This window comes from Brugia malayi (genome assembly GCF_000002995.4).
Source record: "Brugia malayi strain FR3 genome assembly, contig: Bm_v4_Chr3_scaffold_001, whole genome shotgun sequence".
In the NCBI taxonomy this organism is placed as follows: domain Eukaryota; kingdom Metazoa; phylum Nematoda; class Chromadorea; order Rhabditida; family Onchocercidae; genus Brugia; species Brugia malayi.
The window spans coordinates 10,038,015-10,182,193 of NW_025062477.1; the positions used below are offsets into that span (position 1 = coordinate 10,038,015).

Consider the following 144,179-nt stretch of genomic DNA (forward strand, 5'->3'; position numbering starts at 1 on the left):
GTAAGTCCTTCATTAACAGTGCAGCTGTGCGCAAAGGGTGTAGGCGAGCCAAACCTATGAAGCCTATAAAGCTGCACAGAAAATATCATAGCGATGTCTGAGTAGTCTGATGCTCTGAAACCTTTACGCTAAAGCCTAGGCTACCTCAGTTTTTTGCTTTTCCCAATCTAATTGCAACCTTTTTAGTTTGTTTCACACTTGAATGACTTTTTTTAGAAGTTTACTTATTAATAAGTTCACTGAAGAAAGTGACGACACAGTCGTGTTGCACTATCACATAATTTCGTGAAGCATTCTCATCAGTCAATGCAGTTATGGCACATTAAGCATTAGCAGCCAGTGAAGCCTATCAAACAAGTAAATCTATAAGGCTAAAGCAATGAAAGCATACACACAACAACATCTCTGGCTTATTCTACTTTCAACATTCCCTCTCGAATTTGTTTTTTGGTGCTTTTAATGCTTCATACTTTCCATTGATCAAACTGTCCACGTGAATTCATCGTGTTATTCGATGATAAAATAGCAGCGAAATTTAAAAATGTGGGAAAAACCTGTAATTATAGTCTTTCACTTCCCATTAATAAAGGTAAATCTCGCATAAAATCATTACCTTTGGCAAAGTTATCATTATTATGATCATTTTCCTCATTAATTTCTCTCGTAAATAAATTAATACTTGGAATGGTCTAAATTTTAAGTTTAACTATTATCGAGTGCCCACCTAATGTTTCTTCAATAACTCACAGCTTAACTTTTTTAATCCATTTCATTGCATCTGATATCTCGAATTATTTATGTTTTATACAGTTTTATCACCAAAGTGTTAAAAGTAATTTGCTCTTTTCATATGTCATTCATGTATCAAAAGTAAAATTTCATTTGACGTATTTTTATGAGAGTGAAACTACACATAACACCTTTTTTTTTATCAGACTTTTTTTTTATCAGATCTGCATTCAGCGTCTAAGAAGAATAACTTCGGATTTAGCAATCTGTTTGCCATATTTCAAATATTCTCTCAATCTCTTGAGAAGAGATGCTAATAAGAAAAATTCCCAATGCCACCCAAAATTTCGCAAAGTAAGTGATTTTCAGAGAAACAATGCCTTTAGAACATACTTGGAGTAACCCTGTTGCAAGTAATTTGGAATTTGAGACTTTTATTTTGGAATTAGCATTTTATCGTTCTGATTGAACATTACAATACTTTTTTCTTATTTAGAGTTAACAAATAACTTTCTTTCCGTGCAGACATTTCATATTTAGATGAAAGTTATTCTCGGCCGTCTAAGTATAGAAGTGTAAAAGCTAGTGAATACTTACAAAGTAACAGCTGATAAACGTCGCTTCAATAATTTTATCATACTGAGAACATTCCGGAAATATGCGGATGGAAATATGTCCATGGGAATTCGTTGTTGATTGTTAGTTTTGATCATAGACATATAATCAGTTTTGGATGACTTCAATTCTTGATATTTTTTAGAAATTTGGCACCTATTCCTTTTCCTTCCTTATCCAATTTTTCTCTTTTGAACTTAGTTTTCTTTTGTTAAGTTATAACATTTGCTGATAAGAGACAACTTCTTGTTTTCTTTACAAAAACACAAAAAGTAAAAAATTCATTGGAACGGACAAATTTGAAAATGAATTTTGTTTTCTAGCATTACTTTATTTTCAATATCCTTTGATTAGATTCTAATCGTTTCAGTTAGACGTAGGCCAAAGAGCAATGTGTGTTTGTCATCTGAAACTAACATATGATATTAAAAATGGATATTTTGTCAACTTTTTTTCTTGTTTTGAATGTTTTATCTTCCTTAAAATTAAACAATCATCTTAGTAGTGAAATAAAAAAAAAAATTATTTCTTGTCCTATCCTTTGTGAAATTTCAAAATCTTCCTTAAATTTATGTTCAAATGTATGCAAAAATTCAGAAACTTACAATGATTGAGTTAATTGTTCTTTTTTGATTTTACTAGTTATCATCCATCAACAATTTTTTGAATTACTATCAGGTTATTTGGACAAATAAATCGTAAGGTTACTTTGATTTTATAACAGCATCATGCGCGACTATAGTCTTTTTTAAAGAGTAAACAAAGTGAGCAACGAGATATACCGAATTATCTGGAATGACAAATATACAAAAATGACAAAATCAATGATCCTGGCTATTATTATAGTAAATAATTGAGAAATCTTGTGCTCTCATAAACAAGAAATCACATTTTAAAGAAACTTCATTTTCAATTCCATTCTTATAATCACTTATGATTATTAATGATTTGATTTGACAGTATTGAGAAATATAAAACATAGGGGAAATGATAAGACAAGCGTAAATGTCATTGATATTTACAAATAATGCACAAGATGGCAGTAAGATTATAAACTATTTCAACTTTTTGCATTTATAAATTTCTCTAGTGGCAGAGTTCATGTTATACGTAATACGTCAAACGTGGTGGGTTTGCGACAGCACTTTGTTTTCATTTCCATCTGATGGATATTGTTGATAAAAGAGAAAAAATGAGGCATTTCACTTCATTATCATAATGCATTCAGATTGTTTAGACAAGTCGACGAAATAGCTAAAATTGCATAGCATGGATGTTCCATTTCCACTGAAAATTTATTTTTTTTAACTGTACCACAGACATATTAACGAACCACTTAGAATACATTAGACCATTCCAACATAAATTAACGTTTTTATTTTATTGGAGATAATGCAAGCGGTATCATATCAGGTTAATCCGGAATATGCCAAATTATCGCAAATAGTTCCCGGTCTCTTCATATGTGGTATTAGCGAATTAAATCAACATAACATTGAAAGAAATGGAATAACGATGATCATTAATGCAACTGATGAAGTTAGTTGTACTTCGAAAAATTTTTATGAATCGGAAAATTGTAAAATACTTCGAGGCTTGTCAAATTATTTTTTAAATTTCTCAGTTGATGATCGGTGAAGAATCAACAATTATGTATCAAAAGGATGATCGAGTGGCAAAAATGCTTAGTATTTATTTGCTGTCTGATATTGGACGACCTGATATTCTTAGTACATATGTTAAATAATTAAAAAAATATTTTATAACCTCTTTAAACTTTTTCTTGAATAAATAAGCCCATTGTTCCGAATGTTGAAATTTGCTGAAGGCCATGCAGTATCATAGTATTTAAATTTTCCTTATTTTAATGTGTTTAAGTATTAAAAGCAGCAATATAATCAAGCCTTACCGATCTTTTCGCATGAAACTAACCTAAAATAATTTTGTTTTCGTTTGAAACTAACGAAGAAATTTTACACTTTCCGCTTAATTCCCTTGTTTACCACTCTTTCAGTAATCACTAAACTGTTTATTCAAACATAAGAAACAAAAGATTTTTTCCCTTTAAATAATCTCATACTTCAGTGACCAATAATTGGCGGAATGATTTGGTTATTTAACTTGAGCACTCATTTTTGAAATTTTTATGGATCGATGAAATTTATGAAATTCCTTGCAATGTGCAATTTTTATACTCTTCAGGTTCCTAATTTGAAAACGTTGGGAAACATTCTCCGTATAAAATTATGGATCAATGACACACCAGAAACTGATATTTACCTTCATCTTGAAGCTGTTAGTGATCAGGTTGAGTAGTTTTCCACTTTTTTTCTTGTGAACGTCCTTTAAAAAAAAAGAATAAAATAACAATTTTATCCTAATTCAAAAATTCCTAGCTTTAATTCGTGTGGAAAATGCATTAGCTTAATCTTTAGTAATTGAAGTACTTAATTTTTAGTGACAAAAAATAAAAAAAAGTAGTATTTTTTTTTTAAAAAGTCTAATCTTTAATAATTAAAAAAAAAAAAAAAAAAAAAAAAAAAACGAAATAAAAATTTCTAAAATGGAAAAAAAAAAATCGTACAACTATATAACTCCGTCGTTCCTTACAGCAGTAATGTCATTTTCGCAATTGTCTCTGAGTATGAATTGAGTAGATTGACTATATAACCACAGCTTGCTAACATATTCATCTATTAATAAAAAAAATTGCTTCAAATAAAGCTGATTAAGACTACAGTGAACAAATAAAAGAGTTATGGTTTGAGGGAAATATTTTAATTAATTCATTGTTCTTTTTTGAAAACCTGTATTCAAAGTTCGACGTGATCTTCTTGTTTTTACCCGAAATCTATTTTGATATCGATTAGGATATATCAGAAAGTAATCACAGTGATAGCATAACCTAAAAATTTTGCTCTCGTGATTCAACTTGTATAAGATAGTACCTCAGTAATAATACTGTCCCATAATGATTTATCTTAGTGATGATCGTTCATCAGTGTTGACAGTTTTGAATGACTTCATTTGTTTCAAAAAATCTTTGAGAAGTAAAACAGTTGCAGATAGAAACAGTTATAGTCGATGGTGGAGCAGTGCTAGTTCACTGCGTCGCGGGTGTCTCACGATCAGCCACGATTTGTCTCGCTTTTCTTACCAAATATCGATGTCGATCACTTCGTGATGCTTACTTCCTGATGGTTTCTAAAAGACCTTTGGTCAGACCTAATATCGGCTTTTGGAGACAACTGATCCAGTTTGAACAGGTAAACAATTCGAAGTCGACATTTGTAGAGTACAATCAAAAGAAGAAATTTACAACACACCAAATTTTATGAAATTTTTCAGGAAATCAAACATGCTCCAGCTTCAGTAAGAATGATATATGACGAAGCTCAGGCCGATCATTTGTTACCTGATGTCTATTTGGAGCAGACAGTCCGACCTGTGAAACCTTTGTGGATAACACTTTCAATAGCTGGTGTTTTGTCGCTCTTCCTTAGTATGCTAGCTCATTTACTTTCAACTTTTTAATTTCTTAAATCGAAGTGAAATTTCTTTCTTGAAGCTTAATTCGTGCAGATGATGCTTACATATATCAAATTAGAGCTACAGTTAGCAACAGTTTTTAGATCTTGAAATTTCTCATTCTTTTCTTGATTCATAATGAACCACAATTTGTCATCTATTCACAATATCGACAGATTAACAAATAGATTCAACATACTTTCTTTTCAACAATATTCATTTATTTATTAGTTGCGAAAGGTTTTTCAAAAAAAAATTTAACTCAAATAATGATACATTAAGGATGTTTTTACTCTTAAAATAATAAGAAAACTGTCAGTGAGTTAATATTAAGTCATAATCTAAATTTCAGGAGAATTCCATTTTAATGAAATCTGTTCTTTTTTTGATTGTAGAATATATTTTTAAGTGATAAAAATTCGACCAGTCCTGATAATTGTTTATGAAATATTCCTACGAGCATTTTATCAAAAATGAACCACCTTCCTCTCTTGGAAAATTTCAAGAGATTCCTAATTAATTAAACTGCGAATTCCATATTGTTCTCTGATGTTTCATTCTAAATATGACTTTGATATTCAAGCAAAGATAAACTCAGCAAAACTTTCCGACTGACACTTTCGTCACATCATAAAATTTCCGTACAAGAGTAAGAAGTATGCAACAACGTTTTTTTTACGGTTTAATTCAAATGTGCTTTTGTGTTATCTAACAATCGTATGCAGAAGAATCAGTTGCTTATTTAAGTTTGCATTATTTGCAAATGAAATTATCGATTAAAATGAAGACGTTGTCATTTTTCCAAAGAATTGTTCAAATTTTCTTCAAATGAATTATCGTTCATTTTTGCTACTTTATTCTTTAATCTTTGTTTCCATATGTATTCTTTCATTTTATATTATTGATACTTTTCTTGACATTCAGATGGAAAAAGTTTGTTTTCTTAGATTTCTTGTAATTCTCCTCACTTAATCAATATCATTTCTATTTCTCTTTGTCTTTTCAATTCAAATTCTCTTCGTTTCTAATTTTTTTTTCGCAATTCTTTTACTAATTGCTGCTTTTTCAATTTGGTGATATTTACTCATAATCATTTCTTTTATGGACTTATTTAACAGGTATCATTGTCTTTATCATAATTACGTAAAGAATGGTGTCAAGAAATATTTTTAGACAATCATTTTTGTCAAGCTTTTTTTTTTTTTGGAGTGAGAATAATAATGAAAATTCTTTCTTCCCTTAATTAAGAAAATCAAGCAAAAGATATTCTTACTTTGCATTAAATTATCAATTGTGTATGAGACCATCATCTTCTGTCTTTTGTCATATGAAATGCAGCTTTTCTATTAGGTTTCAGATTTTTCCCCCCTCCCTCTAATATTGTTTAAAATATTGAAAAAATGCCATTCCAATCTGTTTGACATTAAAAACTGCAAAAGCGATTTAATAAAAATAAAATTTTACTTTCTAAATCATTTTTCAACATTTGAAATGCAGTTCAGGATTTTTTGAAGTTTAGAATACATTCATGGCAGTTATCTGTTAAATGCAATAAAATTGAAACAAGAAGTTCAATTAAACAAAGAGGATACATTACATTAACAAAAAAAAAAAATGCAATCACTATTATTAAGATTAAAAAGAAATCCTTTGATTCCAATTCCAGTACTGATAAGCCTGAATATATAAATATTTTCTTGCTAAAATGAAGAAAGCTTTTAAACTTTAACTTATTATTGTCAACAACTATTGTAAGTCAAGGAATAATTAATTCATTTATCATAGATTGCATAAGATAATATTTTCGAATACCAAAAATTTTTTGATGCTTTTGTTACAAAATTTTGATATTAGTGGAAAAGCTGTATAATTTCATTGATTATCATTTTTTGTGAGACTCACAGCGAGGAGGACTAAAAATAGAGACTAGGGACTAGGCCTGCGTCAGTTATTTTTATTGCATTCTTGTTGAAGGTAAAAAATTGTTTAGAAGAAACATTCAGAACCCAGGAACTCTCCTTATACATAATTTATCTGTTATAATTTGAAGAACATCATTTACATAGAACACCTAAAGAAAAGCATACATTTCTTAGCAGTTCTTGCTGAGAGGAATATTTATCAGTTCACTTGCAGTACTGCTGTTAAGGACATTTTTGAAAAAAAAAAAAAACAAAACTTCGCTTCTCTTTGACTTCGAATCTTTCAATTTTTCTCCACTTTTCTTTCTCTGATTTCACTGCCTGAATAACAAGTATAATTGACCTTTTGAGTCTAATGATTACAATGAATCTTTTGTTATTGTTTTATTATTGGCCATTTCTATATTTAACAATGATTTCTTTTTACACTACATTTGAGCAATTTAACAAGTATTATACATTTTCTCATAGCATATACATAGCTATTTCTTCTTCTCTCTTTGTCTCAATAAAATCCGCCGAGAAAAAATTGTAAAATAGATTGAAAGAGATAGAGACAAGAGATGCATCAAACTTTCATCAGTTGTTCACATGAATTTATGATGTAATGTACTTACTGATAACTGATAATTGATAACTGACGGCTGGTTCACTCATTGACTAATTAGAACCAATAAGAGGTGGGTATGCTCCATTCCTAAGCCTTTCTATAAAATACCGAATGACGGTTAGTGCAGAGTTTATTTCGTTCTGCTGCAATGGTGAAATCTCTCAAATTCATTCCTCAATTGCGTAGTTTTTAAATATTTTTTCGCGAACAAAAGTATGTTAATTAGCTCTCTAAAAATGCCATATATTCACATTTCTTCGCCAGATTAATTTCAGGACTTATCATCCATAGTATGGTGGTCATAGATAAAAAAAACTGTCATGCTGTGCCCTTTGCATCATTCCAAATTAATCCGGTTCCAGAATATGATGAAATTACTGAACTGATCCCTCAACTGTATATTTGTGGTGCAAGCTCATTGACTTTGAATAATATGAACAAATATAATATTTCATTAATTATAAATGCCACTACTGAGGTTTGTTTTGAAATCAGTAATTTGCCTAAAAATTATTAGGGCGAAATTTTTTAATAATACATCAATTTTTTTTTAAATTTTCAAAAATGCAATTTTTCTTCCAAATTCTTGGATTCCTCAAAAGATTACAGACAACAATTTGTATTTTTCTTTGCAAATCTAGGAAATTTTGAAGGAGTATGAATGAAACTTTCATTATAGGTACCTAGTGTACGATCTCTTGGATCAATACCACGAATAAAATTATGGCTAGATGATACACCATCAACTAACATTTATCAACATTTCGATTTTATTAGCGACCAGGTGAACTTTCCTCCAACTATGGCAATGAAATTTTAGAACTGAGTAAACTATTATTATTAGTTACAAATATCAATGAAGTTTTCAAAAGTCTAGATTACAGATTGAAACAGTGATATCAAGTGGTGGTAATGTATTGGTGCACTGTATGGCCGGGGTATCGCGATCTGCTACTATTTGCCTTGCCTTTCTCACTAAATTCTGCTGCAAATCACTAAGGCAGGCCTATCAACTAATGGCTCAAAAACGGCCATTTGTCAGGCCTAATATCGGATTTTGGCGTCAACTCATCATTTACGAAGATGTATTATTGTAAAGCTGTCATTTCGAAATTATTACTAAAAAATTTATATCCAATCCATATGTGCTGAATTTTACTTAGCGCAACTCTTAGTTGTTTCCTCATGAACATTTTTAACACGAAGTTTTTAAAAAAGCTATTGAATAAAGGTTTCTTATTCATCTTTAACACTTGTAGGAAGTGAAGAATGGTGTTACATCGGTGAATTTTGTTCGAAGTAGAGAAGATCCAGAAAATGTTTTGCCGGATGTCTATCTACAAGTGAGTGGCCAGCTTTAAAAATAGCATTTTGTTCAGATTTAGTTAAATTCTTTTCGAAAATTTAAAAAAATCCAAGTATATTCAGTTGTCTATTTTTCATTACAGACGTTTGTTGAATCATGCAGAGGGTGGCGGTTTTCCAGTGATAAACAGAAATTTCAACCGATATTGGAAACGGTGTCGGAAAGCACTGAAGTACGAGCTTAAATCGCCACAGTCTTTTTCTGATAAACTTATGCACTTGGGACATCAATTTCCGCATATATCGGAAATTCAAATATTTTCAGTTCTAATTTTAGTCGATACAATGTATGACAAATCCGTTAATTCTTTTGCTTGTCTGTTTTTAGTTTTATAAATTTGTGCGAACATTGTGGCATAGGTGTGACCATCAATTCTAAGGCTTTACCAGTTGAATAAAATTGCATAGTGAACTATTTGAGATTTATAAGCAATTTTTTCACAAAAAAAAAAAAAATTATTAAAAATCAACTCGAACTCAATTTTACATCAAAAAGTTTCATGCGCACGATTAGAATTAATGAACTTGAAGCAATTATATCTATGAAAAATCATATTCCATTAAATTTACTCATAATTAAGCATCTAGTACTAGTGAATTTTGATGCAGTGTTGAATGTCATCAAATTCGTTAATATTGGCTCCACTTGGCTGACAAAAAATCATGGCGCATTTGTAAGTTAATAATTACTGTCCGCCAAAAGTTTATCCATTTTACGTACGGTAAGTTGACATAAGTTATTTTCAGATTTTTTGATAATCTATGAATAATTTAACAATAAATACGGATTTAATACTGGAAATTATAATAAGTTGTATTTATTGGTCAAATAAAAAGGACATGGAATGTTTTTTTTTTGATAAATTTAAAATGAATTTGGAAAGTGTACTGTAGAGTTAAAACTGATGAGAAAATGCAGACTTCAGCTTTTTGATAGTACTATTACTGTAGTGGAAAGAAGTGGAAAAAAAAGGAAAATGAGTCATAGAAAATAAACTGAGATGTATGGGAGAGATAAAAAAGAATAAGCGAAAAAGTGGAATACCAAAAATTAAGACAAAAAAGATAAAGGAAACAAGAACAGTTAATTTAAATTCAAACAGACAACTTAATTCTCTCATTCATTTTCATAAACCTTTATTGTTACTTTATTCATCAGTTCACTTGTAAAAAGCACGCTGAATGTCTTTTCCGACAGATAAAGTTATAATTAATTGGAGCTTAACTCATATCAAATCGCTTACAAACTAAGAGAATGAGATCAAAAAACTTAACGGAATGGTCATTTCTATGTCGCACCTTTTTATAGCATACAAGATTGTGTCCATTCTCATTTAAATGTCATATATCTAGTGAGCTAACATTTTGTGAAACATTTAGATGAACTAAAGAATTATTGATCTGCAATCTAATGCTAGTCTTTCAAAAAACGTTTGCTAATAGAATCCAAATAAAAAAATTATGGCTAGATTGCCTAACATAGTAAATCGTAGTTTGAAGATTTATTGGAAAATTTAGTTGACTCATGCAGTTATTTTTGTTCACGAACTCTATTATAAATTTATAAAAGTTTTACGAACTTTGAAAAACGAGAAAGAAAAGAAGGCTTCACTACTTTTTGGAACACAACACTTATATACACTTTGATTTGTGATATATTCTGTTTTTATTTAGTTCTGTTCATAGCAAAAAACCGGTTGTCTTCAAAATATAGCCCCTCAATCTGGAATTAAAACTGAAATGTAAAAAGGAGAAAAGTCTAGATGCCACTGTTTATAGCTATAAAATGTTTGTTACTTTTAGTCCAATAGTGCCGGAGAGAATGATTTAATGTATGTATATGAATAGTGGAAAAAAAGAAACATTTCACTTTGTTCACATCAGTTTCCTATGCAAATGATTCACAAGGTTGAAAATATTTTCCGCTGAACATCACGTGAATTTTCCCGGAAATTTTGGAGTCACATAATTGAAAAAGCGGTAAGTTGATTTATTGCTATGATTGCTAATATTCTTCTTTTTCCAGTGCTTACCCATTGGAAGTAGAATTATCGAAAAACGAAGGGAGAGGGTTAATTTCAATAAATAGTTGCTTATTGATATTAATCAATTGAGTCCATATCACAGCCGTCTGCTTCATCTTCTTCCACCACTTCAGCAAAACAACAATTTTTTTAATTTATTCTCAGAAATGTCCTACTTTACAAATAATGCTATTCCAGCTTTGCATTGTCTTTTCTGCAAACAACAAAACAATAGCATAAAGAAGTAGAAAGAGGAACAAGAAGAGAAAAAAGTGGAAAGGAAGAAAAAAGAAATGCAAAAAATAAAGTTTTTTCACAATAAGAGTCAAAAGGACTTCACGAATTTGGAAGAGATTTTTTAGCATCTGAAATGACAATTTTTATTTTTTCAAGTAATGTCATTAAGAAACACTTTTAGGCACTTCTTTCCTATCGTTGGAAATAGAATTAGTCCACTGAAAGTAGTAGAATTATCGAGAAAAGGTTAACTCTAATTGATAAAATAGTTTTTCTTTTCAACTGTAGAAAGTGTGTGCATTGCATTCTGTGTAGATATGATTAAAATATCTACGAAAGATGATGATATGACGCATTTGGGAGTACAACTGGATACAGCAAAATATTTGTTTGTTTTTAATGATATGCCTTTTGTTTCATTAAATACAAAAAATGATTATACACAAAAACATTTCCTAAAATAAGTTATTAGAAGCTTTTAATGAAATTGAATTTGTTATGCAAGTTATTTGTTTATTTGTAATGTTGTAGTGCTGAAAGGTATCACGTAATCAGAGGATTATGTATTTCAACTTGCCCAGGTAATATGATGATTTGTATATATGAATGCTAATTTATGTAATAAATCATAGTAGCATAACAATGCAATAGACTTTAGTCAATTAGAGAAAACATTTCTGTTATTTGTGTAACAATTCCATAGAAATTTAACTTTCATAGACTGAAAGAGAAAGTTGTCAAAATAGTTGGTAACGAAATAGAAATTCTGAACAGTTTCTGCTCATCCAAAGTTGGTTGAGAACTAAGGTGCTGAAAGCTTTTTTTTCCACTTCAGAGATAATAATTATTCACTGGCTTAGAGAAAAAATTATGGTGGATGATTAATCGGATCTTTTTTTAATTTATTAGGTCATCTTTCTGGTAGTGAATAAACTACGAAGTGTAAAGAACATTTCAAAGTACAGAAGATCGAAATAAGCTATAAATACTTGGATTAATATCTAATATTATCGCCGAAAGTTCTAGGAAAGTTAAATTCCTGATGTCATGGAAAATCAATCTTTTGGTTGTAAGTTACTGTGTTCTCGAAATCGGGCCTCTGCCGTTCATAATAAGGGATAAAATGAATAAAGATTCGGAATAACATTTTTCTGAAAATGTCAACCTCTGCAGCAAATGCTTTGTCACTTAAAATTAAGTAATAATTGCATTATTTCAGGCAACACTCGTTAAGGATAATCATCAGAAATTCAGAAAGTAACACAAAAACCAGCTGCATTCTTTAACATTTTTGATACATATCGTTTCAAGCAACTGACATAACTTACTGCTACACCGATTATTACAGTAATTTGTAACTTGATCAGGAAACTAGTTATAAATTAGTGAATTAATTAACCTAAGTACCAAATTAACAATCTAAAAGGTAAGAATTGAATACAGTTTACTAGGTATTCAATTAGTTGCAGTTTGCAAGGTACTTAGTAAGCAATGGAAGGCCATTACTAGCTTGCTTATGGCAAAATGTCAACATTTCTTTTCTGAACGATTAATTGATCGATTTTTTCCACTGAATTTGTTCTTGAATGAAGCACAAAGATTGCATTATTCATTGTCAGATTTAAATATTTCGTATTTTTAAAACTGAAATGAGTGGATATATGTGCAAAATTTTGACCGTTCCCGTTTTGCTTTTTTTAAAATTATCTGGAAGGAAATCCGGAAGTACCGGATGGAGAGGATAGGGCATTTTAGTGATCAAGCAAAGATATCACACCTCACAAAGCGTAGCGAGCATATGGCAAAGGATGGCGAAAGAGTCAGCAAGATGAATCGGAGAGGTTGTCAATCCTAAATATTCGCCATCGGTGCTGTGGCACCCTTCCTCTACAGAGGCTGATTGGCATTCACGTGAGTGGCATGCCTGCCGCACTCGCATGCACCTGCAGCACATGCGATGCACGTGAAACACAGTCGCAATAAAAGTTGCCTGGAAATAATAATAATAAATAACACGGGCTGATGCGTGACCAGCGCTAGTTTTTCAGCGCCTCTGATATGTGTGGATATTGCGAGGAGAGTAATATATATATAGGAGTTGCAGTCGTATATCCTACATGATCACGTCACGTCAGATATTGAGTGGCAGTACCTGAGGTGAACTTCCGACTTTACGGATGAGGACGGATCTGTGGTGTGACGTGACACTCTATCTATAATTAATTACTGCTTTTTAGGGCAGGAGTTTTTTGCATTTATGAAACATTTTCATTCTTTAACCACGAAATGAGAATGAATATCTTCAATAAAATAAGCAATGTAAAAATTCCAACTTCCAGCAGAACTCTCCGAAAAATGTCACCGGTGTCATTTAATGTGAATCCTGAATACGCGCAAATTACGGAAATTGTACGTGGCTTATTCATCTGCGGTGTTAGCTCTTTAACGGCTGAAAACATGAAAAAATATGATATTTCATTCATTGTCAATGCTACTAACGAGGTCAGTTATTTTTTTTTTTTGCTTCTGTTAATGATACTATAATTTTAGATTAAAGCGACAAATTTAGATGAGCAAACCTATTCAAAGAAATTCAGTTTTAGGTACCAAATGTGCAGTCATTAGGCAATATTCCACGAGTAAAACTGTGGCTTGAAGATACCCCACAGGCTTCTATTTATCCTTTGCTAGACCAACAAACTGACCAGGTAAAGCATTTCATCGAATATTATTTAACAGATCATATTTGATCATATTTTAATCTTTCTTATTATTACACAAATCGATAACCTTCTCTTTTCTTCTTAGCTTCTCATTTTCTCTTATAACTAATTCCGAAATTCATCAATTGACCCTACTAGTATTCCCATATTTGCAGAATATGTGGGAAGATTATTTTTTTTGTATGCTGCGTACCGCGATCTGAAATTTGGAAATAAATGAAAGACTGGGATTTCTTGTAATGTTATATGTATATATGAGTGCTAAGTAAAAATAAAGTATCTTTTTTAACACAAGATCATTCTGCTACATAAGAAATGTTAGATATGTAAAAATGAAATAAAAAGTGACAAATATGAAGGCGCTATGTACTAGAGATAAATTTCAACAATGCGAAAAACGTTGAATTCCTGTTCCATCACAAAACGTTTGTATTGATTGAAAATTGAAAAGATTTGAGTGTAGGAAAACTGGCTTTTTGAAACTAATCAATTTGGATTGAAAAGGACGGATTTCATGAATGATTTGCAGATTGAGGCGGTAATAGCAAGTGGTGGCAATGTATTGGTGCACTGTGTGGCTGGGATATCGCGATCTGCTGCTATTTGTCTAGCATTTCTTACTAAATTCCGTTGCAAATCACTTAGGCAGGCTTATCAGTTGATGGCTCAGAAACGACCAGTTGTTAAGCCAAACATTGGATTTTGGCGGCAACTTATTGCATACGAACAGGTAGTCAAATGAGCTAGACAATGTCCCAAAAATTACTTATCGCAATAATCTGATAACATTTTTTATATCATAAGGTTATCCTAGATATCACTTTCAAACTTATAAACTTTTGCAACGATTCTACAGCTAAACTACAATATATTTTCCAGGATATCAAACAAAGTGTAGGAACAATTCAGTTAATCAGAGACAAAACACATCTTGATCAAGTTATTCCAGATGTTTATTTGGATAAGGAAACTGGATTCCAAAAACTATCATTTATAGTAAGTTTTAGACTTAAAAAAGAAATAAAATTTAAGCCAGTTTTGGACTGTCCCAATTTATACAATATCGACTTGGCTGAAGACAATGTTTGGGAAAATTTGGGAAATGTTGCAATTCTTACCTGTTACATTGCGGTAAAATTTTAAAGACAGTATTTTTCATAACCTAAAATCAATTAATAAAAATCATCCATTTATAAGCGGCTCATAATACTTTATTTTAATTTTTAAGTTTTTCATTGATGGAAATATTCAACTATTGCAGAGAAATGCCGATGAATATGAAAATGGATGTAACTGTGAGAGCCGAAATCGGCGGAATTCAGGCGGCAGATTGAAATTTCAGCCAGTGTTAGAACCTGTGCTGGAATGTGTCGAAGCTACTGCATAACTGTAGTACCATTGGTTCTTTTGCCAGATTTGTACAGTCTTTTTTCTTTTATACAATAATTCATTTGGAAACATTCCATTGAAGAACTGAATTTGTAAAAAATTTTGAGGATTCCTGAATGTTTTGTCTGTGCTGCTTCACTTTATTCGCATATCAATTGTCTTTTCTTACTATCATCATTATCATTGCTGAACTCAAGAATAAGTGGAGTTCTTTCTTCCCCTCTGTCGAGAGAACTTTAATACTGTCTTGACAGTTATGAAAATGACTTAAATGTGGTAGAAAATCTTAAGAATTTGCCAAAATGTAAAAAAAGAAAGAAACTGTTTCTAACAGAAGAATATGCAATTAAGCAATCAATACACGTATCACCTTTCGTTGACTGTTTTTCAGTATCTATCTTTAATATTCCTTCGCCATTGATGTTATTTCTTTTGTTGAAAATTATTTCCGAAAATTTTCTTAAAGTGTTAAGAGTATCCTGGACTTGCTTATATTTATTTAAACAAACATAGAAGTTTTAAAATGAAGCCAATGTATTCTCGATAAGAATCGAAATTCAAGTCAGGCTAGTGAGAAATTTTATCCGTAAGCAAAAGGAATAAGTCTGATGAATAGCTTCATTTCATTGGCATGAACAGTTATTATGACCATTTGATCGTATATCGGATAATAGCGTTATTTTACACCGGAAAATGTTCTGCAACAGTCTTGCAAGCAGATCATTATGCCAGTTGTTGATTTTGCTTGGGGAATCCTACCTTAACTCCAGGATCCTTCTATAGGCTATTTGTTGCTTTACATAGTACTAGATTTAAGGTTTTTTTGCAGTGAAATTGTAGATGAAAATCAAAAATTTACATGTGGTTATTCAATAATGGATCTAAAAATTTCATTAGTCCATTGAAACTAGAAAAGAGTCTCAAAAAATTTCGGTTAGTATGCTTTAATGAAAATCGACCAACAAGCATTTCCTTTCAATGACAACATATAAACAAATCAGTAAGTCAGAAATAACAATTTCACGATTTTTAGTTAGATTTCTTCGATCAAAGCTCATCGCTTACGCAACTGCTTAAATGCCTTCGGCTTTTTTCTGTAACCTGCTCCGCTTAACTTCGATCTTACAAGTACCTAAATTTTTTTAATAATTTTAAGTTACATTAAAATCACTAATATTTAAAGAAAAGAGGATTCGTTCTTCAGAAATATTCAATAACGAAAAATACATTTCCCTCTTTAGCGCTGAATTGCATACATTCATAGCACTTTACAGTTATGACTTAGACCTAAACTCAGTTATGACTGAGTTTGGAAGTGATTTGCACAAAGCAAAATCATCTGTTTTAAAACAAACAGCCACAACTGCTCAACGTTTTTTAGATGCACGCTGCAAAGTTTCTCTCGCAGATAATGATCAAAAAGATCACTGATGGTAACGATCTAATTCAACAAAAAATGTGATAAGTGGGAATACCTTTGGTTTATTTGATATTGGCAGATCGACGAAGGGAGGAGTGGAAAAACCAAATGATTTTGAGACGGCAATAAGATCCAATGTGTTAACGTCAAATATATTTTTTAAGGAGTGTGAATCGTATGCTCTTATGTAGCATTTATAAGCTTCCTGAAAATGTGAACTTGAGCTAAAATACTTGCAAAAGCTATTGTCTTTGTCCTGTAAAAATTATGTGATGAATAATGCAGTTAAAAATAATTTGAACTGAAGTTTCTGTTTATCGAATTAACAAGACAATATGCCATATGTTAACCTTGGCCGATTTATTCAAATAATAATTGTGTTCAATAAGTTTTTCTAGCTGCATTTGTATATTCGCAATTTTACTCCATGAAAATTCATACTCATTAAGCAGAACTTTAGCATGTTTCAAATAACGAAGAAAGCCAAGCTCTTCAGGACGCAATATTAATAATGCATGACCGGTACCAGTAATACCACGTGCTGTGCGCCCAACACTGAAAAGCAAGTATGACTGGTACTACCGAAAATTTTGAACTCGTTATCGAAAAATACGTCGTTATTGAATACTTAGAAATTAGACGTGGAATTAGATAGCTGACTAAATACGGAAATACCAAATAATCGATTTGCTTTCTTTCAGGTTGAATCATTTAAATTCGAAGAAATCGAGGAAGAATGATAAGATGTACAACTTTTCTGGTATTTTTAATTCTTCATGTAGAAATATGCATGGAATTTAAAGGATGAACCGATGTATGTATTCTCGTGGTTCATCTGGTGGATCATACTGTACAATCCAATCAACCTGCGGTATGTCGAGACCACGCGCAGCAACATCTGTGCAAAGCAAAATGCCTGATTTCGCTTGGCAAAATGAAAAGAATGTGCATGTTCGTTTCTGCTGTTTCTGCTTACCCTATAAGAAAAGCGTTATTTGTGAATGCTACAAATTCTTAATTTATAAATATGATCAAAATAATAATTAGTGATCTTTGAAGATTTTTTCTTTTGTAGAGAAAGCCTTTTTGTTTTATCCAAAGTAATAAGTAAATACCAAAATGAATTACATGTATACACTGCACAGAGATGTCGATATAATTTAGCAATTCGTGATGGTACTTCACTGAATTACACGACGAAAAAAATACCATTACTTTCTTATCTCGATTCTTTTTCAAAAATGTAAAAAGGAGTAAAAATCGCTTTTCTGATGGGCAAACAACATAACCCTGCAAAAAACTTCATATCTCTTGTAGCATAAAGGCGTCATTTCAAACAACACTCTTTGTACTTAATCTTGGTATTATAAAAACAAAATATTTTAAAACCTTAATATGATAGCCTGTTATGCATCAGAAATATTCTATTTTCTAAAATGTATTAAAAAAAACCTGTTGTAGACCAGAAACTGTTGCTAATTCACTTCCATTTTTTGGATTTATTTTATTGATACCTACTTTTACAGGATCTGTATGAAGTGCGGCTTTGACGAGCTCGTCAACCTAAATTTACTTATAGTAATTAATGAGAACAATTATTGAACTTGAAATAGTTCGAATCTGGTCAAAAGCTGGAAAGTTGAAGATTGCCTGAAAAAAATTCTACAGGGACAGACATAAAATAAACGTTTACGGAACAATAAAGTAATGCTGACTTTCGGTGTTTGTGTAGCTGAGAAAAACATAGTTTGACGTTTTTTTGGTAACACTCGTAGTATCTGCTGCATCTCGATTTCAAAACCAATATCCAATATGCGATCTGCTTCATCAATAATCAAACATTTCAAGTTCTTTACCATGAAGCCATCTGTATTCTGCATATGAAATAATATTTCTACATCATATGAAAAAATTATATAATGATAAAATATATAATAAGAAAATTAGACAGCTGAACGACACTAAAAAACTTTATACCCAATTAAATTAAACCCCAAGGCAATATCAAAATAACAAAATCTTCTTATAAGTATCGTCGGGTAATTATATTACCTGTAAATGATCGAGCAAACGACCAGGTGTAGCAACAAGGAAACTAACACCTCTGGCCAATTTTTGTGCTTCTGCCTGCCGATTGGCACCACCCATGATCAAACCATGGGTTAAAGTCGGATGCTTCGCCAGAATTTCACTCAAAACTCCATACGTTTGCATGGACAGTTCCCTTGAATGTACAAGTTCATTACTTAAAAAATAAAACCATCACTTAACTGCAGAAAGAAACTTTGATGTTATACATAAATTTCGGGTTACCAATGAATACTAATAACCATCAGTTACATAAATTCATTATGACTGAAGTACACTTTACAAATATCTGTTTATAGTAAATTAAAACAACCGTGTTGGAGAGATAACAATTACTCCTGTGCCATTACGTGCTTTCCACTCAAGTTTTATAAGCAACTCAACAGCTGGAATAAGAAATGCCAATGTTTTACCACTTCCAGTTTTGGCTGATGCTATCACATCACGGCCCTGAAAATACCTTTCCAGTAAATTAGATCTAGAAAACATATTGAAACTAAGGTAGTTCTTTACACCCAAATGATCTTAATTACTGTTCTATTATGATACTAAGTGGTCACTAATGCGTCCTCCACATAGAAATAACGAGGAGCATAGAAATTTATGATTTTCTGTGAAAAAAATGTGATGTAAATCAGCAGAAACACAACTATTTGCCAACTGAAACAGTGCAGTGAACCAAATGACATCTTAGATTTGTGACATTACCTGTAGTAAAGGTTCAATACATTTTGCTTGTATTTCAGTCATTTTAGTAAAACCCATTTCAGTAATTGCGAGTAAAGTGGATTCCGATAAAATGTTTTCAAGTGATGCAAATGTGGTCGATGATAGATGTGAAACAACGTCAGAAGGTGAACTAAGCTCAGCTTCCGAATATCCAACAGGTTGTAATTTTTCCTGGAAATAACAATATTTGCACTTGGTAAATTTTCAGAACTATATACATGAACTGAGACTGAGGAAAATATTTTACACTTTAATAATTAGAATTTTTTATCGTACACAAACGTAAATGGAATGGAATAACAAATCGAAAATTAAAGCAGAAAAAATAGCACAAACTAAGATACAAATCATAACGGTACCAGCTTGACTACGAATTGAAAAGTGAGTGAAGGGTGAGGAAGAACAAATTCATGTGAATAAAATGGGTTTCTATTTCATCCATATGAACACAGCTAAAAGCTATATGGTACTAAACTTAAGAGAAACCTAGCCAACCTTTACAAGATTTGTCTTTCCGGTTTAAGCGCAAAATTAACTGCTAACGGAAAACATAACAAAAATAAGTAATTTACAAAATTGTAAACAAGTGAAATAAGACAGTTGCTGAAGTTGAAAAAGAAAAATTAACCATTCCTTCCTCTGTCGCTATTTCACTTTCACCAATTTTTGACATTTTTGGCTTTACTGCATTCTGAAGTTTCTTAATCTTACGCTTGAAAACACGTTTCTCAATATTCATCTTCCCTGAAACTTTATTAAAGTTATATGTGTGAAATAAATGGATAGCGCAACAGGAGATGACGTGAAGACGCATTAACACGATAAGCGCACCCACACAAAACAATAAAATAGATTCCCAAATGATTATCGCGAGTATCAGCAACTAAGCAAATTAAGATGTAAACGCTCCACCTAATTCAAGATTAATGAAAAAATGGAGCAATCATCAAATTAAAACTAAAACTAATGGTTAGAAAATTTGATAAGTCACGAATGATGTTAACATTTGGATATAATAAGATAAAATCAGTGTGCAAATAATTTGCATCCTTTAGCTCCCAAACCGTGAAATAATAATTCAATTAATGAAAAACATAATGAATGAGGTAATACCACTCGCCTTCCGGGTGTGGGCCTTGTACAATTTCATTAAAAATCAAAGAGTACTCCAGGAATCATATGTCTACAATAACATAAATATCAGTCTTATCCAAAGATTCGTTAACCTGCATATTAGAATAAGTGACTGCTTTAATTTCAGTTCCCTGTGGATGCCTACTGAGATCGAACGATTCACCCCAGCACCGCATCTGCACTTCGAACTTTTCACGATCGAGTTTAATCACCTTTGCAACTCTACCAATGAAGAACGGCTCTGTTGAGAAAGCAAATAGTGCTTCATCCAATAATCGAGCCATTAATGAGACCATATCGATACCACTGGCAAACAAATCAAAGGAGTACTCCGCAGACACCATTGAAATCTCAGTCATATAGCCATACATAGAGATCAATGTCTGCTCCATCGCTTCTTCCAAAGTGTCACCCCAACCATGCAACTGAACGTCTGCCGTATGGTCAAGATATTCATATTTAACTGCTGCTGTTATTGGTGCATCCGCCATTTGACAAATCGGAAAATGAAAATCTACTTATTTGCACTACTTGCGATTATACATGAAATCTTAAGTGCTTTGAAATATTATCTATCATGTCACATGGCCTGATAACTCTAAAAATAGTGATCAATTTAAGCTAAATCACTTCAATTCTCTTTAAAATAGTTTCAAATCAAAATAAAAGGTCCAACCTCAAAATCCAAACTGATCTCTAGCAAGAAATATTTATATGCAAAAAGAAACGAATAAGCATCCATAATAATAAGAATAGAAAATAATCTGTATATCAAACGTGGCTATGCAAAATAGATAAAAAATACATCGTCAATAACTGCAGAATAAGATGGTAATCGTTAATATTTACAGTACTTTACAGATATCAAGTAAAGGTGAACTGAAAAACTGACATAGAATAAAACAATGTACAACACCTACTCCTTGTGGAAAAAAGTACTAAAAAAATGAATTCGCCACTTCTAAAGAAAAATACACACAATGAAAATTGATAAGCTAAAATAATTAAATGCGTTGAGAAAAGCAAGAGTATAAGAGGTATATAAAACAGGAACTATTTCTAAAATTATGTTTGACAAAATAGAAATAATGTCGCCTCATACGAGTATTAGGCTTTTGAAGCACAAAATTATTGAAGTCATAAAACGAAAGAAGTAACAATAGTATTTAGGAAGCTACAAAATATGACACCTACTGACTATTATTCAGACGCAAAATTATACATCTACACCCCATAACTCTTCGGCTGACCGATTTTGAGCAGTATCAGCTCGAAATGCACGACATGACATGAAGAGAATGCGCTTTAGAGATTTATTATGGAAGAAGTATGCAAATGACCACATTACCAAGTCTTCACAGTACGGATCGCCGGTATATCCTGTTCGGTAACTGTAAGAACGTTATTAGATTTTTATTGGTTCTAATATTCGGTAATATAATAGAAAGATGGAAAGTAAAATGATCATTCTTCATAAAGAGATTTGTGAAATTTATTAAAACCCTACATTTAGGAAACAAAGAAAAATTTTTCGCTATCAAAACAGTTAACGTTTTCTTCTAACACTACTCTATCTAGATGCAGTTGTTCATGGTTACCTGAAAAAGTCTACCATACCAGCTACTCCATTTAAACCGTCCAGAAGGCGTCAATGACTTTATACCGTATATTTCATAAGAAATACCTGTATAATTTACAATCACTAATTTTGATGATTTGATCGACTCGTTCCCACAGTACTCTTTTAATCTCATAATAATTTGCCACTGTAGCAGAAAGTTTTGAATCTACCAAACCGGCTAACGTCTGTAAATACGACTCCATATACGATTATGCCTTTTCAGGGTAAGGACTTACAATTTTAACCAAGATTAGTGAGAAAAAAATTACTAACTGCTAATCAAAAAATGTATATAATCTCTAGCATATACAATCTCTAATGGCTTCCTTCCATACAGAACTGATATTATGAATTACTCTGCAAAAGAAATGACGACACAAAATGGTAACATATTACATACCACCTCTTTTAGAACTTCATTTCCGTAATTTCCTAGGCAAACCATGATTTCAGAAGCAACTGCATGAAAACTAACTTCAAAATTAGGAATGAGAGAAAATGCTTCGCTCTTTGTAGAAGAGAAATCATAATCTTGAAATGATGCGTTCATAACCGATCTCAATTCAAAAAGAGTTCGAGAGGAAATTGCATCTGCATATACCAAGCCATTCTGAAGTTCTACTAATAAAATGAAGACGAATAAAGTGGTAGCCTCTTTGTGAAGTCAGAAGAAATTAGAACGTAATAACTGATGCGGAGAACTATAAATCATAATAACTTACTTCTTCAATACTAATATTCAAACTGGAACAACCGGGTTCTGAAAAATGGCGTAACCGTGGATTTTGCGTCCATGATGAATTCGATGGAAACCACGGTAATTTCTCTGGTGGTGAGAGTGGTTGAGGTGCATTACTGCTATTTTGCTGACTTTTCTTCCACTGTTTCTTGTCAGATGTTATCATTTTGCAGGAATACGCTTCCAGTCTACCAAAATAAACTATTACGATCGTAAAAAGTACATGCTTTAAAATTCAAGTTTTCCTTCGAATGTCAAAGCAATGATGAGGTATTAATTCTGTTTGTCGGTATTCTATTATTCAGTAACGATGCATATACAATTACATCAACACAAGACTTATCAAAATCAAGTAAAAATAAAAATAAAGCATAACTGCTGTATTACAGTTACTTATTATTACTACTATCATTACCCTAATAACTGTCACCACTATTGTTATTTGCTATTACTATTATTATTATTGTCATTATTATCATTATTATTATTAACATTACTACAATTACTGCTATTATCAGTATTAATCGTTAATATCTTTGTTGCTATTATTATTTGACAACAATTATATGCTAAAACGAACTATTAAGCACACTACGAAGGGGACTGCTTTTGAAAATGGAAAGACTGACCTCCTTTGTCAGCCTCTCATAAATATCTTAATAACAAACCTCACATCAATACAACAATCTTTTGCATGCTCTCCAAATGTGTATGACAGCTGTTCAAGCTCTACGTTTTCCAACAACTTCATTGCAATAGTATTCTTGAAAGCAAAGTATATATCTAAATACGCTAACATTACGAGACAACCTCGTTTACAGATGATACGATACAATTAATTAGTACAACATTAAATGAGCAGTACGGCATGACGCCATCACGTGGACAACACATCCTCCATCAATTGCTGTCAACTGGCTAATGCCGTTAGCGCTTGGCATTAAGTGAGCGACTTTGAGAAAAGTTGCCAGAAAAGATGGTTTGCTTTTGGAGAAACAGGAAGAGAGAGTAATTGCTCTGAATGAGCACGAAGAAAGAAGAGGGTGAAAGCGGGCAGACAACTTGAAAAGCACTTTTTAGCGGGACAAGTTTGATTTTAAACATGTTTAAAGAATGGGCGGTCATTTGGTATCTGAAGTAGGTGAGGATTTCATCATGACCTCTCGGATAGGGTGACATTGTGACACAAGTCTCTTGGAAAGTCTGGGACTTCATTTCTTCCTAGAGGCGAAACTCTCGATAGGGAAATGCAGATGGAATCTGATGAGCTTTACAGCTGTCGTCTGGTCGTTCAGAATACATTCTTAACACCTTTATTAGTGTCCTTATCTCTCAGCAGTATTTTAGCTTGCTGCTGAAAGATTTTAGATGAATTAGAACATTCTCATTCTCAATCCTGGGAGATTTTCATACCTTCCCATTCTCATAGTCCTCCTGAATCCCGGGAGAAGTCGAAAGACACGAATTGCTTAACTCTGAGATTGAGCAATCGGGTTTGCTGAACTCTTCTGTAATTTACTGTCGAGCGATCTAGATGGTTTTTATTAAGATTACCTATTTTTAAGACGGTTATAATAAGTTGCTTACATTCAAAATCATTATTTCTCAATTGATAACATATCTGTAAATTTAATCAATGAATTCAAATAAAAAAAAACTAGTTTGAATTAATCTGATACATGATTCTGTTTTTCCTGATACTTGGAATATTCTTCCATCAGTAATTTAATTTCAGTTGGTTTACAGCAAAATGTCGTTATCTAGTGATCTGGAGGATAACAGGAAAAAGCATACTGTAAGTTAACTTTTAAGTTATGGATAGAAAGTTATTATCTTTATACAGTCTGATCAGTGAAGAGTATAGTAAAATATCTGTTGTTGGTTAATTCGATTATAAAAAACCGAGTTTTTCTAAGCTTGTTTGCTTGAACAGTTTGAATTTTGAATTTCTGCTCATTTTTTCTTTATCGATCTCTACGTAATATAATTTAGGAAAATTTAAAAAGGATATGGAACAAAGTTTATTACTTCCATTGATTTATTCTTTATCGAATAATAGCCAACACGGCTAATGAATTAGTATCAATAAATCTGAATAAACAAATGCAACAAAAGAATATAACTTGGTTTTTGCCATTGTTTTAGAAGAGGCAGAGCGCTAATAGTCCGCTAGCAGTGTTGTCTCCATCTGTTCGCCCGCAGACCACAAAATTAGTTTGTTCATTTCATTTTTGTTAAGATATGGAATAACATATAATCAGAAAAGAAAAATTGTACGTTTAGCACGTATATTAGTACCTTAAATTCTACTATTCTTTGAGGATAAACTACACTTTTATTGGAAGACAATCTCTTCATTCGGTAAATTTTTTTATTTTGTTGCTATTTACTTGCCACTCTTACAGTCTCGTTTGTCGGGAACTCCCTTGGAACGAAAGCTTGCATATATCAATCAAATTGACCCCAATATTGATGCCACTCTTCTCGAACTGTATTCTGTCGAGGTTTGCCACAAATTAATGAGATCATGCTTCAGTTTTTTTATTTACATTGAAATTTGATGCTAATTTAAGTATATATTATAGAAAGACAGAGTTCCAACAGTAATAAATCCAGATCCGAATATTGAACAATCATTGGTAGAAGACACCTTGCAGTTCGAGGAAACTACGGTTCAGTTTTTTTTCACTTTTTTCCTTGCTCTTTCGAGCGTTGTCAAAAGTCAGTTTCATTGCTTGGTTTCTTATTGATGCTTTCTCTCTGTTTTCATTTTCCATCGCAGCGATTTATTGCGATCCAAAAATATGCTTAGATCATGTAGTAAATTACTTTATTTCGAGATTTTCATATCATAACTAGAAATGAGCATTTAGAAAGAAGCAATGGGTGAACGAAGCATTGCATCAGAATGCGATGACGTCGTAAACATTACCGATGTGACATCATCGTCGGTGGCTGCTGCATTGGTCAGAGATGTCGTTACATTTTATGTTTTAGATTTAGAAGTTTTGTCACCTACCCAGTTATTTGCAGCCCAAATTCCATTTTTCTTTCTTCAATTTTTAATTTTTCTTATTTTTTTCGTTTTTCACATTTTTTTTTTTTTGTTAAGCATCATTTCTAAATTTCATCTGCATAAAAATTCGATCACCATTTTAGAAGGGAAAGCAATATTTAAAGTATTCATTTTGATTTATCGTTATGTAGCTTTTCATGCAATAATATTTTTGTTGTAAATGTGTTCAAGAGCCCTGGAATGTCTAACGAAATGAAGTCAGCAATAAAAACATATTTGAAATCCACTTCGATGTATTCTACTAGTTTACTGGAATCAAAAGCTGAACTGTTGAATGTTGTTGAAGTAAGTTTAAATTACTTTCTGTAGGATTAATTATAAAACTTCACATGAATTTTCGTTAATTTTCTTCTGTAGTTTCAGTCTTCAAGAGTTTTATAATATTTTGATAGCTGTCATATTTAGGATGTTGCTGGAGTTGGGAAGAATGATGATACCGAAGAGCTGAACATCAGTGTTTCTACACGTGCTTCTCAAGAAAAAGTTGTAGGGAACAATTCTATATATTCTGTCAAAACTGATCTATCTGTACCAGGTTCAAAACCTTCTGCCAGAACGACTGAAACCAATTCTTGCTCTGCAATTTTATGTGAGACCATAGATATGAACAATGTTATCGAAGCCCAATTTACTGAAGCAACACGTTCTCCAGTTTTGCAAGTTGAAAATGCGGAGATTATTTCTTCAGTGATACCGAAGTGTCTCACAACACAAGTAGATGAAAGAATGGCATATCCAGATAAGCTAGAAAATCTTACACTGTCGGCACGCAAAAATAGAGTTTTTGCAACTAGAAATTTGAATTTGGATAACCTATCTTCACCGCGAGAGTTGGCGAGCTATGCTGAAGAACGAGCACAAAATTATTCGTTTCTTATTAATGAAGCCTATTGTGAAACATCGATGTTCTGCGAGAATTGTTATGCTATGCGCATCGAACTAGGACTTCTTTCGGATAAGTTTGCAGCATTAACAGCTACTATTGGGGGTTTGGCTGCAGAAGGGAATATGACTTTTGTTGCCGAGCTGGAAAATTTACTGAGAGGGAAAGAGGCAGAAATTATAACACTGTCATCGAAGTTAAAGGATTTAACTCACTCAAATGTAAGAATCAGTTCCTTTAAATATTTGTTTTTCAGAATTACTGCGAATTGAAATTGTCGAAATCACGATTTTTTTTTTCCTTTTTTACAGGATCAGTTAAGCAGACAAAAGGAAATTGCTGAAAAGGATTCTGAAGATTATAGATTTTTTTTCAAGGATGAAATAAAAAAGAAGTTAGGAGAAATAGATATACTGCGGAGAAAGGTAGAAACTTTGTGGCATATTTTTTTTTAATTTCACAGAAGTGATTTAAAGCAATTATTGTGTAGGATTTTATATTTCGAAAAAACGCATGTTTCATTATAGAGCATAAAATTGCGAACTAACGAACTATTAAATATTTTTATAGTTGTACGAAGCAGAACATTTGATAGATGAGTTGAAGCAAGGGAAGCCAAAGCAGTCGACCAAGAAAAACACTTCGCAAGCTGACGTTGAATTTAATACATCTTTAGTTGAGGTAATTATTATAGTGATTTTTTTTTTTTTGATTTGTCCCAATTTTCAAACTTTTGAAGATGCCTCACACCGTAGAATTTTCTCTGTAGTCTTAATTTTATAAAGATTTCACATCGTGTGTTAAGGAAAATCAAATGGAAGTTCAGATTGAAATTATGCAACAGCAGCTCGATACAGCACATTCTTTGCATCGGGAAGCTCAACAAAGGATAGAGGAACTTGAAAGCAAACTGCAAAAGATTGTAGAGGAAAAAAGTCAGCTCTCCTTAAAACTTCAAGATTTGGAAAATGAGAACAACGATGGGATGATATCAGATGAAAACAAGCACGTCTCAATTATATCTCTGTTGGAAGCTAAAGTTGCAGAACTTGGGAATAAAATTGATGAGGCTGTTCGTACAAAAAATGATGAAACCATAAGGCAGAAATCATTTTTGTTGGAAAAGGTGACATCACTACTGGAGAAAATTAAGAGTGATGTGAAAAGCAACATATTCGCTAATAAATGGGATGCAGACGATGTAGAAATTTCTGTTACCTATTTTGAAAAAACTGTAAACATTATTTGTCAAGATATTCCTCAGTTTGAGACATTGGTCGAAACAGTAGCTCAACATGGAAAATTGGCTAGAAATGAGTTCAAGCAGGTACGTTATAATATATATAGAAGCAAAGAAAGAAAAATCACTCCAATTTTTATTTGAATCCAAAATTTTTAGTTAGAGGTGATGATGGAAAAAGTGGTAGAAGAAAAAAACAAATGGGAGATGTTATTTACAAATGAGAAATCAAAGCTTGATAGTTTGCAAGAATTGATGCTAACTCAGTTTTCTGAAAACAAGAATTGTTTCTCAAGTTTATTGCAGGTTGGTCTTGTTTGCTGCCGCTTTTCTAATCTTAGAATTTTTGTTCTTTATAGGCCTTTAAAGCCTTGTATAGTTTTGATATTTTAGGGTTTCCAAAACAAATGGGCAGATACGCTGTATTCTGTGACAGAGTTTACTAAAACAAAATCTGAAGAAAATCGAAATGGTGCTATGTTAAAAATGCTACGTCATATAGAAGACCTTCAGGAAGTAAATTTGGATATCAAATATAGTTTTATTGTATTAGTACATTCATCATGATATTGTTTATATATCGAATTTCAGAAATTGAATGATAAGTGGTCGAAGGATTCGGATGAGATGCACTCTTGTCTGAAAAAACAATATTTTATTGTAACTTCATTTCAAGCAGAAATGCAAGAAATGAGTAATAAAATAAAAATACTACATGAGTCTGTAGAGAAAGACTTTAAAAACTTAAATGTATTGCTGGATAGCTTTCAAGGTCGAGAAGCTAAACAGTTGGGACATAGTGAAAAAGAAGCAGATACTTTCAAGCAAATATGCGAACATGGTGAAGAAATAATGCAGGTTTGTTTCTTTCAGGATTTTTTGATTGTTTCATATAATTTCAAAACTCTCAAATAATGTTAAAATATTATCCCTGTTAATTTTGATACGAGTGCTCCTTTTTGTTTCTTTGAAGTCAAGCTTTGTCGATTTTAGGGTCTACAAAGGTCGGTCCAGCATTTGCAGAAAGTTGAGGAAGATATAAGGTCTCAAAACACAGCTTTGTATAAAAATTTGGATTTCGGAAGTGAAAATTTTGCTCCAGTAATTGATGTTACTGAAAATTTGACAAGGGAAAAAGATAAACTGGAAAATGAAAATGCAGCACTCAGGAGTACGATTTTGATATTGGAAAAAGAAAACATAGATTTAAAAGAGGTAATACCTTGGGATATAAATCCGTACAAGGAATATAAAAGTTATTCAGAAAAAAATTGTAGGTATTACAATGGTAATTTCAAGCACTCACTCCAATCCACTTTGACTATTCGGTCGGGATATGGAATTTGGTAGTTTCATTTTTATCTGTCTTACGCTATTAGGTTGCTCCACAACAATTAGGACAGAGGTAAAGCAATATATCACAACTGTACCATGTTTTCTGTCACACTGTCAGACAACACTAGAAATACCGGATTTCTTTGAAAATTTTTTGTAGATGAGAAAAATAACTGTACAAGAGAAAGAAGTTCAAGAGCTAGAACACAGATTAAACCTTTTGCAAAAAGAAAATGAACGATTAGGAAAAGCGTGCGATGATGCGGATGAAGAAGTCGGCGACCTTAAAGAGCAGATATTTGAACTGTTGCGTGTAAATGCCAAGCTTCAAGCTAAAATGGTTTGTTTTATCAATAAGAAAATGGAAACTTCTATTTTTAGCTTCTACCTTGCTCATTTCTTTTTGCTTTTCTACGCCGGAAGTATCACTGAGAAATAGTTTCACTTGACTTTTATAATCTTCAGCATTACTCAGAATGCTGGTAGTTTAAACTTTAAAGACTATCATTTCGAAATTTAGATGGCAATAAACGCTTCGTGAGCTAGCATTATGCTATTTGAAAATATTTTGTGAATATGGATATTATTCAAATCTAAATGCATAGTGAACAGTAAATCTCACTTTTGTCCGAACTGTTTCTGTAATCATTCCTATTTCTTTTCAAACTGTTCTCACCTTCGGTATTTTCTTTGTTTTGTCACTGTAATGTCTAATTATCTAGCATGGCGAAGATGAAGAAGCTGTAAACCGGAGAATGGGCTATATTGAACCACCAGCAATTCTTCCTGGAATTCATCTTTCAGCTCACGAAACTTCATCAGGAGTGAATTTGCCAAATGCAAAAATAGAGGATGTAACAGAAAGTCGTTTCAAATGTTGGTTATATGATTTTTTTTTTTATTAGGTGTTACTTTATGAATATAATTTAATAATGGTGTTACGAACATTATTAAATTCTTTTTTCTTTTTGTAAATCAATATTATGGACTTCATATCGTGTAAATTTGAATTTTATGCACTTTTATTTAAACTTCTATTTTAAAGTTTTGCAAGTCTATGAAATATTAAAATAATCGATTTACAGCAAAACTGGATATTAATGTTGATAACGTAGTAATGGAAGAAGCAGTAGAAGAAAGAAAGGAGATACAGAAATTAATGGAAAAAGAAAATGTGTTAGCAGAAGCTGCAAAGGCTTTAGTCAAGAGTAAATCTTCTGTAGAATCACCAAAATCGAAGATAACCCGAGATCAGTCGTGTCGCACCTCATGATTATTTTATATAAATGACATTAGCTTTTAATCTTTTATTGTTATAATGGTGCTAGCTCTTATGTTCCTTTACAAGTTAATTATAATCGAAAATTAGCCACGAATGATTAACAATTAGCTAAAACTTTCCCTGTCGAAGTTTTTCTAAATTTCATGTAAATAGACATTAGTTTTGTTTTGATTTCTTACCCTGTATTTACTTTACGATTTATGCCCTTATCTTGTTTTTCCAATTTAATGCACTTGTTTATTTTTGAGCTTATTCCCGCGCCATCTGAAAAGTTCCATATACTACAACGATATTTACCTCTGTTTCACCACTCTTCATATTGTTTTGACATGCATCCTTATTTTTTCTGATGCAGTTGTTAATATTTTCCATAGTGTCTATAATTTAGATTTTAAATAGTGGTTTATTGGTGAGTTGAATGTATTTCACTATTGTTGGCCTAAGCATATCAGCGGTATCAGTTGCAGTCTTATTACTTTCGAGATGAGAAAAGCATTCAAGAAATGAGCTAAGGTCATCAATAAACTGAGTTCAGCATGACCAGTCGTCACGACATGAATAGAAGATGAATTAGCTTATTTATACATTCTGCATTCATTCATGTATTTTATAAAATGGTAAATATTCGTGACTTTTGGTAAAGATTAGAGCTTAAAGAATTGTTTCTAAATCAGTCAACTGCGCTATTCAATAAAGTAGAACTACATATCTTGATTGTGAATCTTTTGTAGAAAAAAACTGTCGTTTATGCCAGTCAACTTTCACTGAATTTTAGCGCACCTATGACGACCGACTGCAAATGACTTTTCATCAAAATTGATTCGTCATAATTTTTTTTTTCATGATAATACAAAAGCTACTAATCAAACTGAACTTCATTTATAATCTTTCTTTAAACGCAAACCCATATACCTATAATAATAAGTATTCTTTTAGAGATTACCTGAATTTCTGATATGAAATATTTAAAGTAGAAGGTCAAAAAAGTTAAAGTTAAGAAATTGCTATACAAATATTGATTTGAAACGTGGCAAATTACATTTAGTATTATGGAAAATGGAAAAGTTAGACAAAGACATGAAAATGTAAAAAAAATACAAAATTATAAATTCGCAGCATTAAAATACGCATAGAGACGCTTTTGCGATCAAAAGGTAAAATACTTCTGGGGCCAAATGAAACCAATTTATGTTTAACATATCTATCATCTGTCATCTCTCTTTGTCGTCATTCATCGGTCATATTCGAGATGATTCTCATAGTTACACCATTCATTGCGCTTTTCACAACTTTTCATATTTCTCCAATGCAACATTTATGCACTTTTATCATATGTATGTCCTAATTTGTTTACTACCGCAACAGCATTGCTGAGCATTTCTTTTAGCAGCAGTACACTTTTCCTTTCATCGATATTGATGGATTCCAGAAACAATGAGATTTCACACACAGTTGAAGTAGTAGCGACCTGATAAATGACAAACATGGATGGTTGCTTGTGAAAGATTACATTGAGAATGTTTGTTCTTCATGGAATCATCCACTTATTCAAAGTTTGGTTTTCTAACTGGCATTATTTCTTCAAACGAAATTCGAATAAAATCAAATTAAAAAGTGGGTTGCTTGAAATCAATTAACAAATTTCTGTTTTTTTTTTAAAATAGTTAAAACCAGTGAAGCGGTGAAATATAGGTTTTTGTGGAATGAGCGTGAAGATTAGCATCAAGTGGACAAACCGAACATCGATCTCTGTAAAGTTATAAATGCACTCATGAAATAATTCAATAATGAAGCCATTTCAATTTTATTTGAATTTATTTGTTTTGTTTTGTTTTTTTTTTTTTTTGAGTTTTGAAAAAATTATTGCTCAATTATCACATCACATATCTTACAATAAAAAGTTGAAATCAAAATGGAGCATTTCATTCGTGGCTGAAATAATTTTGTTTATTACTTTCAATACGAAATGCTTCTTATGATAATAGCTAGAAAGATAGATGCCTGATTCTGATCGAATGCAATTAATCTTAAAGAAATCTAAAATTGGTAAACAAACTCATGTAATCAATTTTTCTGAATGGTTATAACATTAATTCCAGTCGAAGATTTTGATAAGATGTGATAAAGATTATGCAGACAGGAATTCGCAAGATATTTATTTTGTTAGATCAGAAATCTTTATTTTTTATTCTATGAATTGAAAAGAACTATTAGTGCGTAGAACATTTACTACTTCGTCTTGTGCAACTAACTATTAATTTTATTGCAATTTAATTTTAAAATTTCAACCATTGCAAAAAAGAAGGTCAGCTGATGGATGTTTCTTCCAAAATTTAGGCATTTTTTTACAGACAACTTCGGCTAGTACTTGTGGAATGTAACACTGATACTTCTCGGTGAATGCAATACTTTGTCTTCCACTAATCTAATGATCCAAATTATAGAAGGTTTAAATGTAAGCAAACAGAAGTTAGAAAACGCAAATAGCTTATCACAGTATTTCATAGTGCTATCATTCAGCTATATATTTTTCCCTGGTATTGATGAAAGATTATCTAATTATAACATTCTTTTGCTTTCTCAAGATTTTACCCAATTTCTTCCTAAAAGTATATGACAGCACTTCGACAAACAATCAATGTTGAACTGAAAATATTTAGTTGTAAGAATAAAAAGTAGTGGAAAAGCCGAAAACTATCCCGGAAGATTACTTTCTAAGATTTCCTGCCAGTCTAGTTATACGAGACTGTTAAAATCTGAAATTTCAATTTGTTCATTGCCTGGTTATTGCTACAACTGTCGGAAACATACAAGTGATTGATGCAAATAAATTTTAAATGAGTAAGTTTAAGTTAAAAATCTTTTTTAAGAAACCGTAATCATAAATTTGACGAATATTTTTTTTTACTTTTTTTTAATCTTTTAAAAAAAAGAGAGGGGAAGATGTAGAGAGAGAGTCAATGAATTTGTTCATAGCAGAAGTTATCATTATTGTTTCTGGGGAAAACAGAACTGTTGTCAAGAGAAATTTCAGATTTACAGAGAGAAAAAGCTTGGAATTTCTTCCTTTTCAATGGGTGAGTCTTAAGTAGATAAAATAAATTTTTCTTTGAAGTGTGCAACAATTATGAATAATCTCCCTATCACTCTGATCTTGTAATGAGATAAAATGCATTTCTTGCATAATAACCTTCCTGCATGAATCAAATTGTTGAGCGAAGTTTATTTCGTTTCACAGAAATGAATAGTCCGAAATGTACACTAAACTTTGCTGAAATCATTGAAATTGTTCATTTTTGTATTTATCACTGCATAATTGTTGCACATCAAAAAAAGCATTTAAAAAAGCTCAATCACAAACTTACAATAGCATCAGAGTTCGAATTTATGTGAGAGTGAAAAAAGATGCTCGCATCTCATTCTTCTTATTAAGTAGAAATGAAATATTTTCACTGCATTTTAGGAATTTCAAGTGAAATTTCGGAGAATAAGACAATAATATATTTATAATATTATATTTACATACTTTAAATTGTATACATATTTCCCTTAATTTTTCGACATTTATTTTAACTGAAATATCGAAGTGAAAATTTAACAAAAATCTCTTTCTATAGAGAAAAGAAAAAATTTTGAATGATGCAATCACAATGATCGTTTTTGCATTGCTGCGCAATGATCAGTTTTGATTTTTCTGGTTGTTCGACCAGAAAAGATATAATCCATAGTTTTAGTGAGATGTTACCTTTTCTTGACAATAGCTCATTCTTTCTTTATGCATAGCATCAAAGACGACGATTTGATCGAACAGATTTCCAGTTATGTGTTGTAAAGGAGGGTTTTAGTAAAAGTTGAAAGTAGTTCGGAAGCAGATTGACGTATGAAAATTTGGCTTCGGCTTAGGAAGTGACTACAATTGCTTCTGATGGCATTATAGTTAGCTTAATGAAGTATGCGGAAGGAACCAGTTATTGAGCTGTTCGATCAGTAGATTATATCATCGTATGTTCGGCATTCATTGCTCTTACATGACAAGAAGATCCGGGGTAACTCCACAATAACTATTAGTATTGTTTTCTTTTCAGCAGTTGTCCACCTTCATTCCACTGCTACTACTACTGTTATCGCGGAACAGAGGGAGCACTTATCGGCAAGCAGTGGTGATCATTTATCGGGAATGAAATGAAGGAAGCAAAGGGACGATACTGCGATACCTGATTAGTGACAGAGGTGAAAGGGAAAGGTGACATTGTCGATGGTAGCATTCTCTCAGCATCCTTACATCGAATTGATTTAAAAAAGCGAAGTTCCTGTGCCATCGCTGTTGCTGTTGTTGTTATTGCTGCTGCTGCTGTGCTGCTGTGTTGCTGTAGATGCAGATGCAGATGCTACTAAGATCCGGGATAATCATATAGCGGGTTGAAAAAAGAATGAGAAAAGATTCGGGAGGATAAAGAGAAAAGGTTGAAAAGAAGAGGTGGAAAGATGAAATTGTAAGACGGTGATTTTACTGATAGCTTCTTAACTTGCGGACGCCTAAGGGAATGAATGTGTTGTGAGAGAAGAGAGTATTGCTGCTTGCTTGATGGATGACCATCAGCATCGCGACTGACCAGGACACTGGTCGAATGTGGACATGGAAGGGGCTGAAAGAGATCAGAAACGGAACATCGTCGCACTACAAGAGGCTGGCAACAAAACGAATATGCGTCAGTAAGGTGCTCAAATGATGACCCAACGTGTTGCTTCCACTGTGGCCACTCTATCGATACCGTTACTGCTTCTGATCCAAGCTATCATGCACAGCCAACTGGTCCATTCCATTCCTATACCAAATTCACAAATCGGTAATTCTTACTCTCACTTTTATCATATCAAAATTTGAGCAGCCATCCTGCAAATTTCTATCCGCGAGGAATGTTGTCCACATCCATGTGTCACCAATGCTATTTATCTTTTCGAACAAACGAAAATTGCTTTGTTAACTTGTTAAAAGGTTCTAAATTGGCACAGAAGCGCATTCTTCAGCAGTTGTTACTTTCGTGTCGCATTAAATTCTATAGCATCTAATAGTCCAAGACATTCTCCACTGTCACCACACTTATCGAAACATGTTATATCCATTTTAAAAACTGTCCTATAAGAAGTTTCACTTTCAGTTGTGTCCACTGCAATGTTTGCAATTAAACAATCAGCTTTTCCACATTCTTATAGCTGAAAATAAACTTCTGGCTTCGGAAGTGCTTTATGAGCAAAACTTTTCCACCGTTATACTTGGTTTTTTTTTAAAAAAATTTAGAGTCTAAAAGTTAAACAGATAATATGTCATGGAGAATTGGTCTTAAAGCTGCTTACTACTTCTATAATCGAAATTTAATCACAAAACTGTTTCACTTATTTGACACCTTATCATGAACAGCACAAAAAACAGTGCAATGATTTTATTTCGATAAGAATAGAATACTGATTGGCTTAATCGTGAAAGATTTCCTATTATATCATTTAGACCTTACTTTTAGTGACAAACAATCAGTGTTTTGATTGGCAAGTAATCAATTATTTTTAAGCATGAATGCGCTTGTAATTCAGTGCATCCCCTTTCGCCAATATAGCAATGACCAATCATTCTACACATTAAAATGAAGGACATATTACCTGTAGTGAAAGAGTTCATTAATTTAGCAGTCAAAAAGGGTTAAGAGTCTTGACCTTGCTAACCAAGCAACAGCTCACTCGACATATTATTAGCACCCTACTATCTCAATGCATCAAAATTTTCGCGTGTCCAAATTAAGTTTAAGAAAATCAATTAACTAATGAAAAGATTATTAAACAAAAAACGCGAGGTATAGAATGGAATCAACACAATGAACTTTCTTTATCTTAAATATATCTTGACTTAAATATCTTGATTTATCTTGATTTATCAAGATATTTTAAGAACAACGAAGTTTTAAAATTATAAATTTGAAAGTAAAATGTTTTATGCTGTGAAACTGAATCTCTGTATTATGTTTCTGCAATACTGTATGTGTGATTCTAAAAAAGATAACATAGTCCAAAGGAAATTCAGAGTAGCATAAAAAATTGAAGTGGTGAATTGTTTGATTTAAGGTTAATCGATTATGCCACTTTTGAATATCTGAACGGTTATGATTTAGGTAATTTTCAGATCGTTGGATCGCTCACTCTACCATAAAGTTAAAATCTTTTTCCTTTTTAAGAAAAACTCCGTTTCATATTGAGTTGTTTTGAACATTGGAAAGAGAACAGGTTTTGATAGTTGGAATTGTAATGACAATATCTTTTATGAGCACTTTTATGAGCGCAGTTTGTTCAAATCTAGCCAAATCAAAATTTATTAAGAAATTATAGTCTTCAGTCCTGAAAATAAATCTGAGTCAAAATTGGGTTGATTGTAACGATGAACATTACCGTCCTTTTTCATTTGATGTGTCAATGCACTAATTGAATGTGCTATGATCTCGTATCCAACTTTATTTTTTTGATAGTCAATTTTCTAATTATTCTTTTTGTGAAAACTGAACTGAAATTTTGCTTGCGTTAGAATTTATCTAATTTGAAAAGTGTCGATTTTTTTTTTTTTATCACATCTTTTTTTTCAAAAATTCAACAAGGCAAGCAATAATTTTTAGGGAAGGCGGAGGTGGAATGTGGCGAAGATACGATTGAAGTGGTGTTTCTGACGGAAAGCGTGTTCCAGGGTCGAATTTACGTAGTAGGACATTCAAACGACGAGCGCTGTGTATCACGCGATACTGGACGCCAGACAACATCAATCACGGTGCGGAAGGATCAGTGTGGTGTCTCTATTACGAGATCCGTTAGTTCATTTATCATTGCGTGATCACATTTACACATACCTTTCAGACTTGCTCTGTATTCAACGACATTAGCATGAAAAGACACAATGGTCACAACTATTTTAAACATGTCTAATTTATACTATCAGTGACCTTTGCACCTTCTTTTGCAATTGATTTCTGTTCTTTCACTTTTCTAAATTAAAGGCGTAGTACTGATATTATGAAGAAATTTGTAATCGGCTTTTACCACTCATTGTTAATGAATCGAAGTAAGATGAAGTGATTAGGTGCATCTATACGTAGAGGTCGAACTTTAACCTCGATAATGATGTAATGTAGTCTAGGAAGCTACCACTCTCTAGTCAAGCAAAAAAAAGTTCCAGGTTCGGGACAAATCTAGTATGTTTAACTCATTTTTCTTTGTCTCATTTTTTCAAGTCAAAACATGTATCACTGTCGGGTTGTACTATCAGTGACCCAAACCTTCTATTTTCTAAATGTAGGTGAAAGTTTTTCGAAACTGTAACCCTACAGCAATTAAAAGCGTTGATCGAGTTTGATGAATCATTTATAGCACTTTTGAAAATGTAGTGACTGGGTTAATTTGTGTTTTATTTTACCTTTCCATCAGTCATCTTTTTGTTCCCATAACGGAGATAGAAATAAGGTGAGAGGGATTATTCAACTGTTGGAGGATAAAAATTTTTTATGGAAGTTAAAAGTTTTCAAAGAGCCATCAAACTTCAAGTCACCATTATAGTATTTTTTATTACAGGAAATCAAGATTGGTTGTTACAAACTTATGATTATAGATTGGTTATTAGAAAGTGTTGGATTTTGTATTTTTTTTTCTTTTTATGAAAAAGGGGACGAGGAGAGACAGGTTGTTTTGAACAAACGATAAAAAATAATAAATGGTCAGTGCAATATCTGCGATCGCCTTACCTCTCACAATTAGAAACAGGTATATGGCGTAGGAAAAACAATCATAATTTCTTCACTGATCAAATCCATAGATAAAAATAGCCCATAATGGGACTAATAAAAGTAAGTAATGTTTATAGCCTTTTCAATTCAATTAACATATTAAGACAATTACATATTTACCTTTATCTTTTTATCATTCTACTGTTACTAATCGCTGTTTAAGAAGTGAAAATAGCACACACTTGGTAGGCAATTATGGAGTGCATCTTGCATTGTTCACTTAATTAATTCGCGTAGAGTTGGGAAATACCTAATTTCAAATTTTTTTTGAAATTGAGAGAACCAAATTTTCATTAACTGACTGCTTGGAAAGTAATTAAATTATGGCCTACACTTCGAGTTTTATGACTACTTTATGCGTTTCACTTTTTAAATTTCGAAGTGTTTTGGCTTTATTGTTTCACTTCAATTGATTGAAATTGTAGATAAAATTTATGCAATTGAACTGAATTAGAAATTAAGCCAACTAGAGCAAACTGCCAAAATTAATTGTTTATTTGGCATTTTGGATTTTTTTAATCTCAAATTTTTCTATTCAGATTTGTTACACTTTGAATTAAAAAACCTTACTTTAGCACAATAAAATGTTATTTTCTGCAGTAATTTCAAAAAATACTATCAAGTGTCTTTGAATTAGTCTTACGTATGAATAATCACAGTGTCCCATATACAAATATTAGAATCAGTGAATGTCAGTTCTAAAATACTATCATTTATTATTATGAATTGTATTACATTCATTTGATTTCTTTCAGTCTTACTATTCAACTTAATGACTCTTCACCGCACCATAATACCATATTCTGAGATCTGTGTATATCCAAAAAACATAGTTGGCATGAGTGATTCGAAGAATCCATACATTAACAATTCGATGAATTCAAATAAATGAGAAAGTTTTTTTTAAAAAACTTTTTTTTACTAAGTAAGCACAGTCATCTAATTTTTGGAAGTTAGAATCACTCTTGCTAATATTTTTTTTTTTTTGTTGAACTATGTAAGCAGAAACGAAGTCTGTAGAGGCAGCATTGACACGATATGGCAAACAACAGCCTTCGTTGATACAACTTGTTTATTTTTCATGAAATTTTATTTCGAAGACCTCATTTACGAAGACATTTTCATGGCATGTGACATGGATAAAGATGAACTTGCTGACATACCGCTGACGAATGAATTTTGTTAGTTTCTGTAAAAAACAGCGAAACAAACAAAATGTCTTGTAATCACGAAAACTAAAATTGATTGAGAATTTATGCCAGATTGAAAAAGTTTTAATTTTAAGGCAATTGGAATTGAATAAACTGGCATGTCAGCTTCTATTCAATACAATAACTAATTGCTTCTACTTTTCGTGTTTTATAATTTTAACTTTCAAATAAGAGATAGACAAGTTTTCCTGTTTGCTTTTATATTCAGATTTGCCAAAATTTGCCCAGAAATTCGATAGTGTATGACAGCTATTGAATGAAAATTTCAGCGTTTGTTTACGCCTATTTTACTAAATAATGGTTTGAAGTTATCGCAGTGTTTTCTTATTGATGGGCTTACTTAAACTGCAGTTTCGATTGCATGTAGGGTAATTCAAAAAAAAAAAAAGGAAAACTTCGAAATTTGAAACATGAATGTGTACTGAGCGTTGATAAATGATAAAAAATAATCAAAAGAGAAATTATAGAAAGTGATTGAAGAATATTGAAAAGCTAATAATTGTATAACACTGTCAAATCATGACCGAAGTTTTTGGCCAAAGAAAATGAAAGATTGATGAACAAAGAAACGGTTAAAGCAGGAAAAATAGGAAATTATTTTTAACAAGAGCGAATACATAATTTATCTATTCAAAAAATCTCATAAAAACTAAATTTCTGAGACAAACGGAAAATTAGACAAACAATCAGAGCTAACTATATAACCTTCAATACAATTCTTATTTAGTTGTCAATGAAATAACAATTATTTCATTGAGTTTTATGTGATGCATAACTGAAATTGAGCTGGATGATCTGGAAGTAGTTACTTGAGTTGTTTTATTAATCACTTATTCTCTATCTATATGAATAACTCTATCGATGCTGATATTTTTTAGGTTGACAGATACCAGAAAAACCAGTATGTAATTATTAAAAGCATTAGGAGCAAGGATCTTATAAATTTTGTTAAATTATCTTTAACAAAGGCGAAGACATAATTAACGTTTTCCATTGATTGTTCAGAAAGCCAGTTTTTTTTTTTTTTTGATTTTTTTAATTGAGCAGCCATAGGTGTTATTGTACTCATTTATCGCTATGATATCATAATAAAACAGAAGCGGTAATGAGAACACATTTTTCGTCATCTAACAAAAAAAAGATTTCTTTTTAACAACTGCTTTAGTCGAGTTAATTAATAATAAATTCATTTGCACGAACTGTATGAGAATAGTAAATGTCCGATGATTTTTGTAGATATATACAAGTTGAGTAATACCAATGTCAAAGAAAGAGAATGATCTTTCATAAGAGAATAATTTTTCAGTGCTAACCACTACTTCGTTCCTTTTAAAACGGCAAATGAAAAAAATAAAATGCAAAGATCCAAAAAGTGAGAACATTTTGCGCAAACAATTAACTGTCTTCAAAAACAAAATAATGTTTTAGTCTAAATTCTTATTTCTTTTCTAAGGTAAATTTCACCGATTGCAGACCAATCCACCAGGTATGTTTGCAAATGTGAAAGTGATGATCTCATTTCATGAAGAATTTATCACGAAAGTTGATAGGGTTAGTTCATTATTCATTTGATTTTAAAAATTTGCAAATGGAATAAAATAGACTGGTACTATAAATTTCTTGGTTAATCGAAGACCTCACTATTTTATTTTTCTGAGGAACAAAATTTGTTTTAAATTCAGTTTCACCATTTATTGTTCGAAATTACTTTGTGTTCTGGCAAATTATGAAACAAAAATATTGTCTATTAGTGGAATAGACTGCTCGACATAAATATCATCAAGCATTTCACTTTTAGGGCTATGAAATTAGCTGTTTCTACATGGAAGCAGATAAAACGGTAACATATCCATTGACAGTATCAATGAAATCGTTGGAACCGTTCACAGAACTGGCAGAAATGCCACGATGTCATTACGAAGTAGTGGATCCGATTTCCATGGAACCATTGTCGGTAGTTTCTGTTGGCAGCAAATTGCTTCATAAATGGAAATGTGATTCCACTTCTACGAGTAAGATATTTTCTGAGCACGTAAATTAATTAGCAACAGCTTATGTGCTGATAGGATAAGAATGATATTATTTCGGGAAGATTCAACTTCAATAAGGAATCCACGGTAAAGGTTAGGTATTGATTGTTTTTGTTCAAAAACAATCAATACCTAACTGATATGCTAACAATACACGATAATTAATTATCCAATTAAGCTAAACAGAGAAAACAAAGAAATAGATAAAAAGAAATGATTCTACGGATCAACTCGTTCGCATATTTCATACGATTGGCAATATTTTCAACACTCTCAAACTTCAAATTCGTCATTTTTTTTTTTGCTTCCGAAATTACTAATAGAACAATCCGCGTCTCGCCTTTTAATTTAAATCTAGCTTTCTTATTATATTCATTTCAATCAAAGTTAAATTTCTATTGCTACCACAAATTCAAATCTCAGACCTATGGTGTATGACAGTTCATTCATGCTTTGTTGAAGATGGATCTGGCACGCAATTTGTTATTCTCAATGAAGATGGGTAAGTTTTGCGTCCTCCACTTCAACATTTTGCTTTAAAATTTTTGTGTAAAAAGCATTTCATAAGTCTATGACGTCGGAATTAAAATAACAGATGTACAGATAGGAGTTATAGTTATTTTGAAAATAGCTCTATAAATATTATGGTAATTTAATAGGAGTAGAGAAATTAAAGAAATAATTTCATTTTGCTAGACTGCATCTGCGATATTTGCCATAATCAAATTTCGTTTTAGATGCGCAATCGATCGATACCTGTTGGATAATCTAGAATATGGCCCGAATGAATTAGAAGCGCAAAAAGAAGCACATGCTTTCAAATTTGCAGATAAAGTGGTAGTGAACTTCCAGTGCTCAGTCAGATTGGATATTCGGGATGGCGAGTGTCCAGTAAGTTATATTCGAATAGTACGAAAAAATTATTTGTTTTACAGAGTGTAAGCAACAAATTTGGTTTTTTGCAAAGCTCTTAGAATCATAAGTTTATATGCTCATACCCATCTTATATTGTAGGATTCCTACCATCTCTAAACTTCTCAAACTTTGTTTAAAAAATCAATTAAATGGACAACATTGTTCACTTAATCCTTTTTCTTAAATTCTATTCCCACCTCTTAACTATTTTGTGTTCTCTTGTTTGTTAGGGAAATGAATATATGTTTTATGATGTTCAGAAGCCACGATGTCGAGACTTGAGCAATCAAAAAAAAGCAGTAAGACGACGAGCATTGCCGGATCTACCGCTAGCCTTGAACTTAACTGACCGTATGGCTGAAGTAGACGTCCGTTCCCAACAGCTCGACGTACTGGACACTCAGCTAGGTAGATGTCCTCCTCTCATTTTTAAAGTTTAAAGTTAAATTCTTCCGCCTTTCCTCTCATAATAATATATAATTCAGATTTCGGCGTTTCACCCAATAACCCTCGAATAGCCGCACAGATTCGTCGACTGCAAAGGCCGCAAGGTGACTGTATCAGTATGACATCAGCAGTCCTAGGTGTTTCATTTTGCGCATCGGTGATACTTGTGTTAGTGGTTCATATCGTATATCTTTACAGAAGGATACAACTTAAACGATAGTAGAATGAAGTTAGACGGAACACGAAATTAATGTAAGCGATGCGATTCTTACTTGTGCTTTTCCGTTGGTTCCCATTCTTTTTTATAAAACGTACATCCGGGTAAAGTTTGTACTTCTATTTCTGGGAATGAAGTTCAAATTTTTATTCTTAGAAATTCATCATCTCTTCATTCCCAGAATTTTTGTAGCAGATACCCGTGTTTCTGCTGCATTTCCTTAAAAAATAATTTTCGTGAAATTACCCTTTATTGCGCAAAATGGCAATGCAATTTGAGAGACTTCACTTTTGCTTATAATCAAAAATTCATTTCCTACATACGGGCTATTGAGAACTTATTAGTAGTGCCGATTATTTGTGATGGAAGCGGACGTGATTTGAGTTCAGGCAGTTAGTTTTTCTTCATTTTTCTTGAAATGTTAGAGAAATCACTTTTTTATATATTACTTGAGACAAAAGGAAGGGTTTTATCTTTAACAAAGCTCGGCTTTCACTTAACTCTATGATATCAAGTCCCTCCTGATCAAACTCTTTTCAATTGATTCAGCATATGCTTTGTTGGGTGAATGGATAATAATTGAAATTATCGTACAAATGAAGCTTTTTTGTGACACTATTGCTGATTGACATCGGTAGTGAAATTCTAAAAGAAACTGAACACAACATTTTTTTCAGTTCCCAATTCTTTTCATAGAGCTAAAATAATCATTGCTTTCCATTATTGGTAAATCTCATACCTCTCTTCTTAAGAATCATCTTTGAATGAATCACCGCATAGAGGGGATGACTCAGTCAAATTTTTCATGGAACTATTGCTAATATTATTGAGAATAGTATAGGTCATTTGATTGCAACTAATCAGTTGATCAAATCAATCGACTGATGACCATCCTTTTCTATGCGAGCCATTCCTCAAAATCAAATTTTGCTTCTGCTAATAATTCAGCGACAATACGTTGTTGCTATATATTGTACATTATTGTTTATTCGTTCATTCATGTATTTGTGAATTTGTACCTTCTTTTGACATAATTTCCAATTTTGTTAATTATTAAATTGAAATTTTTGTTCATAAAATATTGCTTAATTTTTGTTTATCATTTCGAAAAGTTTGTACTGTATTATTTGTGCGTGCTTCACTACCTGATAAAAAATTTTCAGAATTCTACTGAAGATAGGGAGAGGAACATATAAAATTGAATAGTAATTAATGAGACTGAAATTGAAGATTAAATATGCTAAAAATGAGGAGAAAATTTTAAGGCGATAACAATTTAACATAGTTTGAAACAATTATAACTTCATGGTGAATAATACCAATCTCTGGTTCATCTCTAGACATACCTTCTCGATGTTAGATTGTAACTGATTGCGAATCGTTTCGTCACATTTGAGAAGTAAACATTCATCGTTCTGAAGTCGTTTAATTAAAGATCTTAGGCGACCAAAATAATTTCTGTATTCATTATTATTACTATATTGTATTCTTATTATCAATAAAAATTTCGACTTGTGTCTAACTGAATAACTCTCCCCAGAAATAACAACAACTCCTTCACAATTCACAACCACTAACTACAAGTAGTGGTATTTGTTATAAATTAATTGTTGGCGTGAGGGTGTTTTGAATTGGTTCCTCCTTTATTTCACCTTGTTTTAGGCATTTAAGGATTAACTCTGAATCATTTTTATAAATAATTAGAGTTATAACAGTTTCCTTACCTTCGTTTATTAGGTTTAAAATACCTTTTTCATCATCGATTATTTTGGTCTGTTTCTTTTTTTCTTGTTTCTTTGATGATAAACTTATTGAATATGCTCGATCCATTTTGCATTAGCAGTTTCGAGAGTGCTAATATAGTTGCAAACATCCCGGCTCGTGGCACCAAATATGTTGTACACTGTATTTTTTTTTTTGTGGACAGAGTTATTTGGTTAGGCACAATCGAAACTTTTATGGTGAATTAATAGATAGGATTTATTCAGGGGTCTTTCATGATGTCAAAGGATTGACTTTTTATAAATTCTTTGTTTCTTCAGATCAACTTCGCTAAGAATTGTCTTGGCCTAACTACTTACAATATTTTCTATTTCTCCTTTTGTGGATATAATCCGTCTAGAATATACTCTTTATTTTTTATGATAATTTCAATACTGGACTGTTGGAGATTTTTACGAAATGTACTTTGGCAAAAATTTTTTTAGTAAAAAGTTCCTATTACCAGGTCCAGCAAATTTCACTTTCTCTTGTGCAATCTCTTGTATATTTAATCGACTTGTTGATTTCTTTGATATACAGTTTTCTTGGGCACCACTATCGGACAAAAAAGATTGATCTTACTTACTCCATACAATATCCAAATGGATCATTCCGACCTCTTTACAAAGGAACAAAGCTTCCCTATCATTTCGTGTTCATTGTTTTGTTATTGTGCTTGATGATTGTCTTTGTCGAATTTATCCTTTCTTTGATTGTTTCCGAAATTTTTTTATATTTGACATAGAGCTCAGCTATATTTTGCAGTGGAAGTACATCCGTTTTCTCCCATTTCAAATGGTTGTTGTTTGTTCTGCTTGTAAACATTTCATACAAGCATCAATTTCATTGAATTGCTGTATATACACTTAGTTACTTAGTGTACCAATGGTCCTTATTATTACAAAAGGCGCAAAATTTAGTTTTGTTAATCTTTTTTGGTTTTGCGTTCACATTATGTACTGCTAGTATCGTTATGACTAAAGTTGAGGTTTCTTCTGTAATATTGTGGATTAATCTTAAATTATTCTTTGTTTTTTATCACAATTTTGAAAGATTGGCTCCTTGCGACTTCATTTCCTAAAATCAGGAATTCACTGGGAATTGGAATTGTCTTAGCTTGGCTACTCATCATACCTCTTGTTCTTCTTTTTGTTGGTATATTTTTTTCCGGAATCCAAGCTAGCAGTTTATTTTTAATAATAATTTCCATACTGTATTGTTCAAGATTTTCATTCTTTCTCGAGCTGTTGAAATATTCTTTTAACTTTCCATTCTTGTCATCTTGATGGAATGTAACTCACTTTGATAATGTGAGACTGTCCAAACTTTTCAATAAACTTTTCGTATGACATCATAATTTTCTGGAGTTTTATTATAACTTTTGTGAGATTATAACTAATAGCCAACAAGCAATTAAATAATTCAGTCTTTGTATATCTGATACGTTCTGTAAATGTGACTGCAGTTTTGAAATTACTCCAGAATCCTCTCCACAATTCTGGTTTCCACTAACGGTTGTGCAAAATTAAAAAGAAGATAAACAAATTTTTTTTTTTTTGATTCTTGCTAATAAATTAATTTCTTTTTCTTTGATTTGGATTATCAATTCAGAGTTATTTTTGTACATGAAATAATAAATAATGAGATATTTTTGTTAAGATAAAAAATTCTAATACTCGTTTAATTTAATTAATGTCTGCAACGAATTGAAAAGGCTTCTGTAAATGATTGATGTATAAAAATTATCGATGAAATAGTTTTTAATAGTCCTCCCACTTTTTCTAAACATAAGCAAATCTGACAACATATAGTAGTATTAGTTAATTGCCATTACATACACAAGTGAAAAGCGCTATTGTCCATTAAGTCGAGGAAACAACTTTATAAGGCAAGAAAAGTTAAGGATCTTGTTTATATGTTAAATGACAAGGATATTTCAAGTCGAAAACAAAATCAATAATTCGAGTATCTCATTTTGAACTGTGTCATGCTTTTTTGTTGGCTTTTAACACAAATAATGAACTTTGTTTTTCGAACTTTGTATGTTTGCATGCATTCAAATTAGCATCACTTCTCTTCCATATTATACCTTGTAATGCTTAAAAGATAGAAAATGAAAATTTAAAAAATTGAAAATATTCTATAAATGAAAAGATTTATTGAAATATTCCAGTGCATAGAACAAAAATTAACATTTTTGCTTTATGATTTATTTTCTTGCATAAATCATTCTAATTAATAAACAGCACATTCAATTGGATTAATTAACTTTGCTAAATTTAACTAACATAATGCAAAAAAGTATAAAAATGGCAAATTTTAGTGGAATATTTTAGGAAATTGTTATTATTTTTCTTTTTTTTAGGAACAGAAATATTTCAGAATATTTCGTTCTAATTAATCCATTAATGACATTATTATTTCTTTCGGTACAATTGGATAACTTGCTGCACTTGCTATGCCGCACATATTCTTTTTATTTCTTGCTAACCGGAAATAACCGTTCTCACCCCAATCTTTACCCCAGCTAAAATATGAATCGTAATTAGCAATTAGTAATTAATGATTTATATAGTCTTTAATAATGATTACTTTTTTACTTACATAAAGTTTCTACTTATTTAAGATTTTCCCTTGCAAACTTTAATTATTCCAACTTTTTTTAAAATAGAAGCAATTGAGGATTGTAATCATCCGAACTTCATTTTTAAGAAGCATTGAATTTGAGAATACTCCATTTATGAAGGACTAATTTCATACCTATTTTTAACAATCCAATAATCGAGATTTTTTCCTCGTACTTCTTCAGTTCCGTAACCTACCACTAGAACACCATGATCTAATTCTTCGGATGAGCAATTAGCACGTGTGAAAATACCTAAATTCTTTGCTATCTAATGAAAAGATCTTTGCTATGAGTAACATGAAACTTTGATATGAAAGGAATATGTCTCGAAAAATGGTAGCAAAATTTATTGTAAATTTGATTGTAATTAACCTTCGTCATATAAGCTTAAATATCTCGCATTAATTGCAACTGATATTGGTCCAATATTTGCTACTGCTTCTTGAAGCTGCATTTCGTCACCTTCCGGCAAGTCAACTTTACCGCTATCAGTTGACAGTCGAGTTCGATTTGAGTAACGACATGGACCTTCTTTTGCTTCATATGGATATGATGATTCCGAATCGATTCCACCATTTTCTTTTATATAATCAAATGCCTACAATAAATTCTAATAAATTTGAATTATTTTGTTGACACTTAATTAAATGAGCAATTAGTTAGAATTTTTCTTTTTGTGTGTTTGTTGTATCTTTTAATTTTTGATATTGCTTTGCTTTATTTATTCTCATACATTAATCAAGTAATCATGATCTTAAAATTTTTATAATATTTGAATTCTAAATATATATTATTCTTGTTACTATTGCTTGTTATTATTATTATTATTATTTTCACTACTATTTCTACTGTTAGTTCACTAACTAAAAAGTTAAATTAATTTATTATCACATATTATTTAGTTTTTTTTTTTCTTTGAGCAATTAGTTAAATTTTTTGAATTATCAAAATTCAATTCATAAAAATTAAAACAATCAAAGATTAGGTACATACATAATCCATAAGCCCTCCATTGCATCCGGCATTACCGTAATTATAGCTACAATCCAATAAATTTTGCTCAGAAAGTGAAACCAAACGACCTGTTCGTCGATAATGTTGTCCTTCCAGTGCTCCTGTAGAGCTGAATGCCCAACAACTTCCACATGCACCCTATAAATCTTTTAAAATACTTTGAAACATAAGACGTATCCGTCTAAAATATGCTTTAATATTACATTTTTTGTTTGTTTGTTTGTTTGTTTTTTTTTTAAAATAACTAGATTATTTCTTCAAACAAAGAATTTCGATGGAAAACCTGATCTTTCACTGGTGTTACAGCACCTTTAGTACGCCAATCAACTTTTTCCGGTAGTCGATGATAAGCTGACATTATCATCACATTTTTTTTTCCAAATAATAATTGTTTTTTCTCATATCGATAACCGTTCACTTTTTTTGTTTCTTCAGGTAACTTAAAATTTATTTGCTGACTAATTTATAAAATATTTTCTCACAGAATTTCATTCTTGAAAGAAGAAGAAGAAGAAAAAAAAAAGCATTGCATAAATTTACAAATTGTAGAACATAAAATAGAAAAATAATTGATTAATATGGTTAGAAGTTAAAAAGTAAAAAGTAAAAAAAAAAATGGAAATATTATAAATTTTTTCAATTATTTTTGATCTCATTAACAAAATAGAATGAATTATTATTAGTTTCTTCAACAATTGATTTTGCTGATTTTTGCGTTGATTTTTTGCATATAATCAGATTAAATAGCAAGTCTATAATTGAAGAAAACTTTACAAACAGTACTTGAAATTGTATTATTATGATTAAAATTATATTAATTAATTCTTTCTTTTTTGCTTTTTCTAGATGTATTTCGTTTTGCATATTTAAGTAGTACTTGTGAATGGAAGATTTTTCATACAGTAAGAATAAAATTAGATTAATTAAGAATTAAAAAAGAATTATAGCAGATAACCATATCGGCGAACTTATTGATTCCCATTTTGTATGTTTCTTCACCACGTTCGTAACGTTCGTTATGTTGGCGAATTTTTTCAACATTTTGGAGAAATGTTGTATATCGACGATATTCAAAGTTTGACTTACTATTAGGTTTATCTTCAAAAAAAAAAAAAATAATAATAATTAATATAACTTTTCTAACTTTCAAATAACTTTCAAAAAAATGATTAATAAATTGTTTTATCACAATATTTTTGTAACCTTAAAATTATTTCAATTTTATTACTTTATTATAATTATTAAAAAATTATTTCAATTTTATTACTTTATTATAATTATAAAACGATATGATATAATAATGAGAGAATAAATTAATTATAAATCAATTTTGTTTTTTTTTTTTTTTTTTTGAATAAATCAATGATAATAATTAATAAATTGTTTTATCACAATATTTTGTAATCTTAAACTTATTACAATCTTATTATTTTATCATGATTATTATGAGCAAAAAATATAAAATTTTAAAGTTAAAAAATTCTTAACTTCAATCAATTTCATTAAATTAGTGAATGATTTTGCTGTTAAAAATATTTCATTTCACTTTCCTAAATAATTTTAATTAGTTGTACTTATATTGAGCATTGTTAAGTAAATTAATTGTATAGTCTTCTATTAAATATGCCAAATCGTAATGATACTTTTTGAAAAACGTAATTTGTATTTCAATTTTTTTTTTTTAGCAGAATTTTATAAACTTACTGAAATATTGCTTGTATAGTGCATAAGCTTCGTGTTTCTTAATTTGATCAATTTCAATTTTTTGATCGGTTATAACATCAGTGCTAAAAGAAGATATTAAAAAAAAAAAAAACAAATAAATTAATTTATTGTTCATGCATGAGAAATTAATTAATAGGAAATAATATTATTTAACATTTCATTTATGTGCTAAGAGAAGATATAAAAAAAAGAGATAATTAACTAGCACTAATAATTAATTAACAGTTAGTTTTAAATCTATGACGGAGACATTTATGAATTTAAAAAAATATCAAATCAAATAAATCTACAGCTTATTCAAATGATAAAATTTGTCTCTTTGTATTTCTAATCTCATTTCCATTTCTAATGAAATGAAGTAAGAAAATATAATATACCGTATTTCCGGTTTAATAATTGCCGGAATAGCAGCAATGGAAAAAAATGTGGTAACAGAGAGAATAGAAAGAGAATATTTCATCGTAACAATAAACAAAAGCTAATACTAATTTTCCAGCACTTTATTATCATTTAAATGCTATCAGTAAGTAGTAATATTAGCAAATATGTCTACTTAATTTTCTCGAAAAATTATTATTTGGAGAAAAGATTATAAAATAATAAATAATTTAATATCAATGATAAATAATTCATATCGCTTCACAAACATATTAATTTCTCTTTTTTTTTTTTTTGCTAATAAGAATATTTCCTAATTTTCTTTTTTATACAAATTTTCATTTTTTCGTTGACATTTTTCAACAAAGAAATAAATGATTTTTGTTTTTTTATAATTTAACTTTTTCCTGATATTAGCAAAATGCATAATAGTTTATCGAATGCTATTTGGTGCATAAAATTAATGTATGCAAAATTGTTTTCATTAATCAAATGAAAATAAAAAACAAATTTCATTCATATTTTTTTTTTTTTTTTTTTTTTTGGTAGATTATTTTAAAATTAATCTTTAGTTATACTTAACAAACATAATTATTATTGTATGGTTCTTAGAATGTTTAAATAGGAAATAAAATATTATAAATAAAAATTATTGCACAAATTTTATATGAATATTATATTTAAAAAAAAAATAATACTTTTGTGATTTCAACATAACAATTAATAAAACTTTTTGTTTAATAAACATTAATTCTAAAATATTGTCAAGGAATTATAAATGCTATGTTTATTTAATTCTCCTAAAAATTCTAATGAAAAATTATCAGATAAAACAGAACTTTCTTCTTCTTTCTTTTTTTTTTCACTGATAAATAATTTGCTCATTTGTTTAACTTTCTAGCGAACATTTCAATTTTTCAGATAAGATGTCTCTCTTATGATAATAATTACAATTTTTTTACTTTTCAATATTCTAAATGAGAATATTTTTTAATAAGTAAAATGGTGGTGCCACTCATTATGGTAATACAAATTAATATTTCACATATTAATTAGCAAATGACAAAATGAATAACAACAAAAGTCTGTTTTAATATCCAATAAAATAAATAAGTAAATAAATAAATTCTTATTATATTTTTTTCGAAAATTCTTTCATTTTAATTAATTAACTAACTACGTAATAATTAATGATCAGATAGTCACTACAAAATTTCCCAGAATTCTACCATAATTTACAATTTAAAAATTTTTAGTAATTGATGACTATTTTTGATAATTTATTATATGCATAAACAAAAAGATATTATTAACAAACAGAAAATGAAAGATTGAATATCAAATTTTGGTATATATTAATTTTTTTTTTCATCCATATAGTTTAAAGCAGATGAAAATTTTAATTCTAAAATCTTGTTAATCATCTTAAATATTGGTAAATAAATACTTTACTTAATTTATTTTGGAAAAAAGCAAATAAATTTTATGGATATTTAAAGAAATATATTTACACTTATTATTATTTATAATTATTTACCAACAATAATTTATTATTATTATCTGCTAAAATTTCTACCGGAATATATTAATAGAAAAAAAAAATTAAAATAACTTCCAAAAGATTAATAGAAATTAAAAATTAATATATTAATAGAAATTAAAAAATAACTTCCAAAAGGTCAGAAAGTGAAATTGACCCTTGCTATTTCTTTCATATTGTTACAAGAAATTATCAAACATAGCATAGCTTTAATCCTTTTCAAAGTTTTGGCTAATTTTTTCTTCATTAGATTAAAAATTTAAAGTAGGTAATATTATCATTGAATTTGTGCATTTATTAATTCTGATCATTTGAATTAATTGTATTGATAAATGGAATAATAATTTTTTTTTCTGTTAATTTTTCTGTTTTCCTGTAAATTTCTGTTAATATAACATTTTAAAGGTTTTGTTGGGTAGTTTAATTAAATTTATTTTATAATTAATATATTCCAATGTTTAACATTATCGATACAATTTTTATTAATACTTAATTTAATTAAATAATCAGATTTTAATTTTATAGATACTATTTAAATACTTAATTTAATTAAATAATCAAATTTTTGCTATTCAGATTTTAATAATTCATTGCCTTACTCAGTAATGATAATATCATATCATCAACTATTAGAAATAATATTATTCTGAATGGATGCACACTTTAAACTATTTTCACATCAGATTTTAAAAATGTACTTTTGATCTTTTTTAAATCCTTTTATTTCAAATTTTATTTTAAATTGATAGTTCATTAGTTAGTTCAATCTAAAATTTTTATTTTCAGTTTAGAAGTGTTATCATTATTCTTTTCAATAAACAAACCACAAATTATGGAAATTTTCCGGTAAAACTGGAACGATTCATAATTCTTATAATTCCATTTTTTCGATTTGCAATGCAAAAATTGAAACATAAATAATTGAATTAAACTATAAACATTGAAAAATCATTTTAATGTTACTTGGAAATATTTTCCAGACGGCAATAAATCAATCATTTTGATAAAAGTGTTAATCGTTTGAGTATTATCATCCATTCATAGAAATAAATCAAAGAGTCTGATAAAAAGAAAAACTTTTGCCTACATAAGGATATTATTTTGTTGATGAAAATAATTGCATTCCTCAGTTTTTTCTAATATTATACAATAATTTCAATCAGTGATAATGTTTAATTCATTAAAAAAATAAATTCATTAAAAAAATTCATTAAGAAAATAAATTCATTAAAAAAATAAATTCATTAAAATTTAATTCATTAAAATAAAGACTGGACTCAAACCTAATTTAAATAATTTACAAACTACTTAAATCAAACTTTAATTCACGATATTTTTTAAGAGAAATGGATAGATCTATTTCAGAATAACAAAAGATGTTTCCGTTTTTTTTTTCTTTTTAATTGTAATCAATAATAATTGCTGAATTAATGATCAAAACATTTATCAATGCTTATCATTTGTACAGTAATATTATCAGTGATAATCTAATATAAGTATTAATTAATTTGATTAATTAATATATGTGGTTTTTTGTGAGCAGCATTACGATAAAATAATGCTGTAATTTCTTGTTTACAATGATTTTGTAAGTATTTTTGCAAACATTGTAATATTTTCCTATTAATTAAAGTTATTAAATTTCTTTTTCTTCTTAATTTGACAAAATGATAGCAAAAATTTCTGATTAGATAAATGAAGATTATTTTAATACGAACTGCTCTGTAAGTAATATAAAAAAGATAACAAAACAATTGACATTAGTATAAATAGTGGAATATTCTCTTAAAATTTATAAATGGAATTAAAAAAACAGAAAAGGAATAATAAAGTAAAAATCATTTTATTCGATATAATATATACATATGGAATAAAATCAGAAATCAGAATTAATAAATTACATTTTATTTCAATATAATTTAAGCTTAATCGAAGTGAATTAAATGGATTTAATACAAAGCTAATCAAAAATTAACATTGAAAAAGTTGAAAAAAAATTGTGCAATCACTAGATTAATTAATTTCTACATGTAAATTTCATTGATACTTAATTATTGACTAGCTTTTCATGATCAAAAGAAGGAATAAGAATTAAATTTTATCGGTGTATTAATAAAAACTTTTAAGAAATAAAATATATGTTTGTAATATTTAACACTAATAGTAGCAATAATACATATTTATTAAAAAAAAAAAAAACATTTAATTTGAATTTAATTATGATTCACGTGTGAAGAAAAATGAGATTTAAATTATAATTAATTAAATAACATTTTGCTTCAGTATAATTTAGACATGATCAGTGTGCATTAGATAGATTTATACGAAATTGATTAGAAATTAATCAACTAAGATTGAAATCTACAGTGAATTTTATCAAAGTTTGGGTATTGAAATTTAAATCATAATTAATCAGCATCGATACTCAACTGAAAATTTATATTTTATTTTCTGTTGAAGACAGATTATCAAATATTATGTGCAGTAGAAGTGAATGAAAAGCATATGACAAATAATTATTAACTAAAAAAATGATATGGAATCATTTCCACATGTCACTTCAATAATTTGTACCTGAAAAATTTTTTTAAATTTGAAAAAAAATACTTAAAAAAAAAAAAAAAAACTTTTGAAAGCATTTTTGAAAATTTTTTAAGAACATATTACCAAAGATATTTCTTCTCTTTTATATCATATAGATTTACTTTGTTAAAAAATAATGAAAGAAATAAACAAGTATAATAATTTGTAATTTTAAATTATTAAAATATCTATTACTAAATTAGCAAACATAAAAAAAGAAAAAAAACAACAAAAATTAATTAAGAAAAAATTGGTTCATTTATTTTTTTTTCTTTCTTGATTTATTACTAATATTTTTGTTGTAAACATAAATAATATTTGTATCAATTTTATGTTTTATATAAGAAAACAAAAAAAAAAAAGAAAAATAAACTTACTTCATCTAATAAACGTACAGCAGTAGCAGCTAACGTTCTTAAATCTGAACATTTATCCGGTCCATATCTGATCCGGAAACGTATACTCAAATAGCCGTCATTATTACTGCAATTAAAATATTTCCATTTAATTTTGCACATTTTATTCTAACTTTTATTTGTAGTTTATTTGACAGAAATTTAAGATGTGTTATCGATCGTAAAAAAAATATAAAATTTAATATAATTTTCTAAATCACTTCTACTAAATATAACTAATAAGTGAGAAATGTTTTATTTTCATGAAGGAAAGGTAGGTAATTATGCTAATTTAATTATGATACTTTTACAGATTAAATAACTATTTGTTGTTTTAACTTCGAAAATTTTTATCATTATTTTGATTTTTTTTTTTTTTTTTTCGATAATTTATTTAACCAACTATCGTTGTACTTTTTTTTTAATATTTTAACTAGTTTTTGACGTTTCAACTAGTCGAACTATTACTGTAAATGTAAAAATATTATTTATATTTCTCTTATATGCTACTATAATAATAATATAATAGTAACAATTATTATTGTTGTTATTATTACTAATTATTGTTATTGTTATTAAGTTATTAATTTATTGTTATTCATACTTTTATTCAAAAAAAAAAAAAAAAATATAATAACTTACTAAATTTGTCCACATTCCAATACACTTTCATCCGTACGTAATTGATTACGTAAAATTTGTACAATCTAAAAAAAAATGAAATTGAAAAATTGTTACACAATTATATTATAAATTTTTATTAAAGCTTTTTTAAAAAAAAAAAAATGAATTAATTCCATTAAACTATTTTGTATTTTTTTATTGCATTAAAACTGTTTAAACAAATGAAATTTTCTGATTTATATTTATCGAGAATTTTCCATCAGTATTAATCTATCCACTGAAATGATTATTTCGATAATTATATTCCAATTTTATGCATCACAAATTCCAATTATAAGTGAAATACCAATAATGAGTACTTTATTATAAATTCCTGTTATACGTTGTTGATTCTGAATTTCCGCTGCATATGGATACAAACTTTTTAATGAAATTGTAAACATATCCATTTTAGAATAACCTAAAATTTCATCAGTTGTTGTTTACTTACTTACAAATAAGTTGTTTTTTTTTTTTTTTTTACTTATAATTTTGATAAAGTTCTAAAAATTTACTTATCTTTATGCTATTTGGAAAAATTAATACATAACTTTTATTTTTCTCAGCAAAAATAAAAAACAACGAATGATAATACAATATATTTGTTCTATTATATTACTAATATTACTTTATTTTATAAAATTACTTTTCATAATGTCAGCACAATTAAATTAATAAAAAATATTTATTTGGAATAATTTTTTTGATGAAAATTGCTTCAAAAATATTTCGCGTTTTTGCATAGAAAATCTAGAAAATGCTGTAAGTTTTAATTAGTGAAGTGGCATAAAAGGTAAATTTTATCATAGAATATCAGAATTTATTGCTCTTAAGATTTTGCATAAATAAATAAATAAATAAAGATAGATGAATTTTAATAAAGTTTACTTATGTAATACCATTTGATAGATGTTTGGTTCCAGAAATATCCTGAAAAAAAAAGAAAAAGAAAAAAGAACAAAAAACAAATAAAATCTCTTATTTTTCCGTATTGAATAACATCATTAATTAATTTTATGCTAATTTTGGTAATTTATATCTAAGTTTAATAAACGAATTTGCTCATCAGTTAATGGATTTAATTCAGAAGGAAATACCAAAACAAAAACAAAACGAATAGTTAGCACTTAATTTAAAAGGATTTGGCAGTGCTATTATTCTTATCCAACAATTGGAAATGTTAGATATTGTAATTAAATTACTCTGTAAATACAATAAAATATATTTATTACTCAGATTATTACCTGTGAAACTATTATTGATATTACACGGAAGTGAGATATTAAAAGATAAAATAAATCATAGCCCAAGAGAAATGGTCAATATTTAGGTAAAACATTAGTGTCAGATAATAGAAGTAAGCTTTGATGTATCTTTTGGTGCTTTGATGTGTCTTTTGGTTTATTAATAATTAATAAAATACTTGATTAATAGAATAATTAATAGAATTAGCAAGAATGATTGATAGAAAAATGATTTAAGATTTCAAAAGAAAGTTTGATAAATCTCTTTTATCATAGTACTGAGCGAATGATAGAATTTCTAAGACATTAAATGAACACTTTTTAGTATCTGAACAATACCATTTTCATCTAATACTCAATTTAATTAATTCAATTTGCATTAAACGATCTACTAACAGCTATCTAATCACTTTTAGCAAATTGAAATTTTTACTTATCTAACAAATGAGATCGATCGATGATTATTTCATTTTTATCATCTTGTGATATGATAATGCATGCAATCTTTATACCAAATGCTTATTTAATTAATTAATCAATTAGATGATAAATTTAATTAATTGAATCAAACAATATGCATACGACAAGTGAATATCGATTATTTGATATTAAAATTACAAATTTAAATTAACCTTATTTGCTATGATGACAGAAAATAAGTGTTGTACAAAGCATACCACAAATACTAATGGCCTCATAATAGTTGAACCGTAATAGTTGGATCTAAAATAAAAATGAATTTTTTTTTTAAATTTTGTAAACTAAAATTGAACTATAAATTTATTTTGTTATATGATACTTTATTTTATTATATGATTCATAATTATTATATAATAATCATTAATTTTGCAATTAGTCGTATCTAAAAATTTCTACACAAATGGTAAAATGGATTAATTATAGTTTCATTTCATTGTATGAATGTTTATTTTTTATCCTAATATTATTGCAATTAGCTTATCAATTTAAATGAACTAAAAAATTAATTATTTTTCAGCAATTACTATTACTCTGTAAGATATATTATGAATGGTATATAAAATTAAATAATATTTTAATTATTGGTAAAAAATTATAATTGAAACTAGTTTATAAAATTGACAACTGAATGAAATGGTCTTGTATTTTATTAACAAAAATTTGACTATTAAATAATTTTACTTTGATAAATTGAAAAGAATTATTTTATTAATACCATTTATAAATATAGATAGATGAAGAATCACTGATGGAAAAAATTGCTGTCAAATTTTAATACTTTATCATTAATTAATGAAATTATTAAAATTAATTAATGAAATTAAATTTTAAAGAAAAAGAAATGTAACACATAGTTTTAAATTTATAAAGAAAAAAAGTAATGAAAAAGCGAACGTTTATTATTATTTTTTTTCTTTTTATAAAACATATATTTCTTTTCTTTCTTTCTTGAATAACATAAAATAATAACTTACATTTTTATTTCATTTCATTTTTTCTTTTTTTTTTTTTTGCTTCGGCAAATTTTTGCTTGATGAATAATTAAAAATTTCTGAACATTTGTTTAACTGTTAATTTCAAATATTTTGCTTAAAAGAAAAATTCAACCAATAATTTTTTACCTTTATAAATTCCAATAGAAAATAGTGCAAACTTACACTTTATGCTGTTGAGAATGAAAGAAAGAAAAAGTGAGTTTCGTTCATAATTATTAATTTATAATTTTTTCGTTTTGTTTAAAAAGGCATTTGAATTTCAATGATTAAAAATTGAAAAAAGGTCGATCAAAAGATCACAAAAAAAAAAAAAAAGGTTTTTTAATAAAAGATCATTTTTGTTGGGATTGTTTGATAAATGTTGTGATTTAGTAGACAATAAATTAAAATTGATCATTTTAAAGAAAGGAATAATTTGACATTCTTCATTTCTCTTACACAAAGAAATAATTTTCTACTATTTAATATGAGTGGTTGGTTAAATTAGAATAAAATATTACTGCAAACTTCGCTAATTATCGTTATTAGTAACTGAATTGATAATAATATTAAAATAATATCATCCGGTACTAAAATATAACTTACTACTATTTAATATGAGTGGTTGGTTAAATTAGAATAAAATATTACTGCAAACTTCGCTAATTATCGTTATTAGTAACTGAATTGATAATAATATTAAAATAATATCATCCGGTACTAAAATATAACTTCATCTGATGAAATTTGAATACCCTTTCTTGCTTAAAATTGCACATCATTAGATCAATTTCTGTGATATTTTTTCACTTTTACCAATGATAAATATTAAAATTCTGATTATTAAAGTTTAAATTAAGAGTTTAAAGTTAATCAATTTTTTTGTGTCAATATTATCTAGCAAATTTTTGTAAAGTACTGTTACAGTCAACAGTTACTCAATATCTGATTATCAATATGATATCACATTATAGTGATAATGTAAGCTTAGTATGACATTGACTAGCAGAAATTACATTGAAAATATAAAAATAACACTGAAAGTGCTCTTGCATATCATGTCAAGCCAACAAGGACAAAAAAATTAAACTTTTGTTTTGTAAAGTTATTTCCAATATTTATTTAAAGTTTGAAAATTCATTTTGCGCCTCAGATCACTTTACATTAACACTTAACCAAATCTATTATAAAAGATTAATTTGAATTACATTAAAAGAATAAAAAATATTCGAAATTTCCGAACAACAAATCAATGTTCCGATTTACTATCCAATTTCAAATAGATCATATGACTAAACAAGATACAAAATGGTACCCTAATCTAATCTATATCGTAAGGATGAAAACTTGTTGAATTAAAAAAGTATAACTTTTACAAATTCATGGAAAAAAGAATCGTGTTAGTTTCAATCAAAGATTTTCTCTTAATTCTTACAAAAACAAAACAAGGGAAAAAAAAAGTTTCCACTTTATTGTCAAGTTTTTTTACAATTAAAAAAAAGTAATAATCAATTATTATCAGTGGTCAAAAAGTAATGTTTGTGCGTTCTACCAACTTTGTTCTTCCTTTTTCCACTTATTTTTTTTGGAAAATAGAGCAAAAGGATTCCAGTGTCGAAGTATAAAAATAATTAATTTTTCATCTTCAACATTATAATTAATTCATTCTCTTTATTTTCAATTTTTAAGAAAATGTTTTTTAGATACTATATCAGTGAAGATTTTGTGCGCCGATTTTTCTTGCCAGACCTTCGAAATGTTATTATTCTTAAATAAAGTCATTATACTTATTACTCTTAGTAGTAAAACTTTAGAAAATATAAATTATAAAAAAATTATTTTTTAAACTAAAAATTATTTTTAAACTCACTACAAACATACATCTATTTGCTTCAAAAGCTAATAAATGTACAATTGCTCATTGTTAGGTTATTACTTTTGCTATTCCCAAAAAGTCAACACAATTAACTACCAAAATGTAACAGAGAAATTTCCCTAAGCTCAATTCAGAAAAAAAAAAATAATAAATTTACTTCCAAATAGACTACTGAATAGTTAAATCTTATTAATTCCGATCAAAATACAAACAATAATGAATTGTTGAATTCAGCATTGTTTATGAAACATTACAAATGAATTCAACATTATTTTTGCAAGTTCTTATCGACATTATCTCCAAAGATTACTTTAAAATCTGAAATTGTTCCAGTATGTTTTCAATAGCTTAATTGTGTAGTAGAGGGGCGCATTTTTTCACTTTATTTTATCAACAATCACCAAAGAAAGTTAAAAACACTGCCAAATAAATAATTGAAAAATACAAAAAAAAAAAAAAAAAAAAAAAAAAAAAAAAAAAATAGAAAACGAAATGAAGAAATGAATTTTAAAGGAATTTCAAATGGTTAAAACAATTTCAAGTTGAGAAAGTGATCAGCAAAATGAAAACTTCAACCAAAAAAAGGAAAAATTTGAATACCATATTTCCTCATAAAATCAATAATCTAACAATTTTAAAATTTACAATTAACAAGACGGAAAACAATTAAAGAACATAATAAAGTAACGCAACCACGAGGCTTTTTTATCCTCCATCTTAATGAATTCTACGCTGAACAATTGCGCTAAGATAAGGAATATGGCTGTAAGGAATTATACTAAACCAACCTGTAATGCTCCTGCTTTACGTAGATATGATATATCAAGCCAACTTTTCAAATATTACCATCCAGTTCGCGATAAGTAATTATAAGACTTAAGAGCAGATGAGTTTTTTTTCCGGAAAAATGCCAAAATTTTCAAACCGGATTCCAAAATCCTACGTATTAAGTTACAGTCGTAGGTAGACATACTTCTGAAGAAGATAGTAGACTATCAGTCGGAGATTTCTTTGAGCAGCTGATTTTTCAAAAAAAGATCGGCAAGTGAACTGAAATGTAAAAGTATTAAGCACAAATGCGCATCGGAAATTATAAGAATGTTAGAATAAAAAGAACGCGTTCAAAGCAGACTTTAATTAATGCAAAATTTGAAATTAAAAAGAATAGGAATGGAAAAAAAAAATTAAAAAGAATAGGAATGGAAAAAAAAAATATAGAAAGGAATAAATAATTCCGTGTTCTGATATACTACAAATAGTAAAAGGATAGTATGTAAACATAAACACTGAGGAATGTAATAAAGCCACAAAGAAATTATTAGAATAACAAAAATTTGATTAAATCATTTCCAAAATTTAATTTTGTTAGAAATTTGAAAAAAAGAAAATTAAATAAATAGCCTACCTGAGAGTAAGTGTGAACGAAACAATTGATGTACGTTCAATTGATATCCAATAGCAAATTATTTCAGCAAATTTTAATCTCAATGATAAAATTAAAAACTGAGAATATTGTAGATAAAGATGAGAAACTGTTGTATGTTAGAAATTCGGAAAAGCTAACATTAAACATGAAAAAATTTTTGAAAAAATTCACGAAACTTTATACTCTTCTCCTTGCTTCTTGTACCAATAAGAGAATTATATTAAATGAATGAAAGCTCATTCAACGAATTTTAAATTAAGAAAAGTATATTCTGTTTACTTCATATACACATACTCTTAGTTTTTAAATGAAAAGCAAAAAAAATACGCATAGATCTCACTACCTGTTTAAATGAAGTTGAAGAAGTGTTGTTGACAATTAATATGACAATTGAAATGTCACAATTATTCAAAATGACAAAATAACAAATATCAATTAGCAAAAAGTCTTCCAGTCTAACTTATAAAAAATTATAAAAAAAAAAAAAAGTGTTATCTAAAAAATTTCAACGCATTATGGCGCATACTAATTAAATGAATATTCAAATGGAAAAGTTTCATTATTAATTTCAAAAAGAGCTCGCAGCAATAATATCACCCCGATAGCAAGCAAATCAATTATAGCTATGGCAAGAAAAGCACGATGAAGATAAATGACGACTATTGCGCCAAATGAAATGAGACAATTACAATGAGCGCCGCACCTCTTCCGCTTAAAGGGAGAATGAATGTTTCCTATCCACTCGATATTGTATGCAGTTCTATCCATCACCAAATTCATTCATACAAATGTATTTTAATTGAGTCAATTGATTGATATATTTGTGCATAATTTATGCTTTTCCTACATTTTACTGTCATTTAAAAAAAAGAAAAAAAAATTGCTTATTTGAAATTTTAACTGCTAAATTCATTTTGTTAAAAAAAAAAAAAGAAGTTTATCCAAGTTTGAGACACGATGAGTCAGAGAAGCAGAGTTGCTCCTCTCCGTCTCTGTCGTAATCAGAAAGAAATTGTTGACAATATTTATAGTAGTAAGTGCTTCTTTTTTTTTTCCCTCTCTCTTTCTCTTTTTTTTCACTTTCAATTAGATATAATTTTTGTTTCTTTTTTTCACTTTTAATTAGATATAATTTTTGTTTCTTTTCTCCATCTAATCATTTCTATAAATATAAATGTGTTTATTTTCATTAATTAATTATATCAATCGTAGTAATCATTCAATAATTCAAAAATATTAATTTATTGTAGCAGTGAATGAATTTCAAACCGACACAATTATCATCAGTACGCTGTTTTGGTGGATATCAACAAATTTTCTCACATTACAGGTTTATTATTTGTTATTGATAAAATAGGATGATAAGTGAATGAAAGTAAAATATTGAAAGTTATTTATTAATCCTAACCATGAACTTGGTCTAAATTCGCAATTGATCCTTGTGAATTTTGTGAAATACAATTACTTTAGTTAAATTTATTGATCCTTTGATCAGCTGTACAAATTGCAATTAATCATTGGGAATTTGCATTTTATACCTAAAAATTAAAGGACGATTTCTTACCTATTTATAATATTTTGTTTAGGTATTTTATTTCTAAGCTTAAAATCAGTAGGAAAGATTAAGCCATCGGAAATTATTTGTTTCAGTAAAGAAGTGTACGATCAAATTTATTATAAGCCTCCTTTTTTCGAACCTTCATCAAACATATTCGCTTAGTTGATACTGTTGATTCAGTTTTTGCAGTAGCACGCTAAAATGTACGATGAAATTCGGTATTTACATACCAGATATAAAGCTTTGTGAAAAAGTACCGGTTCTGATGTACCTTTCAGGTAAGCCATTTTAGTAATATGCAAGGTACACATATGTATATATAATAGTTAGCTTTGTAAGTTTACAATATATCATTAGTTCTAGAGATATGCTAACTTGGAGTTAATTTTAAGTTAGAAAATTCTATTTGGATGAGGTTTAAGTTAAATAAGAGATGTTTAGTCATTTTAGATGGGATTAGAAAAAAAAATCAAAATCTTATCAGGTAAGTGTAAGTGAAAAAAGACTCTTAAAGTTAGAGATCGAAGCTTTATTTATTTTATTTTTTTTTATAAATAAAAAAGAAAAAAAATGTTCCTCTTCCTGATAAATAGTTTTGCACCAGCTTTTTAACGTCCCATCAGTTTATTTCACAGGATGTAAAGTCATTCAGGTCTTACATGTACTGAAGCAAATTTTATCGAGAAAAGTGGCTTTCAGCGTGCCGCAGCCGTGCATAAAATGATAGTTGTAAATGCAGATACCAGTCCGAGAAGCGTCGACATTCCGGGTGATTCCGATTCTTGGGATTTTGGCAAAGGTTTTTCATCATTGATTCAGTTGCAGTAACAACCAGTAGTAAATAACGGATAATCTTCAAAAAAATTTGCAATCATATTCAGTTTCCTTTCTAATTTCATGATTTTTTGAAGTCGAGTGACTGACGAAGTCAGAATTGCCTTTAAATTTAAAGCACCAAATTAGCCTATATTTTTCTAACTTTCGAATCACAATACTATATAAGCTCTGAATTTTTATAGGTGCTGGCTTTTACGTTGATGCGACGGAACCAAAATGGTGTGAACATTATCGAATGTATACATATATCACAGATGAATTGCCTAATGTAGTGCGATCAAATTTTACCGAATGTGACCCGCATCGATGGGGAATAATTGGACATAGTATGGGCGGACATGGTGCAATAGTAATTGGTCTCAGAAATCCGGAAAAATTCTTAAGTATCTCAGCATTTGCTCCTATTTGTAATCCAATGAATTGCAATTGGGGAAGAAAGGTTTGTTATTAATATGAATAATATTTTGCTTACAAGATATTGTCAATCATACGCAAACATGCAAACAATGTAATGAAATATGTTTTCTTACCATGAAAAGAACAAAGAAATCTTAAAAATCTAGACACTTCTGCTGAGTTATCAAGCTCCTAAAAATTTAGCAAAAATTGGAAAAAAAGATCTGAAAATTATTTAAAATTTTTTTACTGTATTTTACTAATCATACATAATATCAGTAAAGTTCTTTTGGATGTAATGACAATAGAGTTTTTTGTTTCCTTCTTTCCTAAATCTTTCATATTGCCGAAGACTTTCCCAGTATTTCTGTTCGGAATTTCCATGAGATATCTTTAATTCACTACTAATTATAAATGGAAAATGATGAATAATGACAATAGTTCAGTTCATTTGTATTTGGTATTATAAACTGACAGTGATAATTTTATAGGCATTCTTTGGATATCTCGGTCCGTTAGAAGAAAATTGGAAAGCTTACGATGCTGTGGAAGTAGTCAAAGCTTATAATGGAGAACCAAGAAAAATCTTAATCGATCAAGGCACAGCGGATAATTTTTTGGCGCAGGAACAATTATTACCACAAAAATTGGAAAACGTCAACAATGTTAAAGTATTCGTTAATTCATCAGTACCACACTTTTTAGATAACTGCTTCTTATTTTTGAAGAAGCTAATCACTTTATTTTAAGAAGTTAATTACATTCCTCTAAGGTTTAAAAAAAGAACATCTAATTTCGTTTTTATTTAAAGAGAAATATAGTAAGAATTAAATTACCTATAATACCAAGTCGAAAATGTATGGTAGAAAGTATGGTAGTTTAGAGTAATGTTAAACTCTGTACTTTATTTTAATATACTATGTTTTTGTTTTTTTTTTCAGGTTCAAATCGAAATGAGATATCAGGAAGGTTATGATCACTCTTACTTCTTTATTGCATCATTTATTGATGATCACTTCGCATTTCACCACAAAATCCTCTCCAAACAAAGCAGTGAATTATAATTACAAGCAGTAACTTTAGGCTTAAGAATTTCCATTATTTCCATTAAAAAATTCCATTATTGTTTCAATTACTTAAGAATTTCAATTAAAGAACCGTTACTTTGCTATAACTTTTTGCATTTATACTGAAATAGAGGAATGGTACAGTTTTAAATCTTTCTAACATCGCATGTAATCACTTTGTATTCAAATTGTATATAATTTTTGCATAATTGTAATTGGAATGAAAAATTTGTCTTGTCATTGCGTGCTCTGTCATACTACAGGACATCTAATTTTCGGTGAATGGTTTTATATTCTACTCCAGTTAAATTAATCAAAATTTTTTTCTTCGTCTGATATATTGAAAATCAAACTCTAATTAGTGTTGTTAGTGTGTTTTTTCATCATTAAGAGTAACACCAATCAACAATGATTAATACTACAATTATGCATAACCCAAGTAGCCTTAAACATTTTCATTTTCATGGAGTATATATATGGGTTGAAGTGTTGCTGAAACTCCTTCTTTTTCCACTTTATATCTACAGTTAATTGCTGAACTAATAGTAGATTCGAAATACTCGAAAAACCCAGAATTAGTAAGTTTGGGCTAGTTAGGGTTTCCCGAGCGGGATGATTGCTATTGCATAGTGACTTATTCTGCGTAGAGGCTTGGGCTGTGTTATTCGTCACGTAAGTCTACTTTTTGGTTGGGTTTTGGTGAAGACGTAATTTTGCGTTATTTGAAGATGGTGTCCTGTGAAGAGGAAGTGTTGCGAATTGGCCGAAAATTTGAACGAATGATACAAGGAACTAAGACGGTTAGTCATTTTATTGTATTTTGTTTCGAGCAAAATGAAAGTAATAAATTTTTTCAGGCTTAAGTTGATATAACTTGTTTGATGCGGGAATTTTTACTGCTATTCGGTGTTTTATGGTCGTTTGTTCTTAAGTGATTTTTTTTTCCATAAAATTTTGGCTTAGTTTGTTTTTCTGATTTGGTAGTGTAAGCTACATCTAATTGATGATATAACAGATTAGACTTTAATATGTCAGTTTTATTTGGCACTACACTGACATCCTATATGAGTGGACAGAATATTTTGGATTATAAATGGGACAGGTAGATTTCAATTTAGTGAAAACTTAAGAAGTATATATACAATTATTTAATAGGGGATATATTACACTGGAGAGAGCATATTTTTTATTACGAGAATAATACTTTTCCAATATGTCCAATATGCATCCATTAGGTAGGTAGGAAGCATGTACTGCATTATCTTATTTCTAGATGAATGATGCGATGGAATTATTGGATGCATTAGCGGCATTACCTATCGACATCAATATCCTTACTGTAAGTCTATCATCTTGCTTCTTAGTTGTCAGTTTTTTCCATATAATAATGAGGAAAGTGAAGAGGATGGAATGTAGTGATAAATGTATAATTAATGTTGATACTGGTAGTAAAAATAATTTTAGAAAACTCGTATTGGTATGACAATCAATGATTTACGCAAGAAAACCAGCGATGAACAGATTGCTAAGAGAGCTAAAGTTTTGATTAAGGTATCTATTGTTCGGTTAACTTCAGTCTTCGATTTTTTTGGATCAGCTTATTCGAATTTTGCATTTGTTAGAAGTTGTTTTTGCCGTTGTTCAATAGTGATACAAAATCATGTGAATATGGAGCAGTGGTTATCACTTTATCGCGGTTCATGTTTTTTGACGTGCTATTTATTATCACTTGTAAAAGGTTGTAAATTAAGAAAAAGTAACAGTGCAGCACTGGGTCTTCATTACTTTAACTTGGCACAAAGTCTTCCTTTTTTTTTACCCATCCTATTTTGGTTTTTTGAGTCATGGGTAAGATTTAGCTTAGTGCAATAATATATGATTAAATAGTACTGATTCTTTTTGTTTAAGAAATGTTTTGCTTTTGAAGAAGTTCCAAAATTGGAGGTATTTATAGAGGTATTATGTTTTGAAATAAAAGACTTATTGCTCGATAAACGATTAATCTGATATACTAAAAAATCAAATGACAAATGACACAGAGTGATATATAGCATAGTAAATTGGCCATTGTAATATTTTGTTATTTTTTCATTGTTTAGAAATGTCTTGGTCTTTTGTTTATCGCACACTGTTTTTTATTTAACATGTTAGATAGTTGTTTGTTCATCTCGATTATATTATAAAATTATCTTTAAGTGACTTTGTATATTTTTGCTGCCTTGACTTGCTGTTGTTTTTAACAATTTTCTCATCTTGTTATCTCTATTTTGCTTTCATTTTTTTTTTCTTTTTTTTGAATTTTGTGATATCTATCGTGATTAATTCTCAGGAATGGAAGGTTTTGTTGGCCAATAAAACGAGTAGTAGTAAGGGCGATGCGAAAGATGCTGTAACAAAGAGTAATTCATCAGCATCACTTTCTTCAACATTTAGTGAAAGCTCCAAACATTTGTCACAATCTTCTGCACCACAAAAAAATACAGCTAATTCTTCAACGCCTTCAATGGCAACCAGGAAACAGCTTCTTCCTGATGAGGTATGCGTCTAATGACCCGGAGAGTCTATAAAATTTTGAAAGCATGACGTTATAATCATTGGGCCGACGTGATAGTACGTCTTTTTGGTGTATGATTCGTTATTCTTCAAATATTGCTTCAGTATTTTGATTTTGATAAAGCGTTAAGGTCGGATTTTATGGTTTTTTCCGGCTTTGACTAATTTTTAATGTTATTTTGCAGGTCCGGAATAAGTGTGCTACGATGATTCTCGATGCTCTGCTTTCAAAGGAACTACCGGATGGAACTCTTGATCCCGAAGAATTGGCAATTAGAACTGAGAGGAAATTGTTCGAGGTAGGAAATTTTTCGACTCTTTTTGTATTTCTTGTATTAGTCTGGAGTCACCTAGTTTTTATTTCTACAATGGGAAAAAAAGAAGCTTTCCAGTGATATTCAATATGCATCATGTTTTATTAAAATGGTTTTAGTATGAATTGTGTTTTATTAAAATGTAAAGTGAAGTTTAGTTCATCAAAAATGAGATTTTAATCAAATCATAGTTAGTGACATTGAAGTCACACACGCAAATAATTATGTCGGGAGTGAAGAGATGAGATTAAGCTTTTGTCTTTTGTTTCATTTGAAGAAGGTAAAGTGTAATTATGAGCTTTTACAGCAAGCTTTTACAAAAATAATATTTTATTCAAACTATTACTGTAGTAAGATCAAGTGAGTTTGTAAATTTTTGACAGTTTTTTAAAGTGTGTAAACTCTGATAAGTTAGCCAAACATTAGAGATAAATTTGAGATGAGAAATAATTGTGTTCTATGTTTAGGTTCATCGTGGTACTTCGGAGAAGTACAGAGCAGCCTTACGAAGTCGGGTGTTCAACTTGCGTGATAAAAAGAATTTGGTTCTGCGTGAAAATGTGTTGATTGGTGCTGTAACTCCTGAAAAGTACTTGTTATTTTTTGCATAATTACTTTTTATACAAAAATAATGACAAGCTTAACCATTGAGTGAACTGAAAGCTAAGCTCATATTTCTTTTAATATATCACATAAGTCTTTTTGCCTAACTTTACCCTAATTAACTACAGCTAATGTAAAATAATGTTTCGTATTGGTAAATTGAAGATTTTTTTCCCAAACAAATTTTTGGTACTTTTTTATAAGATTTATGAATTTATTTCTGCTTCAGTTCTTAATGTCCGGCGGAGTTTTAGTTTATTATTAATCACCATTAACAATGTTTATGAGAAAAAATTGTATGTTTTGTTTTTTGGGTAAACATAGCTTGGCGACTCCATTAAAAATTTCTGGGATAAAGGTGTTGATGGTAATGAATTAGGATTTTTATATTACAACTTCGATCAAATTATTGCAGTATTTAGGCAGATGCTTTTAAGCATCTATTCGTAATAATTTGTTAAGCATACTGAATCCGTCACCAGGAAAATAACACCGACAGTTTGGTCTCTGTTCTGCTGTTGCTAATGAACTGGAGCAGGAAAGGCAGTAAGAAAAGGAGAGGAGTGGAGGGAATAGATTGTGTATGAAGAGTATCTAACAGAATTTTAAGCTAGATCAGTTGTCGAAAATTGATATGTGCGGCAATAGCATTTTTAAAATAACATTTTTGACAAAAAAATAACATTTATGAAATTATCAGCTGTAAAATGACATGACTTGTTACGGAAGAACAAATTATTGTGAAATTATTGTCAGTGACATGACTGATGAAGAAATCCTTGTAGTTACAATAAAAATTTATTTTGAAATCAACAGACTGGTTATTTCAATAATTTGATATTTTGTAGGAATTTTGTTTCCAAAAGATTTTTCCAACTATATTATCTATATTATTAGTGGCTTTTTATCCTTACTTCAGTTTATAGATTGGAAATACAAGCTGAAAAAATTCTTCTTTGCTAGGAATAGTTGCAACCGATTTTGTAATTATCATTATTCTTAGCAAAAAGAAAGTTTAAAAGTTGTGTTTACACTTCTCATCTTTTTTTTTTTTTCTTTTTTGCACTTCTCATTATCAGTTCCTGTGAAGAACGTAGAAAGCGGCTGTATTTCGGATGGATATTAGTGAGAAGATAAACAGTCATACAAATTTGGGTTTTATGTGATTTGAAAAGACTTTTTTCTATCAAATGCAATAACTGGTACACATAAGGATATGAGTTGTTTATTTATCAGCATGTCTTCTTTACACGTAGTCTCTTTAATTTTGTACTTTCTCTAAAACCTGTTACATTCATACCTGTTTTATATCTTGTTTGAGAATGTTAGAGGAGATATTTTTAAAACTGAGTTTTTGCCGTAAAACAATGTATTATTTATCACACTTTTCATACAGATTAATAGTAATTAGCTTTCTGCATTTTATGAGTTTTTTTTTTTTTTTTTTTATTGTAGATTCGCAGTAATGACAGCTGATGAAATGGCATCGGATGAAATGAAAGCACAACGAGAGAAATTTACCAAACAGGTTTGAATAGTTGAAGTAGTTTTTGAGGTTTTTTTCTTTTTTTTTTCTCTCTATCTCTCTCGAATATTGTGATACGGAGTGTTTCGTCATGATTTATGTGACTGATATGGTATGACAACAATTGAATATTGTCTAAAGCATGATGAGAAAAAAAGAAAGAACGTTATTGGTTAATTTGTTATGTGTAGCAGTAGCCAATCGGCAAACCTGGAATTTTCTCTTCTATGTAATGTAATTTAGTGCAGCAATACAAATATTACATTACTACGTCACATAGTTTCTAATGAATTTCATTACTTGCAAACAACATTACTGCTGCAAATGAATTTATTCCATAAATCGCGAAAATTTTGTCAAGAAATTAAAATGCTAAATATTTATTGATAAAATTTTCAGGCAATTGAAGAATATCAGATGGCAGTTCAGGAGGGAACTCCTTCTGATATGTTTAAATGTGGGAAATGTGGGAAGAAAAATTGCACCTATACACAAGTGCAGACACGTAGTGCAGATGAACCTATGACGACGTTCGTTTTTTGTCGCGAATGCGGCAATAGATGGAAGTTTTGTTAGGTTGGAGTAGTGGGAACGCTATAGATAATGTATTCATAATTTGAATACTTCTTTGTATAGGAATTTATTCTAATATTTTTGTTTATCAAAGTGCGATTTCTATATAATTTTTAAAGTCTAGTTTTGTTGACACTAAGGCTTATTTTTGATGCATGATTTAGAGATTTAAGCTTTTCCCATAAATTATATTAATCTTTCTACACTAAAGTCATATATGATTATCGTACACAGAATTACAGTATACATTGAATTTCCTTTAATGATTTCTAAGATTTCGAAGTTTTTTTTGGGTGCTATAATTTGACGCTACTTCATTATGTTGATGAATTAATTATTACTGATTTGGTTATCTAGGTTCTCTTTCAGTACATTTTCAGAATATCTTCTGAGAATTAGAATTTGTTGAAAGCAATCAGTAAATTGCTAACTTTTTTTTCCAGTAATTCATTGATCCGTTTTACAGTGACCTTATGATTCGTCCGAAAAATTTGAATAAGCTGCATACATGATCGCTGATGATCTTTTCTTTGAGTTTTTAACATTATAGTTCGTATTTTTGACGGTTTTGTGTTTATTCTGAAGTAGGAAACAGCGTCAAATCCACTTGTTTTGAAAATGTCAAGGTTTATTTTAATAAAAAATTAATTGATTTGTTGTAACAGTACTAGATGAATTATTTCTGAAATCATCATTGTCTTGTCGTGATGGTTTTATTGTTTGTTCTGATAACGGAGATAGTATTTCTTAGAGAGTAAGGAGTTTTCATTTATTCGTATAGCAGATTTTTATTTGTTCAAATAATAAGGAGATTTCGTGAAATGGTTATATCTTATTCTTATTGTTGTGCTCAGTTACATTCTGTTTGTTTTGCGGTGCGAAGCATGCCTGCATTATAATATGTAATTTTAATAAGAGGTTATATTCATGCTATGAGTTGTTCTGTTTTACTAATAATTAAAGTTTCAATATTATTATTGCAGTAACATGGAATATGAATTATATATAATAAGTAGTTTTCTCTTTCTTATCAAAATTCAATTTCAGGATATCATTAGTGATGGAAATAATAGTTTCCTTCAGACTTTTTTTTATTATTCCGATTCAAATAATCATTTTATCGGTTTTAAAAATATTTCAGCACATCTCTCACAATATTCTTTCTCTTTTATAATCTCATAGGAAATGTCGTATTGAAAGAAACGTTCAATTATCAGAAGGGATTAAGTGATAGCATTTTTGAAAATGCAAGCAGTGCTTATTTCCAAACATTGTTTATAAACTACTGATTTAAAAATTGATGCAGAGTAAAATGAATATTTCACCCATTGGTAATTTATTTTTCATTTTTTGATCATAATTAATATCATTAATAAATTATAAAATAAATTAACTTCAATAAAATATAATGTTTACATAAGTGAACTTTTTTTCTTCATCAACTGGATAAGAAAAAATATGGAAAAGAAAAAGTTTTAAAAATGAATTTAATAAGTTAAATTTGCCAATAGTAAAATAAATGTATGATAATACATAATTAATTTCTTTACCTAAATTAATACCTAAGTACCTAAACTGAAACTTTCTTCATTACATGTATTATTATTATTATTCTGCAAGTAAGTTTGTAATAAACAATATTTAATTAATAAGAACGGAAGAGGTAAGGTAATGATAGCAAATGCAAAATGAAATTAATGGTGGATGAATATATATTAATTAATTTAATATATAAACAGTTTAAAATTTTATTTAACTGGTTGAAATGAAATAAATTAAGTGAAATACAATATTACCTATCATTGAATAAAAAAAAGAAATTTCATCCTTTTTTCACAAAAAAAAGAGAAAAAAAATGTTATCAATCAAATTTAATTAAAAATGAAAATAAAATCAAATTTCTATAAAAAAAAAAAAAAAAAAAGAAAATATTTGTATAAAAATAATTAATTTTGTTTATTTCTGACTAATCTTTCTTTTACTTTCTATTCTTGATAAATAATATTTATTTATTTTTTTATCATTTCATTTATTTTTATTACGGAATAACCTTTAATTTTCTTTTCCTTAGTCTAATTTTTTTTTCCTATTATTTATTGTCATTAATAAGTTTTTATCAGTTAGCTAAGAATTTATTCTTATTTAATTACTTAAAAAATTTAATCTTATTTTTTAATTATGTCAATTATTTATTGATTCATTAATTCTGGCCAAACCTATTAATTACGATCTTTTTCATCTTTTTTTATCATTTTTTTTCTGTGTACTTAATTTAATTTAATAATAGCTTAACATTTATGCATTAAAAATAGTTGTATCCATCATCATTTCTAATAATTTGATTTTATTTCAAATTTTAAGAATAAAATTTCGACCATTTATTGTTGATTCAAAACATTTTGCAAAATTTCTAAGAAATTTGTATTTCATAAATGAATGTATTATTCATAATTTAGGCTAATAATAATAATAATAAATAAAAGTAAAAGTAATTATTTACAATTTATAAAAATACTACAATTTAATTTCGTTCTTTTCTTTCTTTTTTCCTCAATTATTAGATCAAATAAAATGAAATTTAATTGTAAAATTTTTTTTTTTTAATAAAAATATTAAAAAATAACTTTTACATTTTCTTTTTTTCTCTTTCTTTTCTCTCTCTTTAATGAAAGCAATTTCATCTTTAAATATTTTTTATTTCTTAAAGAGAGAAAATAGTGTATTTACAAAAAAAAAAAAAAAAATAAATTTTGTCCTCTTTATTTGCTGATTAATTTCAATTAATGTAATTAATTTCATTGGAAGGAAAAAAAAACTGTGTAATAAATTTCATAAATTTTTACTTAATTATTAATTTGCTGTAATTTCTACTAATTAATAACTGTCAATTTTCACTAATTTTTTTTTTTTTTTTTTTTGACTTTCTAAATTCTTAAATGGATAGTTCCTCTTCTTTCATTTGTTAAGTATAACTTTTTAAGTATAATAATAGTAAGTATTATTAAATAAATCAAAAAAAAGAAACAAAAAATTCATATCAATTTAAAAATAAATTTAATTTACTATACTCTAGAAAAGGCATAAAGCATATTAGCGCACCTTATATTTCTTAGAAAAATTTTAATTTCATAAAAGATAAATTCTTATCAATTTTAAAATGAACTAAATATATTGAAGATTAAGATGTATTATGATTTAATTTTGGAAAAAGATAAATTGAAAAGGTAAAACCAGTTTTTCAATCATTAAAATTTCATTATTCATTTCTTTTCTTCCTTCTTATCATTCCCTTTTCTCTTTCTTCTCTTCTTTTCCCTCCCTCCCTTCCTCTCTCTCTCTCTCTCTCTCTCTTCTTTGCTCATTCTTTTCATAGTTTAAATTTCATTTTTGTTTAAAATACACTTTCTATCATTGTATTACATATATTTATTTATTTAAAGTGACAGTAATTTTTTTGACATTTTTTTGTTAATTAAATTTTTTTTTTCTTTTTTTTTAAACTGTTACACTAATTTTATTTAAAATTTTATCGCTTTCTTCTTTTTTTTCTTTCTTTTTTTTTATAATTGATATTAAATTTATCAGTGAATTGTAAACAATATAAAAGAGAAATGAAAAGAAGAAAGAGAAAAGAGATATGAATAGATGGTCATTTATTTGTTCTAATCATCATTCAACTAAATTCAATCAAATTTTCTTTCTATTTTATTTGCATTCTTTTTTCCTGAAACAGATTGATAATTAATTAATTTATTTAAGTATAGTAACAAAAAAAAAAAAAATAAAATAAAATAAAACTAATACCAATTTTATTTTATTTTCTTCTTCTTTCATTTTTTCTTAATTATTCTCTTTGTTTTTTACAACAAAAAAAACTTTATTTTTTAAATTTATCATTGTAATTTAATTTTTTTTCACACTTTTAATAGTTTTTGGTATAACTTTTTTGTCTTTTTCTTTTTTCACACTTCGAATGCATTAAATTTTAATTAAATTGTAAATTTAATTTGAATTAATTGTTATTATTAAAATTTAGCACCTTTTTTGACTTTTTTTTTCGTCAGTTTCTTGCTTTATTAACCAATGGTATTATCATATAATTAAATTTGATATAATATATTTTAATTTATATTTTTATTAATAATTATAATAATATATTTAATATAATTACCGTATTCGAAAATATAATCCTATATGTAAACCATATACAGTGGAAAATCATAATTAAAGTGAGTTTATAATTTTTTTTTTCAAAGTTATTAATGAGTCTATAAAGTTAAACTATAAAAATTTATAATAATTAAAGAACAAAAAATAGAAGCAAAAAGTTGGTATAATTAAAGTTGATATAAAAAAAGTTGGTATAATTAAAAAAGTTGAGCTAAGAATGAGGAATTCAAATGGAAATTATAATTAGTAAAAACTGAAATTAGAAATAACAAAAAGAAAATTATGGTTTTAAATTAAAATTTAATTGTTGAAATTTTAAAATTCAATAGTATATACTTTTTGCCTACTATTTTTATAAAGCGATACAAGATTTTTTATAAAATTGTTTCATTTTGTTGTAGTGCAATCATATTTTATTTAAATTGTTCGATAATTAAATGTTAGATAATAATTAATGTTAGTAATTAATAATAATTAATGTTGATTAATGTTAATAAAATAATTCATTCACTCAAACTTTTAGAAATTTCATTTTAAAAATTTTGTTTTTTGCAAAGCAGAAAAAAAAAAATTAAACTCAAAAATTAAACCTTAATTTTTTTTTACTTATTCCTTCCACACATTTTTTTTCCTCTCGATTCTCATTTATTAATAAAAAGTAGAAAAACAAGAGAAAATTGTCAATAATAATTTAAAATGAGTAAAAAAGAACTGTTCTCGAAATTTTTTAAATTCTGAAAATAATTACTTATTATTATTATTATTATTATCAATTATATATAATAACATAATAAATTTATTGTAAATATTCATATTTACAATAAATCATAAATTTTTTCATTCATACAAGCATTTCTACTGTTAATTTTCAACTGAAAATTTAAACGAATATTTGATTGATTAATTTTAAATCATTTATAAAATATGGCTAATATAATCTCATATGAGATTAATTCGATTTCTTATTTATCGCACAATTTTTGAACATTAAACATTTAAAATTGTGATTAGTAATTATAATGATGATAAATGCAATTAGTTGTAATTAAATTAAAAATATTGTGAATGGGATTAATCATATTTGTTGAATATAGTTTAGGGATTCTATCAACTAGATTCCATCAAAACATTTTGAATAATTAATTTAATTAATTAGTAAAAATTCGTTTTATGTATAAAGATGATATGAAACTTACAAAAAGTAATGTTTCACTTTTTTTTTTTCTGAAATTTCTAAGCATTCTGATAGCAATTAAATGATAAAAAATTGTTAAATAATTTGAAATTTGAAATAGTGAATGGCTATTAACTATTAAAAAATATTTTTAATAGTTAATGAAAGGAAATGAAAATAATTTTAAAATGATCAATTGATTATGAGAAAAAATCTCAGAAAAAAAAAACTTTTTATCATAAGATGTAAGTAATTGATTAATTTATTTAATTATAAGTGATAATTAGGTAAAAAAGTACAGTAATTAGTCTACATATATTATTGTGCTATAAATTTAATGTGATGCTTATTTCATTTATAATTTTATTATAATTACCATTAATTATCCATAATTTTTTTTGTAACTGATTGCTAAATTATTTTATTAAAGTGTTAACATTTTGATTGGAATTATTAGTAGCAAAATTGGAAAAATTGAGAAATGAAATAAAAAATAAAAGATATATTTAAATTTTTCTAAAAAGAAAATATTTAATTTTTTTTTAAAAAAATAAGAAAGGAAAATTGTTCTTTATTAAAAAAGAAAAGTGAAAGTTAATATAGAACTATTAAGATTAATTGAAATGGAAGTGATAATGCGTGAAAAGAACGATAAAATTTAACAAATTAGCGCGTGTCATTAATTATATAATCAATAACTAAGGATAGAACATTGATAATAAAAGCAGCAATGATAATGACAACAATAACAATGATAATAATAAATAATAATAATAGTAATAGCAATAACACTAATATTGATAACAATAGGTAATAATAAACGATAATCACTATTATTATTATTGTTGTTGCTTAAATTAGCATTCATTCAGAAAAAATTCAAGCATCAATAAATTTCAAATTTGTTATTACTACTAATTCCAGCTGCCATCTAATCAAACAGATTTAAAAAATCTTCGTTAAACATTATTATTTATTGTTTATTATTATTTCACATACATTCAATTTTAATTTGTATAATCTGATCGTTGGTTCGTACATTTTTTAATATTTTATTGTATTACTACAAATAACAATAATAATATTTCTCATTTACCTTCTTATGAATTATTTGAATATTTCATCAAACAATGATTTATAATTGTTTTATGAAATTTGAACTTTGGAAAAGTAATTATTTTATTCTTTTAGTATTATTGTTATTATTGTTTATTACTTTTATTATTGTTATTTTCACTTTTATTATTATCATTGTTATTTTTACTTTAATTGCCATCGTATTATTATTGTCATTATTATTATTTTATTATTCATTACTACTGTAAGTAATAATTATCAAGAAGCATATTGCTAGGAGAAATTAGCTCACTAATAACAAGAAATAAGCTAATTAATGGAATTAATTTTAATATGATAGAAAAAAGAAATTACAGTATGAAATAATTCAATGAATTAAAGATAGCTGATGAAGATTGTTGAATTTGAAAATGAAATGAAGATGATTAAAATTATTTAACTGATAAGTGAATGTTATTCAGAATATTAGCAAATGGTCGAGTGAAGAACGATTAATGGATTCAATTAAAAAAGATGAAAACAGTGGTTGAAATGATATAAAATGATGGAATCTGTAATGGTAAGTATTAATTTAATCCAGAAAAAAAAAATTGTATATAAATGATTTATATGGTTGAAATGAGTTATATAAAAATTTTCAATTAAAACAAACAATAATTAATTCTAACACCAAGTTTGGAATTAGACAAAGTTTATAGAAACATAATATATTTTAGATTAAAAATAAATGAAGAATAATCAGAAATTATTAATTTACTTTGTGACAATCTTGACTTTGTGAATTGAATTAGAATAAAAATAAAGGATAGAAATGAATGATATGTTGTAAAGTATTCGATATGTCATAAATTGTAGAAGGTTATGAATAATTAAATTGTAGAAAGGTATAAATAATAAATAAAATTAAGCCATAGAACATGAAAAAATCAAATATTATAAATTTCAATTCCAAAATATTTCAATAAATCAATTACAGTTATGTTGCGCACTGTACAGACACACACGTACACGCATACATACAATCACATACACACATACACAATTACACAGACATACACGCACGCACAAACACGTAAATATGCGTGTGCAAAATAGTATACATATGGTAATGAAGCTTTTTGCTTTTTCTTTTTAATTACAAAAAAATTTTACATTTAATTTTTATACTATTAGTTTTGAATTTAAAAATTTAAAAAATCAAATTATCAATTTAAAAAGCAAAATCAAAATTAGAAGTAATGGAAGTTAGCATTACTGTGTATCTTCAATAATTTTGGAATGAAATTAATTTATATTAAATACTTTAAATATAGCATTTAAAATAATGTGAAAAATGGTAGGTTTTTTTGGTAAATTGATACTTAGTAGCTGATGATTTGTTTCATTGGTACAACTGATTCATAATTGATTATATTAATTATTGATAGTTGAAAGATTAGTTATCAGCAATTGATAGATTGAATGAAAATGGATTGGATTTTACTGAAAATTGAAACAGAGAAAAAAATGTATAGAATTCGAAGTTTAAAAGTGATCAGTAATATAAATTATTAAAAAAAATAATATTACAAAAACTGTCAGAATATTGCTAAACTTTAACAAGTACTGTAGCTTGTCAGACATAGTACTGTAAACAAACTTCAACAAGTACTGTAGTTTGTCAGAAATGCTATTGTATCCAAACTTCAACAAGTACTGTAGTTTGTCGGAAATGCTATTGTATCCAAACTTCAACAAGTACTGTAGTTTGTCAGAAATGCTACTGTAACCAAACTTCAACAAATACTGCAGTTTTTCAAAAATGCTATTGTAGCCAAACTTCAACAATTACTCTAATTTGTAAATGGTACTGTAACCGACCGTGGTGGATACTGTAATTGAATAACAATATTACTGGGCAGGATATGTGATATAAATATAATGAATGAATTAAAGAAGGGAAAAAGATAGAAAGTCTTTAGGAAAAAAACTGGAAAAAAGAGTTCAAATTGCAATGTATCATGATTTAAATGGATAGATGACGATTTGCTTTATATAAAAATTATAATACATAAAAGAAACAATATAAAAATATAACCATATAACAATATGAAAATTGTAATAGGAATAGTAATTAATAATAATATCGAGTAATAATAGCGGTAATAATAATAATGATAATGATAATAATAGTAATAATAATAATAATAATAATAATAATATCAATGCTCTTTTTGATTATTAATTACATTTCTTTTTGTTTGTTTTTAATTGTATTAATCAGATTTTGTTTACATTATGCATAAAATTATTTAATTGTTCAACTGTATTCAATTAAATTAATTTATTATTCAAAAATGAAATGCCACTCATACAGTTTCATTCATTTGCTTTTCCTATTTCTCTCTGTCTATTTAATACACTCTCTCTCTTTTTATCCCATCTATTGAATGAAATTTTTAGAGAAAAATGTTTTTTTTTTTGAATTGTAAAATAAATTGTTTTAATATGTAATTTACAACTAATAGTTTCTGTATTATCTTCACCGATTTGTAATTTATAATTAACCTTGAAATTTTAAATTACTTTTTATACTTTGTGGTTAAATTTTTAATTAATTTTTATAATATAAAACGATTATTGCTGCCAAAATTTTTAATTTACGTCAAATTTAAATTTAATTTTTTAATTTTCAATTTTTTAATAATATTTTATTTGAATATATCAAATGTTTTATCAATTTTAATTTCAATTATTCAAATTTTCAGTTAATTTTTGTCCTCTTTGTTGGCTGTTTTGGTTTAAATGTGAAATATTTGGATAGTGATGTGCAATTACAACCGTTATCATCAACAATAAATCATTTTAAGAATACTCAATCACCAAGATTCGATGCAGTGAAGTATTGTTTTAGTTTTTTTTTAAACTTTTTTTTTGATTTTATCTTTGATAACGATTTAATGATTGATAGTAATTGATAAAACAGATTGTATGCTTTTTAGCATTTTTTTTTTTTAAAATTTAATATTTTTAAGAATTGATATTTAATCCTTAAATGCAATTAAAAGGTCCAAAAAAATAAATAAATAAGTCTGTTGAATGATAATTGAAATTATCCATAGAATTATATTTGGAATGATTTGAAAGAAATAATATTTGAGAATCAGTTTTAATTATAATAATTATATAAATATCAATGAATTTTTTTGTGATTATTTTCATGAATAAATATTTAAATATTTTTATGCATATCATTTTATTTTCTCATTTCTCTTAATCTTTCTTCTTTTTCCACTTATTTTTATCAGTTTTGCTCATTTTAACTTTTTTATTTTTTTTTAGTTAATTTTTTTTTTCCTTCAAAAATTTAACTTAATTTCAATATTTCGCTCTTTATTTTGAATAATCCCTAATTTTAAATAATAATCTTTAATTTTAAGGATAAATTAGCAGAAAAAAATTTACTAAAAACCGAACTATGTGAATGATTCGTTATAATTCAAGAAAAATGTCTACAAAATAAAAAAATGAAATGCAATAAAGGAATTTAAAAAAAAAAAAGAAAAGAAAAAGAAAGGATGGAAAAAAGAATCGAATATATCAACGAATGATATTATTATAATCATTTTAATCAACAAATTATCACAAAATTATCATCTAAATTAGACGATTATACTATCAAAATACCATTGTATTAAATTTGTAAACACAGAAAAGTATTAAACAACTTCAATTAATTTAATTAAACTTTTTATTGCGTGAGTATTATCAAAATCTATGGATGAATGTTTTTGATGATTATTTTGGCTAAATTTTATTTTCAAAATAAAATTAAAACAAAAAAAAAAAAAAAAAAAAGAAAAAGAAAAATTAAAAAGAAAATAACTAATATATTCTATTTTACAGCAGTATCGATGATAACGATATCAATTCACAATTATTCAATGGTATTCGTGGCTTACCTGGTCTAGAATTTCAAATTAAACCTAAGGCTTTTTCATATGCTAATCTTCTGGCTGCTTCAATTATTGATGAAGAAATTCGACGAATTCAATTATTACCAATAAAGCAATGTTTTCAACAAGTAAATTTCTCTTAAATCACTCCAATAACACTCACTTTTTTTTCTTCTTACATTTAAAATATTTTTTGAAAAAACAAAAAAACAAAAAAAAGTAAAAGAATCTTTTTTTTTCTTTCAAAACAAAAAATTTAATTTCAGTTTAATGGTTGTATTGCAATTTCAAATTTTATCATTTCACGATATCGATGTCCTCAATTGGTGACATTTCATCCGGCACCACCAAATCGTCTTATTTTCACCATTCGAAATTTCGATCTTGAGTAAGTATTGTAAAGGTAATCGATGCTATTTTAAAACAAATTCCAATTTTTAAAATTATAATCCAAAAAATTTTTAATTTTTATATGAAACGATGATACCTTTGGATTCTTAGGAAAACAAAAATTCCATATAGCAATTAGTTATACAAAAATTAAAAAAACAGAATAAATGAAGGAGTTATCGAAAATTTACATTAATATTTTTAATAATGCAATGAATTTGTTTTTTTAAATGTTTTAATTTTTTTTTCAATAAAAAAATTATTAAAATAATCATTTTAACATTAAAAAAAAAAAACGGAAAGGAAAATAATAAATTGAGATTTCAGGATAAAAGGAGATATTAATGGTGAAATTAAAGTAATATTACCTATTAAACTCAATAGTACTGTATACACACGTTTTCATCAGGTCAAAATTATTAGTTTTATTAATTACCATATTACCTCCAAAAAAAAAAAAAAAAATTCAATAAGTTAATTAATTAATTATACAATTTTAGATAAAAGATTATTTGATATCTAAGCATAAGAGTATACTATTAGTTATATTAAGTTTATTAATATTTTTATTTCATTATTAATTTATTATATATTTAATATATATTAATTTACTAGTTTACTATATTTAATTATTAAAAAATTATATTAAAGATTTTTTTAATGATGATATTTTCAAATGAATAATATTTACAAATAATATATGCTGCATTTTTTCTTTTAAAAAAAATTTTTTTTTACTAAATTTCTAATAAATGTACAATTTTTTCTTTTTTGCCACAAAATTGATAATTAATTAAATTTGAATATAAATTTTAATAGATTTCAACCACTGTTCAATTAACTATTCATCGTAAATTAAATGGATCTCCATATGTTCGTAGTATTGGTTGCTATGTAAATGCTGGTTTTAGCGATGTTATTTTACAAAATGGTGGCATTTTGGAAGATATTTTCAATTCCAATTTTCGGGTATGTTAATAAATTTACCTTAAATAAGTAAGTAATTAAATAAGTAAAAAATAAGTAAGTAAGTATGCTTACAACAATTAAAATATCATTTTTTATTATTTAAATAATTACAGGGAATAGATATTACAGGAAAATTTCAGGACTTCATCATTTTAAAAATCCTTTTCAAATATATTCAGATTGAAATATAATGTGCATAAAAACTTGAAATCAGATTTTTTATTTTGATTTAAAATTAATTTCTTAATTTTTGAAATTTTAGCAAAACATAATTATTGTTAAAGAAGTATGAAAAAAAAAAAAAAAAAAAAAGGAAATATTGATATTTTAGTGTTTTATATTTGACTTAATTATATTAAATGTATTTAATTTAGTTATATTGAAATTTTATATTTGATTTCATTTAGACTTCAACGTTTTTTTGCCATTTTTTTACACGTAACTGACGTAATTTAATTTATCACACGTAAAAAAACTCTTTTTCTTCTTTACTGATACTAAATATTAGTCATTCATTTGAAATATTATTTGATCGAATAACTATAACTAACGGTGTGCATTTTTTTTTTTACTTAAAAACTTTACTTTTACCTTTTTTTTTTTACTTAAAAAAATATTGAAATATAAAGTGAAATATGAATTTATTCATTTATATCTTTCATTGACTAATTTAATTTAAACAAAACCATAATACTCCTTTTTTCCTAAAATTGTATAATTAATTAATCAATTAATTAATTACTTTATTGAATTTTCTTTTTCTTTTTTTTTTTTTTTTTTTTTTGTAGGGTAGTACGGTAAAGCAAATTCGAAAGCAATTACCAATTAGAGTTTGTCAAATGATACGGAATATTGTTAAAAAAAAGATCAATATACCACTTCAAAAAGCATCAAAAGTAATTCCACTTAGTGAAATGATCAAATTTGCAATTAATAATATTAAAATATCAAATTTACCAAAACATGTAAGTTTTAATTTTTAATTTAATTTCTTTTTAAATAATTTTGACGTGAAAATTATTATGCATATCAAATAAAATTCAAAATTTTAATGAATATTTTGTAGAATTTATGATTATAATTAGGAATGAAAAATGTATGAGAAGAAGGAAAAAAAAAAGGCTAACATTAAGTTTTGAAATATTTTTTTTTTTTTTAATATTTAATAATTAATTCCAATTATGCAACGAAATTAATTCGATTTAATATTAAGTATAAATTACTATTATTTTTAATAAAATTATTATTTTTAAATTAGCAGTAATGCATAAAAAATCTGTGTATAAACATATTTTGTATAATTTTTTCAATGCATTGCCATACAATCTATTTAAAAGTTTTATTTTTTGCTGTTAGCAGAGAATTTTATTTTAGTACTTCAAAAAATTTAATTTAGAGAATTTATATTTATTTAATCAAAATTAAATTATATCAATTATAAAAGTTGTATATTTTAGTAAATGAAAAATTTTCTCTGAATTTTACGGAAAATTTTTTAAGTTTTTAACAAAGAATTTTTTATTGAATTGCAATTAATTTATATTAATTATAATTAAATGATTAATTTTTTTAGTGTTATATGGAAATGTGTAAAAAAAAGATGCAAACTGATAGAAGTACTACTCATTTTTCTACTTCAAAAAAAAAATTGAACTTATCACTTATCAGTGTATCCGACACTCATCATATAACTACAAAAAATGATAATACAGTAAGTAATCAAAAATTATATCTAATGTAAATGATATAAGTGATAAACAAATACTATTAAATACGTTTTTATTAATTAAATGATTTGTTTAATGATAACAAAATTTTTATGGCATAAATTATGGAATAAAACCATTTGAAATTTGAAATTAATATAATAATATTAATGAAATAAATAAGTATAGCAAAAAGTTTTTTTCTTTTTTAAATGTTCATTTTAAATATGAAAAAGTTTGATAAGAATACATTTTTAAAAATGCAAGAATTAATTAAATAATTTTAACAAAAAAGCAAAAAATTAATTTAATAAGCTAATTTTGAAGTTTTTTTTTTTTTTTAAAAAAAAGCAACAGAATGATTTAAAAAAAAAAAAAAAAAAAAAACATAGAAAAGAAATTCTCGAATAAATTGTTAATTAATTAATTATAAGTAATGAATAATAATATAGTAATTATAATTCTACAATATGAATAATATAAGTGTAATATGTCAACAATTTATCAGTTATCATTGATAATACTGCAGCGTTTCACGTTATCACCAATTTCACTGACGACGTCACATATAAGCGTACGTGAAGGAACAAATGCTTCAACTATTTTAGATCCTTGCAGAGATTGTTACGCTAATAAGAAATCAACTATATTTAAAGGTTTAATTCCTTCAGACAAATGTATTTATAAAGTAAGTTTTTTTTTCTTTAAAAAATTCATTTTTTTAAAAAAAGTTGAAATTTAACCTTTATATATAACACTTTTTTACTAATTAAATCTTTTTTTTTTGCTATTACATTAAAAATTTTTTTATAAAATTTTTTAAAAAATAATATTTTGGAATATTTTTGCATGCATATGATTTTTTTTATCAAAAAATTTTGATAAAAAAAAAATAATTTTATCTAGTTTTTCCTTTTTTTTTTTTTTTCAATTGTTAAAATAGAATTATTTTTTAAAATTTTTTCAATTTTTAAACTTAAATTTTATTATTAAAAATATTGTCCATATTTTTTTTCCAAATTTTGTTATTAAAAAAAATATTATTAAGTGCTATTTTATAAGTTTTTTTTTTTTGTTATTAGATTAAAAATATTTTTTGAGTGATTAATTAGAAATATTAAATAGAATTTTATTAATTTTTTAGGATTTACCTAACATTGTGTTAAATCTACATATAATAAAGGTGCTAGCAACACCTGATTACTTTCAACTTGGCTTACGGGCGGTATTTGCACCTGAAGAAGAAATAATTCAAATGCCATTTCATCCATTTCCAATGCATTTTCCGCAAAATTTTAATAATGAAAATGAAAATGAACGAATGTTGGATGTATTAATTAGCGATTACACTATTAATTCACTTCTCTATCATATGCATAAGTTATTATTAAATTTTAGCAAATTATTTTAATGTTTAATTTTAAATTTAAATAAAAACAAAAAAAATTTTCGAAAAAAAAGCAAACAATTTTTTTCACTCTTTTTTTTCTAACATTTAAAATTTATTTTAAATGTCTTGCAAAAAGGTAAAAATTTATGTGAAAAAAAAAATGATGAAAATATTGCTAAAATTAATTTTAAAATAATTTTTTTTTCATTTGTAAAAGAAAAAGAAAAAAAAAAATATTTGTATTAACAATGGCAAAGATTGAAATTATTTTAGCGAAAATAATTGAATGATTAAAAAAAAAAAAATTAAATTAGACAATAAATTTTAGAAATGATTTTATTATGTTTCGTGTTGGACCTGAAATACCTGAATTAAGTGAATTACTTAAAACGACATGTACTGATGAGGATTATGATGATTTTGGTGACTTTGATATTGAGGTAATATTATTTTGTTTATTTAATTTATTAATTTTGTTTAATTTAAAGTTTTACAAATAAATTAAAATTTATTATACACAGAAAAAAGGAAAAAAAAAACGAAAATCACTTACTTTTTTAGTTTTATTAGTTTATAATAAATTTTTCATCAATAACTGATTGTATTATTTTTATTTATTATATTCCTAAATGAAATAATTGATTTTAAAAATTTTATTTAATACATTTAGTATTAGATTCTTTTGCATAAAAATAAATATTATAAAATATTTATTTGATAACTTTTCTTTTTTTCTTTTTTAATTTAATTAATTTTTCAAAAATGATTAAATATTTGATTTGTTCAGGATGACGAAGAATTAGATGATGAAAAAAATTCAACAGTAATATTGGCAAAATTAAGAAGACGTCGAAAACGAAGTGTTGTCAATAGTGATAATGATAATAGTGATAATAATCAAGAAAGCAATGATAATGACGGAGATATTTTTGGTGATTTAGGTGTATGTCTAGGTGATATTATGCCAGCTATTCGAGAAAAATATCCAAGAAAATTAATTTATGTTAAGATTTATTCTAAACGTGCACCATTTGTGATATTATTAGCTAAAGATAATGGTTAGTTGGTTATTATATAATAATTTAATTAAGAAAAATTATCAAAATGCGAGAATAAATTTGATTTATATTTTTTGATTTATAATTTGATTTATATTTTAGCATAATTAAATAATACACAAATATAAGTAATGTAAGCATATTTGATAATATAATAGAAATAATATATAATTAAATATAATATAAAATTAAATAATGTATAACAATTAATGCAAACATAATTAATAACATAATGTAAATAATTAAATAATATATAAAATTATTGGTGTGAGCATAATTAATAATATAATATAACATAAATATAAAATATAATATATAGTATAATTAATATAAACATAATAACATAAATAATATATAATTGAATAATTATAATCGAGTAATAGTAATATATAAGTAAAATAAATTGAATAATAAATAATGAATAATAAGTAATATAATTGAATAATGAATAATTAAACATAACATATAATTGAATACTATATAAAAATTAATACAAACATAATAATATAATGTAAATAATATGGATAGTACATAATTAAACGATTAAACATAATATTTAATTAAATGATATGTAAGATAATTAATACAGACATAACTATGCAAATATAATTAATTAATATAATTTCATATAATTTTCCTCTTTTTTCCGTTATCATTCTGTTATCAGAATTATCATTAATGTTAAGATTAATTAATCTTTTTTCATTTTTATAGGTACAGCACGAGTAAATCTGGAACTTGAAGCTGCATTGTATATTAATGATAGCGGTGAAAAAGTTGGCACAATGCTTATCAGTAGTGTTATTGATGGAAATATTCAACTATCAGCTAATCGAGTTAACGTTTTGATAAAAATTCAATCGCTAAAATTGATTGATAAAGAGGAAACTCTTGGCTTACCACCGGATGCATTAGATAATTTAGCTAATTTATCAAAAGATATCATTGCTCAAGTTAGTTTAATTCAATATAATATCCTATTTTTTTTTTTTTGATAAAATAAAAGTAAATTATTAATATATAAATGTACTGATGATATAATGATAACTACAAGGATATCACTGATAAAGTGCAAATGCTTTTGATAATGTGTTAAATAATATAAAATAATATTTATATTATGATAGTATATATATTGGTAGGATAAACAGAGCAATTCATTGATAACATTTAAATATTTTAATAGTTTAAAATTATGTTAAAGAGTACAATTTTTTCATAATTCATTTTGAATTTGAGTTATTTTATTTTTGATTTTTTTTTTTTGCTATAAGTAAATTATGTAAAAAATTTTTTTTATTGTAATTAAAATAACTTTTCATTTTTGTTCTTATTTTGATTATGATTAGCATTTATTTTAAATTTATCAGTTTTAAAAAAATGATTTTTAAAATAGAAAAATTCTTTATAAATTATTGTTTAACTAATTGATACACTTTAAAAATGCTGAATTAATACTTAAAAAATTTCAAAATTACAAAAAAATAAATAAATAATATTTGAGCAAAAATTTGCATAAAAATTTGATTTAATTTTTCAGACAGTTAGCAATGAGTTATCAAATGGACTTACTATTGAATTAGCAACGGAGAAACTACCATATAATTTAGTAAAACCAAAATTTTCAATCATTGATCATGCAATTCATTTATCAACTGATTTTAATATACTTTCAAGTATAATTGGCACTAACAAATTGTCAACAAATTGTCGACGTTTTTAAAATTTTAAATCATTTTTTTTATTTCATGTAATTTTCAATTCTTTACTAAATAAAATATAATTAATGTTCGATATTAATTGATTTAATTAATCTATATATATTCTTATGTAAATTTTCATACAAAAAAAAAAAAATTGATGTGTTGATTTGCGTTTTTTTTTTTTTTGTTTGGTGTTAAACTGATAAAAGATATGATAAGAGATATAAAAGATATTTGTTTTTCTCTTCAAATTCATTTATTTCAATAGAAATCCAAAAAGCAGCAGAAATCATTTAATGAAATACTTATATTAATTGAAACTATACTTATGAAATGCAAAAAATTCATCGAAGTAAGTATGGCATTTGAGTTTTTTTACTTTTTTTTGCAGAAATTTAATCAGTTTTTTTTAATAAATTTAACTTTTTTTGGGGAAATTTAATCAATAAAATGGTTTTTTAATTTAGTGAAAAATGATTTAATGAAAATGACAAAACATTGAAATGGAAATGGAAGTGATATTTGCAGCATTTGCTAATTTTTTCGTGCATTAATAATTGGGTAGAATTTCACAAAAAATGAAAATAAAAAGTTAAAGGTAAATAGAAGAAGGTAAAAGAGTTAAAAGAGGTAAAATGCTAATTAAGGTAATTGATAAAAACGAATAATTAAGGTAATTGATAAAAACGAATAATTAAGGTAATTGATAAAAACGAATAATTAAGATAATTGATAAAAACGAATAATTAAGGTAATTGATAAAAACGAATAATTAAGATAATTGATAAAAACGAATAATTAAGGTAATTGATAAAAACTACTAATTAAGATAATTGATAAAAACGACTAATTACTAAAAAAAAAAGGATAAATGGATTTGATAAGGAAAAGTTTATGGTAATGAAAATTTTATGCTGGTATAAACAAATAATAACGGAAAATTACATATATTTATTAACAACTTGCAATTAAATTTAGTAATTAATTTCAAAATTTACAATTAAATTTCAGCAAATATTTGATAATACTAAATTTGAAAGAAAAAAACAATGAAATTAAAAGAAAAAACAATATAACTATTTTGTGATTTAATCATAAAAGAAAAGAAATTGATTGAAAGAAAAATTTTGAAATTTTAATTTTTTGCAAAAATTAGTTTTCGATTAAAACAATAGAATAAAATCAAGTTTGAATGTTATTAAATTTATAATATAAAATAGTTTAAGTTTGATTTCATAGAAAATGAAAAGTTTAAGCTGATTATTTTACAAATATTTTGCAGATTATTATTAAAATTTGAATTTTCATTTTTCTCTCTTTTCCTTCTTATTGTTTACATTTAAAAATGTTTTACTAAGAAAAAATTCTTTTGTTTTTTTCATCGAAATTAAAATTAAAATAAGTAAAAAATAATATTTTAATCTAAAACAGAAAAAAAACAAAAAAAAAAAACGATAACATAAAAAAATTTATTTGAATTTCATTCAATTTATAATAAATAAATTTGTTGTATTTCAATAAAAAATTCGTATTTGTGCATCGAAACTTTTTGAAAAAAAAAAAAAAAATTTGAAAAGAATTGTAAATGAGACAATAATTTCATTTTCGTAATGATAAATATAAAATTAAACTAAATTCAATAATTCTTTAATTAATCAAATGTAAATAATTCTAATCAAAAAAAAAAAAAATTAATCAGATGTCAATTTAATAGGAAAGATAATTAATTTGTTTATTATAACGATTGTACTCACAAGTAATACCAATAATAATAATAATAATAATAATAATAATAATAATAATAATATAATTAGAAAATTAAATCTAAGTAAAAAGATTAAAGTAAAATGAAAAATTAACTTTGACAATTATTAGCAATATAGTATTGCAATTTTCTGCTTTCTCATCAAAAAAATAGAAATTTTTGCTTTAGAAATTTCATAAATTTTATTTTGAAAAAATTCAATTAATTAGTTTGATTTAAGAAAAAAAAAAGATTTATTCTTAATTTATTTGATTAAATTAATGATAAATTTAGAAATTTATCATTAATTCATAAAGCCTTGTAGCATTCAAGTAAATCAGTTAAATGATCAATCGATCAAATCATAAACATTCAGCAAATAAACATCAAAAAGCATTAAAAAGTTAAAAAATTCAAAAAAAAAGATAAGAAGAAATGGAATGATTTTATTTGAATTAAAATCATACATTTAAATTAAAAATTTTTTTATTAATATTTAAGATTTAAAACTTTTGAAATTTAAAAATTAAAACTTTGTTTTCTTTTTTGATTACAATTTTAGTTGTAATCAGAATTGTATTATTTACTATTTTTTTTTTTTTCAAAAATTTTATCGTCCATTGCAATTTTTTTTTTTTAATTTATTTTTCTTTCAAGTTTTTATTCAGTGATAATAAATGATTGAATCAATTTAATTTTATAAATTTTTATTAATAAATTTGTCGTCTTTTCCTTTTTTCTTTTTTCTTTTTGTTTTTGTTTTTGATCACAACAATATATTATTTATGAGAAATGGCAAACTATAAGTAAAACTTGAAAAGCTTATAAAAAAATATAAAATACTTATAAAATAAAAATGAAAAAAAAAAAAATTATTTGGTAATATCTTTTGAGATTTTCGGTTTTCTTTTGTCTTTCTTTCTTTTAAATTTAATATAACTTTGTTTAAAGTTATTTTTTTTCGCATAATTTAATCTAAGCATTACCCAAGGAAAAAAGGAAAACAATAAAAGTCTGAAAAAAAAAATTCGGGTAATTGCAAGTAAAGAACTTAAAAAATTTTCTTCATAATTTCTTAAATATAAATTTTTACAAGAAATATCAATGCTTTTCGATTAATTCTTTATCATATCTATTCATTCGATTAGAGCTTACCCGAAAAACTTACCCGAGATTTCATTTTGTATTGATTTCTTATTTATTTACTTCTTGCTTGTCTTTGATAATGAATTAATTTAAAAAACAAGCAAATAGCCTCAAAAAAGAAAGAAAAAGTTAATTTCTTTCTTTACTTTTTTTTTTCAAATAATTTCAATTCTTTTTTTATTAATAAATTATTTTTTTCAATTTCAAAAAAAAAATTTTTTTTTTTTAAATTTAACAAAAACGACATGAACGAATGCATTGTTGTTGCATATAAGTTTGAGCTGTTAAACAAACATTTGGATTAATTCGAATCCAATTCATACACCACGGTGAAATATCTGTGCATATTCCTGAAAAATAATTTTTTTTTTTTTTTAAAAAAAAAAACGGAAAAATTTTAAAAATTTATTAAATTATGATAGTAAAAAAAAAAAAAAAAGTATTTGCTAACAATGTTAGCTAACAAATAATTTAATTAATCAATCTTATGAGAAATTATCACTCCAATATAATAAAATTAAATTTCACATTTTGTTTTAATAAAAAAAAAAACGAAATTACCAACTATTATTAATTTTAATGAAATACAATAAAAAAGCAAAAAAAAAAAAAAAAAAAAAATGAATGAATAAAGAAAATTGATTTGAAAACAACGAAAAGTAAACAAAAGTTTAAATTTGAAAAGCAAGAAAGGAAAACGAATAAATGAAATTTTTAAAATATTAGCAAAAAAAAAAAAAAAAAAAATAAAAAAAAATAAAATTTAAAAATAGAAAAAAAAAGAGAAAACGAAAAAGCGTACTATTTTGAAATTGTTGTGAAAATTTACGTCGAATAATGCTATGTCTTTGTTGTAAATTCTCCAAATGATAATTATAATTGATTGGTCGCAATGATTGTGATTTCATTTGTGGTGGCGCTGTTGTCATAAATTTTCTTGAATATTGAAGCGGAAAATGAAATGTTGAAATACGTTTTATAGCTTTTGTTTCATTATAATTTAATTTAAGTGGTATATCTACTGGTCGTACTTCTGAAAAAAAATAATTGTAATTATTATTTTACTTTTTTTTAAAAATTATTGTAATTAAATTCTTTATTATTATTATTATTAAATTACTATTCCAGTTTTTTATACAAATAAATGAAATGAATTTGTTAAAATATTTGATTTAAATGCTATATTTATTGGTGGTACTTTTGAGAATAATATTTATAATTATTATTTTAAATCTTTTTAAAATTATTATTTTACATTTATTATTGAGTTATTATTTTAGTTTTTCTTTTCTTTTTTTTTTTTTTCACAAATAAAATATAAAATAAATTTAGTATTTTTTCTCTTTCGTTTTTTTTTTTTTGAAAATTTTAACAATTTTATATTTATTTTATTTTTGAATAAATTATTTAAAAAAATAATAATTGATAAACTTTTTGATCGCATAACTGCATCAATAACAACTCGTACACCAGCCCATGTCTCACGACCAGTTGGTATTAATTGTCGACGATCCAAGAGAAATCCATCAAAATCTAAATTTCAATTTTTTTTTTTTTTTTGTAGTTTAAAATTTTTTTTATTTATTTCAAATAATTTTTTATAATTTATTATATTTAAGTGATTTTTATAATTTAAGTATTTAAATGATTTAAGTGATTTTAGTGATTTTTATAATTTAAGTATTTAAATGATTTAAGTATATTTAAGTGATTTTAGTGATTTAAGTGATTTTTATAATTTAAGTATTTAAATGATTTAAGTATATCTAAGTGATTTTAATTGATTATATTTATTAAGTTTGAAAATTTTTCTTCGAATATTTCAATTAGAATTTTCCAATCAACATATTCCCAATGATATACTTAATTAAATATCAATTAATTAATTAACTAACCATTTTCACCTGGCCTTAATTCAAGCAAATATACAAATTTCACGCCAGCTTTTGATTTAGCCCAATCATCTGAACCACCTGATGATGGATCTAAAAAAAAATTGAATTTAATATTATTTCCCTTTTTTTCTTTTTTTCATTCTTTTTTTTTTTGAATTATTTGTTATTCAAAAAAAAAAAAACTACAATTAAAATTCATTTTTTTCATAAAAATACTTTTTTCCACTTTTTTTATTGGGAAAAATTAATCAAAATAAATTAAATTAAAAATAATAAAAAAATAAATAAATTAAAAAATAGTATACATAATATATCAGCTCCAGTACCAAGTCGAAATTTTGTTCCATAAACATTTTCAACTGCTTTCACCGCTTGTTTTCCAACTTTTTCCTAAATTATATCCTTTTTTTTTTCTATTTCAATTTTATCTAATTCATATTATTTAATTTATCTAAGATAAAATTTATTAATGGAAAATAAATTATTTTTACTTCTATTTCCTATTTTAATTTATTAAAATAAAAGTCTAAATCAAAAAAAAGAAAAAAAAAGACAAATTTGTTTTATTTTTCTTTTAACTCATTATCATTAAATCTATTCATATTTCATACTAAATAAAATATTAATTAATCTTAATTAAATAATTAATTAATTAAATATGATTAATTAATTCTTACAAGATCTTTCACATCATTTGGAAATGATCGGCGCTGATGACCGTATGGATAAATCCACATTTGACTATATGTGTGCAAAGTGATAAATGCATCAATTTTACCAAACATTTCCGCTGATAATAATTTATCACGTATTGCTCTAATTAATTAATTAATTAGTTAAACATAATCATTTTACTAATTAGCAAAATTATACGACAAATAAAAGGTATGCAAAAATTTAGCTGAAAGAAATTATTTTATTATTATGATTAATAAACTAATTTTTTTTTTAATATTTTTTTTAATAAATTTTATTTAAATTTTTGTTTTTAAAAAATAATAAATTGCAAAATATTTTATTATGTAATTATTTACAAATTTACATAAAAAAAAGGAATATTTTGATTGTCAATTTTTATTTACTACAAAGTTTATTTAAAATTTATTAAAAATTTTTTTTGTTTTTTTTGATTTCATTTTTTGCCAAACATATGATAACATTTATCATAATTATCACATTCCATTCTTGCTAATTACTTTCCTTTTTTTTGTTTTTTTTTTTTTTGTTTTGAAAATGTTCAAAAATAAATAAATAAATGTTTGCAAGTGAACAAATAGATTAGATTAACAGGTAGATAATTAATTTTACATTCTTAGGTAATAAAAATTGTTGGAATTTTCATGAAAAAGAAAAAAAATGAGTTAAAATTAAATTTGCAAAAAAAAAAAAAAAAAAAAAAAAAAAAATTTGTAGCTAAATTATTTACTAAATATTGTAAAATTTTAGTATTTTATTTTTTTTTTTTGAAAAATTACTAATAGAAAATTAAAGCATATGACAATGCTTAATAGTGATTAATAATCATATTGAAATTATTTTATTAATTATTTCATTAATTTAGTAATTAATTTTTTAGGTAAATTATTTCATATGATAATGATAACCTTGTTTCAGGTTCACTAAATGGTGCATTACCATGATAAATTTCAGAACAAATATGTGAACTTGATCCAGTTTCTGTAATTTAAAAGAAAAAAAAAATTAAATTAATTTAAAAGTAAAAATAAAAAAGAAATTTTATTTATAATTTTTTCATTTAATAAATCGACAATTTTACAATTATAATTTTATTTTACAATTCTCATAAATCTTTGTTAAAAGAGAGAAAATAAAAAAAATTTGCTTTTTTTTTTGACTAAAACTTAAGATTTTTTATCAAAAAAAAAAAAAAAAAAATTGCATTTATTAATTGTAAGCATTTTTTTGATTAAAAAAAAAAATTTAATATTTTAAAAAGTAATTATATTTTAAAAAGTATTTTACTATATTTTACAAAGTATTAAAATTTAATGTTTTAAAAAGATTAAAATTACCAATTTGTTTTCGTTTATTGTCGTTTTTTCAATTTTAATAGAAATATTTACTTTTTATTTTATTAAGAATTAATTAATTTCTTTTAAAAAAAAAGTTCAAAAAAAAAAAATAATAAATTTAAATTCTTAAACAAACCTCCCCAATAAAAATCAAAATTTCGATTTAAATCCACTCCATTACAACAACGTTCACGATACCAACGATCTTTAAAACATACTTTTTTACCACGATTTTTACGCCAAAATCTTGCCTTAAAAAAAAAAAAAAATTTAATTTACTGATTCGTATTAATTTTTTAATAAAAATAATTATTCGAATCGAAAATAATTTGCATATGTAAAATAACTAAATGCATCAAATTGAATTGCATTAATTTCTAATAATAATAATAATAAACAAATTATTGATCTAATCAATTTATTTTATATTTTTTCATTTTATTTCTTTTTTTTTTTTTTTTCACATAATGCAAAATTAAATAAAATCTAAAAAATCGTAAAGGCTTTTTTTTGCCTTTATATTAAAATAATTAATAATAAGTTAGTATCATTCTTGATACTACTACATATTACTTATCAATCTTAATCATGATATTACTGCATATTACTTATCAATCCTAATCATGATATTACTACATATTACTTATCAATCTTAATCATGATAGTACCACATATTATAACTTATTAATCGGTGATATTACTATGTATCATTACTTATTATTACTAATTAATCAGTGATATTGCAACATATCATTACTTATTATTATCAATACTTATTAATCAATGATAATACCACATAATACTACCTACTGATCAATGGTATTGCTATATATAATTACTTATTAATCAATGATAATACTAGATATTATTACTAATTAATCAGTGATATTGCAACATATCATTACTTATTATTATCAATACTTATTAATCAATGATAATACCACATAATATTACCTAATAATCAATGATATTACTATATATAATTACTTATTAATCATTTTTTTCAAAAAAAAAATTCAAAGAAAATAAGTTATAAAATTTTGATATATATTTTGAATACATGTGGTGTAAGATCGGATCTCGAATATTCATAACCATCCGGATTGACAACCGGTACAATGTAGAAATTAAGCGTATCAATGTATGATGTAATTTGTGAATCAATGCCATATTGTGAGATTAACTGAAATTTTTAATGTAATAATTATTTCTTCGCTTTTTTTGTTAAAAAAAAAAATATTTTAAAACTGTAAATAATATTTATAACGAACCAAATTAACAACTGGTAATTAATATTATCATTACTTATTGGTAATATTATTACTATTCATTACTTATTAGTGATATTATTATTATTATTATAATTAATGATTTTAAATTAAATCATTTACTATTTCATTTTATATAATGATTCAAATTTTTTTTTTTTTTTTTAAAATCAACTTATCTATATGCCATCAACAATTGTAAAAAAATTTTTTTTCCTTTGTAAATTTTATTATTTACTGAAGTAAAAAAAAAAAAATTCAGTAATAAAATGAAAATAGAATTTAAGAAAATAAAATTTTGAAATTTTATTATTTCTATTTTTTTTTTTTTTCACTTCAAACTAACAATTTTTTCTTCTTATCTTTTCTAATTAACAATTAACAACATTTTATTCATTTTTTTTTTCTAATTTAATTTTTTAACTTTTTTTTTTTTTTTAAAGTGAAATATTAGTGGTATAATAACCTGATCAATGAAATATAATGCTGTATGAATGGAGGCCCATTCTCGAGCATGTATTCCAGCATCAATCCAAATAATTCGTTTATTAATCTTATCAATTGGATTTCCAATCTTTAAAAAAAAAAAAAAATTTAATTCCAAAAAAAACTTTTGTAAACATTTGAATAATATCAAAATTAATTTTGCAAAAAACAATTTTAATAAAACTATCAATAATTAATAATGATTAATAGGAAAAAAGAAAAGAGTGAAAAAAAAAAGGAAATTAATTAAACATTTATCACTTATCAAAAATTTAAAGTAAATTTTAAATATTTAGAAAAAAAAAAAGAAAAAAGCAAAAAAGAAAAATTTTTATTACAAACTTTAATGCCTTTAATATTTCGTCCCTCAAATGTTTGTCCAATTGTAAATACTTTTGCAATATTTGAATAAAAATGTTCAATTTCATTAAGCCATGAAATGATTGTATCATACGAGTGATAATCACCAAACTTATATTTTGCTTTATTTCTAATTAAATTAGCATCTTTTGAACGTTTCATAAATGATTCCATAATTGAATTAAATGCTGTCACTGTCGCATAATTTTGTCCATCACTCTTCCTTGGTTGTCCTTCTCGTTCATAGATCAATCTGATAAATACTGATAATATTTTAAAATTATTTCTGATTAAAAAATTATCAATTAATTTAAAATTATTTCTTCATCATGCAAAAAATTTCATTTATTAACAATAATATTATTTCAATTTTAAAATTATTATTAAACTAACAAAAAAAAAAATTAAATTAGATGATATGTATATTTGATGTAATATGCAAATATTTTTATTAATTTTTGATAAAAAAATTATTTCTGAATTAATGCATAAATTTAAATTATTGGCAATAATTTTGATTTAAATTTAAAATTACTGTTAAAAGAAATTGCAAATTTAAATTAAATAAAAAATGTTAGAAAATTATTTAAATTATTTACATTTTATCGTACTCACTTCTCAACATCATTGATGATAATTTTAAAAGTGATATTATTTTGTTTAAAAAAATTTGCTAATGAATGAATCACTGATGATTGCAACATAATATCAACTGCTTGTCCAATACCTGTTGGTGCACGCCAAAAATTTAACTAAAAAAAAAGAAAAATAAAACAAATTTAATTTAAAAAAAAAAGTGAAAAAAATTAAAAATAGCAAAAAAATATTTTATTAAATTAAAAAAGTTAATAATTTAAAATTCACATTTTTTTTTTTTTTTTTATCAGAAAACATTAATTATTAGTTATTCATTTAGCATTAAAACAATATATTTGCTATTGTGATATCAAATTTAACAAATATTTACATTATTTTATTGTCACAAATATTAATTATTTTGGCTAATGCATAGTAAATTCAAAATATTTTAAAGTATAAAATATTTAAATAATCCATCAATTTAATTTTAATTTTGAAAATTAGAGCATTGAAAGTTAACAAATTATTACTTTTTGGTAAGAATTATTTGTAAATGATAGCAACAATAAACATATTAGATAAATGTGAATCTTAATTTCAATTTAAAATTCATTCAAATTCAAATTGGAAATGCTAATTTTTTTTAAAAAATTTAAATTTATTATATTTAAAAAAAATTTAATTTCATAAATAACTTCGATTATACTTTTCAATTTTTCGTCTTTTTTAAATTTCATTTTTAATTACATTTTAAATTCGTACAAAAATTTCAATCATACAAAAAAAAAAAAAAAAAAGTTTATATTGCGATAGATCAGTTTGTTTCGTTTCACATTCATTTAAAATAAGTTCATCGAACCAAAAAATTAATTTTACTTTTTTTTTTTCTTGTTTTTAGTTCTTTTATACAAATTCAAAAAATATTATTCTATTTCCCTCCCCAAAAAAAAAGTTGAAAAAGAAAAAAAAAAAAAAAACTAAAATTAGATGAAATAATAATTTAACAGTTAAAATGATAAAATTTAATTTATTATCATCAAAAGTACAATTTCAGCTTTTTTATCAATTTTTAAATAACGACGAAAAGTTAAAAATTGCAGTAATTTTGTCAATCTTTTGTTTTCATAATAATTTTTTTTTACTTTTTTCCTTTTTTTTTTTTTTGAATTTTGACACTAAGAAATTTACTTTTTGGGTTGGATAAATAATTTAAGTCAAAAAAAAAAGTAAAATTTATTTTAATTTGCTTTTTTTTAATCTTAAAACTATTTTACAAATGTTTAATACAACGTATTTTGTATAGTTATTTCGAATTTCCGGATATTTTACAATGATTTTTAACAGAATGAATTAATTTTATGCAATTTTAATTATTATTATTATTTCTAAAAGAAAAAATATTGGAGAAATAATATAAACAATAATCATTAATGCAAGCGTACATTTACAATTTTAATTAAATTAAATTAAATTTGTTGTCAGAAAAAAGAAAAAAGCGACTAGCTTATTTAGCTTAACTGATGAATGAATATTTTTGAAGTTAGCTTCAATTTTTTTTTTTTTTATATTTTTTTAATCTTTTTTTTTTTTTTTTTAATTTCAAAGATTAACTTTCAAACAAAAAAAAGATATTTGCAATATAATTAATATACAAATAAGATGAAAAATTTTATAAAAATTTAAAATAAAAATCGAAAATGAAATTTTATTAGTGCTGAAGCAATAATATACATTGTTGATGAGATTTTAAAAGTAATTAAACAATTAGAAATAAACAAATAAACAAATAAATGAATGAACCTGTGATTCCATTGATTGGTAGAATAATTCATTAATAATTGCTAATTGATTCTTATATTCTGGTACAATTCGTATAACTTTATACTTTCTAAAATAAATTTAAAATTTGAAATATTTGTTTGGCAAAATTTTTGAGCATTTAAAAAAAAATAGAAAATTTTTGTAAAAAAAAAGTAAATTTTACTTATTTTTGTTTCATCTTTGCAAATTTATTTTATCATATCTCTAATACATTTTTATTATCATTTTTTAAAATTATTGTCATTATTAAAGCATTTTATGGTATTAAACTTAATTACGCAGAATATTACGATAATTATACGATTGTAAAATAATAAAATTTTTACGTATAATACAAGTACACGTACGTGTGTTATCGTCTCTTACAGCTCATTATAGCTGTTGGTTGTTGATTGTATATGACATTAACGGTTGCTGTATATTAAATTTTATGCTATATAAATATATATATTTTTCTAAGTAACATGTTACGTATCATATTTTATAATAACAACGATAATAGTAATAATAATAACGATAATAATAATATAAAAATCTACCTCTCATATTTAGTAATAATAATGATGATAATAATAATAATGATGACGATAATGACATAAATAATAACATAAAAATTTACGTCTCATATTTTATAATGATAACGATAGCGATAATAATAATGATAGTAATATAAGAATTTACCTGTCACATTTTATAATAATGACGATGATAATAATAATAATACAAAAATTTACGTGTCATATTTTCCAATAATGACGATACTGATAAAAAGAATGATAATAATAATGAAAATAAAAATAATAACGATAAGAATAATAATAGTAATAATTATAAATAATAGTAACAATAATAATGATAATAATAATAATACGAAATAGCTTACTGACTATCTGATAAACTGCCTCTGATAAGCGTCGATGTGTTTGATAAGAGAAGAAAAAGCACAGAAATGCTTATTCGCATTAAATATCGTCCAACCATCTTACTTACTTCAATCGTTATCGTTTTTTTTTCGCTTCAGTTTATGCTAATCGCACTACTTTCTGCAATTACTAATTTCATTTGCGCCGAATAATTACTTTTTAATATGAAAAAGAAAATATTAAAATAATTATGATAAAATTACAAAATTTAAAAAAAAAAAAATGGAAAAATTGAATTAAATAATTTGAGAAATAATTTATCAAATTTTTATAACAATAATAAATAATAAAAATTAACAGAAAATAATTTTTTTTTTTTTTATTTACGATAATATTTAACAAAATAAAATTTAAATTTTAGAGCAAAAAGTGATTTTTTAATTAAAACAATAAAAAATAGAATGATGTAGAAAATGCATAAATGTAAATAGTCTAAACTAGTTAAATGAAAAGATTTGAATGAAATAGAATTTCTCCCGGGCAATTTGTCGGGTAGTGAAAGGAGAAGAAAAAAAAAAAAAAAACAAAACAAACAAACAAACAAACCAGTTTCATATTTTATTTTATTTTTTTTTGATAAGAAAAGGAGAAGGAAAAGGCTAATAAGGGAAATAATTGAAACTTTCAGAATAACCTGTTATTATTTTTATAAATTTAAGATAGCAATGAAATAACATCAAATTTATGTTAATTGCAATTTTCTTTTTCTTTTTAACTTATATAATTTAATTAAAATATTAGTAAGTAAACGATTAATTTCTAATGAATTATCAATTTATTACAGTGAAAAAAATTTTTTTTAAAATAAATAAATAAGCAAAAATATTTGTCAATTTTTTGTCCAAATTTTTTTTTTTTTTTATTTTTTAAGAAATTTGAGAAAGAGCTAACAGCGGAAAAAGTGGGAAAAGTAAATAAAAAGCGGAAATGAATGAATAAAATAGAAAAAGGGAAATAAATGTAATATTTAAATTAAAATTTGCTTTTTTTAATTAATGGTAGGAAAATTTTGAATGAAAGTTTGAAAAAAAAAATTCAATTGATATTAAAAAATAAAAAAAATAACTTAAAAATAATTTGAAAAAAAAATTAAATAAATCATCTAATAACATTATAAATTTATTAAACAAATTTTTTCTATAACTAATTAACTAATTACTATCCTTAATTAACATTGCTACAATATTTGATAGAATTTATTTCTATATTATAAGAATACATTTATTACAAAGTAGAAAATGCATCAATTTTAGTATTCTGTAAATTTTTATTAAGAAAAATCAAAAGTAATAAAGTGTTAGAAAAAAAAAATTTTGAAAGAAAAATAAAGAGAAAAAAATGGTAGGAAACAATTTTTATTATTACATATAATTAAATTATGCTTAATTAATTAATTTATCAAATTGTATAAATTAATATATATTAATAAGAAAATCGAAAAAAAAGTGTTAAAATGTTACAAAATTATAATTTAAGAAGAAGGGAAAAATTTTTTTTATTTTATTTCTAATCTTATTTTTCTTTTGCTATATTAAAATATTTTTTTTTTTTGATTTCCCTGAAGTAATAAGTAAATTAATTAATTAATTAATTAAAAATTAAAATAGATCATCTAATATCATTACAAATTTATTGAACAAATTTTTTTCACCAAATATTTTGTTTATTATTTTTTTCCATTTATTTTTATTGTTAAAAAGAGAAATCATTTCATTCTGATTAAATAATAAATAAATAAACAAACAAATAGGTAATATCATTACAAATGTAATGAAAAAAAAAAAAAATTTTTTTTCTAATTTTAAATATTTCATCAATTATTTTTTTCTATGGCTTTTTATTATTAAAACGTAAAAATCATTTCATTTTGATCAAGTAATGAATAAATAAACAAATATATTAAAAAAATTAATTAATTAGCTAATCAATTAATTAATTAATATAAATATATGTATACCACAAACTATTTAGTCTTTTTTTCAATATTTTAAAAAATAATTTTTATACAATTTCTTCCTTTTTTTTTAGTATGATTTATTTTCTTTTATTTTATTTTCGTCTTCACTTTTTTTCTTTTTTTTTTTTTTTGCGATTAGCATAAAAGATAAGAAAATTTAAAAAATTTTATTAAATAAAATAGAGAAATGTTAGAAAGAAGAAAATAGCTCAAGGTTAAATAGTCTTGAGGAAGGGAAAGGTAAACGTGGGCTTATTTGTTAAAATTTGAAGAAAGGTAGGTAAATTGAGGGAAATGGTAAATGATACGGAAAGGTTAAATAATATGTATGTGTGTGTATGTGTCATATGTATGTGTGTGTATGTGTCATATGTATGTGTGTGTCTGTGTCACATGTATGTGTGTGTCTGTGTCATATGTATGTATGTGTATGTGTCATATGTATGTGTGTGTATGTGTCATATGTATGTGTGTGTCTGTGTCATATGTATGTGTGTGTATGTGTCATATGTATGTATGTGTATGTGTCATATGTATGTGTGTGTATGTGTCATATGTATGTGTGTGTCTGTGTCATATGTATGTATGTGTATGTGTCATATGTATGTGTGTGTCTGTGTCATATGTATGTGTGTGTCTGTGTCTGTGTGTGTCATTTAAATGATTAAAAGAGAATTTGACCTTGATTATAAATCATCAATTGAGATAAAGATACGATAAAAAAGGGTAAACAACTCTCATTTACATTGCTTTCTTTTTTTTTTTTTTTTCATTTTTGTTTCTCTTAAAAAAAAAAAAAAAAAAAAAAAAAAAAAAATGAAAAGTTTAAAATTGAAATTCCAGAAATTTTGATTTAAATCAAAAACTTGTTCATCTTACAACTTTTTTTTTTTTCTTTTCTAATTTGAAATGTTTCCTTTTTTTTCTTTTTTTTTGAAAAAGAAAGAAGATATATTTGAATTCGTCACCTTTTCGTAAGTTTTTTTTTTTTTTGTTTTGTTTTGAAATGTTTCTTTAAAAATTAAAAAAGCGAAATATATTTCAGAATTTTTTTTTTTTTTTTCATTTCTTTTTTTAAATTGCTAAAAGATAAGATTGAAATATTATCAAAGTTAAAACTAATTTAGTATTATTTAAAAAAAAAAGGAAAAAAAGAAAAAGCATTATGCAAATGAGAAAATTCAATAAAAATTTCCTGTGGGATTTGATGTCAATTAGCTAATTGAAAATTTTTTTTGATAATAAATTTAATAATTTTAATAAAAATTTTTTTTCTAATTTAATTTTTAATTAGTTAATTAAATTTGCTCTTCTTTTTTCTTTTGTCTTTTTTTTTTTAATATTTGAAAATGTTTGGAATTAATGGAAAAAACTTTCAAATAATATTCGAATAATTAAATTCTCGTCGCAATTTGTTTATAATATAATTTCATTTTTGATTAAATTATTAAGCTAATATGCTAATTGAGTTTAAATAATTATTGAAATTATTCCAATTATAAAGCAATAATATTAAATTTTAGGTAAACTGAAAAAATATGAAAACTTTTAATTTGATTGATCTAAGCTATATCAAAAATTATGCCTTTCAGTTGGTAATTAAAAATTAAAAAATAAAAGTGAAAAAATTTGCTAATTAATTTAAATTAATTATTTTAATTATTGGTAAAATCAGCAATTTGTCTTTGCTTTCTTAATTTATACAAATTAATTTAATTATTTCAATCAATGATAAAGTACGAAGATAATTTAGCTAAATTAAATTAATATAATTTTCAAGCATAAATTACGATAATTTCAAAACTTTAATTAAAATAATTTCAATTGCATAAACGATGAATATAGCATAATTATAATTTGCATAGATTTTTTTTAAAAATAATTTTAAAATTATCAAAAAAAAAAAAAATTTTTTTGAGCAGCAATATTATCAATTGTTTATGATATCACTGAAATAACACAAATAAAATGTTTAACACAACGAAATTAATTTGTTGATTAAAAAAAAAAAAAAAAAAATTTAATCAACAAATATTCAAACATTTTAATTTGTAAAAGAGACAAACACATGTGACAATGTAAATCAAACAAAATGGATTAGTGTTAAAGTTAATTTGAATATTTCATTAATGCTATGTCAAATTAAATTTTATTTATTATTATTATTTTTTTTTTGATGACATCAGATGACATTTAAATATTACAATTGTAAAAAGTGAAAAACAGATCGAAAAAGGAAAAAAAACAATTTTTTTTGATAACAAATTTTCAAATATTTTAAACAAAAAAGTTATGAAAAAACAAAAAACTTTTATTTTTGAAATCTTTTTCTATTTTTAATTTTTATTTTTGTTTTTTTTTAATTTCAAAATTAATTTAAATGAAATAGCTATGTAATACACATTAAACCAGTTCATAAATGAGCTACTTGTATTATCTATCATTAATTGATCTTTTATTATCTTTAAATGATAAAAGGAATTTCTTCTTTTTTTTTTTTTAAATAAAAGTTAAAATCAAAAGATTTGAAAAAATTTTGTTTAAACGCAATCACACACAAAAAAAAAAGAAATAAAAGATGAAAAAAAAAAAAAAAAACAACAAAAAAAAAAATTTATTTCAAAAAAACAAAAACATTTAATTTTAAAAAAAAAAAGATGTAAAAGAAGTATGGGATAAAATTAAAAATGATAAATAAAAAATTTTATTTGAAATGGAATATAAATATTTATTTAATTTTATTGTATGCCCAATAGATATACAATAGGAATTCATTTATGATTGCATTAATTTTATTAATTTTATTTTAAAATATTACAAAAAAAAGAAAAATAACAGAAAAAAATTTTTAAAAAAAAAAATAAATTTTAACAATAACAAAGAATGCAAAAAAAAAAGAAAAAAGAAAGAAAAATGAAATTTTGGAATAATAATTTAACAAAAATAATCTTAAATTCCAAATAAATTTAATTATTAAATCGTCGAAATAAATTTAATTATTAAATTTACGTAATAATTTTAATTATTAAATCGTCGAAATAAATTTAATTATTAAATTTACGTAATAATTTTGATTATTGAACCGTCGAAATAAATTTAATTATTAAATTTACGTAATAATTTTAATAGAAGATAAATTGAATGATTTAAAATTTTTACCCTAAATGATTAGTAAATAATTAATTTAAGAGATGAATTTTATTACATTCAATAAGATTAACACAATATATAATTTTATTTAATTAATCACTCTTCCGTATTATCTAATCTTTGCAATCCGGTTTTACTAATGCTACGTACATTCATGTAAAAACCTGATCAGATCAATATTATTTAGCATTTTTAACTAAAATTACATTACAATGATTTTCTAAATAATCAAAATAAAATTAAAGTAAATTTCAGTTAATAAAAAAAAAAAAGAAAATACCGGAAAATAAGAGAAGAAAATAGAAAAAATGAATGAAATGAAAGACGAAAAAAATGAATAAAGCAAATTTTTTTTTTTTTTAATTAAATTTTAATTAGAAAGAAAATAAAAAATTAAATTAATAAATTAGAAGAAAGTTATAATAGATGAGCCATTTAAATATATAAATTTAATTTTTTTTTCTGGAATCATTTTTTAATTAATTAATTAAATAATTAATTTAAATTGCAATTAGCGCAAGAAAAAAAAATGAAAAAAAAAGCTGAAGCAATGTATTATATATTATTTGGAAAATATAAAAAAATTCGAATAAATGTTAAATAATTTGTGATATAATTAAGCAAAAATTAAAATGTCAAAATTAAGTTTAATTTGTGTTAAAATGTTTAAAATAATAATGAAAAAAAAGAGAAAATATAAAAATATATCACGAATAATTTATAAATATTTGTGGAATTTTAAAATTTCATTTAAATTATTCTCTAAATTTACTTTAATTTAGCAAAAAAAAAAAAAAAAAAGGGAGCGTTGTTATAATTATTTAATTTAATTATAATTACAAAATTAATATATTACTTATTATTTATATTTTAGAAAAGCAAAATATTTTTATTTTTAATTTTTCTTTTTTTTTTTTTGTATTACTAAAAGTATTACTTTTTTTTGTATTACTAAAAGGAATGATTCATTGTTGTATTTTTTTCTGATGAATAATGTATGTAAGATTTAACTAAATTAAAATTTTGAAAATAATTAGTGTAATATTTTTAGATTATTTAAAATTGTGAAAAATTAGTGTATTTATATTAATTTAGATAAGTAAAATTGATATATTCCAATCAAATTAAAATGATGTACTCAAACTAAATTGAATAAATAAATAAGAAAAATTAATGTATTCAAATTAAATTAGATAAATAATAAGTAAAATTGATGTATTCCAATTAAATTAAATAAATAATAATTAAATTTGATTTACTCAAATTAAATTAGATAAATAATAAGTAAAATTGATGTATTCCAATTAAATTAAATAAATAATAATTAAATTTGATTTACTCAAATTAAATTAGATAAATAATAAGTAAAACTGATATACTCAAATTAAATTAGATAAATAATAAGTAAAACTGATATACTCAAATTAAATTAGATAAATAATAAGTAAAACTGATATACTCAAATTAAATTAGATAAATAATAAGTAAAACTGATATACTCAAATTAAATTAGATAAATAATAAGTAAAACTGATATACTCAAATTAAATTTATCACAGATAAAAACACGTTTGCTAGTAACCTTTGTAATTCAAAATATGATTTAATACATTTCACAGTTGTGTATGTGTGTGTGTGCGTGCATGCGTGTATGTGTATGTGTGCATGTGTGTATGTCTAAACCTCTCTTTTGCTCTTTTTCATTCTCTCTTTTTTTCTGTTTATCATTTTTTTTTCCCTAAATTAAATTAAAATTGATAAAAAACATTGCAAAGGAAATGTGTAATGAAAGAAAAATTATGACAATTGCGCCATTACAATTGCGCAACTAAAGAATTTGTAATTTGTAAATCATTCAAAAAAAAAAAAAAACTTACATTTTCTTAATATCAGCAGTTAAACGTAAAATTTTAAAATTTCACCACTCGTAATAATTAATTTTTTTAATTAAATAAATAAAACACAAAATCTAAATTGTAAAGCTATAATTTTTTGATCATTAGAATAATTTTTAAAAATTTTTTGATTTTTTCCTTTTAATGAAATGAAAGAAAAATTGTTATTCAATTAAATATATATCATTTAAATTTTAATGCAAAATTTTTAATTTCAATATCTTTTCAAATTCTAATCCTTTTATTTTTCAATAATAATAATAATAATAATAATACTAATAATAATAATAATCCTTTTTGTTTTATTATCGAAAAGAATTAATTCATCAATTTTATTGATTTTCATAAATGACTTATCTTCTAATTACAAGTTAGAAATTAAAAAAAAAAAATTAAACTAAAACAGCAAAAAACAGACAACAAACCAACACAAAATAATAAATAAAAAAAATAATCATGGTATTTCAAACCAAAATTAAAACTAATCATAGAAAAATAAAAAAACAAATAACTAACACCTAAAGATATTAAGCACCAAATATTTTGCTAAAAAGTTTTCATTATTTCAAGTTGAAATGCTAGGCGCAAAAATGCAAATATTCGATTTATATTAATTAGAATTGATTTTTCATTAAGTTTATTTCATTAAGATAAAATTCATTTAAGACACAGAAAAAGAGAAAAGAAAAAAATTGAAATTAAAATTTAATTAGGTATACAATTGGCACAACTAAGTGTATTTCACTTTTCATTGCATTATTTTTTTTTATTTTCAAATTTAAATTTTTTCACTTCGTTGGAAATTTTTAAATGAAAAATTTTTGAATTCTTTGTTGAATTATTCAACTGTGCTAACAAAGAGTTCAAAAAATAAAAATAAAAAAAAAAAAATAATAAATTGATTACTTTAACTGTGTGAATAATTCAATTTCAAAAATTTTGTATTTCGTAGGAAAAAAAAAATTGGTCGAAAATTTTATTAATTCGATTCAATTCAATTTAGAAAAAAAAAAAAGATTTTGTAAAATTAAACAAAAAATGTATGAAATGGAATAAAATATTAAAATTTGCTTCTATCATTGGAATAAAATATTTGAAAATTTGATTTAATTCTTTTAATAATCACTACAATTAATTTTCTTCAAATTTTTTTTTTTTTAAAAATTTAATTGTAAGTTTATAAATTTTACGTAAATTATAATAAAATTAGTAAAATTTTTGCAAAGGAAAGGAAAGCAAAATTTAAAACTCTAAAAACTTACATTAATTATTATAATAAAAAAAATTAGTATTAAAAAAAAAAAAAAAATTAAAAAAATATTAAAAAAAATTTTTTGTATAATTTCTTATTTGAATGAAAATTTTTAATTAATTTTTTTTAACAAGAATTAATATTTTTAATAATAATTAATTAATATTTGTAAAATTTTAAATAATGTTTATAAAAAAAAAAAAAAAAAAAAAAAAAAAAAAAAACAAGTCAAACAATTCTATGAAAACAATTTTTATTTCAAAATTGTAAAAATTTTAAAATAAAAAATGAATAATTCATTGAAGAAGAAAAATTTGTCACAATTTCATCGTCTCTTTCTCTTTTTTTTTTTTTAAAAAAAAACAAAGTTCAATTTATTGCAACATAATTATTCATTTTTTATTAAATATACCTGTCATTTGATCATTTTTAAGTTTTATTCATTGCAATATTTTAGCTAATAAATTTTTAAAATTAATTAATTTGTTAGCGCTAATTTATTTATTATTATTTTTTTAAATTAGTTCTATTTAGTTGGTAGTTTTTTCTTAAAAAAAAAAAATAATAAACACTTAAAAAGCAAAAATTAAACTATAAAAAATATTTGAAGAAAGAAAGTTTTAAAAGTGCCTTAGAGTAATAATGTTGAAAAATAATTATTTTTAGATTATGTAAATTGTTTATTTTTTTATTTTTTATTAATTCATTTTTTTAAAAAAAAGGAAAAAAAATTTATTTTTTTTAATAAAAACAAATATTTTTTATTATTTTTTCCATTTTGCTATCATTGTTATATTATTTTATATTTGTTTATTATAATTATAAAAGTTATAATTAAAACTAATTGTTTATTATTTTTCTTTCATTTCATCTTTCAAATATTAAAAATGTTATTCGCATAGACAAAACAAAAAATTTTTTTTATTTTCTATTTTGAAAAATAAAAAACAATTTCAAAAAAAAAGGAAATTTTTTCATTTTGAAAAATATTTTAACATTACAAATAATAATACAAAATATTTCAATAATACTATATCAATATCTGAATTTAAAAAAATATTAATTATAAATATAACAATATTTTAAAAAAATATATAAATACTAAAATACATATATATATATATATATATTCAATTTATTAAAAAAAAAAAAAACTGAGAGAGAGAGAGAGAATTTGACAGAGAGAAAGAATGAAAGAAAGAGGTAGAAAAGGGTAAAATGGTACAAATGAGAAAAAAAAACATCGAATATTAATTATAAAATAAAGTATGAAAATTCTTATTAACATAAAATTTATTCATTTTTTTTTCAACAAATTTTATTTTTTAATTGTTTTATTTATTTATTTTTTTTAAAGAGAAAATGTTAATATTACTTTTAAAAAAAATTGGTTTTTTTTTATAGGAAAATGTGATTAAATTAAAATTTAGCTATAAAATTTTGTTAATTGTTTACAAAACTATTAATATTATAATTTAGTTAGTTACTTCACCACAAAACTAAAAATATTATACATTATAATTTATTATTTATTGTTATTATTATTGTAAATTATTATTATTAATTTAATTATTGTAAACTAATTAAACCAATAATAATTAATTGAATAATATTTATGCAAATTCATATTTTATATAAGGGAAAATAAGAACAAAAATATATAATATAATTAATATTTATTATTTATTTTTATTAAAGCGATTTGTTTATTAAAATATTTTCAATTTTTCGAAAATTTCGAAAAGGTGAAAAATTTTTAAATAACCCAGTTCAAATTCAAACTGTTCACTAATGCCTAAGCCTAAGCCAAAACCTAAGCCTAAGTGTAAGTCCAAGTCTAAGTCAAAACCTAAGCCTAAGCTTAAGCTTAAGCCCAAAGCCTAAGCTTTTTAATAAACTATAGATAAAAGACGGAATTAAAAATGAGAAATTAATTTTTTTTATTTTCTATCAAATATAATCTAGAAAAATATGAATTTATATGCTATATGCTTAATCAGTAATATTAGAATAATTTTGCTTTATTTATTTCAATTATTTATTAAATTTAAATTTAAACTCTAAAATTTAAAATGGACTTTTGTTATTTATTAAATTAACCATTGCTATAAATGCTTAAAAATTTGGATGAAAAAGCAAAATGGAAAGAATGAAAAATGCAAAATATGTTATTAAACCTATTTTATTCTTAGTACTAATTAATTAATTAGTTAATTAATACTTATTTATTAATTCCATTTATTTAAGTATTACTTGTTGAAGTTTTTTTTTTTTTTTTTGAATATATATTTAAAATTATTTGAAATCACTATCACAGATATGCTAGTTACGGCTTTGCTTATATTCCATAATTACTTTATCAATGACCACTTTGATACCTTCGTATGTTTCTCGACCAATTGGTATAAGCTCTCGTTTATCCAAAATGAAACCAGCATTTGCTAAAAGTTAAAAATTTTATATTTAAATCAAATTCTTTCTCTTTTTTTGAATTAAATCAAAATCTAATTAGATTATTTAAGTTAAAAATTAAATTAATTTCACACTTAGAAATAATATTCATCTTTTAGCACTAGTTTTTTATCTTTAATTCAATTTTTCAATTAAAAATTTAGTTCATTTTTCAATTATTTTAATTTAAGAACAAAAAAATAAAATAAAATGGTAAACAAACATGATTTCGATGGACGTAATTCAATTGTATATGAATATTTTACATTTGCTGATTGTTTAGCCCAATCAGATGATCCACCAGAAAATGCATCTAAAAATTTATAATTTTAATTTTTCTTTTTTAATCAATTAAATTTCAATTAATTTAATAATTTCACATCATTGTTCGTTTTTTTTTTTTTTTTTTTTTTTAAAGAAAAATAATCCATTTTAAACAGTTAATTAAATCAATTAATCTCTGTCTACCTGAAAATAACTTCCTTCTTATTTCAATAAAAATTTTTCTTCCAAAAAATTTGCAAAATTTAATTTTTCAATTTATCTATTTATTTCTTTGCAAACTATTTTATACGATTAGTAATATATTATTTTCTATTTTTAATTTTTAGCTTTAAATTTTTGTAATAATCATTTTTATATTTTATAATACACTTTAATTAATTTCAATTGCTGTATTTTACACTTTTCAATTTACAATTTATGAATTATTTCAATTATTAATGATAAAACTAAATTAAAATTTTTAAATTAAAAAAAAAAAAAAGAAAAGTAAAACCTACATATAACTTCAGGTCCAGTACCATACTGATATTCTGTTCCATATAATTTCATTAATGAATTTACACCTTCTTTTGCAACTGCTTTCTATTATTATTAGCATTAATTAATTTCTATATTTAATTAAAAATTAAGTACAATCAATTAAGCAATTTTTTTATTTCTAATTTAAAATTTTAATTTAAACATTTTAATGCTTACCAATTCATCAATATCCGATGAATACGTATTTGCTGCATGTGAATATGGATAAATCCATAGTTGTGAATATGTATGTAATGTTATATATGCTTTTATCTGTTCACGTAACGGTAATAATGCATCACGTACGGCTCTACAAAATGACGGTAATATTTAGCGTCACGTGAAAAAAAAGTAAAGTATTAAAAATTTCTGATGTCAATAAAAAATTACACAAAATTTCATTTTTTTATTCCATAATTCAATGTATTTCAGTGAAATAAATAAATAAATATTGAACAAAAAAAAGGAAATAATTTTTTTTTGCAAATTTTTTTATAAATTTTATAAATTTCATCCATTTTTTTTATAAATATTATTAAATATAGTAGAAAAATAAAACAAAAGAAAGATGGAAATGCTTAGAAAAAATTTTATCATTGTGATAATTTAATCATCAATTATTGTTTACTTATTATTTTTTCAAAATACTTTAATTAAAGTCTAATAAAATTATTTCTACAAAATAATTTTTTCCTAAAAACTTTAAAATAATTTTTTTTTATTTTTTGAACTTTAAAATTGTAAAGCAAAAAAAGAAATTAAAAAGGATTAACTGTGTTTCCGGTTCGCTAAATGCATATTTGCCACGGTAAATATTAGAACATGGCGATGAACTGGAACCGATTTCTGAAAAGTATTTCCGGTAAAGTAAAAAATTTTGTTTTATAAATAATAAACAGAATTATCGATAATTCAAAATTTTTAGAAATTTAAAAAAAGAAGCAAAAAAAAAGAAAAAAAAAAAAAAAAAAAAACAGAAAAGAAATGCTAATAAGAAATGATAAAGCATAAAGAAAATTTCAAAAATTTAGGAATGATAAAATGAATTTTAAAAAATTTGAAGGAATAATAAAAGTAAGTTACTTAAAGTAAAAAATTTTTACAATTTTTTTTTTTTGTCCTTTTAATTTATTTGAATAATTTTTTTTTATTGATATTAATAATTAAATATACTTTATACTACAAACAAACAAAATTATTCTAATTTCAATAATTTTAGTCTTATTTTGTTTTTATATTTTCGTCAACAAAAATTAAATTTAATATCTTTTTTTCTTATCAGACATTTTATTAGAGATAAAATCTACTGTTTCTTATCAAAAAAAAGAAAGTGAAGTAAATTTTGTTAATACTTTAAAAGTATTTTGAAATTTAAATAATAGCAAAATTATTAAATCGATTATTTCAAATTTATTTCTAATTCAATAGCACAAATTTTTTAACACTTTTTTTTTGATTAAAAAAAAAAAAATTATCATATATTTCTAACAATTTTTGTTATTTAATTAAATGATTAAAACAACAATTGTCAATCATTTACAAAAGGATATTTCTTGCTGTTTAAAATTTAAATCTTAAATTTGTAATAATATATAAAATTTGAAATTTGCAAGAAAAAACAAAAATAAAATTTAAATCTTAAATTTGTAATAATATATAAAATTTGAAATTTGCAAGAAAAAACAAAAATAAAAATTTAAATCTTAAATTTGTAATAATATATAAAATTTGAAATTTGCAAGAAAAAACAAAAATAAAAATTTAAATCTTAAATTTGTAATAATATATAAAATTTGAAATTTGCAAGAAAAAACAAAAATAAAAATTTAAATCTTAAATTTGTAATAATATATAAAATTTGAAATTTGCAAGAAAAAACAAAAATAAAAATTTAAATCTTAAATTTGTAATAATATATAAAATTTGAAATTTGCAAGAAAAAACAAAAATAAAAATTTAAATCTTAAATTTATAATAATATATAAAATTTGAAATTTGCAAGAAAAAACAAAAATAAAATTTAAATCTTAAATTTGTAATAATATATAAAATTTGAAATTTGCAAGAAAAAAAACAAAAATAAAAATTTAAATCTTAAATTTATAATAATATATAAAATTTGAAATTTGCAAGAAAAAAAACAAAAATAAAAATATTACCACCAAAATGAAAAGCAAAATTTCGATTTAAATCAACTCCTTTGCAATAACGTTTTTCACCATTTTCCCATTCATAATTTATTGTTGATCCGCGACTTTTGCGCCATAATCGAACCTATCAAATAACAATTAAAAACTAGAATTTATTTCTTTTATTTTTTTTTTCTTTGTTTATTTTATTTTTTTTTTTTCATTCTTTACACACAAATTTAATTTTAATTTTAAACACATCCATTTATTTTATTTTTTCTGTCATCGCATGAATTCAATCAAAAATTATTGTTTTATAAATTAAAAGACAAAAAAAAAATTTCTTTGTTTTAATAAATTTCAGAAATAATTAAAATAATTAAAAATTAAAGATAAAATTTGAAAAAAAAATTTTAAATTTTAGTAAAATTATACGATATATTTATCAAAATTATCTAATTTTTGCATTAATTCCAGTTTTTTTCTTTCTTTTTTTTTTTGCTCTTTTTTTTTTTTTTTTTGTCCATTGTGATGCAATCCGGTTGATATACAATTAAACTGTATCCGGTTGACATACAATTAAACAGATTGAATTAATCAAATTGTATTGAATTTATTTTGTTGACAAGGAAAGCAAATAAAAAACAAATAAAAAATTTAATAGTAATTATTTTTTCTCATTCCGATAATTAAATATGCAAAATTTACGGATGGATCATTTGGTTTTGTTTGTGTATATTCATAGCCATCCGGATTTAAGCATGGATAGATGTAAATATCCAACAATCTCAAATATTCTCCTATTTTTGAATTTGAATTATAATCGATAATTAACTGAAAAAAAAAAAGAAATTTGCTAATGTCAAATAGATTTTGTTATAATTTTGCATTATGAAATTTAAATTTTTTTGAAATTTTAATTTTATTCTTTGATTTAAATTTATTATTCTTTGATATATGTTTTTCTTTTTTTTTTTATTTTTAAGTCATTTATTTTTCATTTTTAATTTCTTTTTTTTTGTTTTTTTCTTAATGAAATTTTTAAATTATAAAATAAAAAAAATTGTTGCTAAAATATGGTTAATATATGATCGTAATAAGAATTGTTGATAAAATAATTATTACATATAAATTTTGGTTAATTAAGAAAACCTAAAATAGAATAATAATTATTTCTTAAAAAAGCGTAATATTAATTGTTTAAACTGAAAAATTAATTAAATTAAAAAGAAAATTTTTTTAAACAAAAAAAAAAAGGATTTAATAAAAATACTTGTTGAATTAAATACAATGCTGTATGAATAGCTACCCATTCTCTGGCATGTATACCGGCATCTAACCAAATAACCGGTTTTGAGGTAACATTTTTGGTACCAAGCTTAAAAATTATATCAATTTGAAATAAAAATAATTTTATTTATTTTAATTTTATTTCATTTTAAATTTTAAAAAATTTTAACTTTTTAATTTTTTTTTTGTTTTTCTAATATTTTTTCTTTGGTTTTCGTTTATCTTATTAAACTGACTAACCATATTATTTATTAAAAAAAAAAAAAAAAAAAATTGAAAATAAAACAAACAAACAAATAAATAAATAAGTAATTAATAAATAAATAAACAAAATTGTATTTCAAAATATAACTACAAAATTTAGTAGAGTATTATTAAAATTTATTGTTTACATAACAAGTATAATAGAAAGTAATTATCATAAACATATTTAAATTTTATTAGTTAAATTAATAGTAATAATAATAACAATAATAAAATTATAATTTTGATACAAAATTAATTATTCAATTAATAATGCAATGATATTTGAAATTTAATGCCTTCAAATTAAATTATAATAAAATTATAATTTTGATACAAAATTAATTATTCAATTAATAATGCAATGATATTTGAAATTTAATACTTTCAAATTAAATTACACCTTAACACCATAAATAATTCGTTCTTCAGCTGTTGTACCAATACTTTTAACTGTCACAATATTATCATATCGTTGCTCTAAATTTTTCAACCATCGAACGATACTATCGTAGGAATTATATTTGCCAAGAAAAATATTTGAATTTCTATTATTGTCATCCCAAAATCGTCTTTCTCTATTATTATCGAATAGCAAATTTCGTTGTCGTTTCATTTCTTTTTTATTTTTTAAATATCTAAATTAATTTATTACAACAATTATTCATAGCTATTTAATTTTCTTATTTTTTAAATATCTAAATTAATTTATTACAACAATTATTCATAGCTATTTAATATTCTTTTTTTTTAAATATCTAAATTAATTTATTACAACAATTATTCATAGCTATTTAATTTTCTTTTTTTTTTTTTAATTTCTTACTTTAAAATAGAAAAAGTAAAGTTTGAATTGGTTAAAATTCAAAGAATGCAAAACGAAAAAAAAAAATTTCTTTTTATTTGCTTTCAAACTTACTTTGTTATTTATAAAATAATAAATAATATATCACTGAAAAAAAGTGTTTAATTGATGAAATTTAAAATTTTGAAGCATAGAATAACATTTAAAACCGAAATAATTACAGAAAATTTATTAAATTATAAAAAGAAAAAATAAAATTACATAACATTGAATAATATTAGATTATAATTTGAGAAAAAAAAAATTTTTTTTCAAAAAAAAAGAACAAAAATGATAGAATTGATTTTAAATAAATTCAAAAATATATTTATGAAAATTAAATGCTTAGCTTATTATTAAATTTGATAAAATTTTTTAAAACTGATAAGCTTACTGTGCAAAATCATTGATTTCAATATGATAAGAAATTGATTTTTCATTTAATAACCGATCAAATTTTTTCATAAAACCTGGATTAATCATAACATGAATAGTTTCATTAATTCTTGTTGGTGGTTTCCAAAAATCTGCCTGAAATTTTGAGCTAAAAAAAAAAAAAAATTTTCCTACTTTTATAGTTTCTTCAATTTGAATTTCAAATATTTATTTTGCAGTTGTAAACAAACATAATAGAAAAATTTTATTAAACCATTTTTTTTTTTTATAATTACAAATTATATTATTTTTAAATGTAAAATTTTTAAAAAAATTTTCTTTTCTTTTTTTTCTTAATTGCATTTGATTACTTTTTTATTTATCATTTAAAATTTTATTTTTCACATTTATCATTTACTATTGTTTGTTTATTAGATTTTATCATTTTAAAATGAAACAAACTGTCAAATGAATAAAATATAAAAAACAAAAAAGTGAAAAAAAATTTTTATACCATTTTATCATCGTTAAGATATAATGCTGACAAAAATTGAATTTGTTCAATATTAAGAGGAGTAATTCGAAGAATAGTATAATTTCTAAATAATAAATTAAATTATTTTTAAAGTAGCAAAAGAAAAAAGAAAAAAATGGGCAAATACTAAATAAAATTAAAATTTTAAAAGAAAAAAAAATTATTTTTTCAATTTTATATCATATTATATATGATCAATAATAATTGATAGATATTAAAGTATTATTTTTGATAATTTTATTTATGATAAAAATTATCAATAAATATTATCAGTTGTAGTAATATCAATTTTCATTTATAATAAACTATGAAATATGATAAATTATGATTTTAAATTATAATTATCAAATTAGTATAATTCAATGAAACCTTTCAATTCCACCTGCGACAAAAGCGCTTTTCTCTGCCGCTACTAATATAAGAAGAATTGAAGAGAGAATTATCATAACTTTATGCATAAATATGTTTATTTATTGATGTGATAACAACAGTGATAACATCAATAGTAAATAAAAATAACTGAAAAAGAAATTTTCTTTTAGAAATTAGGCATTGATATGAAAAAGTATTGCATAATTTGATAATTAACAAAAGAAAATATATAATTAAATTTTTTTTTTTTTTTGATAATTTTGTTTTTTTTCTTTGTTTTATCAAATTATGAGAAAATTATCATTAAATCACTGATAAAATCAATTTTTTCTTTAGCATAGAATGAAAAAAAATCTTAATGAAAATATTTTTTTGCTGAAAGATAAAAATGTTAAATTTAAAATTTAAAACAATTAGTATTGTCAGTTTAATTTTTATTCCTTATTTTTTCATTAGAAAAAACAAAGTTTAAAAATATATCGCAAAAGTAATTAATTTATATTAATTCAAATTAATTATAAATTAATATTCAATTACATATGTAATTATTTGCATGCGAAATTGTTAACATTTATTGATAAAATAAAAGTAAAATTTAAACTGTTCAAAAATAAGTCAATGAAATATTAGCCATAAAGGAAAAAACAATAATATATAAATATTTGAAATCAAATATAAAAATTTTATTTTATTTTTTATTTTCATTTGTTAGAAAAAAAATTTTTTGATGCAATAATTATTTTTGTTTTACATTCATAATATAATTTTTTTGCTTTAAAAATTTCGGAAAATATTTATTTCTGAAATTGTAGTGGAACAATATAATTGAAATTGGAAAAAAAAATAGCAATTATTGAAATTAACTATTAAATTTTAATCGTGTAAAAATTTTTTTGTTAAATTCATAAAATAAAATTATCAAAAAACGAATAAAAAAGATTAAATTTTACTCCTATTTAGTTGAAATTGCATATCAATAATATTAAATAACAAATTTCAATGCTTTATTTTTCCTTTTTAAATATATCAAAAATATGATTGGAAAATATTGACATTAATAAATTCAATCTTTTAATAATTTTATTAGTAATTAAATTATATAATACTTAAATGTACTCAATTAATATATCAATTATATACATATATATGAGAAAAAATATGAAAATTTTGTGAAAAAAAAAAGAAAGAAAAAAGTAAAGAAAGAGTAATGTTTGAAATGATGTAAAGTAGATAATAAATTAGAAATAAAAATGAAAAGAATTTCGTTTTTTTTTTTTCCTTTCTTTTAAATTTGTTTTTTTTTTTTCTTCTTTCTTTTTTTGTTTCTTCATTTATTGATGAAAGAAGAAAAGATTGAATTAAAATTAATTTCCTACTGCATCACTACTTTCCAGTTCTGAATGTCATTGTTTGTTTGATAATTTCCTATCAATGCAATTTATGGATTGTTATTTCTTTATCATATCATTACTTCTATATATTCATGTATATATATTTGTTATTCTTTCGTTTCATTTCATATTACAAAGTTAAAAAAAAAAAAAAAAAATGAAAACAAAAAGGAAGAAAAAAAGAAAAATTGGAAATGAATAAGTAAAAAAAAATTATTAAATAAAATTATAATTTTTATCAATTTATAATTTTATAATTCAATTTAGCTGTAAATTTATTTTATGCAAATAATTATATCAATTATTGTTATAATTATTGATACATGATAATTTTGACAGATATTTCTATTATCATTATTAATATTATTATTAATTATAATTATCAATTATTATTATTAATTATAATTCATCAGATATTTTATGAATAATGAATTTAAATGAATTAAATTAAAGAAAAATAATTGTTCTAATTGATTTTAATTGTTTTAATCATTATTAATCATTGTTTTTCTTTTTTTTTTTTATTATTATTATAGTACTTAATAAAGTTAGCAATTTCTGTTTTATCAGTACTTTAAAAATGTTTAAAACGAGTAATTATCATTAGTGAAATTTATTATTGATAAATTAATGATTAATTTGCTTGTTTAGGAATATCGTTTTTGTTGTTTTCTGCTAATTTACTTATCTCACTAATTGTTACTTTGTATTATTTGGTGATAACAATACTCAATAGTGATGCTCAATACTAATTTATTTAATTTCAAATTTAAAAAATAAGAAAATTGTAAACAAAAAAGGAGCAAAAAATAGGAAATGATAGTATATATGATAATAAGTATAAAATCATTAATTAATTAATTATATTTATTTCACCCACTGATAATAAGCAAATTTCAGTTCGGTATAATAATTAGAAATATTACTTAATATTAGAGCAATATTTTCTTTTCTAATAATTCGAATAATATAACACAATTAAAACAATGTTTTTTTTTTTCTTCTTCGATAATATAATTGCTTATATTGTTGTAATAAAGTTATTTTTTAAAAAAAAGTTAAAAAATTAAAGAAAAAAAAAATCATTTTATGAAAATTTGTCTGTTAAATAAATTCAATTAGAAAAAGTTTAAAATTTAAATAAAAAAAAAAAAAGTTTCATTTCTGCTAAGAAAATTTGTTTGTTCAATATGTATTAAAATATGAAAATATCATTTCCAATTTCTTGCATCTCTTTCATTTACAATTTTTTTGCTTTTTAAATTTTAAAATTTAAATAAATTGATAGTTTTGATGAAATAAGCGTTATTAGATTTTGCGAAGAAAAAAAAAAAATTTATGAAATGATTGAAAAATTTTTCATTACATTATGAAAGGATTTTTGAGAGAAAATTTTGTGCAAATATTTAGAAAAATTACCGAAAAAAAGAAATACTATAGTTTGAATACAAACTTAAAATATTATAAATACTTTGTTGCTTTATCGCAACTCAAAAAAAGTAAATTAACTACTTTTGAGTTGCAATATAAAACAAGAGTCTAACAATGAAAGTTTGCAACAGATAAATTTTAAAATCTTTTTCCCAGTTCGTTACGTTTACACGTACGGCAGCGTAAGTTACGTGTCTTATGCTTATCATGAATTTTCCTTTTTCCCAATGCTGTAGGTGCAATCAATTAGTACTGCCATTGTAGCGATAAGTGTGTTGTTGAAATGATCGATAAAGAGAAGTTCACGTACGTCATTTTACGAAAGTGTTTCGCCACGTCAACTAATTCTACTTCAACGGCAGGTATTTATTGCATCTGTCGTGTATGCATTGTCATATGAAGTTTAACCAGTTTGAGAAAAAATTTGATTATTTTTAGAAAAGATTTTACTTTTTATTAAGAAGTAATTATGTTTATTCCATGATAAATAATTAGTGTTCTTCATTTCTTTACTCTCATTCTTATCAGACATAATGATGGAAAATAAAGCAAAGAAATATTTCAGTTTTTTATTATTGAATGAAAATTTTTGTCTTCAAAAAGAAAAAAAAAATGAAATTCACAATAAAATCTTTTAAATGTAATGCATAAAGTAAGAGAAGTGCAATTTAATACATTTCGAAAGAGAATACTAGAAGCAGTCTTAAATCGGATAATTTTCTTATGTATGTATCTCTCTTGCTTATTTAATGCTTATTGGGTGATTTTTTTTTTAACTTTTTAACCTTAGTCTTTTTTATGTTTTTTAAGTTTTTCGTCAGTTAGTTTGAATTTGAATCGAATAAGATATCATTCTTGTATGTATTCTATTAGCTTGATTAATAATTGTTTACATGCAGGAATTTATCCGATAAATATGGAAAAACCTGTTAATGGTTTATATGCGTGCATTAGCTATTAATTCTGCAAATGACAAATTAATTGATTGTAGTCCGGAATGATATAAACTTCTATGATGGCATCCAACTGATCACATTGAGAATGGCAAACGACTAGCACACTCAATCATTTATCATCCAAAGCTTTCTTTGCGTTCCAGCAATGTTTTCTTTGGATCATCATCAGATTTTCTCTCATACACTGCACTATTTTTGAAGTTAATTATTGCCTTATTTATGCTTTTCTGGGAATTAAGTGAGTAAACAAAACATGTTATTCTGATTATTTGATCATTTAGTCAAATTTTACTTTCGGGTTATGCATTTTTTAGGTATGTGTAGAAATTTCATGTTTACTTTTTTTTTCATCTTAATTTTATAATTTGAATATGATGCGAAAACTTTGTTTAGATTACATATATTTGGGGCAATCCAAGATATGAATGTTGCACTGAGTAGAAAAGTTTTTTGGTGTTATTAGACAATGAATGATACAATGTATGGATTAATATAAGAAATGTAATTTGATGTGATATCCCTTCCTTATATGTTCGTTTTTAAATTTAGGATTGTGGTGCAGGATGAAGCCTATTGTAATATCAGGTCCATCAGGTGGAGGTAAAAGTACCATTATTACTAGAGCAATGCAAGCATATCCGAATGCGTTTGCATTTGCTGTTTCACGTAAGCAGTCTTAACCTGCTTGTTTATATATTATTTAAGCCTATAATAAACGATACAGGGTGCAAAATTTTGTAATAAAAATTTTAGTAGGCAGATTATTATTTTCTTTTCGAATTTTTTTTTTCTTGTGCTGTTATATTAACATGGAAGAAAAAGTTATTTTAGATACGACACGAAAACCACGACCTGGAGAGATTGATGGGAAAAATTATTGGTTTATAACCGAGAAAAAATTTAACGAAATGATCAAAGATAATGAATTTCTGGAGTATGCAACTTTTGGTGGCAATATCTACGGAACATCGTATGTTTCCTTTTATTGAGGAATTTTCTTCGTCATTCTTATTAAATTGTTAGCATTTCTTTTGCTGGATAGAGCACATATGATCAGATGATAGTGTTTGTGTAATCTATTATGAGATTTCAAATGGTATCATTCAAGTTGAAAAAGATAAATGTATTTTAGGAAAAAAGCATTGGAAGATATATCGAAAGCAGGGTGTATATGCATCTTAGATGTGGAGCTACAGGGTGTCCGTACTATACACAAATGTGGATTAGATGCAAAATATATTCTGATCAGAGCGCCAAGTTTGGAAATATTGGTTGCTTATATAATTCTCTTCTGTTATCATTACTTGCTGCTGTAAAGCAACACATAGTTAAAAGAGTTACTGCTTGTCTTGATATAAATAATATCAAAATTAGTTTGATATAAGGTTTCTAGACTTATAAGACGGTAATACGTTGATGTTAAATCGGAAAAGATAGTTAACTCTGCGTTTATAAACAGATTAATTTCTGCTCTGCGTTTATAAACAGAACGGATTAAAGTAATTCTCTCATCCTAATATTCAGTGATGCACTTGGTGAGATCTTGAAACGTAGGATTTACTCTCATTTCAACTCCTTGGGCTAGTAAAAATAAAATAGCGTTATCTTAATTTTTTTCTTTGATAACTTGTTGGATTTAGGCGGAAAACGGATTTTGCATAATCTTACTGCTATGGTTTACTTCAAAATTTTGATTCTCATCTTAAAAGCAGAGGATTTGATTTGACGTGGAAAACCAATTTTACACTTTTAAAAAAATTTGATGTTAGTTTTGCTTGTTCATTTCAGGAACAGCGCTTGCGTGCTCGTGAGACAGAAACCGAAGAATCGTTGAAAAAACGCATGAAACATGCAGAAGACGATTTAAATGCTGGTCCCTATAATTTTTCTCTATTTCCTTATTTCAAAATTTGTGTGTTAACTTTGTGCAGGATTCTTCTCAAATGAAAATATCAAACAATTCATTCATATAGTGACGTTTAATCTGAGTTTGATTTGATTTTAGTGGATGCCGAGCCGACTTTATTTGATTTTGTGATAGTAAACGACGATTTCGAACGAGCCTATAATGATTTTTTAACAGCAATTAAAGAGGAGTTGAGCGAATTTATGTCTCAAAGGACGAAATAAAAGAAGTGATGAAACATTATTATTACTGTTTTTGGTTAGAAAAATGATTGAATTGATCAAGTTGATCCCCTGTTTGTGTTTATTTCTTCGTTTGTTTTACATAAGTTTCACAGTCTTCAATCTGTTTATTTATTTATTATAATAACTTATTATGAAGTCGTTTAGCATATTTTTGTTTTAAATCATGTACCACATAGTAACATGGTATATTTTCCACTTTTTTTGTTTTAAGTCACATATTGTAGTGTTTCGGATAGATATGCATTATATATCGATGCTAGATAAAAATTAGTTGCTTGTATTATTCCTTTTAAAGTTAGCAGAAGTCAATAAAATTCGAAGCAGTTCTGTCCATTGTTGTGATGTTTGAAGAGATTCATACTTTTTTTTTCCTTTTGTTTGACAAGATTTGCATGTTCCAACTAATGAAGTGATATATCAGGAAATCATTTGCAGTTCTTGAGATATCAAAAATTCGGAAAAGTACTGAGCATTTTGAATAGAATATTTTTGAATATTTTGAATAATGAAGTTGAGGGAGCAGAAGGATTGTTATGGAATGAGAAGTGGTAAGAGAAGAAGTGATAAATAGAATAAATTAAAATGTTAATAAAATTTATTAACAATTTGATATGTGGAACTTGCGGCAGAATGCATATCTTATTTGTAGGGACTCTATATTGTTTACTGTTTATCAATCCTTTGACCTGATTTAGAACTTGTACAAGCATTATCCTCAAATAATATCCGGGAGGAAATTTCGGTATAAGCTCAATTAACAGTTCATCAACTTTATTTTTACTTTTCCAGATATTGCTTAGCGAATTGAGATTAGATGGGTGGTGCGGATGACGAGACTTATTTCAATTTTTAAAAGAATCAATTTGGAAATTTACTATGGCGACGAATTTTTCGCGCTTACCACCTTTACCATCATTGAAAAGCTTCCTTTATGCCTATCAATTACAAGCCAAAAAAATTCTTTCACAAAATTATTTAATGGATATGAATTTAACACGGAAGGTTCGATTGTTCTTTCATTTTGTATTATGAAGCGAAAAATGGAATTCATTAAAGAAAGAGGAATAATTAAATTTGAACTTTTTTTCGTATGAATGAGTGCCTGATTTATTATGTTTATTATTGCAGACACAAAGCGAAAAAAGAAACCTTTCTGAAGAAATAAAATCTTGAAAAATTTTTAAAATATTATTGTTCGTAATATGTATTAAGCAGTATATTAGGTTGGAAAATGCGCTTAATTTTTTAAAAAGTTGATTAGCTGATTTTCATCGATGAAAGAGTAAATCAGCATAAGAAACTGATGAGAAGGATTGATATGGTAACATTTTGTTTTTTTTGTTTTTTTTTCCCTCTCTTTCTCTTTAATTCCGTTTCTTTTATTGTTACAGATAGTAAGGCAAGCGGAAATGAAAAAAGGCGACTATGTAGTCGAGATTGGACCTGGCCCAGGATCGATCACTCGTGCTATTTTAGAAATGGATTGTCGACGACTTGATGTCATCGAAATCGACCATCGATTCGTTCCACCACTTGAAGTAAATTTTGTGATTGTATTATGTTAAATGACAATTGGTAATTAATGGAGGCTTTAGAATTGTTTGGAAGTCAAAGTGAAGTAATGAAAGTAAGCAAATGCTGGTGCAATATTCGAATATGTAGAGCTTATATGTGTAAAAAATACTTGAAAATGATTGTAAAGCTAATCAGGGAGAAATAAGAGAAAAGTTATAGATGGAAGTAGTACCTAGAACCGGAAAATTATAAGAGAAGTATATGCTTATGCTCAATTAATGTTGTACAGGTGCTAAAGGAAGCAAGCGAAGAACGTATGTTCATTCATCGAGCTGATATTTTAAAAACAAATATTGAACAAATTTGGTCTCAAGCTGGTTTGGAGCGTGTTGCTTGGGAGGAGGATAGACTTCCGACGGCGCATATTATTGGCAACCTTCCTTTCAATATTGCTTCTCCACTTATTATAAAGTTCGTTTCTAACTTTTATCTGTGAAAGCATAGAAACTACCATACGTGAAGTATGCATGAAGATTTAAGAAATTATTTATTTTACAAAATTAATTATTGAAAATGATCTTTGTTCTTCATCTATTTGTTTCATAAAATCATTCTTTTTTTTGCAGATTCCTTCGTGAAATGTTATATCGCCAAGGACCATGGTCATTTGGTCGTGTCCCATTGCTGCTAACGTTTCAGATGGAAGTAGCTGAACGTCTCTGTTCCCCAATTGATTCTCCATTTCGAGCTAGAATTTCAATCATGTCTGCATTTGTAACCGAACCAAAATTGCTTTTTCAAATACCAGGTATTAAAATTTTGTAAACAATTCTGTCAATATTCAAATTTATCAAAACCTCAGATAATCGAGAGTCTGTCTTATTTTTCTTTGCCGTTGTTTTCACTCATATATTACATCCATATTTAATATTTATACGGTGATTTAAAATAGGAAGATGCTTTGTTCCATCTCCTAAAGTTAATGTCGGTGTGGTACGTTTTGTTCCAAGACAGGACCCATTGATTAAAACATCCTTTGAGGTAAACTCTTGTTTCTTTTTTCAAATTCCAAGATTCAATTTTTCTTCCTTGTATTTTTATGCATGTTGATAAGAACAGTTTCTTGTATAATTATTACATCGAAGGTATTATTTATTGTCGTAGTGATGGCAACACTTGTTGGTGTTGTTATATGTTATATAAATATTCCAGAATATATGTTATATATATATAGTTTACTTGATATGAAGCTGAAGGCTGTGGTACTTGTGTAACATTTCAGGTAGTAGAAAAAGTTTGCCGACGTATTTTTAACTACAGGCAAAAATATGTTATCAAGGGTGTTCGAAGTCTTTATCCTAAAGAATTAGCCAAACATTTGGCCGATGATTTGTTGAAACGATGTAGAATTGATCCTACAACTACTGCAATATGTCTTGGAGTAGAGCAGTTTGCTGACATTTGCTATGTTTATGAGGAACACTGCCGAAAGTACTTTTTAAAGTCTCTTTTACAGTAATATGATACAGTGCTAACGTTGTAATACTGTCTTCTTCGCATCTTCTAATTCAACGCTGTAGTTTAATTGATCGATGAAATGTGACACGTATGTCTCGTATCTTAGTTTAACTAGCTAATAATTTCTATATTGTAGCATAATTTTTAATTCTTATCAATTTTTTAAAATTATATATATATAATTTATCTTACTTGTTTCAGATATCCTGGTGTATTTCTATATGAACATTCAAATCAAAATCGTACTCTGGAAGAACTTGCACGACTTCCAAATGCTATACCACCACCAAATCCTTTTGATAAAGAATTTCCATCAGAAGGTGTGAAATTGTCAGATGCTTTAGCATTATTTGGTGAGTAGCAATGTGAGAAAAGGAAAAAGCTATGACTAGCAAAGCGAATTACTAAAATATGCTATGATTTTGAATTCATGAATTAATTTGGTATGTGTATAAATTTATTACGAGTTATTTGTGCTATATATTATCTATGAATGTGTTATTTCTCCGGTAATGCGAATTATTATTTGTATAAATCGATAAACAGTATAACTTTTAAATCGTCTTTAAATATCATAAACTATTTTTTTTTTCTTTTTTTTTGGAGGTTTTTATGCCCATTTAAATGCAGTATTTATCATTTTTGAAGCATTTCATTTCATTTGGAGTTATCAAGGGAAGAGTCTATAAATTTGCTGAATTTAATTTGACGTTACAATGATTAACTCTCAATAGTTAATGTAATAATGTAATCGGTATTTTCTTGAATAACTTTGGAATTTCAACTATTTCTTAGGGTTTAATTAGTTGATTATTTTGTATTTAAATTGAATTGATTGTCAAACTATCCGAATTCGATTTTCGATTATTTAAGGTGTTTTGCTGTATTGCTTCATTGCTTTAAAAAGTCACAGATTGCTATGTCGACTTTGACACCAATGAAACTTAACGAGCAGGTTGCATTATTTGATTCATTACAATTAAATTATTTAGACAAACTGCTATTCTTAGCTATGCTTTTGCAATTTTTTATGTCGTATTTGTCGCCGCAATTCCAACCATTGTTTGTTTTTTGCACAAAATTTGAAGATTTTCAATCACAACTTATTTTTCTTTCGGCTTACTTCAAGTCATAATTTCTAATTTAATTAATAAGTCATTTATTTCAGATCGTTTCTATGCGAAAATCTGTTGAAAAAGCTCGTGTTTGGTTATGTCGACGATTGATCAGACAAAAGAAATTGCTTCAAAAGTCGAAAGTTGAAAAAAAAACTCGTAAAGTCGATCGAATCATCAGTGAAATTGATCGTTGCAAAGTATTTTCTATTTGTTATTTAATATAATGTTCAAAATACGATTTTTATCAAGATTTTCAGGTAGCAGTTCATACCACAGATTAATTTTACGTGATTCTTTCAGAAAGTATGTCGAGATGATGTGTCAAAGTTTGCATTAATTAATCTTAAAACACTTAATGATTTATTGAAAAAGGTTATTCCTTGTATTTATTTATCAATTTATTCAAAAAGTTTCCTGTATTTTGTTTATTTGAATGAGAACAGTCGTAACTCTCAGTTGTTCTTCTGTTAATATAGCTATCAATAAATCAATTTATGTATTATCATTAACTAAAAGACGTTAATATGCAGTAGTTGATACGAAATATACTCAATATATTCTAGGTCTATTATTTATCGAGATTGTATTAGCATTTCATCAGTAATGTTTACATTTCAATTAGCTTGTCAAGAAGTAGTTGTAAAAAGTTTGAAGGAATTTCGTATCGAATTTCATGCGTTAAACTTGTTATTTATGTTACTGATATTAACTTATAGATTGATTTTTAATTTTAGACTAAAATATCCGTTGATGAACGAGTTTTATATAAGTTAGCTTGTCAAGAAATAGTTATAAAAAGTGTGAAGGAATTTCGTATCAAATATCCAAATTGGCAACATGAAGTATCATTCCTGTTACAACGACTTGGTTTGCAATATAAATCTAAGAAAGATGCAAAAAAATATGTGCTACAACAAAATGAAACTAAAGAAATGGCCGAAACTTCCATAGGAAAAGTAAATTTATTGCTTTAATCTTTTATCATTAATTATAAAAGTCAAATTTCAGAACTTAGTACCCCTTTTTTTGAAAAAAAATTCGTTTTCATGAACGGTAGTATTATTTAAATAATTAATTACAATATGTGATAAAGTGTTTTTTAGTCATAGAATTGTTTTTTTTTAGGTTACTTTTTCTCCATAATTTGGTATTTTCATGACGATTTTATGATCAGCATATCATCACCTGTCGTATGATATATATCATTTTTAGATACCTGAGTGTTCGCAAGATTTGAAAATGATTGTTAAGAAGGAAATAAGGAAAGCTGTGAAAAAGGAAGAAAATTTTGAGAAAAAAAAGAAGAAATTGAAAGATAAGACGAAATCTGATGAATCTGAAGAGATATCTATTCCAGTGCTCAAACTACCAAAATTGGAACTTCCGAAACCAGTGATTGCAAAGGGACAGGTAAGTTGTTCAGAAAGTTGTTCTTATTTCTATTGAATTTAAAAGCATTAGAAATTAATAAAGTCAATAAAGGATTTCGTGTTGGAAGCAATATAATTGGAATGCATTTAGAATGAGTGTTAGGAGTGAAGAATCGATAAGTTGGATAGATTTAGCTGGCAAATTAGTCTTTTTTCCTATATAATTCCGGGTAATAATTACTGGATATCATCATTTTACTGATTACAAATTTCAGTTGATGTTTAAGAATACATTTCACTTCTCACATTTACATTTCATAATAATCCTTTGTTTTATTTAGGCTATCATCAAACAGTTAAGTTTAGATGGTAATCAGGATGATGATTTTGCATCAATTAGCGCATCAGATGGAAGCAAAGGTTGGGATTCATTTTTTTTATTCTATAGGTTTTGTAAACTTGTAAAAATATATGATGAACTTCAGATATTGTGCTACAAGGAAATGTAGATGACAATGTAAATGGTACGAATGATGAAGCTAGTAGGAGCACTCCGCCAGTAAAAACAAAGGATATTCGAAAACGAAAAAAAGATTTTGAGTGCGATCGAAGCGAGAAACGAGAGGATACTTTGAGACAGAATAATAATTCTGAACCTGTATCGTCTTTAAAAAGTTCGATTAAATGATTTATATGATATTATAAGTTTAAAATTTATTATATGAACGAAAATATAGATCGAATAGATTGATTTAATTATTATTTTCACACTTTAAATTTATACAGTGTTATTGTTGTTGAAGTAGAATTGAAGCTAGCATGAGAAAGGAAAGTTTATGCTTAGCGATATTGTTTGAGATCCACAAGATTTCTATTTTGATTCTCACTCTTTTCACTTTAAATTGAAAGTTTTAGAAGTTTTAGGAAAGAATACGAAACTGTTGGAAAACCAGAATTTACATCCATCATGGATTGCTAAAAAACGCGAACATGAAGCTTTAAAGAAATTAAAGGAGTCATGCAAAGCGAAGAAAATAGTCTTCGGTGATGATTGAAATATTTTTAAGAAATAACTTCATTGTATTTCCTGGGTTTGTTGCTTTTGGTAATCTATTCAAAACTTTTGATGCTATTCTCTTTGATAAACTAACATATCTCTGATGAGTGGAGCATTTATTACTAGATTAAGTAATATATATGTTAATTAGGATCATATACTATCAATAATGCTATTACCTAGGTATTTTCTCTTTGTTATATCGAAAAAAAGATTTGATAAATTTGCAGAAATTGCCCAATTTTTTTTTCTATTTTTATTGCTGCTTATTTCACATTTTATTTTTCTTTCCCAAATATTAATTCTTTGCAGTTTCTAGTTCTATTTTATTTTTTTTATCCTTTCAATAAATAGGTGAAAGTGAGTGGAAAAATTGGAAAATAAGATTTCTTTCAGTACCACTTCCTTCTGCTCTAAAGTTGATGTGTTTATAATGCTATTTGATTTCTGGAAGAATTAATTTCACACAAATAAAATGCACAGTGTTCGGGATTAAAGGAATTCCTGGGTAATTTTTCAAACAACTCAAATTAATTTTTATTAAAAACGCAGATATATCATCTGTGGATCATTATGATATAATATAAAGTTGCTTAAACAGTTTACATGCGATACCTTTTCAAATTTTCGAATGTGATATCTTTTCAAGTTGAAACATGTATTATAGTTATGGTATCTTTTGAAACTAATTAAATTATATTTTTCACTCTTTCATACCATAACGTTTTGCAAAATCCAACTGCCAGGAATAATAAGACGGATGGTAATAAAGAGGAAAAGACAAAATTTACTTTAAATTTAAAATTGGTACAATAGTTCTTTTTTTTTTTTTTCATTGCATAATTTGCATATTTTATTCTAAGTGCGATTCGGATGGTTTAGTTTTGCTGGGATCTAATCTGTTTCTATGGATTAAATTCAGAATTTTAGCTCAGTAAAGCTAAGCTAAACTTAATTGCTTAGCTATGAAACGAAATTTAATAAAGTATGCTTGCGTTTCTTTTGTGTGCAATTTATTTTTTAAAGGGAAAAAAATCAGAAACAATTTCATTTATAAAATATGCGAAAAAAAAAAGAAACGAAATCAACTCTTATCAAATTTAGTTGGATTAAATTTAATCTAATTTAAATTGCTGTCTCTGATTTATCAATTAATTAATTATTAATGTCTATGCCAATTACACAAAAACATCAATTAATGGAATATATTAGTTTAAATATTGAAAGAATTTTTCTCATTTTGATTACTGAATTATTATTTATAAAATTAATTAGCTAAGTGAAAAATTCAACAATTTTAAATTAAATTTTTCTCAGGAAAAAAAAAATCACGAATTAACGATAGAAGAAAGGAAAATGGACATATAAATTGTAGAGATTTTTACACCAACTTTTTTAATTTAATGACACTAATTTTTGAATAATTTATATTTGATTTATTTAAAAAAAATTTTTTTTTTTCATTTTTACAGTTCTTTTTTTATTTTTAAAATTGAAAATATATTGAAGGATGAAAAGTTTAGCAATAAAATTAATAGTGGCATTTATGCATATTGCAATATTATTACTCAATATTTTTATTTTTGTTAGCATCAATTGTTACCGATTTTTTTTATCTTTCCATTTGTGACATTTAATGACAATCATATGTGACATTTAATGTTGACATATTGCATAAATTATGTATATTCAAGAAAAAAGACACAACTATTAAAAATTGAGCAAATATATTATCAAATTTGATCTTTACTTTCTTCACTTTAACACCAATCATTTTCTAATTCTTCAATTTTATATTCAATTTTAAATTCGCACTGAATTAATTATATCGCGTAATTCGGATGTTCTATAAATCTTATCAATATCCTGAAATGTTTTTTTTTTCTTTTTTCTTTTATTAATTCTGAAATACTCATTAATTTTCAAAAAATATTCATAAATTAAATATTACCTGAAATCTAATATTAAAATAACATAATACATAGATAATTAGAACAAAATAAAATGAAAGTTAATAAATAATACAAAAATTGACAGGCTGATTATTCATTGTAAAAAGATTAAAATTAATTTAAAAATTAAAAATTCAATTTAATAAATGAACTCATTATCATACTATGATAGTGATAATAAAATTTAATTATTTCTAATTAAAAAAAAAAAAAAAAAAAAAAGAAAAAAGCAATAAAAGACGAACTCTTAATTCGCTAATCCAAATTTTCTTGCTTTCTTTTCGTCGTCTCTTAGCTTTCTTATCATTCTTATCAGTTATTGCTCTTTTATCACGCCCTGATGCAGCAAAGCGTGCCTCAAACTATAATGATTTATTGCTATATTTATTAAAATAATAAAGTTAATTTAAAAAATTTTTTTATTTTAGTTTTATTTTGTAAGAAATTCTATACCAATGAATATTACAGCTAAGTTACTAATCAGTAATTACAAGGATTAAAGTTGTTTTTTTAAATTAATTAAGCTGCTAATTAGTGTTGATAATTTCTCGTAAAAGTTTTTACATATAGTAATAGTAATAATAATATTAATAGTAATAATAATGATAATAATAGTAATGACAATAATAATAATAATAATAAATAGAATAGAAGAAATTTGGATAAATTATGCGATCAATTATGAATGATTAAACTTGCTTACTTGTTCAAAGCTATTTTCTTTATCATAACCAAGTAAAATATCAATATCAAATGGTTTTCGAATGTAACGATTACGTCGATGTATGCAATTCTGTCGATGTATTTTAAGCTATAATTTGAAAAAAAAAATAATAATTCATTAAAATTTATTTAATAAAAAAAAAAAATTAATTTTAAAATTTCTGTGTTTTCTTACTATTATATAATTAAATTTCAAAAATACTTTGCAAATTTAACATTTAGCATATGATTTGTTAATCAAATTATCATAAATCAAATTATAATTACAAATTATTAAATTAAAATTATAGTAATAATTTGCATATATTTCAAATGCATAATTAAACATCACCTCTTCATCATTTATTTCATTTTCATTAGCAAAATTCATCAATTCCTGTGTTTTATTTCTAGTACCATATTTTCGAATTTCTCGATTTTCAGTACTTCCTAATATCTGAAATATATTTAACAATTCTTAATTTAATTATTTATTTTAATTCTTTTTTTTTTGCATTTGAGAAGGGAAATAATAAAAATTGAAAAGATCGATTCATTTAAAAATTAATGTTCTTCATTGCATCCTAAATTACTTTAGAAATTTATTGTATTTCAACAAATGAAATTAATTTAATTCAAAAAAATTTAAATAACAAAAAAAAAAAAAATTTTTCAGTTTATATCTTATATTAACCTTTCTTTCTTTTGACATCGTAGAATCCAGTTTTGCATTTGATGTGGAATTATCACAAGCATTTGACGATGATATGATAACACAATTGTTCATTGTTGATAATTGATGCTTTGTGGTTGTTATACCTGCGGTAGCAATAATTTTTATAAATTTTAATTGATAATTACTAAAAAGCTTAATTGTAAAGTTTTATATTTGAAAAATTAAAAAAAATTTTTTTTTTTTTAGTTTTTAATGAAATAAAATAAAATTTTTGTTTAATTTTTTTTTTCAAACCATTTTCAGGTGTATTTTCTTCTGTTGTTTCAACATTTTTCTTTATCATCATCTTCATTTGTGCATCCGATGAGGAATTTTTTCCTGAAAAATTCAAATAATTAATTAATTAAATAATTTTAGCGTAATTAACTGAAGAAAGCCTTTCTTAACAAATTTTAGTAATAATAATAACAGTAATAATGATAATAGTAATAATTTGAAACTTTGATTAAAACTTTGATGACAGTAAAAACTTAGATGACAAATAACTAATTAATTAAATAATTTTAAAGTAATTAAGTGAAGAAAGCCTTTGCTAACAAATATTAGCAATAATAATAACAATAATAATAATAATGATAATAATAATAATAATAATAATAATAATAAAAATAATAATAATGATAATAATAATTTGAAACTTTGATGACAATAGTTGACACTCTGTGACAATTACTGCGTTCATTGTTAAAAATTTTTGCATTTTTTCTTCATTTACGTATTTTTTTCAACATTATTTGAGGTTATTTTATTTGCGTTAAAATAATTATAATATTTTTTCTAAAATTTTGTTAAAATTTTATCGTTTTGTTAAATTAATGGATTACTTTATTTATTATTCTCATTTTTCTATTATTTTAAAGGAAAAAAAGACAGAAGAACTGATACTTTTGCATCTTTATAGTTATACCTTATATCATTCAAACACATTTCAATTTTTTTGTTTTGATTAGCTTCTGATTAACTTTTTAATTTTGATTAATTTCTTTGACTAGTTTAAGTTTTAGCTTTTATTTTTTGATTCACAAGTTCAAGAAAAAAAAAAATTAAAATTTTTAATTTTATCGGATATTCTATTGAAAAATAAGTAAGAATTAAAATATTAAAGTAATACTTTTTAATCAATAAATTAGCAATAAAAATCAAATCAGCAATGCTAATCATTAAATTAGCTAAGTGCTTTCAAGAGTTTTCAATTGAATTAATATTCATTTTTCAACTAAATTTTACAAAAGTTTACAATTCAATATCAAATTTTCATGATTTAATGTAATTTAATAAAATAAATTGTGTAAAATTTTTTAAATTAAAAAGCTAATAAATTAAAATTTATCGCAAGCAAAATAAAAATGAAAAAAAAAAAAACAACCTGAATTTATCGTTTTACATTTTGTAGCAAAATTTGGCAGATTATTTGCCATTTCAACTTGTTGTGATGATCTTAATCGTCGTACTGTCTTTTTTGGTTCATTTACTGTTTGCGCCTGGAAAATTGCGCATTTTAATTAGTATAAAATTTTATCTTATTGCAAGATTTAAAGATTATTTAAATAAATAAATTAATTTGTTATGAATAGAATTTTCATTTTGTTCTTTTTTTTTGAATTTGAATTTGAAATAATTTACCATAATTGAATCATTTTGTATTTTTTCCATTTTTGTTTCTTTTTCACGATGCAATTTTTCTTCTTGTTTTTTCAATTCTTTTTGATGTTCAATTATTCGATTCTCTTTCCATTTTTGAAAATCATCACCTATTTTTCTAAAATTATGTCTAATTTTATCCTCTTTTTGGTAATTTAATTAATGGCAAATAGAAATTTTAAATGTAAAATTTCTATTATCTTTTTAACTTTTCAAAAATTACATAACAAATTACTGTTGTATTATTATTGTATTTTTTTGCTAAAAATCATAATTAAAATTTCAATATTATTATTATTATTAATATTATTATTATCATCTTAACAATAAATGTTTTAGAGATGATTAAATATTATAATTTCTTTTCTTTTGAATCTAAATTTTGCATTTTTCATCATAGACAAATAATTTTAAATACAAAATTTTTTTTTTTTTTTAAATAGAAGAGAAATTTAAAAATTGATATATGCTTAGAATTGAAATTCTTGAAGCAGTGATAGTAATACAAATGCAGAAAAAAAATTTGAATAATTAATTTGAAATAAATGTTATTTTTTATTGAGGAATAAAAAATTAAAATTTAAAATGTAACCCAAATGTTTGATCTGCTTCAGTTAGTAATTGCTGATGTTTATGTTCAAGAATTGCTCGTCTTGCATCATCAGCTACCATTGCAATACCTTTTTTTAATTCAGTAAATTGTGAACTTAACATTTTACTACCTGTTTTCATTTTCAAACGAATTTCTTCAATCTAAAATACGATTAAAATTATTATCAATTATATAAAAGCTAATTTAAATTTGAAATTTAATAATTTATCATTTCTGATCCTATTATATTGATAGATTTAGAATTATCAAACATAAATTACTAACAATAATTTATTTATAATTGCAATTCAAATTTAATGCAAAGTAAATTTCTAATTAGCAAATTTGAATTCAAACATTTTTTTTTTTTGCAATTACTTACTTGTTTATCAAAATTATCATTTATAATTGGTTTGATAATTGGTGCATAAATACGTTTTGGTCTTTCTTCATCTTTCTTTGCTAACATTTGTGAACGTTTATATCTAAAATTAGATTTTAATTTTTTAAAATTAAAAAAAAAAATAGAATAGAAGGGAGGACGGAAAGAAGAAAATAGTAGAAATAAAATTTTACTTTGATATTCAAAAACGTCATATTCAAATTTACTTCAATTCATTTTAGATTTAAATTACTTTAAAAATTATACTAAACTGCATTGTTTTAAAATTTTGTACTAAAATTTACAAATAAAATATAAAAATTTATGAATGAAACTAACGTATATGCATCTGATTTACTTTCTTGTGAATTGAATTTTGCACTTAATGCATTAACAATTCCAAATCTTCTAGCATTTTGTTTTGATTTTTCCTAAAAAATTAAATTTTAAAATTTTTATATTAAATTAAAATTTAAATCTTTACATTTAAAAAAAAAAACAAATTAAAATTATAAAAAATTGATTCAAATACATTTTAAAAAAATGTAATTATATTATTTTTAGTTTTAGTAAAAAACCAAAAAAAAAAAACATTTTTTTTTGAAATTAGAATAATATTTTTTTTTTTTAATGAATAAAAATTACTTTTATTACATACTTAATTTAATTCAATTTTCTCACTTTTTTTTTCACTTTTGAAATTATTTAAACAAATATAAAATGCTTTTAAGAAAACACTCCTAAACTTTTTGTTTATTTTTCTAATGTGAATTATATTTTTTTTAAAATATTATGCAAATTTATATGTAAATAAACAACCTGTTGTAATGCATTAGCTTTTATTGCATCATCTTTAGCCATATTAATAACTGATTTTCGAAGTAATGATTTATCCTCCTAAAATTTCTTTCCTTTTTTTTTTAAAAAAAATTTCAATTATTATTTTAATTTTTTTTTAAAAAAATCCATTCTGTAACAAAATTCAAAAAAAAAAAAAAAAAAAAACAGACTTCAACCATAACTTTTTCTTTTACTTACTTTTTGGCCTGAATTTGATGAAACAGTTGAGAGTGCAGATGTTGGCCTAGAAGATCCAGTACTGGCTGTTTTATTTGTACAATTTGTTGGTGTATCGGTATGTGATTTTGTTGTTGTATCATTTATTGTTAATCTTTAAGAAAAAAAAAAATTTTTTTTTTTTGAAGTTATATAATTTTAAAATAAACAAACATTTGATTTAATTCATATTTTATCTTTTTTTACTTTATTGTTTTTTATTTTTACTTTTATTTTATCTTTTTTCATTTTTCTATTTTATATTTTAAATAACTTACATTTCTTTATCAAAATGAATTTGTGTTTGTTGTATTTTTGCAGTTTCAAATTTTGGTGATAAAATGATTGCTTTCTTAGCCCAATCAGTGCATGGCTTTCGTTCAATAAATGTTCGAGCACTATCAGTAGGATAATTCTCGATTGTTGGCCAAACATATGTTGGCACTACTTCAATTTGATTAATTCCCTGTTTAGAAAAAAAAAATAAATAAATGATAAAATTATTTAAAAAAAAAAAAAAAATTAAAAAAAAAAGAAATTTAAAAGAAAAAATTTTCCTTGCATAAAAATGATAAAGTTATGATTGTATTAAAATAAAAAATAAAAAGAATTGAAAAAACAAACATTTCACACTAACTTTTTCATTTTTATTTTCCTCAACAATTATATTAATTTGTTCAGGCATTTGAATTTTCAATTCATTAATTTCAATTATTTCAATATTTTCCTCAATTGGTATCACATGTTGTGGTGTCATTTTTCGAATTGCTATTTCAGTTGCACCTTCAGCTATTTGCTCCATCGCTTCATCTTTACCAATTTTTTTGATCTAAATTTTTAAAAAATAAAACAGAGAAAAAAAAAGGAAAAAAAAAAAGGAAAAATCTATTATGCAATTTAAATTTTCATATAAAATGAAATAAAAAATGAATAAAAAAATATTTCAGTAATAAAAAATTATAATTTTGTAAACTTTTACAGTCATAATATCTAATTACATCCTTTTTTCTTTTTCGAATTATTTTTATAAATTCCATTTTTATTTATAAAAGGAATATATTTCATATTTAGCTAAAAAATAAATAAAATAAGTAAGCAAATATATGTTTGATTACTAAAGAAATTATATGCAAACGAAAATATTATTCAATGTATAAAAATACATAAAAAAGTAGAATCCTCTGCTAATATTAAAATATTTGCTTAAAAAAAAATGCTTATTTTTTAATTTAGACATTCAATTTTTTTTTTTTTAAAAATAAAAGCTTACAGAAAATTTCGATGCTTTTTCAGCATTTTGTTGCAAATCAATTTCTTGTGCATACGTTATTTCACGACGTTTTTCCGGTGGTTTATTTTGTTCCATTTCAATCTCTTTTACATTTGATAATATTTCCACTGGTACCAAAAACTAAATTTTTAAATTTTAAAAAATAATTTTTGCCTTCTTTTTCTTTTATTTTTTTGAAATTCTTTTAATTTACTATGAAATAGTAGAGATATTCTGAGCAATTGTGCTTTATCAAGCATAAAATATTATTTTTCATATAACTAAAAATTAAATATAATCGTTAAATAATTATTTCAGTTCAATTTAGCGATCGCTATTAAATCATTAGACTATTAAACAAAAAATTTGAATACTTTTTTTTTTGTTTCAAAATAATTCAGTGGATAGAAAAAAAATTTTTGTAAAAATTAGCTTTTTAAACTATCGTTTCTGATTGATTACTTCATCTTAATCTTGTATAAAAGAAATTAAATTAACATAATTAGCTCTACAAGTTCATATCATTTCTAAAAATTTTATTACTATTAAATTAGCATAATTAGCTCTACAAGTTCATATCATTTCTAAAAATTTTATAACTATCTTTAATTGTAGTAATTCCATCTTCAAAAATGAAAAAGATAAAACTTTTATAAATTTAAAGAGCAATTTACAATTACTTAATTCTATGAAATCATTTTGTAAGAAAAAAAAAGGAAAAAAAAAACAATTGGAATAGTTTAAATAAAATCTCTTTCTTATCTTTTTCTTCTTCTCTCATAATTTTTACTGATTTACCGATTGATCGAATATTTCGTCGCAGATTTCGTCAATTTCAATATTATCATCTTCTTGCATTGATGCAGATACCAGAGGTGGAATTGAAATTGATGAAATCTACAAACAAAAAAAAAAAAAAAAGAAACTTTTTAAAATAAAATTTAAAAAATTAAAGTGGAAAATTTTTTTCAACGAAACATTTTCAAATACATAAATAAAAAAATATATTAAAAAATTATGCAAAAATATTAAAAATTACAACAAAATATTAATGAAATACTTTGAATAATTTATTTAATTCTAGAAATAATGTAATATAATGAAAAATTTTGTTATTAATTTTTTAAAATATTTCTTTACTAATAATATATTTTTCAAAAATTAAAAACTACTACATTTCTTTTAAATCACTAATTGCTGTTTTTTTTCTTTTTTAAAATTATTTCAAATTTTTGCATAAATTTAAATTGTATTATCATATACTTACGCTATCAATTGCAGCAGATTCTAATGGTTCAATTGAAATATTTTCAGTTATACACAAATCTTCCGATGTATCATCATCTAGTTCCTCTTCATCATCCGTATATTCAGTAGTATCATTATCATTATCATTATCATTATCATCACTATTATCATCGTCATCAACATCATCATCATCATTTTCATCGCTTCTACATAATTCTTCTTCATACTGTAAGTTAAGTTATACTGTAATTAGAGGCTTTTTTTCACAGTTTAAGTAAAAAATGTGCTTTTTTACCTTTTTTTTGTACAACTTCATTATACATTGGCATATGCCATCACACTGAGTTAAAAATTTATTTTTCTTCCTTATTTAGGCAAAAAAAGAAATCATTTTTGTATATTTCTTCTCCATCATACTGTAAATCATACGGTAGTTCGAGCTTTTTTAAGCATTAAATTTTTAGCATCATTTTAGAGGAAAAAAAAAAAAAAACATAAAGATGAATTTTAAAATACATTAGCAGAAAATGGAATATAATTTGAACCTCCGAATCATCGTAAAATTCACTAGATGACAATGAATCGTCTTCATTTGTCTCCTTTAATGCTGCTTTTTGAACAAGTTTTAGTGTAAAACCAACATCAATATTATCTCGATACTGTATATCATCATACTGTAAGTAAGAAAATTAGAAATTACAAAAAAAAAAACTTTTTTTTTTTTAATTTCATAAATTTTGTTGCATTTTTTATTAATTGCTTACGTCATCGATAGGTGAAGAAATCGGACTGAAATAAACACCAAAACCTGACGATGTTGGACGATAATCATCATTTTCCAAATCATCTCTATTTCTTGAATGACGTTCTAAAGTTTTACCAATATATTTTCCAATGATATCAAACCATTATAAAATTAAGATTTAAATTTAATTTTTCATTTAGATAATTTAAGCCAAAGAGTTTTTTTTTTTAACTTGGATAACTGAAGTCAAACTAATAAAATTGTTATTTTATTTAAACAAAACTTTTGATTTTTAAAATTTATTTTACGAATTCAATTTTCAAACAATTTATTTCTAAATTTTTTGCAAATTTTGCTAAAATGATGTGAATCATTTCACCTTCAGAGTTAAAATCATCAATATCTTCATAATCTGATAACGATTCCACCGATTCTTCCTGTGTTGAATCCCAATCATCCGTGCCATCATAGCTAACTGATGTTGTTAGCACTGGTGCTGGTACTGCCATAATTTCCGAAACACGTCCTCGATTATCATTATTTCTGTATTAAAACAAAACACCAACTAATTAATTATTTAATTAATTAATTAAGGATGAAAAAAAAATTTAATGTTTTTTTTGTTCTTTTTCATTTTGCTTTTTATTTTTTTTTTTTTTATCCATGCAGTATTATGTTTCGAAAATTGAAAGTAAACCTAATAGAAACTAACCTTGTTGGTACTTCAACAATAAATTCTTCGTTAAAATCATTTTCATAGTATGGAATTGGTGAAATAAAACGTTTTCGACTTTCCGATAATGAAACTGGATAAAGATCACCTAGAAAAGAAGTACGATTAAAGGCATAAATTATATCATTTTTTCTAGCACAAAATAAAACATAAATAAAATTAATAATGTCAGTTTTTTAAATTCATTATTGAATATTTTACTGTCTCTTAAAAAATCTTAATTATAGTTAAAAATTTATATTTAATTAAATTTTTAATTATTACAATGTTTTTTTCTTCATGCGAAATAATTTGCTGGAAATGACAAAATTTTAATGCTTTAAATGCATTATCATATTTTTTGTTTAAGATAATTTAATAGTTTTGAATTTGTAAGACTTTTTTCACTTTTTCTTTTAAAAAGATTTCAAAAAAAAAAAAAAAATTTATATTTACTGCAAATGCAAATAAGAAATTTCAGTTAGCTCAAAATGCAATACACTTTTTTTATTTGAATAATAGCCTTAAACATTATTTTTCTAATGTTCACATTTCTAAAAAAAAAAATTCCTCTTTTTTTCTAATTTATTACTTTTTTTAATAAAAAAATTAAATTACAATTTTTTTTTTTTGTTTAAAATTATGTGATATTTTTTTAAAAAATTCGTTTTTTCTTTTAATACTCTAAGAAATTCGATTAAACTTTTTTATGCATCAGTTGAAATGATAATATTTGCTATATAATATTTAGATTTCATTTGAATGTGAAAGTATTTTAAGGTTAATTTTTTTCGATTTAATGCTTTTAGATTTGACTGAAAATTTTTTATTTTAAAGTTAATTTTTTATTTTAGTAATCGAAATTTAATTGTAAAATGTGAGCTTTTTTTGAAGCTAATTTTTCCTTCAATACTTACTTAATTGGATTGAAAGAAAACGGAAACTTTTTTTTTTGGGGGGGATCCTATTTGCTATAGCTACTCACCATTAAATTATCAAAAAAATACGATCTGTGTTGGCTGAATTCATCATTTAGGGCATTAGAAAGCAACCTCTTGGCTTTCCTTCCGTTTTGCTAGCATCCGGTTGCAATTCGATTGTTTCCGAAACGGACACATCATTTTCAATATTATCCTTTTGCGCATTCAATATTATTACATTTCCTATAAATTATTTATATTTTTTTTTTTTATTTAATTTTACAAATTATTTATTAAACAATGAAAGAATAGGTTAAATTTTATAAAATTTATTAAACAATATTTTTATTGAAATAATATATTGTTTTTTTTTTTTAATAAGTAATTATTTTTAGTAATAAATGTAAAATCTGTATTTGAAAATTTTCAAAAAGTGAAAATCTATTAAAGCTTCGTTACCATCATCACTATCGTCATTATCATCATCATCATCAGCAGCATCACTGTCATCATTATCATCATCATCATCAGCAGCATCACTGTCATCATTATCATCATCACTATCATCACCGTCGTCATCGTCATCATTATCATCATTAATATCATTGTTTTTCATGATACCAAAATTGATATTATCATCAAATGTAAATTCCGTGGTAAGATGATTTGGTGAATTTTGTGCTGATGGTTGTGTAATAAGCAATAATGGCGGCTTTCGATTAATTATATTTTGCTAAAATAAAAAGTTAATAATAAATTAAAAGTTAGTATCAAAACTATGTTTTGAATAAAAAATAGAAAATGAATAATTAAATAATAAATTTATTTGCATATACTATGAATAACAATTATAGTTGGATTAAATGGAATGATTTAATTAATTTGCCTTTTTTTTTTTCAAATTCATCTCAAAAAAATTAAACCTAGAAAGTATCAGTAATCAAAAAGATATGTAGTAAATTCTATACCAGAATAATTGATTAATTTAACGAAATTTCTAACAATTTTAGTAATTAAAATTATGAATAAAATTGAGGATAAGGTCGAACAATAGAAATTTGTCGCTGATTTATTTTTAATTTCTTAAATTTGTTATGACTAGCGTTTTTCTTTCCATTTAAATTTACGAATAGATTCATTACTTTGTTTTCGACTTCC

At 24.9% G+C, this 144,179-nt stretch overlaps 19 protein-coding genes across 22 annotated transcripts in view; 11 read left to right on the plus strand and 8 right to left on the minus strand.

Moving 5' to 3' along the window:
* Positions 1–2,736: 2,736 nt before the first annotated feature.
* On the plus strand, positions 2,737–4,878 carry Bm3606 (Uncharacterized protein; the record flags this gene model as incomplete). Its single annotated transcript, XM_043080724.1, has 4 exons — positions 2,737–2,883; positions 3,547–3,651; positions 4,410–4,610; positions 4,693–4,878. The coding sequence occupies 4 exons, from the start codon at positions 2,737–2,739 to the stop codon at positions 4,876–4,878; spliced, it is 639 nt and encodes a 212-aa protein (XP_042936658.1).
* A 2,818-nt stretch (positions 4,879–7,696) lies between these two features.
* On the plus strand, positions 7,697–8,954 carry Bm2340 (Uncharacterized protein; the record flags this gene model as incomplete). Of its 2 annotated transcripts, none has more annotated exons than XM_001901470.2 (5): positions 7,697–7,882; positions 8,084–8,188; positions 8,289–8,489; positions 8,664–8,747; positions 8,853–8,954. In XM_001901470.2, the coding sequence occupies 5 exons, from the start codon at positions 7,697–7,699 to the stop codon at positions 8,952–8,954; spliced, it is 678 nt and encodes a 225-aa protein (XP_001901505.1). The 2 variants fall into 2 exon arrangements, with proteins under 2 accessions (XP_001901505.1, XP_042936659.1); XM_043080725.1 differs by having other exon boundaries at positions 7,838–7,882.
* A 4,431-nt stretch (positions 8,955–13,385) lies between these two features.
* On the plus strand, positions 13,386–15,140 carry Bm12973 (Dual specificity phosphatase, catalytic domain containing protein; the record flags this gene model as incomplete). Its single annotated transcript, XM_043080726.1, has 5 exons — positions 13,386–13,532; positions 13,634–13,738; positions 14,283–14,483; positions 14,633–14,749; positions 15,015–15,140. The coding sequence occupies 5 exons, from the start codon at positions 13,386–13,388 to the stop codon at positions 15,138–15,140; spliced, it is 696 nt and encodes a 231-aa protein (XP_042936660.1).
* Positions 15,141–16,196: 1,056 nt separating this feature from the next.
* Positions 16,197–20,118, minus strand: Bm1838 (the record flags this gene model as incomplete). Of its 2 annotated transcripts, XM_001895903.2 has the most annotated exons (11): positions 16,197–16,274; positions 16,618–16,767; positions 16,913–17,117; positions 17,373–17,539; positions 17,691–17,852; positions 18,015–18,125; positions 18,278–18,436; positions 18,615–18,786; positions 18,964–19,100; positions 19,359–19,550; positions 20,008–20,118. In XM_001895903.2, the coding sequence occupies 11 exons, from the start codon at positions 20,116–20,118 to the stop codon at positions 16,197–16,199; spliced, it is 1,644 nt and encodes a 547-aa protein (XP_001895938.2). The 2 variants fall into 2 exon arrangements, with proteins under 2 accessions (XP_001895938.2, XP_042936661.1); XM_043080727.1 differs by lacking the exon at positions 20,008–20,118 and having other exon boundaries at positions 19,359–19,415.
* A 436-nt stretch (positions 20,119–20,554) lies between these two features.
* Positions 20,555–21,004, minus strand: Bma-arch-1 (conserved hypothetical protein,hypothetical protein; the record flags this gene model as incomplete). The annotated part of the gene is made up of 1 exon (XM_001895902.1): positions 20,555–21,004. The coding sequence occupies one exon, from the start codon at positions 21,002–21,004 to the stop codon at positions 20,555–20,557; it is 450 nt and encodes a 149-aa protein (XP_001895937.1).
* A 725-nt stretch (positions 21,005–21,729) lies between these two features.
* Bma-mafr-1 (zgc:63803, putative) lies at positions 21,730–23,624 on the minus strand (the record flags this gene model as incomplete). Its single annotated transcript, XM_043080728.1, has 5 exons — positions 21,730–21,904; positions 22,198–22,319; positions 22,610–22,744; positions 22,857–23,061; positions 23,542–23,624. The coding sequence occupies 5 exons, from the start codon at positions 23,622–23,624 to the stop codon at positions 21,730–21,732; spliced, it is 720 nt and encodes a 239-aa protein (XP_042936662.1).
* A 999-nt stretch (positions 23,625–24,623) lies between these two features.
* Positions 24,624–30,680, plus strand: Bm12974 (Uncharacterized protein; the record flags this gene model as incomplete). Its single annotated transcript, XM_043080729.1, has 17 exons — positions 24,624–24,668; positions 25,019–25,087; positions 25,279–25,377; positions 25,459–25,545; positions 25,747–25,839; positions 26,121–26,234; positions 26,355–27,053; positions 27,144–27,257; positions 27,403–27,513; positions 27,659–28,159; positions 28,232–28,378; positions 28,466–28,588; positions 28,664–28,930; positions 29,066–29,287; positions 29,568–29,747; positions 30,130–30,283; positions 30,493–30,680. The coding sequence occupies 17 exons, from the start codon at positions 24,624–24,626 to the stop codon at positions 30,678–30,680; spliced, it is 3,213 nt and encodes a 1,070-aa protein (XP_042936663.1).
* Positions 30,681–35,418: 4,738 nt separating this feature from the next.
* On the plus strand, positions 35,419–43,720 carry Bma-cutl-14 (cuticlin 1 precursor, putative; the record flags this gene model as incomplete). Its single annotated transcript, XM_001895899.2, has 9 exons — positions 35,419–35,536; positions 37,346–37,533; positions 41,188–41,265; positions 41,513–41,726; positions 42,168–42,246; positions 42,482–42,635; positions 42,920–43,067; positions 43,145–43,274; positions 43,603–43,720. 9 exons carry the CDS (start codon positions 35,419–35,421, stop codon positions 43,718–43,720), a joined length of 1,227 nt encoding a protein of 408 aa, XP_001895934.2.
* A 3,761-nt stretch (positions 43,721–47,481) lies between these two features.
* Positions 47,482–49,706, minus strand: Bma-cpl-1.3 (cathepsin L precursor, putative; the record flags this gene model as incomplete). Its single annotated transcript, XM_043080730.1, has 6 exons — positions 47,482–47,611; positions 47,845–47,962; positions 48,083–48,308; positions 48,704–48,862; positions 49,008–49,163; positions 49,680–49,706. 6 exons carry the CDS (start codon positions 49,704–49,706, stop codon positions 47,482–47,484), a joined length of 816 nt encoding a protein of 271 aa, XP_042936664.1.
* A 5,184-nt stretch (positions 49,707–54,890) lies between these two features.
* On the minus strand, positions 54,891–56,418 carry Bm17655 (Uncharacterized protein; the record flags this gene model as incomplete). Its single annotated transcript, XM_043080731.1, has 4 exons — positions 54,891–54,941; positions 55,328–55,433; positions 55,988–56,052; positions 56,329–56,418. 4 exons carry the CDS (start codon positions 56,416–56,418, stop codon positions 54,891–54,893), a joined length of 312 nt encoding a protein of 103 aa, XP_042936665.1.
* Positions 56,419–63,264: 6,846 nt separating this feature from the next.
* Bm6684 (Esterase D, putative) lies at positions 63,265–65,863 on the plus strand (the record flags this gene model as incomplete). Its single annotated transcript, XM_001894946.2, has 6 exons — positions 63,265–63,338; positions 63,756–63,844; positions 64,219–64,365; positions 64,586–64,842; positions 65,291–65,470; positions 65,741–65,863. 6 exons carry the CDS (start codon positions 63,265–63,267, stop codon positions 65,861–65,863), a joined length of 870 nt encoding a protein of 289 aa, XP_001894981.2.
* A 731-nt stretch (positions 65,864–66,594) lies between these two features.
* Bm5993 (transcription elongation factor S-II (TFIIS), putative) lies at positions 66,595–71,437 on the plus strand (the record flags this gene model as incomplete). Its single annotated transcript, XM_001894945.2, has 8 exons — positions 66,595–66,666; positions 67,140–67,205; positions 67,331–67,417; positions 68,196–68,402; positions 68,605–68,718; positions 69,201–69,322; positions 70,792–70,864; positions 71,261–71,437. 8 exons carry the CDS (start codon positions 66,595–66,597, stop codon positions 71,435–71,437), a joined length of 918 nt encoding a protein of 305 aa, XP_001894980.2.
* Positions 71,438–78,396: 6,959 nt separating this feature from the next.
* Bm17656 (Uncharacterized protein) lies at positions 78,397–89,026 on the plus strand (the record flags this gene model as incomplete). Its single annotated transcript, XM_043080732.1, has 14 exons — positions 78,397–78,414; positions 80,603–80,736; positions 81,741–81,918; positions 82,057–82,178; positions 82,508–82,589; positions 83,000–83,149; positions 83,938–84,114; positions 84,723–84,860; positions 85,385–85,543; positions 86,000–86,235; positions 86,574–86,685; positions 87,033–87,303; positions 88,018–88,256; positions 88,844–89,026. The coding sequence occupies 14 exons, from the start codon at positions 78,397–78,399 to the stop codon at positions 89,024–89,026; spliced, it is 2,199 nt and encodes a 732-aa protein (XP_042936666.1).
* A 3,101-nt stretch (positions 89,027–92,127) lies between these two features.
* Bm11718 (Uncharacterized protein) lies at positions 92,128–101,319 on the minus strand (the record flags this gene model as incomplete). Its single annotated transcript, XM_043080733.1, has 14 exons — positions 92,128–92,246; positions 92,699–92,929; positions 93,328–93,429; positions 93,792–93,881; positions 94,097–94,181; positions 94,469–94,607; positions 95,396–95,468; positions 95,961–96,075; positions 96,885–97,007; positions 97,559–97,666; positions 97,921–98,191; positions 98,554–98,690; positions 100,318–100,405; positions 101,222–101,319. The coding sequence occupies 14 exons, from the start codon at positions 101,317–101,319 to the stop codon at positions 92,128–92,130; spliced, it is 1,779 nt and encodes a 592-aa protein (XP_042936667.1).
* Positions 101,320–111,837: 10,518 nt separating this feature from the next.
* Positions 111,838–118,632, minus strand: Bm17657 (Uncharacterized protein; the record flags this gene model as incomplete). The annotated part of the gene is made up of 12 exons (XM_043080734.1): positions 111,838–111,956; positions 112,190–112,279; positions 112,749–112,833; positions 112,948–113,080; positions 113,544–113,616; positions 114,930–115,044; positions 115,608–115,733; positions 116,173–116,277; positions 116,836–117,070; positions 117,671–117,807; positions 118,166–118,250; positions 118,556–118,632. 12 exons carry the CDS (start codon positions 118,630–118,632, stop codon positions 111,838–111,840), a joined length of 1,380 nt encoding a protein of 459 aa, XP_042936668.1.
* A 4,267-nt stretch (positions 118,633–122,899) lies between these two features.
* Bma-guk-1 (guanylate kinase, putative) lies at positions 122,900–124,466 on the plus strand (the record flags this gene model as incomplete). Its single annotated transcript, XM_001893266.2, has 5 exons — positions 122,900–123,002; positions 123,168–123,306; positions 123,469–123,607; positions 124,125–124,209; positions 124,342–124,466. The coding sequence occupies 5 exons, from the start codon at positions 122,900–122,902 to the stop codon at positions 124,464–124,466; spliced, it is 591 nt and encodes a 196-aa protein (XP_001893301.1).
* Positions 124,467–125,363: 897 nt separating this feature from the next.
* Positions 125,364–127,881, plus strand: Bma-tfbm-1 (ribosomal RNA adenine dimethylase family protein; the record flags this gene model as incomplete). The annotated part of the gene is made up of 7 exons (XM_001893268.2): positions 125,364–125,489; positions 125,879–126,025; positions 126,292–126,473; positions 126,629–126,810; positions 126,955–127,043; positions 127,285–127,493; positions 127,722–127,881. 7 exons carry the CDS (start codon positions 125,364–125,366, stop codon positions 127,879–127,881), a joined length of 1,095 nt encoding a protein of 364 aa, XP_001893303.2.
* Positions 127,882–128,439: 558 nt separating this feature from the next.
* On the plus strand, positions 128,440–131,063 carry Bm3435 (uncharacterized protein; the record flags this gene model as incomplete). The annotated part of the gene is made up of 8 exons (XM_001893269.2): positions 128,440–128,475; positions 128,689–128,835; positions 128,939–129,010; positions 129,373–129,594; positions 129,851–130,048; positions 130,350–130,428; positions 130,494–130,682; positions 130,933–131,063. 8 exons carry the CDS (start codon positions 128,440–128,442, stop codon positions 131,061–131,063), a joined length of 1,074 nt encoding a protein of 357 aa, XP_001893304.2.
* Positions 131,064–132,868: 1,805 nt separating this feature from the next.
* Bm1580 (Uncharacterized protein) overlaps positions 132,869–144,179 on the minus strand; it is a gene marked incomplete at both ends in the record, with an annotated part of 24,971 nt that continues 13,660 nt past the window's right edge. For both annotated transcript variants that reach the window (XM_043080735.1, XM_043080736.1), the window contains 25 exons: positions 132,869–132,931; positions 133,263–133,379; positions 133,721–133,828; positions 134,072–134,176; positions 134,414–134,538; positions 134,690–134,773; positions 135,822–135,936; positions 136,079–136,214; positions 136,689–136,849; positions 137,071–137,173; positions 137,410–137,501; positions 137,890–137,967; positions 138,109–138,241; positions 138,405–138,592; positions 138,764–138,955; positions 139,397–139,537; positions 140,195–140,293; positions 140,664–140,870; positions 141,190–141,318; positions 141,409–141,512; positions 141,769–141,932; positions 142,102–142,210; positions 143,154–143,264; positions 143,481–143,754; positions 144,164–144,179. The exon at positions 144,164–144,179 is cut by the window's right edge and continues 140 nt beyond it. In XM_043080735.1, coding sequence (XP_042936669.1) covers positions 132,869–132,931; positions 133,263–133,379; positions 133,721–133,828; positions 134,072–134,176; positions 134,414–134,538; positions 134,690–134,773; positions 135,822–135,936; positions 136,079–136,214; positions 136,689–136,849; positions 137,071–137,173; positions 137,410–137,501; positions 137,890–137,967; positions 138,109–138,241; positions 138,405–138,592; positions 138,764–138,955; positions 139,397–139,537; positions 140,195–140,293; positions 140,664–140,870; positions 141,190–141,318; positions 141,409–141,512; positions 141,769–141,932; positions 142,102–142,210; positions 143,154–143,264; positions 143,481–143,754; positions 144,164–144,179 — 3,154 coding nt within the window. The remainder of the gene's footprint in view (positions 132,932–133,262; positions 133,380–133,720; positions 133,829–134,071; positions 134,177–134,413; positions 134,539–134,689; positions 134,774–135,821; positions 135,937–136,078; positions 136,215–136,688; positions 136,850–137,070; positions 137,174–137,409; positions 137,502–137,889; positions 137,968–138,108; positions 138,242–138,404; positions 138,593–138,763; positions 138,956–139,396; positions 139,538–140,194; positions 140,294–140,663; positions 140,871–141,189; positions 141,319–141,408; positions 141,513–141,768; positions 141,933–142,101; positions 142,211–143,153; positions 143,265–143,480; positions 143,755–144,163) is intronic.